General features: G+C 25.8%; 1 protein-coding gene across 1 annotated transcript; it reads left to right on the forward strand.

Moving 5' to 3' along the window:
• The first annotated feature begins 21,387 nt into the window (after nucleotides 1-21,387).
• Nucleotides 21,388-111,717, forward strand: LOC111630789 (hemicentin-1-like). Its single transcript, XM_023374945.1, has 15 exons — nucleotides 21,388-21,506; nucleotides 68,566-68,901; nucleotides 69,198-69,308; nucleotides 70,809-71,012; nucleotides 103,044-103,340; nucleotides 105,310-105,600; nucleotides 105,690-105,977; nucleotides 106,934-107,233; nucleotides 108,140-108,265; nucleotides 108,399-108,426; nucleotides 108,501-108,592; nucleotides 108,700-108,827; nucleotides 109,382-109,573; nucleotides 110,250-110,441; nucleotides 111,424-111,717. The coding sequence occupies exons 1-14, from the start codon at nucleotides 21,452-21,454 to the stop codon at nucleotides 110,295-110,297; spliced, it is 2,496 nt and encodes an 831-aa protein (XP_023230713.1). The 5' UTR covers nucleotides 21,388-21,451; the 3' UTR covers nucleotides 110,298-110,441; nucleotides 111,424-111,717.
• The last annotated feature ends 32,462 nt before the right edge of the window (nucleotides 111,718-144,179 follow it).

Raw genomic sequence — 144,179 nt, forward strand, 5'->3', positions numbered from 1 at the left:
ATAGGACTCGCTAGCCATTATGATGCAGGAATGAGGAATGTTGCACTGAACCATACTACCATAATAAATTAGTGAATATGAATTGGGTACGAATCCAATTCAAATTCACCAATTTACGGTTTTTCTACTTGTTTTTCTATGGTGGCAAACTAATTCCTTATCGTGCGAAATTCTAGTAAAATTTGTTAAATTCAGTATATTTACACCTCTTGTGAAAATATTTAATAATTGTATAATAAAATAGTGATAAGTATGTATGAATAATCACTAAAACATATGACTTTTCTAAACTACCTCTTATTATTTTTGAAAGAGATACTTTTTTATTAATATTGTAAAGCTTATGTAAACCGGAATTGTACAGTACCAAATATTATTTCGGTTTTGGCAGGTTTCCGTTTTGAACAATTTTTACTGTACAGTATATTAACAGTTCCAAAACCTAATATATAACATAGTAGTGCATCCTCATTATTTTCATAACCTTGGGTGACTGACATATCTTCTAACGATCACACAGTATTCAATTTATTTCATAAAGTATCAACAGGTATTATCAAATTTTTGTCAATGAAGAGTGTTTAAATCCATGTAGTAGATTTGTCCCTGCTTAAACAACTTTTATCATTAAAAAACAATATAATCCAGGACACTAAAATTCATTAAGAACACGAACATAGACTATCCAAACGGCATCTTCATTTGTCCAAAAAGACAAGTGAAAACACCGTTTGGCGTTCATGTTCTTAATGAACTTTAGTGTCCTAGATTATATTTTTTTAATTTAATTTATTTATTTTTATGATGCTATCAAATCACCAGTGGACATTTTGTTTTTTACTTAATTTATTGATGTCGTAGCCTCAAATAAAAGATCGAACCTTAGTGTCTACCTTTGTAGTCTACGTTCGTGTTCTTAATTAACTTTTATCATGTTTTTCTTCTAATTTACAATTAAAATTCTTCCATATACATCAATACGTACAGTATAATAATTTCACAAACACTGCAATATACTATTTTTAAGAAATTAACTAATTGACAATTGCACAAATATTTACAAATCTTTAACTTTCACAATGAATATGAACTAATGTAAAACAGAATAATAAAAAAGTAAATAAATACTCTTTAACCTGTAAATTATTTAATAACGAAGCAATTTAACGTGTTGCAACTTTATTAAATCGTTAAAATAAAAAAATACATATTTCATTATTAATTTAATTCGATCATCAATTACAGTATTATTAGATTTTATTTAATAACGAAGCAATTTAACGTGTTGCAACTTTATTAAATCGTTAAAATAATAATCTACATATTTCATTATTAATTTAACACTGAATATTATTTATTTGCTTATCAATATTAATCATTGCTAATTCTGCTAATTTTGGTCCCGTCTTTGACCCCATACTGATACCATCAGTCTGTCTATAGAATTTATCATTAACTTCAAAATAATTATTCCCATATGCAAAATACACCAGATCAATCAAAGTTTTTTTTACATTAAATTTTATTAAACTACCTTTTATTAACTCCCAGTTTATATTGAGATACACATTTTTTATATTAAGACTCATTAATTTATCAGTATTTTCTTTTTTTTTTTAACTTTTGTATTCTATTAATGATAATATCAGCATCGGTATATTCGTTGTCATGAACTGACTATTTTTGTTTTTATTATTTTTAAAAATTAGCACTGAGGAGGGGTTGAGATGTACTGCGCCAACCTGAAATGCATTTGTCATTTTTGAGAATAAAATTGTAGTTCCTATCTTAAAATTTGCTGTGATTCCTTCTACCATTTGTTGGATTCCAGAGACGTATTACATAGAGCTTAAAAGAGGCCAAAAGTNATAATTATACATTTTGAATTGTTAAACTATTTTTGAAAATTTACTATATCTTATATAATATATAACTTTAATGTTGTCTTCGACATGTTAAGTTTTCAAGAGTTAGTTTTAAATCGAATTAATTTCAATTTTATAACAGAAAATCAAAGAAAATTTCATTTAATTTTGTACCAGTACTTTTTAAAAATGTTTTATCCTAAAAATAATTTGTTCAGAAATTACGTGATTTTTTAGGTTCTAATTTTGATTACAGTATATCATACTCTGGTTTGGTTAGATTTATTTCGTTACAGTATTTTTTATACATTATGCAACACCCTTTCAAATCTAGTGTTCTTGTTACAGAACATAAATGAAACATGCCTTTCAATTACAAATGCTATAATCATTGGTGTGTGGAGACATTTCAGATAAGGGAAAGGGTTAATTTTCCTTAAATTTTACACCAATAAAAACACAAGTACCAATTTTAATTTTCCATCAATGATAATATGTTAACCTTTCTTGCTTTCTCTAATGTTTTGTTTTTCACTTTTCCAGCTGTTATAGAATATAACATAACCAAAGTATAGTACTCTGTAATCGGTGAAATTTTGATTCCTTTTTTTTTTCTTTTTGCATTTCTCAACGTTTTGACACTTTAGGAGCCAAAAGTGTAAAAAAAAAATATCCTTACAAAATTCTGTGTTTGTTTACTGCTTGTTTCCCGAATTTTTTCCGAGTTGTAAAAATATGCAGTATCAGACTCCAGTCTATTTACTTAGATGTAGGGAACAGATTGTTTGTTGAATATGTGGAAAGGTCACTACGCGTTAGCCAAAAGGTACTCTCAAACTGTATAAAACTTCCAGTCTCAACCGACTACGGCTTTTGCCCGGCCAAGGTATATGAAACAAGATGTATATATATATATATATACACACACACACACATATATATATATAGGTATGTGTGTGTGTGTGCGGCATCTATTTTGCATTATAACTCAAGAACTGGATGAACCAAAAATTTTGAAACTTAGCAGCGTTATAACCGTAAGCCAATGGTTATAGTAATACAAAAATTAATATAAAATAAAATTACATAAGTTGTACTTTGTTGAAAACTTCTTTTCAATTTTAGAGTTTTTTTTTTAACATATGAACATGTAAGTGATAACAACAATGTAACGATTATACAGTGTAAAGATTACATAATAATATAATCTTTCATCAAAATTATTAAAATAATAGAGTATTTTTTAGCAAGATAACGAAAAAAGTTAAAATAAATCCGACACACCTTTCGTGAATGTCTAATATTAGAAAACATTAAGTTTATTAACCTCTGCTGCTAAAGCCAGTGGCGTAAATAGGGTGGAGCAGTTGGGGCACTTGTCATGATGCCAAATTTGGAGGCGTTATTTTTATGATTTTAAAAAAAATGTGAAAAAATAGAAAATTACGCTTCCTCAACATTTCGATGTATTTTTTTCTTTTACAGTAAAACATGCTCTTTTGGAAATGTATCGGAGTTCAATCAGAATTTTGAAGAGCATTCGTTTCTACTGGTGCCATATTTATTATACCATACTTATGTCTACTGGTGCCATATTTATCAACCATACTTATGTCTCTGGCTACAACAGATTTCATTTTGATATAGAATAATTTGAAGAAATATAAGTACGTTCAGGAAAAAACATAACAAGGCGCTTATCAAATGTTACTCATGTAACTTGTTTGATACATACATACGAGGTCGCTCAAAAGTCAGTTACACGAAGTATATTTTAAGCAGTTCCAAACCAGTTTATCGTTTTTAAGTTATATCTCGATTAAGTAACTTTCGGGTTACCCTATATTTATAATGCGTTTGTAATAATATATAATAATTCATGTGTTAAAGGATTGGAAAGGAAAGGATTGATAATAATAATTAATTTAATAAAGTATCAAAGAATCTATGCCGTTTTTAAATAAAATGAATGCAAATAATTATCAACATAATCCATTCAAAAATTTCACTTTATAATATTTTATAAACTTCAAATTATTATAAAAATTGAAAATAATTTTAAGGGAATACATAAAGTATCAATATTTGAACAACGAACATCAATATTTCGAAAAGCATCTAAATATTTTATCATGTGATGTGGCATGCTTATAAGAAAATTCTTTTATTATTAATTATTATGTCTAGAAAACGTATATCCTATTATGGATTTTAGAATAAAAAATATTATTTTTATTAATAGTTTACGTAGCAATAAAATACGATCTTTCGTAATTGATTGCAAAAAATATATAAATAAAAAATTATAAGACAGTAGGATACTACAGTTTATACTTAAAAATTTGTAGTAGTAATTTAAGCAATAAATAAATAAATAAATATTGATTCAGTGCAATTGAAATCACTACAATGCTTTTTGTTACTGATGAAAATTTTTAGAACTTCAATAAAATAAAAAATTATTACATCGGCTTCTGTGCTAAAAACTGATACAAATTTAGTTAATTAAAGCGAGATGGTACCTTGCTTTAACAATTAATCGAGTTTTTAAATCTAAATAATACAATCTCTGCACATTTTAAAACCTAAGATAATTCAATTCTTATTCATTTTGCCTGTAATGTATTATAAACAAATTTTCATCGCGTAAGTTATCCGAGAGATGCACGTAACTTAGTTAAAGAGTTTAAATTTACGTATATTTAATATATGCTTACTTTAATTAAATCTGTTTTAAAATGTGTTCATTTTCTAATAATTAATGTAATATCTTATGTCAAACTACAATCCAAAATTTAATGAAATTTTCAGTTAGTAACTTTTACTTATTTAAATGATATTTCCAGTAGTAATATCGTTCTAATTTTGTAATTGTAATATATTTTTATATGATCGTTCTTGTTGTAATCCCGAAATTCCTTTCAATTTCTTATATGCTTTTTATTTGTGCTTTTAATTATTTATGCTTATAATGATTATTTTTAAAGTTGCAATTTTTTAATATTCACAACTTTAAAAATTTGCATTATAATATTAAATAATAATAAAACAATGAAAATAGTTTTTGCGTTCTAATTTTGTAATTGTAATATATTTTTATATGATCGTTCTTNGCTTAATTAACCTAACAAGGCAGCCGATGTGAACTAGTTTATTTTAATCGGGCTTTAATACAGATGCACAATCAAACCAAACGATGATAACGTTTTACATGAAACGTTATTCATCTGTAGTAAAGCCGTTTTCCCAGTTAGCAAGATCATCGTGAAGTAAGTAATATAATACAAAGTAAAGGGCTTTCAATTTACATCTAGTTCATTGAACTGAATGAGCAAACGAATGACGGAGCACGTTCGATTTGAAATAAACTGTTCTGTTTGTTCTCAATGTGTTTTCAGGTTGCTTTACCGAGCGGCCTGCCTCTTATAATGCCTTATGTCATAAAGTCGATGTCTGAAAATTTAGGCGACTTCATAACGGATCAGCCTTTAAAACCGTTTTTTTCTAGGCAAATTATTTTCTTTTCCGTACCTTCGATTTGTTTTCATTTTTTTAGAATATTAATTTTAAAATATTCAAATATTTAGCATTCAATTCTGAAATTCATACATTTGTTTCATGTTTTTCAGATATACGATAATTTTATATGTATTGAAAAGGTTTCTTCTGCAAATCTACCGCTGACATTCAAATTTAAGGTACGTAAATACGTTAAGTCTGAGAAATTTCCCATGCTTAATTTTTTATCTAACTTTTTTCAACGTGAAATGTTTTACTTTTTGCAAAATTTAAAAACATGTTTATACATCGTAACTTTGAAAACAGTTTTATTTATCGTCCTCAAAGAGAACAACAATTTTGAAGGTTTTTCCATTGATGTCAATAATATTTTTGTGCACGATTTAATATCTGAATATTAAATGTAAAAGTGAAAATTATTTTTATGTTTATCATTTAAGTTATTTGTCTATCTTTTAAATGCTTTTACACATTCTATTAAAATTTTTTTTATTTATGTTTATTAAAGCAGTAAAGATAAAATTTCTATTTCGTAAATATTTGAACCGGATCATTTCTATTGAGTAATATAATTTACAGTAAACGGTTTTTTCTGATTGATTTACGATATTAAACCGCGAAAGTGTACACTGAAGCTAATGATTCGACTTCGTGGAAAGTTGACATCAGATTTTACACTTTCGAGACAAAAGAATGAGCCCGTTAAAGACTTTTTTGTATTAAATCAATAATTTCGAAATAATTAATATAAACTAATTTTATAATTTTTTTTTCTAAAAGATAAACGACTTTATGAAGAGATTTGGAANATAGTTTAAGATTTAATGATTTTTAGTACAAATTCGATTAAAACATTAAAATATAATTTATTTTCATTGAAATTTTGTATGGATTTTGTGTTTGAAGTCATTTTCTAACGTTTGCTCATAACGTTATTGCATTTATGATTCGAATTCGTTTATACAGTGTCCATCTAAACAATATCCAGGGGCAAAAAACATCTTTTTAGTATTTCGCGAATGTGGTGCATGCTTGTTTCAGCGCTAAAATAACCAAAGTGAATCAATTTACTACGATTTACCATAACAATAGCAATAACCTCTGATTGAAGATAAGGCAATATGGCAGAAATTGATACAAAAAATGCTTTTTTATTTTTTATACAGAATAAGTTCAAAACGTCCGTCTTCAGCGGCAATACAAAGATGTAGACTGTCGAGCGTGGCATTATGCATGGCACGTAGTATTCTTGGTGTCACAGTTTCGAAGGCCTATCGTATGCGTCTCTCCATTTTGCCAATATCACTCGGCGCTGCTGGGTACGCATCATAAACCGATGCTTTTAGATGACCACATAGTACGAAATCCAGAGAAGTCAAGTCTGGGAAACGTGGTTGTCATGGAACAGGACCATGTTGTCCTATCCGGTGGTTGCCAAACCGTTCTGGGAGCCTTCGTGTCACATATTCATTGACGTTCGTCGATGAATATGAAACCAAGAAGTTACTTATCCCAAATTCCACATCAGATGATTAGGGTAAAATGCACTTGGTGTCGCGTATTTCTCGAGCATTGTGCTTTGCCCAATGGTGCACATTCTGATGGTTGAAGACAGTGCCTCGTCAATAATTAAAATGTTTTATTTTGTTCATCGTGCTATAAATTTAACATCTTGTTACTTAACTCAAATTGCTGTGATTGTTGTAGATAGCAGTGCAAAGGATGCAAACCCTAGCGAGATAATATTTGGTGTATTTGTAAACCGTAGCGGACACACTCTAACTAACTTAATCCAACACACCAACAATAGAAATATAATTTTGCTCCTTGATAGATATTTAAATGGCCACCTTTCATATCGGATATTATTAAATTATATACTTTCATAACATTATTTTATCATTTATGTTTGATGCTTTTAATTGTAACGATGCGCTCTGTCATTTGTGTTTCTGTCAATGTCGTTATAATAATTTTTAGAAAAGTTTTAAGCAATAAACTAAAAAAGTTTATTGTTTAAAACTTCAAATTATAATAAAGCTGCGAATTTGTTTTTGTTCTATACAGAAAGTATTAACTATTTATCAATCTATTTGTAAAAATCTTCAACAAATTACATTAAAAGACAAATGTTTTCTTTCAGTCTTTCAATGTTTAATGTGTTTAATAGAACAAACAGTACAAAAAAAAAACTCTTTTATAATGTGATAAATTACTGTACAACGTATTTGAATAAAGCTGATTGAAACATATAAAATCTACTTTTTCTGAGTTTTTGAGGTTATAGAATAAGACGAAAATGTTAATTACAAGCAAAATTTTAAAATGTATACATATAGGCTATATCTAAAATCGTAGATCAATGAAATGTTCGCAGAAAAGATCATAAGACATTCAAATAACAAAACTGAAATGTTTGTTTTTAAATCATTTTTTATGAATATTAAAAAACAATTTATAAAAAATTAATCACGTATAAAAATCTAGAAAGATTTTAAAAAGAAATATTTAGAAAACAATTTTAAAAAACGTAAACAAACAGCACTTCAGTGATGAATCTCATCATTTATTTTAAAGATTTTCCTGTGAAACTTGAACTCTTCTGTAATTTTAAGTCGAGAGCAATATTTAATCTCAATATAATTTATTTCTAACTCATTCGAAATAGAATGTATGTTAAAATTTTTAAAACTTTAGCAGAATTATCGCGTATAAATATGAAATTTAAGTGTTAAAAAATTACTAAACGTAACCTGATAACGCCATGTTGTAATTAAAGACTTGTTCGAAAAATTTCATACCTAATTTTTATAATTGCAAATTTTTTATTTTATTATTTAAACAACTAATAAGAAACGGCTATTTACTTATAAGTTAAGAAACTTATGAGTTAAGACAAAAAGTTCTTATAATTATAATTAATTAACAGAAAATAAATTGTAATTTAATGTAGGAAAGTTACTTTTTTAGAGATTAATTTTAACAGTTTAATAAATAAACAATTTATTTTTTATTTTACAAGTATAATATTCAGATTTTTTAATACTCGTTTTTAAATTTGTTTCTACTTACCTACTATTTATCTAATTTTAAACTTGTTTTTTATTTTGAAATCAAAATAAAAACTGAATTATTTTCGACGATAGCTGGACGATTTCTTTCGTTTTTTGTTTTTATCGAATACAACTCAAGAGTTTTTATTTTATAAAAGACGTATTTTATGAAAGACGTATTTTATGAAAGACAATGGCTTTATTATAAAGATTTATTTCAAAACAATTTTAAATTAGGATGGCTGTCTCAACATAAAGTGTCTTGGCTTAATGTCAACCAAAGATATTCAATGGGGATATGAGAATACCAGAAGGTAGACATANTCAGTACAAGATCACGGTAAAGATTTTATGCTATGTATTTGAGTTAAGCGCACATTCTTTCGAGGTCAAGTCACGGAATTTTGTTTATAATTTCAAACTAAGTATCTTTTCATTCGGAGGTTATCCTAGCATGTAATTAAAAACTTTACCTATATAGATTTCAAAATACAGAGCTGTGTCATTGGTTTGTATGATACAGTATATGGATAAATTCATTTCGTTTTAAATGCAAATTTAGAGATGAAATTTAGAAATATTTTTAAAATATGTATATTTTTATTTTTTATATTCACGTGCATTTTTGTATTACACAAATTAGAAATAAAAGCTCAGAATAAATATTTCTATAAATTAATAAGTTGTACATACTGTAAAAAAGACCTAAATCACGTCTAAATTAAACAATAATTTATGAATTTATAATCTTTGATCATTTTGAATGACGAAAAAGACACCCAATACACCAATTTACGCAGTTTTGAAATAACTTCCTTACTGAAGTAAATTAATAAAAAATAGTAACTTATAGTTTCAATTAAAATTCCTTTTTTAAAATAACATATTTCAATTATCTTAATGTATTCTTATCAGCTACCCATGTTTACGAATAGAATAACGTACCCAGTTTACATATTATATAAACTCAATTACATTTAATGGATATAATCCAAATTTTAAACCAGATCAATACTTTACCATCACAACCTACTATAACTAAACATGGCAATTTCATGCAACCCCAGAAAAATATTCTGCTGAACCAGAACTGAATACTAAGAGATTGTAAATATTTATGATTACGTAAAAGACGTCATCAATATAAGAAAAACGATTATGTGTCTGAAAGATGTTGGTCCCAATATTTAATTCAGCGAATGTGTTCGGTCTATGCTTTTGGAATCCGTGTAAATGCATAGAAGATGAAAATGACAATAGAGAGGTAGCGGCCGACGTTTTCATCGCGAATATGTATACGTCGGACATTCAGCGCCGCTTTCCTGTAAGCCTATAAGTTTGACAATGGCGTTTGAAACGTCATTGGAATCATGCTTGACGTATCAAACGCTATCGTCAAACTTCTAGGCTTACAGGAAGGCGGCGCTGAATGTCCGACGTATAAATTTTCGCATGAAAACGTCGGCCGCAATTTCTCTACTATGAGTGAACATGTGAATAAAGTGCTCTTTACACGCTCTATATGCGCATCAGAAAATTTTGAATTAAGCAACGTCATCATGATAATACATTAGAAAAACAAGCATTGTCTCAGAAGAAGACTTTCATCTGTTTCTAGCAACTTAAAGTTGTTGCGCATGCAATAATTTTTCCAGACGATAAGCAATATTAGTGAAGGATTTTTGAAAGATTTAAAAGAAAACTCGGAGTCTTTTTTTCACTTTGATTGTTTTTAATTGATCATATTGAGGTTTCTTCTTCCAAAACTTTCTGTAGTTGTTGCCTGTGTAATATGCACATTCTTTTCGTATTGAGTCGTACTGTCAAATGTATTTTCGGTACCTTTCAAAATTTTTATAATTCTTATAATTCCTGTGAGCTTTATTTTCCAACTTGATTCCACTGGTTTATTTTCTCAAACATCAATAAATTCTTAATCGAATGATTATCTTCTTGTTTTGTATCAGGTAGTATGAGCTTTTGGAATGTGTCGTCTCTTAGATGTAATAGAGTTATATGCGTTTCTGATAGTCGTACGCGGGGAAAAATGCTTTCCTGGAGGTTAATTTAAGAGTAATTTGCCCCTATTCAGGCGTTAGCGACGTAGAGAAAACCCGAAAAACTTCACGTGACTAGCCCGTTTGGGTGAAGAGCAAATTCTCGATCAAATTTCCAGTGATGGGCCAAGTGAAAGGCCAAAGCATTCTTTACACACATAATTCATGAAATGATGTAAAACTTACGTTTTGCACAGAATTTATTTATATAAATTTCAGGCAACGGTTACAAAAAGAATGAATTGTGTCAAATCTGTAGATCATTGGTTATTAATGTGTAATATTAAAACTTTAGTAACAAATATTCTATAATAATGTATAACTGTTAGTTTTCAACGGCTTAATAGAACATCTCATCTCTTTTCATCAGAAATGTTTTAAAATATATTGTAACTGTTTTGCATATAATTATTAATNGAAATCAAAATAAAAACTGAATTATTTTCGACGATAGCTGGACGATTTCTTTTGTTTTTTGTTTTTATCGAATACAACTCAAGAGTTTTTATTTTATAAAAGACGTATTTTATGAAAGACAATGGCTTTATTATAAAGATTTATTTCAAAACAATTTTAAATTAGGATGGCTGTCTCAACATAAAGTGTCTTGGCTTAATGTCAACCAAAGATATTCAATGGGGATATGAGAATACCAGAAGGTAGACATAAGATAAGGAGGTTTCCTTTAATGTTTGATATAACTGTCACACGTAGAGTACATTATGTCTTACAACATTTAATTCTTAAATTTTGATGAAAAATTTATTGAACATATCTCTTACTTAAAGGAGAAATTTCGTTTTGATTTTAAAATCAGGAAATGAGAATTTTATATTAGATGTTAAGATTGATATTTTGATTTAAAACTATTTTACAAAATTTAGATAAAATGTAGTAAATTCATTTCAAACTAATAGCAGCGATATGTGAAAATTTCATTTAATTTTGTACCAGTACTTTTTAAAAATGTTTTATCCTAAAAATAATTTGTTCAGAAATTACGTGATTTTTTAGGTTCTAATTTTGATTACAGNTTCGTTTTGATTTTAAAATCAGGAAATGAGAATTTTATATTAGATGTTAAGATTGATATTTTGATTTAAAACTATTTTACAAAATTTAGATAAAATGTAGTAAATTCATTTCAAACTAATAGCAGCGATATGTGTGTAATTTTTAAAATGAATAAAATAATTTAATAAAATTAAATAATAATGATTATTTCTAATTTTATATAGAATTTTTCACAAAAGAAAAAAATTCTGAATAAATAACATAAAAAATAATATTAAATCAATTTATTATTTTATTATTTTGTTTTTTTTATATTTTAAAAATTTAATCAACTTTATGTAACTAAATAAACAAATATAAATCAATAAAACATAAATTTAAAAAACTCTGATAATTTATAATATTTATTTTCTAAACTTTTTAAAAACAATTTATAGCTAATTTTACAGAAATCTGTAGCTTAATAATAGCCTTTATTACTTTAATAAATTGAGTAACATTGGTTATCAAATTCATATACAAATTACATATGTTCTTATACAAAAACAAAATAGATTTTCAAAAATATATTTTATATAAAACATTGCGTTAAAAATTTTTCTTGTTCTTGTAACTGCGAAAATATTATTATTTTATAGGCTCGTAAAAATATGTACAAGGTAAAAATTGAAAATCTCTTTATCGAATAACACGATTCTATGTATAGATTGTAGTTTATATTCTGAATTAAAATAAATACTGTTCCAAGTAAACAACTTGTTTTCCAAAATTTTCTTGGAGGAAAAAATAAAAATAGAGAAAACAGCATCGTATTATCATGTTTTTTTTTCAAACAACAAACATTTTCCATCTGATTTAATGAAAGTAATTGACAAACATTTATTATTAACATTAATTTTATTGTATTTATAATTAAAATTAAAATTTCTTCTTTTATAATGTAACTATTTCTACGAAGGTTATTATAATCATTATCTAATTAAATATAACGTCATTCAGAGATTAATTTATAGTAATACTATATTTTAGTATTAAATATTAAGCTACTACTTTCTAATGATCATTATCATTAATTGGTTTTTTAAATAATTACCGTCGTGAAGAGCTATTAAGTGTTACTATCGAAATTTCTACGAATTATTGTTGTTATTATTTTCATGGCTGTAATTTTAATAAATAAATGAAAAATTTATACAAAAGATTGATTTTTTTTAAAATAGTAACTAAACTTCAAGGAAATATTAGTAAATTATGTAGAAATATTTTAAATTTTTTTTAGTTTTAATAATAATAATTATTATTATTATTAATCCGTAATTCTTCTTATTTTAATTTCAACTTGAAGCTTAAACTTTAATTGAATAAGATGTGATAATAAATTAATCGTGACATTAAAATTTTCTGTAAATATTTTTAATAATTAAGTTTTTTCCTGGTAAATTTAAATGGCAATTTAGTTTAAAATTTCTAAATAAAAGATTACAGGTATATTTCGNAATTTGGAGTGTTTTATTTTTTGCTATATGAGCCAAATTTTGTTGATACTTTCCAGACTTTTAATTATGTTTTTCGTTTGCCCAGATCGATTGTAGAGGGTTGTTTACCGGGACAATGATCTAGCAAGATAGAAATAGAAACTAAAAAACTTTTTACTGATTGTTTTCTTATAGTTTACCTATTATTTATATTTTAATTACAGTACTGTTTCAGTACACACGCGATAAGATAGCATTTTGTAGAAATCGAAGATTGTAAATATATATATATATAATTAAATAAAAAAATTAATGTGATTTTAAAACGTTGAAAATTTTAAACTAAAATATTTTATAATCTATTACTTTTATGTTTTTTTCCAGTAAAATAATTTAAATTCAATTAGGTATAAAGAAAGAACCCCGTGCATTGTTTAGATCACAAGCGAGATATCATTTAGATGTGAATACAGAATACTAAAGGCAGAAGGATGCGAAAGGAGAATCTATAAGTATATGACCAGCATATTTTTACTTTCTGTTCGTTATCTCCTGCATGGGAGAACTAGAATTTTCCCACACTTTGTCAATAACCTCTTCTGTTCGTCTTATCGTTAACATTCTTCTTAACATCTGATAAGAAATGCATCAATTCTTCTCGGTTTATTTATAAGATTCGCATCGATAGAATTATATTAACATACTAAACAAATACTTTTTTTAAACTTACTGTCAAATATTGTGTAGGAAATTTTTTGAATTGAACTGTTATGCGACATGAAATCTTTGTCACATCATGTTTACTTTGAATCACAAATATCTTTCAAGTATTTTTCATAGTTTCAAAAATACTATTAAATGTTTGTTTATAAATATTTGACACTTTTTGTATAAAAAATGCTGTTATTTCTAAATTCAACTCATTAAAAATTCACGATCAAGAATAATTAAGCGTAATATATCTACAGTATTATCAACTTTAATGGATACTTATGCTATTTGTCTTTAGAAATTACAGAAATAATAATAATAAATAAATAAATAGAGAAAATAAAAAAGTGGATTTGATTATTCTTAACAGAAGCTGAACACAGTTTATTTTTTTAATCCAGTAGAAATATAAGATACAATCAGAAAACCCAATTGCTTTAAAACAAACTATTTGAACCAAATTGTAATGAACCTTCATTTAAAATTTAAAGCAAAGAAAACACAGTGTAGTGAAGAAACGTTATATCGTATACAAAGATATACAAATAACCTATTGTTCTGTTATCAGTTACTTGTTTTAATATAAGATATACTGATTTAATAATGTAAGGTATATGAAGAACAGTTCGAACAAAATCCGATCATATATTCTATTCAACTACTGTTTGCATGTTTTTGTCGAAGGAGTGCAATATCAGATAAAGAACTGCATATATTCATATATTAATATCTTATCATTCTTATAAAAAGATTGGTGAATTTAATCAAAATCTTTTTATTATCGATTCAATTCAGTGTTTTCTCATTAAAACAACTTCAATTTCTACAAAACAAGCAAGTACTGTACATGCCTCAAGGTTAGTCGACATTTCTTCATTCGTAAAACAACGAAGTTTATCGAACTGTTTAAATAAAATTTTTAGCTATTTCTTTAAAAATTAAATTCTTATCAAGAAGTTTACACTCTTTTTCTTTTTTAAATCTATGGATAAATGAATTTTCAGTTGTGAAAATTTGAATCAAAGAAAATGTTTCTAATATAGTTTTGTACCTCAAGATCTGTAGTATATAATCATTGTTATGTAGCAATATATTGTATGTATAAGAATTATTTATATTTTTAGATATTTATTTATCTTTTATTATGATTAAATTATATATTATACTAAAATAAGTCATATATATAAATATATAATGATTTATCATTTTTCTTTTATAAATTAATTCCTTTTCTAATGATAAAATTATGAAAGACGAATAAAATAAAAAGGATTAATTTAAAGTAATGATTTATAATAGCATAAAAGATATCAGATAATACGATTGTTCCAGAAAGGAAACGTCTTGCTTTAATCATTTAACAGAAATTTTTCAAATAATTTTTGCTTTAATCTTAATATTATCTTATTAGATTTTTTTTAAAAACTTATATTCAAAATTGAAGAATAAAAGTCGCTTAAAATTACTTACATTATAGTTTAATGTGAAGCTGTAATAATGTCTTGACGACCGTTAATTCGTTAAGAAATGCACATAGTAATTATGTAATTTTAAAGACTATTTTAAATATGATTACACATTAAAAATAAATTTTAACCAGTTAAATTACTACATCAACATCGTCTTGTTCTATCTAAATTGCATCGGATTTGTTTTAGCTTTTCTGTGTATTCTACTACCATTTAGTCTTCTTCTATCTCTAACAACTTTTTCTAAGATTTCGTTGGCTTATCTCTATCTTTTTTCAACCCAACATTCACTAGTAAAATTACTATTTCACTTTGAATAAAATTTAGTATAACAAGTCCTTTCTGATTTTTTGTGAAAAATATCATTCCAACAAAATAAAACATTAATATGAACATCTTAAATATCACATTTTAAAACAAATGCATTTAAATCTTTAAAATACTTTATAAGAACATAATAATATAACATATCTATTTCTGTACTTTATTCATCATTCATTTCTTATGCTTTTCGGTATTTTATAGCATTAGTTTGTAGAATAGAGTTAAATCAAAAACAAAAACGATTTTATACTGAGACCTAGATGTTAATCATAAAATCGAAATTATTTTAATTATAAAACTTCTTCACTCTTGGGTCATAAAACCGTATTGACGCAGAAAGTATCAAAATATTTAAGTATTCTCAACAGGCAACACTATTCAGTTAACTACATAATGTTATACACAACACTTTTATTTCCAAAAATTAACTTTGTTAAAAGCAAAAAATTAAACAAATATGCATAATTTGTTCAGAAAAACATTAAAAATTAATTAGTAATCATTATAAATTATTTGTTTTTATTATTAATTACGATCATTATCACAATAGAATGTGTAGATTCCAATCTCAAGCTGTACAATTTATTTTTTTAATTGAATTCCACAAACTTAAATTCTGCTAAATTTCTCATTAAACTCGAAAATCTTTTTTGAATTTATCCTTAACAGATTCAAGACTGTTTAGTGTAAAATACACGTTTCTTTATTGTTTATGAAAATAATCGAGTTTACAATATCGCAAATCTTGCTTCTCATCAAACAGTAGAGTCTTAAGCAAACAGCATTTTCAAATTTAAATTACACTTTCTTAATTTTTAATAATAAGACTTCATCAAAAGAATTGTTACTTTGCTTACTTATATTTTTATTTCATAAGTTTGCAAATTTCCATTCTTACATTGTTATTTTGAATGTTATTTAAATTACTTGCACCGTTGTATGCATTGTTATTTAAATTTGTAAGTTATTTTCTTTGTTATTTAACTCTAAATGCTATTCATTCTAAGAATTGAGTAAACAAATAATTTCGTATAAAAAATAATAAAGAAAATAAAAATAAATATGTTTATTTGCAAGTAGATAGAATTTTTATTATTAATTAAATTTATGTAAAAATAAATTTCAAATTTGAGTTTTTTTCTAAACGAATTTATTTATATTAGTAAAATTTTTAAAAAAGTAATATTGAAACCAACTAGCAGAAATTAAACTGATCATCATGATTCGTTTATTAATTATTTAAATTTAATTAAACATGATAGTTTTAATGATAGCTGCCAATTTACATTTATTATACTTATGCTCCATATTAATAACGTCTTTAGTGATATTAATTAGTCAATTAATTGCTTCTGTATACATAAAATATTATTTTTAAAAATATAGATTAAATAATTTTACAAAATCAAACTATTAATAAATTTTTAAAGGCGAAACAGTTGTTCTTTATATATTGAAGTTAAATTTATAATTAATATTGTTTGTATACAATTTCTATACGTCTAACAAAAAATTGAATAAAAATAATTAAAATTTTCTTTATAAAATTTAATAAAATATCTAATAAAATTTATTTTTCTTTCTACGTATAAGAAACTAGGATGTTTTGAAATTTAATAAAAAATTTTTAAAGCTAAATTTATTAATATTTTATTTATTTAACCGCTAAAGTATAAACAAATCTTGTTTAGATAGTACAGTACATGAGAAACGTCTACATAAAAATGCATATAAGAATTTAATCTTAATTGTTAAGACATTAACACTAATTTTCTCCTTCGATTTTATATCAAATTATTCCTTTTGTAAATGCTAATTTAAATTTATTTACTTTTATTCTACATTTTATAATATAAATTTAATATAATAATTTTATCTTTTAATATAAATGAAAAGTTATTTTGTAAAAATGCCTGAAAGCATCTTTAGCTAAATAATTTACATTTCGTACCAGTAAACATGAACTTTGCATGTCCTTTTAATTATTAATAAAACTGAAATTAATATATAGAATTTATAATTGAAGATTTTTACTTTCAGGCTTTTTTCAATGACAACTTTAGAAACAAGCGAAATTTTAAATGAGCTTATAATACACTCTTTTGAAGATCTAATAAGCGAATAAATTATTTTATTTAACTTTTAATAGCATATTTAATTTAATAAACTACATATCCTTTTCTCAAAAGCAATCTTTTATATAATTTAATTTCAGTATTAAATATCAAATGCTAAATTTTAAAGAATTCCTACTATTAAGCAAATATAACTTTGCCCAGAGGTATTTGTTACATATTAAAGTTAATTTAAATGCTTTTTTTATAATTAATGATTGCCAATTTCCTAAGAGATACAAATCTAACAATTTATTACATAATGTTATTGCAAGTCAAAGTGATCCTTCGCGAACATTCAAGAGTTATTTATCATTTTAAAGATAATAACTGTTACATCTAATCAATTAAATTTAAAAAATTTAATCTCATTTTTTAATATAACTTTTATTCTTTCAGAACTACAATATTTTTTTTTTTCTTATTTTAAAATTTTAAAGTAGTTTTTATATTTCAGATGCATGGAATGTATGCTGAAGTTTTATTTGTTTTACATATGAATAAATAAAAAATACTGCTATCTGTTCTTATTAAAAATATGTTAATAGAAAATAATATGAAATATAGAAAAAATAAACGACTTTATAAAAAAAAATTACGGAGTCTTACATGCATTTCAATACTTCTTGGTCGAGAGAAATAAAAAAACAAGAAAAATGGCACATCTATCAAAGAGGAGAGTGATGATATGAAGAATTTTTACGAGATTAAATTGGAAGCTTATGGGACAATAGAAGGATCCTGGGACTATGACAAATAAACTTGAGATATATATTGACTCGGAGAAAAAATAGAAAATAGTAATTTTGCTATAACAAAAAAAATTGGAAAAAGTATAAATAACTTTTAATTTTTATTTTTCGAAATTCCCCTTTCTGGCCATTCATTTTAAATCGTTATAAGTTTTTCATATGCTAGTAAGCGTGTTTAGTTTTGAATGTGTCATTGTTCATCTTAAAGAAAAACCTTCTTTAAGATGAACAATGACATATTGTTCTTCATGTTGCTGAATACGCGGTCGTTACTTCGGGCAGTTACTGGAGATGTTGCAACTATCCTTCAGGCACAATTTGCAACTAAAAGTATTTGCATTTATCAGATCAAGTGACGTTTTTTGGCATTCCGAAGCTCAATAAAACATCAGTATTGCAGTCCATTTGAGTAACAAGATGGTCTAANAACTAACTACATTAACAGAATATCATTTATATTTAATCTAAGTTTAATCAGTTTTCATTAGAGTATTACAAAAATTATACATAAGCTTTTGGTTCATTAAATTAATTAGGAATATCTGTTACCGGCAATACAAGTTCAGATTCATAATAAACAACGTTGGGATGTTTTTATAATTTGTTACTTTGCTGTTTCTGATGAAATAGATGACAAAGAATTTCTTTATCTGTGATAATTTCGTTTATAAATTATTAGTCGCTGTAATTCCAACTATTTAACTTTCGTAAAGTATTTTATAATGTTTCTAAGAAAATCTTTCGCCGAAATTCTTCAAGATTTTCTCTTATTTGTTAAATATCATTTATTTTCATTATTTTCTGGCATTTTTGTATATTTCTATCCTTTCAAAATTACACATAATCATTTCTAAGCAAAAATATTTTCAAAGAATTATTAAATAAAAATAACAAAAATGAACACTAATTTTCAGTAAATCATAAAAAATAAATCCTTAATTTTATGTACAGTACATTAATATTCAACTATTGATGAATATAATTATATTTAATTAATAACTGGTATAATGTTTATTATCAATATTTAATAAACTAGTAAAGAAAACAAATGTATTATCCTAGTTTAGTCAACAAAGGCGTCTATAATAATCCTGATAGAGTTAATTCCAGAACATGAAATCCATATCAGTAATACGGTTATTGAGTCATCTCTCCTTATTCTACGACAGCCAAAATCAATGTTACGTTGTTACGTCATAATTAAATTTTATATCGCATTATAGCCAAATTTACTATGTCACAATGTAATTTTATGTCAATATTTATGATTTTATTATCATTGGATTAATGGGTATACATAATGCTATATGTCTCAAGATCAACATTTTTAATAAAAATGTTTTCTTATAATATTTATCAGAATAAATCATCATTATAAATTGTTTTATAAACATTTATTCAGTTTTTATTATATAAATTTCATTAAAATTAATAAAAACGATATATAAATCTCTTTTTTTTCTTATTTCCGTTTTTCGTATATAATGTTCTATGAAATAAGATATATTTTAAAAAATAAATCATATTGATATATTTCAATAAAAAATTGAAAGTGTCTGAAATGAGTTATAAAGGTTTTTTCACTAAAAAGTTTGTTGGCAGTCCAATTCAACATTTAGCTGGTATAAAGTGTATATATATATTTTTTGAAATTTCAAACTTTCAGTAATCAATGTAACCATAAAAAAATTTATGGTTTATATACTCTACTTTCTGATATAAAATGTTGAAAAATATTCAGCGATCAACATGAAATAAAATGAATTTTAAATATAGCTAACTGAATTTATAGATATTATTCAATATTTCTTAAATAGTAGACGAGAAATCAACCTTATCAAAAATTTAAGCATCACGGAAAATTCGTGATAAATTAAATTATTATATTTAACATAGAGCTTAAAATAATTAAAATAAAATTAAAATAAATATTTTAATTTTTATATAAATTTAATATTATCATTAATAAATAAACTTAAATTATAAGTTATACGAAATAGTAAGTGTAATTTGCGAATTTCAATTCCATATAAAAACGTTGAATTGAAATAATAACAAAATAATAAATATAATGGATGAGCAATATTTATAAATAAAACGATTGTGTAAGTAATACAGCTATTTATTGCTATGAATACAACGATAATTTTATTTAATAGGAGTTCGTTTAAATTTAATAATGTTGATACATGAGTAACATGTAATTTATCTTTAGCTTCGAGTTTTATTTATTTTTTTCAACTTTAAAGTTCTTTAAATATATATAGTAAAATATGAATAAAAATTTAGAAAATATAATATTTTCGAATGATACTATCTACTATAAGACGGTATGAATTATAGACTGGTAGCATTATCTGCAAGAATTTTGCACTGAGTTGACTTTATTGTCAAGGGATAATATCTAAAGGGTTTGTCTATTGTCCTTTATAAGGAAACTTGCAGATAGTATTGATCGAAGGTTAGCTCTTACTACAAACCTGTATAAACAAAGATCGTCCAATCTCTCTAGATTATGATAAATTATTATATCTAATTATCTTACTTAATGCATATGGCTAGTCGTTAAATCTGAATACGCAATTTATGTATTAAAACAGTTGAAACTAAACAGAAGAATGAGATTTTCAAGACTCGCTTGTTGTCTTTTCTATATATGCGCTTTATGAGAGATTCGAACTCATATATTACCATCTTATAAAGATAAACAATATATCTATTTGAGTATAATTTATAAGAATCGGAAATAGGTTAATTCTTATACGTTATGTAAGTATGAATATGAGAAAACAATAAAATCTTTCAGAAGTTAGTCGATAGTTTCAATGAAGTCTCTACGACGATTTCCATATAAATGAGTGTATCTGAGAATAAATAGAAATTTAAAAACCAATGTAATTTCAATGGAAGTTCCATCCTTCCCGGAAGGAAGTGGAACCGACCGCATCTCCACACACAGAAGCGAACTCCGCATGAAGGACTAGTCATGCGCTGTCCTCCTACTCTTCTTGGCAGTCGTCAGTTTAGACAAGTGCATCGCATAGGATAACCTCAGTTCCTCATCCTCCGACGTCAAATTGGATAAAGCCACAACTGACATGAGTTGGAAAATTCTAATATCATCGCTAATCTGCCTATCGGCTGCAGTCATCGGTAAGTAAAAAATATCCAATTATATTTCTATTTATACTCGAAACATGAACTTTATAGATTTACTTAGGTAACTTTCTAGACTGATTTATTAGAAAGTACGTTTGCTTATTTGCGATATAGATCATCGGAAAGATAAACATTCTCGTTAATTGTTGACAATGAAGATTTATCGCATTCACGTGTATTAAATTTCCGTGCAACATTTTCTCAAAGTTAAACTTATTGATAAATGTATTGTTTTGGAAAAAAAATTCTTCTTAATGATATGCGTGACACTTTTACTTGGTAAAAGTTGGACTCGATTAAAATATGAAATTTAGCGAGATTTTTTTTTTGTTATAAAGGTGAATACCCTTAATGTTGGATGTGACTGGCTGAGAAATGCAATCGAAAAAAATGCTTCTTTTTAATCTTTATTATTATTATTTTTTGCTACATCCTATATATTATAACGAAACAAAAAATGGTAACATGTATATAAGAATAAATATAATTATAATTATATCTTCAAATATTACGAAGTTTCTAAATTTATGAAATAAGTAATTGTTAAAAATAAAAATTAAATGTGTAATTAATAAACGTAATTTATCATTATCGTTATATTTTAATATGTAATGATAATGATGAATTGCGTTTATTATTAATTCCGTTATCTTGAAAATATCTTAACACTTTCAAGAGTTTCATTTTCATTTTTATAAGGAGATTTTTAAAGATTTGAATGGATTGAATACTGAAACTTTTAAATTTAGATAAGCAAAATTTCAAATAATTTGAGTAATTCGTAATCCTAACTATGTAATCAGTTAATGAAAATTGCTAATTAGAATTAAAATATTCGTTATTTTAGTTAGAACAAGAGAAAAGTAGTATAGTCTCTTTGATGTTTATATCAAACAAGTTACAAGTAGCTAGAGAAAGGAAAATTTGGTTGAAAGAACACGTTTCACTGTAAAGTTCATCATTGCACTTAAAGTTTGTATATACTCAAACCACGTTCTCTATTACGACCAATACTGGTGGTTGATCCCGCGAAAGGAATCCTTTAATACGATCATGTTATCGACGAGCTAGAAGAATCCAAGTTAGAAGTGATTGAATTCTTTTAAACTTGAAGAGGGACTGTCATTTAACAGGTTTAAATATTGATTTGAGGCATATAAGAATATTACTTTTGAAAAAAATATTTGAAAATACAACTTACAATCATAAAAAAATATAAAAAATTATTTTATGTATTTTATTAAGTTAATGTTTTTAATCTACAATTTAACAGAATGAAATAAAAATTGTCCTACTTATCGTATGTAGTTTTATTAAATTTTATATAAATTTAAAGCGATATTAACACGAAATTAGAAACAATTGTGAGTAATGTACTTACGGCGAAATTCCGAGATCTGTAGCAAGGCTTAACATAGATGTTTTCTCTGCTTTGGATGGGTTTGGCCACCTCATTAGGGTTATAATCGTCACCAGCTGTCCAGGAAATTTTGTTCTCCACGCTTCAGTTGAACAAACGAGGTAATGGGAAAACATGATGCAATACAAACACCAGAGCAAGCCCAAGAACAACTCAAACGGTTTGGAAGGCATTGACTTAAATTATCGACACTCAGATTGTGTAAATAATTAGCGTTTTTCTGAAAGTAATCGCCTGAGAAGTTTGTAGCAGGCTAATTTATTTAGAAAATTATTAAATTTCCTATAAAGTGTTTTAATTTTATTCTAAAGTATATTTTGTTTTATCAAAAAATTCGTCTTCAAAATTCTATAGAACGTTATCCGAAGCAAGTTCTAATACATTTAACTACAATAAACAATAGGGATATTGTGTTAAAATGTTTAATAAATAAAACAATAACTTAGTTATTAATGAAAAATTAAATATTTTTCTTCTTTTACATTTTAATTTTAAATATATAATTTACATATTCATTTTATATAAAAAGATAATAAACGTGATTTAATTTTAATATATTTTGAAAGAAATTTTTAAATTTATTAGGCTAAGAAAATTTAATTAAAATTTCGAGAAGACAAAATAAAATAATAATTATCGTTGCAAAATGTATTTTTAAAATAAGTAAAAATTATAACGATATAAAATTACACTGAGTTATATAAATATACGAATAAAAACAATTAATAATTAATTTATTATATGTAATTTTTAATTCGTAATAATGCGTAAGTGTTTAATTTTTCGTTGGAGATAAATTTGCAGCTATGAATGCCGCATACAAATGTATAAAAGCACAAATAGTTTTCTTCCAAGAAAAATTAAATGAAAGAAAATTAGTGTTGAAATAAAATCATTTAATACAAATGCACCTTAATACCTTTGAAACCTTTAAAGTATGCTTCATTAATGATTTTAGAAGTCAGATTTTAACGATACGCATTAATATTTACTGTCTGATAAGTGAATCAAAATTTTGTACGATTTATAACAAATCTACGGGGTATGCAAAATACTGATAAGATATTATTTCTCCAGAAAAAAAATAAATATAAGTACTAATAATTTAGTTTAAGAGATGTAATTTTATGTTCTTATCTCCTTCTGCATTATCTATATTATTGAATGAATAAATATATCTCTTGTATTCTTGTTTATTTATCTATCTTTGCATGTTATATTTACATAGAACTGAATGATAGAAATAACTTTTCATATTTCTCCTAACTTTAAAATTATTTGACGTTGCTTTTTCGGAAAAAATAAAAAAAAATACAAATCAATGCTAAGCATTAAAATAAAAATAAAAAAGTATGGATGAGGCACCATATTTGCCAGATAAGGAAAAATCTCTGAAGGAATTGGAATCAAATATTCTTTAGATTTTCTGAATAATATTTATCTCGGTTTGAAGGAAAATGGTATATCTTAGTTTTGAGCTTTCCTAACAGTTCAGATTTGACTTTCTAAATTCGATATCTGTATATTGTCATAGCGTAAATATAAATGCAGTATTTTGTCGATAAAAAAATATATTAAATAAAAGAGAAATCTGCAATCGGTGATTTTTGAAAAATAACAACACGAGCTGATATAATAATCAAAAAATATTGATTTCAATTTAACTGACTTGTTTCCATTCGCAATAAATAAGAAAAACGTATTTGCAGAAAGTAACACTCGTCCTATTTTTCCAATTGCAATCTTTAAATTGGCTACTTCACTAAAGATTGCTTAAAATATTCATGTGATGTTTTTCTAAAAATATCTTGCAAAATTAATTTTTAGTTGGTTGTTTATACATGGCTGGCAGGTAACAATTAGAAAACTTTATACTTCTTTGGTTCTGTATTTATCGTTAAATAGTAGAAAATTAGAAAGTTCGAAGAGTTTTCCCACTCTGCATTATAACGACGATTAATCATTATTCTAGCTGTGCATTTAATATACGTAATTAAGTAAGTGTAATTTGTGCTAACATGCCCCATTATATGTTCTCAAAACTGAATTAACCACTTCCTCTAGTGGCATCGCATGTTTCTCTTCATAAATTATATATTTATGAATATTTATAAAATGAGCTTGTACTAAAATAAGATAACAATTTCACCTTTTCGATAAACATAAACCTATAAGCTCATTTAGTTAATCGTTAAAGTGAGTTTATCATCAGAGAAAGCTTACAAATTTTGCATCTTTTGAAACAAAACAAAATTGTTTTTATTATTGATGACGTGTTAAGAATTTTATGGTGTACTGAAAAAAACAAAAAAATAAAAAAAATAAATTCAGACAACTTAAGTTAGCTTGTTTCTTAATGGATGTTGCAATTCCCACAAGAACAGCACTGATTAGTTTTCCAGAATGCCATGTAGTACTTGTCTTTATATATAGCAAATCCTACTGTTCATTTTATAAAACTAACAATAACTAATTAAAATACAACACTAATACATGATAACAAAATTAGTGATATTAATACTTTAAAAATATCTGTGTGAAGTTCATTTTAAGGCATTAATAAATGTTTATTCTTTCTTCTTTCTTTCTTTGACGTTATTACGAATCACAAATACCATTTTCAGATATTAAAAATAACAAGATTATCTTTAAATATAATTAAAATTTTGATGTTTTCTTTTTATTATTAATCCAGTTCTCTAAGTTCTCTAAGATTTAAATGGCCAGCAAACTTCTAATATGTTTCGAAACAGGATGGATTAAGTGTAATTATGAATGACACTGTAAATACCGTAAAATAATGCTTTAAGGAATGATAAGATTTATATCAGATTATCGATTAGAGACTGCTAGACTGAAATTTCGATTCCTTACTGTCTAAAGTTCCCGATTAAATTCTTAATCACGAACGAAAGACATATTTTATCAACTATGAGTTCGTGTAGGTTTTAATACTCTATTATAAAGCTTTGGCAAAATTCAGCAGATTTATTGTTAAGTGCAAGATTTTTAGGTAGAAAATGTAATAAATAGTTAAAAGAATGAACTTTGAAATTAATACGGGTTGAAGTAAATTAATATTTTATATAGAATATCCCAATTTTATATAATTTATGTTTCAAGTAGGAATAACAGTGTCAACTCAGTTTATAAATAATTAGAATATATACGCGGTATATATCAGAAATGACGTAAATTAATTTAATTAATAACTCGGTTAAAATGTTATTAATTGATAAAGAAAATGTTTTAAAATATTCGTAATAAATTTGATTAAACTCGTAATTTTTATATTATTTTTAAGTAGAATTTTAATCGCAAATCGAAAATAATATTCAGGTCCAGTACGTGTTATTAAATGGAAAAATTTATTGTTAAAATTGAAAACTTAAGTGAACGAACAATTTTAATTAATTAATTATTTATTTATTTAAAACGATTTACAAGAATTATAACATATTAAATAGCGGCTAGAAGATGAGAATTTGATAAATGAGATTTAGAAAATATATTCATTAATTATTGAATTTACTTATTGAGAAAACAGTTCAATAAATAAATGAATGCTGTTCATTTATCTCTTCAATGTTTATAACGAGATAATGAACAAGGCGAAATCATCTTGCAACAGAAAATAAAAATTAATTAGTAGTACACGGAATCACTGAATATTCCCAACAAATTTAAACAGAAGTTTCGCGAAAAATCACTTAAGGAAAATAACAAAAAAGTTCAAATTTTTAATACGAATTTACAAGAAAGATCATTCATTCATTTTTTTTTATTAGTTTTCCGAGATTAAAAAATACTTCTTTACTTAAGTGGAATCTTTCTTTTTTCCTTTCTTTTCTCATTGAACAGAAGCTATGCAATAGAAATAAAGAATGTTCTTTTTTCAGTTTTTTAGTCCGATGATTCTTGCTTTAGTAATCAGCTTCATAATAGACCCCCTAAAGACAGGCTGGGATATATCTCATGACAATTGGCGATATCTTCTCGGCTTTCTTTTTTCCCCTGTATCATCTCTTGTCTCCAGACTCATTTCTGGTTCGTCACCTTAACTTTAACGTCATTGGCTTTACTGGAATGGAAACTTTGCAAAGATAAAAATTGCTTCAATTTCCTTTCTTTCACAACTTTAATTATGTTAATACGCAGTGTTGTTCAATTCTGGTTTCACTAAAGTATTATCGAGTCAACGTCGAATAGCATTTAGATTAAAGTAACAATCTAAACAACAATAAATTTTGTAGAAGGCAGGCGAAAGACTTTTAAAACGTCTTTTTTAAAAAATAATTTGGAGTCATTCAATTATAACTAATGTTATTCTTTAACATCATATTTAAACTTACACGAAATAATAATTTCATCAAAGCCAGACATGATATGTGATGAAAATATATCAAAATTGTCTTCTATGTGCGCTATCAAAATTACAAATTGCACATTACTGAAGAATCAGTTCAGAATGACGTTTTAAAACCATCCATCAACAAAATGAAATTCTTTGCTCTCTCACAATAGAAGCTGACAATCACTGCGAACTTAAAGTTCAAAATTAACTATTGTTTTTATAGCTTTCTCCAATTTATTGTTTTTAAATCTTTAATGGAATCTTTCATTTCGAAATTTAATTTTTTTTTATCCGAGGTGCAATCAAGTAGTGCTCCTTGTTGACTGGATCTTTAATGGAATATTTAATTTTTAAATTTTGCGATTAATTTATTTCTTTAAATATATTAGTGAAGCCTTAAAAACTCAATTAATTATTATAACTTTTTCAAACAAATATTTTTATACACATTATAAATTAATTCTAATAAAAAAATTACTAAAATTTACCTTATTGTTTTTTAAACGTTTACTTTTAAAAATATAATTTTATAACTTTTGTAAGGTGTTTTTAATAAATAAACAAACCAATTATTTTTTAAAATGTCTGTCTGTGTGAAATTTTTAATTAATTATAATACATATATATTATAAATTACAATACAAGTATTAAATTATATTACAGATTATTTATGAAAATATAATGTAAAAATAAAATGTTATCAAAAGAATAGAGTTTTTAAGCATTTAGAATTATATTAATTTTATAGGAAGTCGCACGATAGAAGAGTTTTTAATCTTAATTAATGTATTAAGTTGTACAGTACGTATTAAATTTCTATCTATATTTAAGCCTATAAAACGGCAATTAATTTTAATTGTTAAATATAGGCTATACATACCTTCAATATATGATTAGATTATATTATGATGTAAGTTTATATATTATATAGAAAATGAAAATTATTCATATAAAATGATTTTATAATTATTTGAATAATCGCATAATTGTATGAAATTTCATATAATTTTTAGTTTTTATATTAACTACATTTGTTATATACATCATTACAATTTTTATTTAAAAACTTTTCTTAAATTTCACAAAGTATACAGATAAATGCAACTTACATATAATGGTTAAATATTTTTAAAATAGCTAAATAAAGATTATAACTTAAATTTTTTAAAATAATATGTGTTAATCAGATATAAAACAAAAATTTCTTAGCTTATAAATATATTTAATATAATATATTATTTTAAATATATTAAGGTTATTATATTGTTAACATTAAGCAATTATTCATTGCCATCTTCTTAGTTTTCATAATCAATGTTAACATATGTAGGAAATCTTTACCCGATAGCAAAAAAAAAAAAATCATATTTTTCATCCATTTGTTGCAATTTTTCTTTCTAAATTTGAGTGCAGATGTGGTTTTTCATCGTATTTCCCTCAGCTTCAGATTTTGCCATTAGCAGGCGACAAGAATTGTAAGGAGAGAAAAACAAATTGATGAAACGTCTAAAAAAAAACATCTGTTAAAACTCTGTGAGCTAACTAATCAACTTTTACGCAAAAAAAAGAGAGAAAATGTTAACTAAAACTAAATTGTGAGAACTAAAAACCAAAAAATATCAATCAAATATTTCTTTTTTCTGAATGATAATTACAATTTTTTTGGTCTAATGAAACGTTCAATCATTTTTTGTATAATGTAATATTTAATATAATGCAATATAATAAAAATAAACATTTCGAAATACAATTCCCATCATATATAGAAATATATATATAAAGATATTCGACAAGGTGGAACATTATTGACCCGACTTGTTTCTTTCTTCGGTATCGTTTTAGTAATGTTTCTTTCACTTAAAGTATTTCTGACATAAAGATTTCTTCGATGATATCGTATTGAATCATATAACGTATCAGTTTTATTGACAAAGTAAAAGTCATATCCCGAAGTTAGATACTATAAAACAAACCTCATCCAAATTCCCCAAATAAATTTTTATTGCTAACATTGAACAATTTTTATAATCTGAAAATAAATTTATTGGGATAATGACAATAGTAAACTTTTAAAATAAGATTTTTTTAAAAAAAAAATTAATATTTAAATATATTAATAATAAAATAATTAAATGTTACAGTATTCATGTTTACAATTTCCTTCGAATGATCGTAATGTGTAATTCTGAAATTTGTTACTAGAAAAGTCATATTTGTCAGAATGAATAAGTGAAACAAACAGATATTTGACATTTTCTGACAATACATATTTGACGGATCATGTATACGTGTAAATATATAAAAGCGAAGTAGATAAACTAAGAAAAATATGCATCTGATGTTGTTTCTTTTTAATATCATTTCGAATTTATTTTCATATATCATTTCTTTTATATACACTCGTTTCTTTTATTATTTTTACCTTTGCATTTCTCATTAAACTTTGTTGATAATAAATTATCTTTTACAATTAATTCACAGAATGTTTAACAAACACGAAAGAATATCATTTATTAATTAAAATAGCTGATTTACGTTTAAATCTATATCGTTTAGCTCAAGCATTAATTTAAAATAAGTGAAGCAAGTTTATTAATTCTTTTGTCTAAATTATAAATTTTAAATAGAACTCTTTTATTTCATTTTCTTATCTATCATTTCTTCTTCCATTGGATATCGTATTTCATATGTAAAAGTTTATTATAGAGTAATTAAACTATATATTCATTTTTCTCATCAAGCAATTTTAATATAGTTAATATAAGATATAAATATCATTTTAAAATAATTTTCCGCTTTTAACTTCTTACTAAAAAAATAAAAATATATTTCTTTTAAGTCTTTCAAAGCTAAATTTTTTTTAAAAATTATTTTAGTAAAAAAAGGCATTTATTTTAGAGGAATTTCTTCGATGAATTTTATTTGCATGGTTTAAGGAAATAAATCATGTTTACGACTTTTATTTAGAAAATCGTCTAAATATAAATTTTAATATAATAATATTTTAAAAGTTATATATTTCTTTAGAACATGACAAATAATAAATGGATGTATATTTCAGACATTGTTTAAAATACCGATATAAAGAAGTCAATTTTATTTTGAAAATCTTATATCTGGCATGTTTATATATATATATAATAAAAATTATTGTTATAACAAATATATTTTTGCTTTAACAAGAAAATTTATTTAATATGTATATTTTGTAATTTATTAGAATAAATTCACTACTTCTGTAGAAAATTGTAATTAAATGTGAAAATTATTTTTCTAATATGTTTCTATGTTAATACTGTACTAAAATTTTTATTGCTATTAATTAATTCTTAAAATTCTGTTATGCAAATACAGTAAAATATGTATAAACCGGAATCGTACGATGTTAAACAAGTTTCGGTATTTTTATAAAAATTGTACCAGAAAACCGACATACAGTTACGTTCATTTTTTATATTAAAATACTTTTACACACGTAAAATAATTTGATTATTAGATTTAATTCAAATGATTTCAACTAAAGATGAGAGAGTTCGAATAAAAAAATTGCGCCCTATTCAATTGCAAAATGTTTTTGTTGTTCCAGAGAACTTGAGCTAAGTATTCGAATAGTTCTCGGATCCGGCCTAAGTGAACTCATATGACAACGAACAAGTCAATTCAAGTACCGAGAACTTTTAGTGTCTCGTTCTGCCGTCGGAAATTCTAATCGCATTATAGTAATGCAGAGAAGAAAGACCAAGTTATTCTGTGATCTGGCTTAAGAAATACTTTAATTAATCGTTAACTTCAATTTCTATAATAATTGACATGTTAATCAACTAGATACTAGTTATAATATATGAACACACCTGAATTCTACTTGCCGAGTTTTTTCTCTTTATTCAAACGTTTTCAGCCTATTTGGATAGGCCATCCTCAGGTTTTCCTTTATCGTTCCAAAATGGAACCATTCGTTCGAATTTTATTTTGATTTGAATTTTTGAAATAAGTTAACAACTTTTTGTATATTACATAAATAAATAAAATAAAATATGTCACTACACGTGCTACACATTATCAAAAAAATTAAATAAATTTTTACATGGGTCTAAATTATAATATAATGACTTCTTATAACTTCCAGTTCCTAGGTGTGTTCATATGTTATAATTAATATTGCTGAGGAGAGAGATAGGTACTAGTTAGTTACCAACTAATTCGTAAAAGATAAATTGGTAGCGCCGCGTTGCCTTATTCTTATCGTTTTCAAGAATTACATTCGTTGCTTGTTCTCGAGAACTAGATTCTTGAAACTTCTTGATTCTGTCCCTGGTTAATTCCAACAAAGACTAATAGTAATAAAGGCATTGTGTCAGTATGTTCCCTTGACACGTGATCTTCGTTTCTCTGACAAGGTTCAAAATCGTTCTCAGAATGTAATTTGTCACGCTCTGAGATAATCATGATATCTGGAGATGATTTTACATATTTGCCTAGGCTACACTAGGAATCGTAATTTTCCGCTTTATTCAGATTAAGTTACATTCTTCGTACCAAAAAATCATCTCGTTGAATACTTTTCCGTTGTATATTTATCGTAGAAAATCGCTCCGTTTCGAAGATTTTTCTGTTTTATTTAGGTTTCGTTTTATACAGCTTTTACTATAATATTGTTGTTCAAAACCGGTAAAACTAAATTAATAATATAATAAGTAAATAATTAATTAAACATATTAAAAGTAAGAAAAAATAATTTTTATGGTTAATTTTATACCATGAATTTAAACTTTTAAATAACATTTTCGATACTTTAAGTATAATTATAAACTTTTATCGTTTTCTTAATGTGCATAGTTCTTTTCACAAAAATTCAAACAATAGAATTTCCGAGTATAGTAACTACAAAGTGAAGCAATATATTTTTAAACTTTGATGTAATGACAGGAAACAAAAATGCATTTTTTTATAGTATAAAACAGGATATTAATACTATCAAATAATAAATCAAAATTGCATTGCTGAGTGTTATTAAACAGAGTTTTTATAGAAGTTTTCCTAACTTACTATTTTAGAGCTTAATAAAACCATTTTATGATTCTGCTTTTCTTAATAGCATTATGCAAAGATAATATTAAGTTATAAGGTAATAAGATTCTCTACATTTTCTTAGAAGAAAATTTATAAACTTTATTATACCAATTTAAATGATCACATAAAATCATTTTGATGTATTGAGATATTTATTTATAATAATCAATAAATAATATACGTAATTTTCCAATCCATTAATAATGACAGATAATCTACATCATTCTGGTTTCTTATTATTCTGTCATAAAATTGGTAATTAAAGAGGAAGCGCATAATCTTTCTTTTTATTCAAAAAGTGAAATATAATGAGTCATTTCGTAGTATTTTGTATGAGAGAAAGCAATTTATAAACCTCATCTGGTTTAACCTTCTATCGTTGGTAATTTATATAAGACTATTTTCTGTTCTGTCATGGGAAATAGTATTACCAGTAGTAATTTACAACCTTCTGCAGTTCACATTTTGATACCAGCAGGCTGAACTTTAAGACCGCTCGTGCAATGTATCGAAGCACTAAAAATCCACTGAGGTCTTTAATTATCTCTCCAATTTCCACTACTTTTCATTCCATCCTTTCAGTGCCCACGGGTTTTTGGTTAGTTACGAAGGTTTCATTGTGAAGGTAATTACCTCTGTATCTACAAGAAATGACACTCAACTCAGAAAGAACTTCAAAAGTAGAATACTCGTCTGATGTTTTAATATTTTATTGTAGGTTTGGAAGTTTATCCAAGGGATTATGGTTTCTTCATCCAATAGGCTTTTAGCGAAATCAAACTATATTGTGTCCTTATTTACCCATTACTTTTTGTCCCGGTTGTCTTTACTGCAATAAAATAAATCTAGTTTAAAGAATTTTCCCAACTTGGAGAGGTTCTAAAATCATATTAGCTTCCGTATATTCTTATTTATTCATTACTTCAAAAACATCAATTGCCAGATTTTTTAAATAATTTATAATATTATGACATTATTCTGAATTAAATTAGCAGTAAAAACCCCGTTTCATTTTATGTATTTGTAAACCTGGGATGATCAAAATTCAGTGCCTACTATTATCGTTTATGTTGACAAGAATGGGCCGTACTTGAACATATAATATTATATCACATGAATTACTTTCACTATATTGGTCCTTGCTTCTCTAGAGTGGATGGTCAATGTGAAAAGGTCCTCAATACATATCTTGTCGTGTCGGCTTTAAGAGAAATCATACAGCCAATCTTTTGCTGAGAATATCTTTGAAAATGACTGTCGAAGCGTAGATGCTATCGCCTTGCATTTCCCACTGCTTGGCAGTAGCGATTTGTCAAAAGATAATTCTACTTTCTTCAAGAGAATGTGACTATTGGAAGAAGGTTCTTTGCCTCTTTAAGAAGTGAAAGAAATAGAAAAATTGTTAATGGACTCTTGATGAGCTCAAAATACCTAAGTTGCATTCCAAATGCTATTATCGCATTCGAAATGAGAGGAAATGAAACTTTGCATTTACTTTAGAACGAAGATATTAATATTTAAATATAATTCCGAGTAATAAGGGAAATGAACATTTTTAAGTTAGAATAAATATTAATTATTTTATTCATTTAAAAATGTATAGTTAAATTTAAATCTNATTGACGAATTTATTTATTTTGGAATTTAATTTAAATCATTTGTGAAATAACTGTAATTAATTCTAGACTATTTACGGACGTTAACATTATAAAATTATTAAGAAATATTTTTTAAAATTTTATTACGTAAATTTATTCTATAACATCAGAATAAAAGTTTATTTTCTCATATTTTAATATATACTTAAAAATAATAAAAAATATAAAATGTACTTAATATTAAACTAAGATGAATGTATTAAACAAATAAATATAAACATAGGAAAAAAAACATTTAAATAAACGATGATTTTGAAAAATATGTAAAATTAAATAAATAAAAAGTGCTTATTAAATATTTATAACACGATACAAAAAATTAAAAACAAAAACTGAATTTATCAAATTTTTATTAAACAATAACCAAAAAAAGTATAAAGAAAAATCTAATATAAGTTTATTTTCTTTATTTTTATCATATTGTTTTAGTACACTCCATTTGAACAAGTTATTGCAACTTTTTTTCTCTTTGCAATGCCATCAATTATTAATGTTAGATTAAAATAAACAAGAATGAGATATTAGCATTTAAAAAAACTTACTTTTATTTTGTTTTTATATTATTTTCTTAATTAATTCTAGAAGAGTAAATACGAGACCACCTAGATGTATCAATTTATTTTATAGATAGCGTGCTGAAATTTTTATGATAATGGATGAAAAATTTCGTTTTTTATATTTATTAATTATGCAAATAGATATATGCCTATAGATTAAATATCAAAGCATGAAATAAAAAAAAACAATATCAACAAAGAAAAATATCAATTTCTCATAAGGTAGCATTTGTATAGTTATTGGTATACATTATCATAATAAAACGTAGTCTATTTACCTATCTTTATATAAAAGAGAAATAAAGACCGTTTTCATATATAGTGTTTTTGCTGTTGAAGTCTTAATCTCATAAAGTCAGATTATTTGCAAAATTTATTCTTGTTATATTTCAAATAATGATCAAATTAATTTACTTTTATTGCTCCCTAAAGTTTTTGTAAACAAGTCTAAAGAATAAAACAAACTATATAATGTATATAATAGTTTATATTATTTATGTAATATAGAAGAAAGATTTTCTTCTGCAGTTAACTTGAAATTAAATTATAAAACAACTTATAAGATATAGAATTAAATGATGCAAGATCTATCGAAAAATTCAAAAAGCAATAAATATATTAGACATTTATACAATGATAAAAAATACAATAATTACGAATGAAAAATAAAAAATTAAACAAAGCTTCTAGTAGGCCCGTGCTTACGATTTTTAAAAAGTTAGTTTGAATTAAAACATTATTTTTTCATAACTAGTTTATTAATTTGTATAATTTAGTTGTATAATAATATAGAATAATACAATACAGTAGACTGAGGAAGGACTGAATCAAAACAAATAATATAAGTTACATACAATATACTGTTTTATTTAATTGGACTGCAATTTGAAAAATTTATAGACCTATAAATTCCCACTGTCGTCTGTGTCTCTCTTTCTTAATCCCGAGAACTGTGTTAGATGGAAATCGAGACCAGATTAGGAGCAGAAAGCCCCGATTAACTATATACGAACTTCTGGTATAGACTGGCAATTACGTTATTTTAATTCAAAAGTTTTCCCCAGGACGGAGTTAGATAGATGACCCACATGACTCTACTGTTATGAGGAAAAGTATGATGTACTGTTCAGTTGCAAGGCTCTACTAAAACGGAGAGATAATATATTTTAAATAAAATAAATTAAAAATTGCAGCTCACCAGTGGTCACGCGGTTCCGTTCCCTAAACACTAGTCGTGGATTCGCGCCTCGCCAGGACGTAAGGTTTTCCGCGTTTTTTACTCGTCTTTAACGCTTAAATAGGGGCTATTTACCCTTAAAAGACCTCTCGGAAGGCATCGTCCAAGTGTTGCATTGCCGTAACTAACAAAACAAACACAATAAAATATTTGATTGTATTTAATTCTTTTCGCCCACCAGTGGCCGAGTGGTCTTAGTACCCTGAGCACTGGGAGTTCGGTCGCGGGTTCGCACCGCGATCGGACAGGCTGGCTGCTTGGAGTTTTCCGGGTTTTCTCCTTGCCGATAACGACTAAATAGGAGGCCAGTTCCCCATGAAAGTCCTCCTGGAAGGCATTCTTTCCCCTCGCGTAACATCGCGCCCCAGAGTAGGCAACGGGAAACCACTCTGGGTAGTAACTTTTCCTAGTAACACTTTGGCGCGTTACTAACCTACGCCAGGTGTCGCCGACGTCAGGAATCTGATATGGCACGAAGATGAAGAATTCTTTTCAAGTGAGGGCAGTTAAATCACCAAACTTTCCAAGTGCACTGCTTTAGACTCTATCTACTTGTAAATAATGAAGTATTTCTTTCTAGACGAATTATTTAAATTCGTTTTAACTATAATCTATACATTTCCAAATTTTCTTACGGTGGAATCAAATTTCAAAACTTTCAATGTAATGTAAACCTAAGTTTTAATCGAATACATTCGATTAATAAATTAATTAAAAAATCGAATAAGTTAATAAATTCTTTTTTTAAACTAAGAATAATTATTAAAGAAGTTTTCAATATTCTTTAATAAATTTTAAAATTTCTTCTAAACAACGTAGCTTATTACTTGTCATTATTACAAAGATCACAGCTCTGTCGACATTTTTATTATAATCTGATTAATCCCTTCCAACCATCTGAACAACTAAAAGTATGAGTTCGTCGACCAGACACGCATCACATGATAAGATTTTGTAGAATTAATTACTTTCAGGTTTTATAAAATTAAATGTAAATTTTTATTTTGGAACATAATCAAGATATTCATTTTCAACAAATTTTTGTAAAATATGAGACAACAGAATTAAAAATAAATAATTAATTAAATGTTTATGAAGTAATAAATGATTGAAGCTCTGCATAACATTTTATAATTTACAATTTAAATAATAGTGAAAATTTTATTTAAATTTTAAGTTAATATTCAAATTGTTATTTGAATAATATTTTAATTATTTGTTAGAAAATTTTAAGAGGGGGGGAAAAATTAAACTAAAACATTAGACTTTTTAAAACATGAAAGCCATAAAATAGAGTTAAATATTCATCAATAAACGAAGGATTTTTCAATATAGTTTAAAGTACGATTTAAAATGAATACAGCCAGCTAAAATATTGATTTTTATAGTAAAATGACAAAATTCCTCATATTTCGTTATTAAAGACGTGAGGGCAACATGCATATTGAATGCTATCCAACTGATATTGGAAGTGCATTTCATCTACTTTTGTTATTACATTCTGCCCTAACTTGCCACATATAATTGCTGAAAAGACTTAAAATGTTTAANTTTTTTTAAACTAAGAATAATTATTAAAGAAGTTTTCAATATTCTTTAATAAATTTTAAAATTTCTTCTAAACAACGTAGCTTATTACTTGTCATTATTACAAAGATCACAGCTCTGTCGACATTTTTATTATAATCTGATTAATCCCTTCCAACCATCTGAACAACTAAAAGTATGAGTTCGTCGACCAGACACGCATCACATGATAAGATTTTGTAGAATTAATTACTTTCAGGTTTTATAAAATTAAATGTAAATTTTTATTTTGGAACATAATCAAGATATTCATTTTCAACAAATTTTTGTAAAATATGAGACAACAGAATTAAAAATAAATAATTAATTAAATATTTTTAATAATTAACTATTGTTTGTCAATACATTTTTCAAAATTTGTTATAAACGTTTAATAGATATGGCTCACAAAAATAACAAAAAGGGGGGAGATTTTCTCTGTTTTAATGACCACAAAATTTCTTTAGACAGCTTAATTGCTGTTCGTTGTAAGTTGTCTACGTTCGATATAAATAATGATTTTCGTTAGGAGCAAAAATCTTGTTAAGGACAAGGAACGGTTTCTGTCAAAAATCTAAATGTCGCTTAAAAATATTATTTTTAAAGATTTTTTTCTCCTTTCCTTTTAACAATGTATTTTAATTAGCAATGTTAATCGTAATTTGTCTATTCAAGATCTATTAGCAAAAATTTACAAACACAAAAAGAATTTAAATATAATAACGTTAATTAAAATGTAATAGTGTTTAAATATAATAATAAAAATTAACTTTTAAACATTAACTGTTTTACTATTTTTCCTAAACTGAATTTAAAAAAAATCATCATCAAATGTAGTTTGTAATTCTTATTATTTCAGAAAATGCATATCTTTCAACAAAACGTTCTGCAATGGTACATTGCTGGAAGCATTTACAATTCTTTCTGTGCTATTAATGCACTTATGGCAATATTTCTTTCGTATGTTACTTCTGACACTAATGACTTCGACTAGCAATATGTAATATTCACTGAAGGTGATTGACCAGAATTCTGCCTCAGGTTTGATGGTTCTTTGTAACGAAAAAAAGAATTGCTTAGCCTTTTAATGGCAAAACTGAGTTTGAATCTGTTATTGTATACAGAAAATGAAATGTTTATAATTCTGTTTTCTTCTTTTTTTCTATTAAATGGCTCAAATCGAATAAACTGCAGGAAAAGCTTCACTCGACTATCCGATCGAAAACATTTTTATGTAGTTTTTGTGATTTGAATTTATTATTCCCGTTATTAAACAGAATAAAATTAACTTATAGCTTTAACAATCAAAATAAAAATTTAATAGGCACTCTTTTATAATGTATAAATATTTTTTTTCTTTTAATAAGCAGATTAATTATCCAACATTATAGTTATTTCAAATTGTATCCACTAATAATTAATTAGAAAACTATCAGCAATTACATTTAAAAATTGACGAAATTTAAAATTAAGCTCTTAATTACATTTAATAATATTAATTATAGTAACCGTCTATAATTCAGTTTAATATGACCGAATTTTCTCTGTGCAATAGAAATTTTTCCACAGAATATAACCTGAAAGACGTGTATTTATATGCTGTACAATAGTACTTAGTATTTATTTAAATACATAATCCATGTGACTTTATCTTAAGTTATCGAAATTGCTATCTAATGATTTATTCTCACTTTCCATTAAAATGTCAGAATAGAGTTGATAATGTATCGTATAACAAGTCCAGTTATGTAGCTTTTATTCCTAAATAGATCGTTCAATTCGTTATCGAATTTCGCATAATTATAGTTAGAAACCAATAGCTCCTTCAATGGAAAACATTTTGAATGGAAACCCATATCATGCGAAAAGTGTGCGTGGTCTGAGTGCATTGTCATGTAACTGTAGATTATGTTAGGTGAAAGAGACGAACAGTTTTGTTTAGATTATCTTTGCCACCCTTAAATCTTGAATAGCTTTATGTCGTGCCAAAACTTTAAACTTAAATACTAGTTGTCTTCACTGAATTAGCACTTTCTTATTTATAAATACAAAAGTGTTTTGTCAAGTTAGGTAATTTTTGTGTAATGTATTTTTAATGACTTCTAATTAAACTACTATAATTTTGGGATAATAAAAAAATATAATAAGAAGCTATTCGAAATTTAAAACAAATTTGAGTAATTTAAAAACACTTTACTTCATTAAAAACGCATTAATATTATTTGATTTCATTAAGAAGTGCATTAAAATGAAGTCATCTTTTAATCCGTGAATGTTTTGAACCTTTCATAATTTCCTATTGTATTTGAAATATTGATTGCTTGTAATTGAAAAGAGAAATTATTTTTAAAAAAAGGTTTAGTTATTTTTGTAATTTTGCCAATTTTCCCATAAACTTGATATATAAAAAACACTATAAAAATGTGATGTAGATGTTCATTATGTTTTAAGTCTTCCAATTGCTCGAATATGTTTGTTTAATGTTTTGCTAAAGGTAGTTGCGACAAGCTTATGTATTATGTTCGCTTGGAATGAGATTTTTTATGACTAATTCCATCTCACAGCGGAAATGTTCTCTACCGGATGTGTCTAGCATACTATAACACCAAGTTATACTTATGAGTCACAATCCGTCATTGCTTCGGAGATTGATCCAAATCTTTTCGATGGTTAACTTTAAAAAAAAAAAGAAATTGAAGTTTTTTATAGCCATAAATTATTAAAAAGGATGAAAATGATTTGAATTTTAATTCATTTCTTATGTCCTGGTAAGTGAATTTAAATTTTATTGGATTGCAAACAACCTCGAATAAGAGAAATTTTCTATAAAATTTTTAATAATGATATCTTTCAGCTTGATCAAATTTGATTTTTATTTGTCTTCATTTTACACGGCTAACAGCGCAGATTTTTCTATACTTATCCAACTACAGAATCTAACGTTCAATCACAGGAGAAAGTTCAGCTATCTGGAACATCTCAGTAATCGGATATAGTTTTCTTGTTATAGGAAAGTGCTCTTTCAACATGTTACCTTTTATACTATTATTTCAAAGAGATGTGTAAAATAAAAATTTAACTTCAGAAAATTTGTCGCTTCCTTTCTATTTCGTAATATTGTTTAAATATAAAAAATACTTAGGCTATAGAAATATGTAAAATTGTTAATTACACTGTATTTTTATGAATATTCTTTAGTTTATATTTAAAAATTAACTTTTCTATACAATTAGAGAATTTATATAGACCATAGGCATCATTTAATAACTTAATATATAAATTTTATGTATAAAATTATTTAAATTTCCAATTTCTTCTATCGGCTATGTTAAAACTTCTACTGAGAATGATTAAAATATCACAAAATTTAGACAATATCGTACATTTTCATTTAAATATTTTACGAATACTTGTGACAAATTTAAACAGCACAAGAACATAATTTTTTTTAAAAAAGTAAAGCAGTAAATCTTTAATTCTTTATAGTGAAAATAAGACTGCCATGTTTAAAATTTACCGATTTCTAGAACGTTAAACAAAATTTTATAAAAACAGATTTCCTTTAAAAATATTCTTATAACCTTTGCTTCTATTAATAGCCTTGTTTTAAATAGCATTGCAATATAATAAACTTCTTGAAAGATCATATATGGCTCGTCTTCTGTGCACATATCGTTTAATAAATCGTGTAATTTACGAAGTTTCTTTTTTCAATTTTCTTGTAAGTACCTACATAAAATTCGTGTTGGAATCTTTATAATTTTCGAACATGTCAAAATTTTGGCTGCAAATTATCAAGGAAGCGAAGACATGTTATTTTTATGAAATATCTCTAATGATATATTCAAAAGGAAAAAAAATCTTCACACAATATATAGTTAATATCACTTTCTTGATTATAATCATTAATAAAACGTGCCGTAATCAAAATACGGGGAGATCTAGCCTGAGAAAATAATTTTTAAAATTTAACGGACGAAGCAAAGCCTTGAAGACAAGAAAAGATGTTGAATTACGAAGAAAGAGAAGAGGGTACGAGGCATGACAAAATTCGGAAAATATATGTTTTGCCTTTAACATTCATCTGATAGCTTCAATGTGGAAAATTACAAAAGCCAAAACCATCTTCTCTTTTGGTTCGAAAATATTTATTTTTACAACGTTAGATGGAATTTTTATACAATACTTGTTTCATTGAATATGAAGCGTAAGTAACTGTTTTCAAAAAGATTCAGTTTAAATATTTATGATAAATACGTTTATTGAGTATATACAACTTTAAATATACCTCGTTGATATTTCAAATAAAATAATTGTTTAAAAAATCTTTTAAGTAATTTTTTAAACAATAATCTANGTTTACTAAATAATTTTATATAATAAAATTTTTGTTTTAATTAAAATGTTAGTAGGAATTACTTTATTACACCTTAAAGTTGCATTTTATAAATTTACATTTGCTTGTTGTTATTGTAATTTTAATTATTGTTGTAAAGTTAATTTTCTGAATGCAGTTAGATCGCATTCGATAATTTCTACTTCCGTGTGGTTGGAAAATAATTAAACAGAATGCGAGTGAACGTACAAAAAGATGATGAACATTAATGTATTTTATAAAGAATCAAATTTATTTCGGTTAGATAATAATAAGTTTCGCCTCACACAAACGGAATTTCGTGTAATTTTATAAACAACGATGTAGATTTTCTTGTAGCTTTGAAAATATGTAAGTTCTATCTCGAAAATTTCATTAAAAATATATTTAAAAATTATTAATAAATGCCGAGGAGTGATGGGATTTAAATTTTCTTCGAAGAGGTCTATTCTATTCAATTTAGTTATTCTCCATCTTCCGTTCGATGATTGGATAACTGTATCTTCCGGATAATATTTCCCTCTTCTTTGGAAGAATAGAGTAACAATCTATATTCTGTAAAGCAGGAGAATTCATCCGTGTCTCCTTTTGTATTTCTTTTCAGTTCGGAACTAATTAGAGCGGTGAAGCAAGACTGACTAATTGAATAGTGTCTTCTGTACAGCTGACTTTTTCTCTCGCCCATCAAGTATTTTTCTTCTTGTTCCGCTATGGACTACTTTTGTTGATTAAGTTATCGACAATAAAGTCTTCTTGACTACACGCACTTATTCATTCGTTCTCTATGAAAAATTATCATATCTCTTTTGTCAGCTTATTATGAAAGAATGTGTTTATCCAGGTGTAAATTATAAGTGACGAAGAAATGAGAAATTATCGTAAAGGTGTGAAATACATCAAAGGTAATTTTAATCTGGAATGCATTATCAAGAATATACATTTTCTGAATGATAAATTATACAAACAATCTGGCCGCCATTATTATACAAAAAATAAATCAATACGCTTTGAAGATATTAAATGTATTGAAATATATCTTTTTATATGTCTTTTGTCAAAAATAAGATAAATATCGTTGTGAAATGGCCAAAAAGTAAAGCTGGAGAATCAAAAGCAACTGCAAAGTTCTGATTTTGGAGCAATATCAGCAATCTATATCCACTTATTACAATTGACAGTAAGGAATGGAGGGGTAATTTTTGGTGGAAGCTCGATATAGCTGCGAGCTAAAGGGAATTCCATTCATTCCTATTGTACGTTTCAAGTCCTGGAAATGGGAAATAGAAGGTGTGCAGGTGTGATTGTCGCTAAAAGTTCACAGGGAGAAGAATGAAACTGTCGGTTGGTCCTCAGGGTACCATGCTAAAGAGAATAAAGAATAAAACTTTACTCAAGTTAAAACAGTAGTTTCATCTCTTTCTAATCATAAATTTCTTCAGTTGTGAAATCTAGCATCGTGAGAAATTGAAATTATTACTTCTTTTATCTATAAGTGAATTTGATAATATAAAATTTTAGAGATTTATTTTTTTTTAAACATTATAATGCACTAAGTCTATTATTTTATCTAATTATTTTTAAGAACTTTTCTAATTCAATCGATATTATCATTTCGTAACAACAACTCACATATATTATCTTGAAAATAAGCTTTCGTTTAGCGATATATAATTAATAAAATTCAAATTATTACTATTCAAAGCAAATTTGGTAAATTCTCTAAATGATCTACAATTTAACAATAGATTACATATTAACGAGGTCACAAGAAAAACCTGAAAACAAGGCAAACAGATGTTATCATTTTCAACATAAATCTTTGACGGTACAATACATTTTCATCCAGGAGATATGAGGCATTACATGCCATAGTCGTAAAAGAAAGCTGGCATTTTGCGTCTTCAGAATTTCTTGTCTTACTGTAGATCTCTATGTGAATAAGAATGTGTTACACGCAGTGTTTCTTAAGTTGTGCAAAAAGTGAAGATCTCTTAGTCCCAAATCGAGCTGTAAGGAGACTATTTTCTAGAATATGTTATCGAATTGTCAAAATATATAGAATTCACAATACACATAAGTATTTTTATTCTTTCTGCATGCGCTTTAGCTTTTAAGTTTTAAATTTATTTGCTTTAGGAAAAATTTTGAAATCATTTAAATTTTTATATCTAATATATAGAAAAACTTTTTATATTTTTATATACACAATAGAAAAACTTGCAAAGGAATGTTATTTATTTTAAAAATTTTCTTTAACGCATAAAGAATTTATAAAAATCCAAATTTATTATTGTGATTAGTCAGGGCAATAAGAACTTTATTTATTTATTTATTTTCAGCTTTAATTTTACTTAATATTTATGTTCTATAAAATTTTTCAATTTATGTAAATATATGATAATAAGGAAAATTTTATTAGTTTTTAAAAAATTCAAATAAAAATTTAAATTATTGATGTAAACACCATTAACAAAAATGAATTAATTGCCATGTAGAATATTTTAACAATAGTCCCTTAATAATATACTGTATACTATATCTTAATGATATGTATAAAATAGACTATCTAAATATATTTTAACGTTTGAATAATTATGGTATTAAAAACTATTTTATTTTAATGACAAACAATTACATTTTAAAATATCTGTTGCAAAAATGACATTTAACGTATCTGAGTATATGAAGTCTTATATCTGGATTACATTATATCTTAATTAAATTTACTGAAAAGTTCTGTTAAAAGCATACAAAAAATTTGTTTTTATTATTTTCAAAGTGCCACAGGCATAATTTTAAGACTTAATTAAGATTAAATTAACAACATATTTCAAAATTTGATTTCCTGTTCTCTAAAAACGGTTCAATAAAAGCAAAACATATACTTTATTAAATTCAAGTAATAAAAAATTAAATTTTAATGATTTTTTTAAAAAATAAATTTTCATTTATTCGTTATTATAAAAATAAACAATTAATAAAATTTCAGTACAAAATAAAAGAATAATTATTGCTTAGAATCAGTGCGAAATTTTACTTATTTATTAATTGAATTTAATAAATCAAGTTTACAATATATATTTAAATATTAAAAAATATAAATTTTATACGTCAGAAAATTAAAGTAAACACATAAATCATTGAAAGAAACGAAAATTTTACGTATTAAAAACTTAAAAATGTTTCTTTTACCAAATTCAACATATGGTTATGAAATTAGAAAATATTTTAGATATTTTTGTCGAAAAAATATAGAAATAATGCCATTAAAAATATTTTTATCGGTAATTTCATTTCCGTGCAATCTAAATTTAAAGTCAGATTTCAAATGATTTCATTTGTTGTTTATTTATTAAAGATAAGAAAATATATAAAACATTGTTAGATGATTACATCAAGTTTTCTTATTAAAAATATATTTTTATACAATATAAATTTTATGCTTTATTTGTTTAAGATAAAAGTTTAATATATGAAATTTTAAGTACATTATTTAAAAATGCCAAATTGTGAAGTATTATTAATTCAACAAATTAGTAATAATTAATTGAAAAAACTAAAAACTAAAATTTATTAATCTACTTATTACCGATTTTATAAAATATTTTTTTACTATTTTTTATTGTAAAAGTTATATGAATTTTAAAAAATCGAAATCAGATTCAGAAAATACTCAGCATTTAACAATAAAAATATGTTTTGTAAAAAAAATTTTATTTAATTATAAAAAATATAAAGATGAATAAAAGTAAACACAAAAATATTTTATCTATTATTGATTCTTATAAATATATTAATTTGAATTTGTAATTTTATTTTTAAAATAACATTGCATGAAATCAAATTATTAAAAATTTTATGTTATAAATGGAAATATATTTTTTATTTTAATCATTTTATTTGTATAATAAATATTGATTAAATATTTTGTAAAGTACTTTTTTTCCATTCGATAATAAAACTTTTCTCTGTTGCAACTTTACCACTATTTCTTTCAGTTATCATGGCAGCAGTTAATAGTTGTCTCTTCAGTAGAATTCCCATTCCATCCATGGTTCGTCAATTGGTCAGAATTCCCACATCAGCCAATCGTCGAACTCTGGAAACACTTGCAAAGTTGAAACCGTACCTTTCAATCATTTGCAAGTACTTTTGATGTTGCAGATCGGTTGTTTTGGCTCAGTCGACGAAGAAAACGATTCTCAGGAGTACTTGAACGCCTAGACAATTGTTACTACTCTCATTCTTTCTATATTGCTTTTCCATTCACTTGCTTCAAAAGTATAAGAACGATTGTTTGACTATGTTTTTATTATTTTTAAAGCCCTCCAATTAATTATTTGTAAACATTTTTAAGTAATTAATTTTACAGAATAAAATTTTGCACATGTTTAATTTAAAACTTTTATTTAATTTATAACACATTTTTCTAATACCTAAATAATTTACACAATTTAATAAATTTTATAAAACTATAATATTCTTTCCAAGTAATGATACATTGTTTATGAAATAATTTATTAGTAGCAAAATCTGAATTAGTAAATTATTAATTTATATTCGTGAAAAATGGTACAAGAAATAAAATTTTATAAAAGAAAAATTTCTATGAACATACATCATTCGCTGTCAAAAGGTCTGAAGAATTTTAAAGAAGATTAGCCTGAGGTCGTTTGTCTGTACGAACATTGGACGAAAGAATAAAAGTAGGTGGAGAAATGCTTATTTTTGCCTGTTTTTGTTTCTTCATCCAATCATCGTTAAGATAAATCAATACCTTCAACCAATATCCGTTAAAATCCTTTAAAGTTTTATTTTTATATGAATTCTTTACTTAATTTCGTTTCATTTTCAATTTCACAAGATCATTAAATAATAGTTTATTCTAAAAATCGATATAAATTAGATGAAAACTTCTGCAATCTAGAAATATAAAAGCATATTTCTTTAATATAAAAATAGACAAATTACCTATTTTCCAATCTTAATTTTGAAAAATAATAAATAAGCAGATATGAATAATTAAGTTTGGTAATCAAATATACAAATTTAAGTTAATTATATAAATATATTTCGCTTGAATAACTAAATTTTACACTCATTAGAAAAGATTAAACATATAGAAAAGCGTAGATTTGTAAAGGTCGTATATTAAATTTCACTCCCTTTAAAATATATTTTTTAATATTACAAGATAAAATTTGACTTTATTATTAAAAAAGTATTTAAATTTGATTTAAAGCTATAAATATTTATATACCACTCAATTCAATTACTGTATTCTTATATTTTTTTTAATTGTTATGGTTAGAATATCTTAATATTAATACATTCTAATAAGAGCCAATCAATTAAAATCTGAATCTGATGACAAACAAGGCGAAAGAAATTAGGAAATTTATTCACATCGCCGTTATTAGCTTAGGTTTTGTTGTTTTCATAATGCCTACGTTTAAAATCGCTAATTGAGCATTGCCGCGTGTTTAATTAACTAATAAAGTTAGTAGATAATTTTATCATAGAAATTAAATTTACAATATTTAAGAAAAGATATTAAAGAATCAATATTTGATAAATATATGTTTTAACATTCGGTTCATAAAATAATTATAGTTTTTAATGTATATAAATCTGATCATTCGATACTAAATCATTGAATTTTCACAATTTTTCAAGCCTAATTCTTGCTTTATATGAAATTTTATAAAATAAAAATAGCTTTCTTATGATGTAAATTAATATAAATAAAATAATGTATTAATTTACTGGAATTTTCAAGAAATTTCTAGATATATTTTAAACGTTTTCATCAAAATTACATAAATCCAGATTAAAGATATTTAATTTTTAATTAATGATAATTAATTGGATAGAAATTTATTTTTTTCTTTTAATAAGCAGATTAATTATCCAACATTATAGTTATTTCAAATTGTATCCACTAATAATTAATTAGAAAACTATCAGCAATTACATTTAAAAATTGACGAAATTTAAAATTAAGCTCTTAATTACATTTAATAATATTAATTATAGTAACCGTCTATAATTCAGTTTAATATGACCGAATTTTCTCTGTGCAATAGAAATTTTTCCACAGAATATAACCTGAAAGACGTGTATTTATATGCTGTACAATAGTACTTAGTATTTATTTAAATACATAATCCATGTGACTTTATCTTAAGTTATCGAAATTGCTATCTAATGATTTATTCTCACTTTCCATTAAAATGTCAGAATAGAGTTGATAATGTATCGTATAACAAGTCCAGTTATGTAGCTTTTATTCCTAAATAGATCGTTCAATTCGTTATCGAATTTCGCATAATTATAGTTAGAAACCAATAGCTCCTTCAATGGAAAACATTTTGAATGGAAACCCATATCATGCGAAAAGTGTGCGTGGTCTGAGTGCATTGTCATGTAACTGTAGATTATGTTAGGTGAAAGAGACGAACAGTTTTGTTTAGATTATCTTTGCCACCCTTAAATCTTGAATAGCTTTATGTCGTGCCAAAACTTTAAACTTAAATACTAGTTGTCTTCACTGAATTAGCACTTTCTTATTTATAAATACAAAAGTGTTTTGTCAAGTTAGGTAATTTTTGTGTAATGTATTTTTAATGACTTCTAATTAAACTACTATAATTTTGGGATAATAAAAAAATATAATAAGAAGCTATTCGAAATTTAAAACAAATTTGAGTAATTTAAAAACACTTTACTTCATTAAAAACGCATTAATATTATTTGATTTCATTAAGAAGTGCATTAAAATGAAGTCATCTTTTAATCCGTGAATGTTTTGAACCTTTCATAATTTCCTATTGTATTTGAAATATTGATTGCTTGTAATTGAAAAGAGAAATTATTTTTAAAAAAAGGTTTAGTTATTTTTGTAATTTTGCCAATTTTCCCATAAACTTGATATATAAAAAACACTATAAAAATGTGATGTAGATGTTCATTATGTTTTAAGTCTTCCAATTGCTCGAATATGTTTGTTTAATGTTTTGCTAAAGGTAGTTGCGACAAGCTTATGTATTATGTTCGCTTGGAATGAGATTTTTTATGACTAATTCCATCTCACAGCGGAAATGTTCTCTACCGGATGTGTCTAGCATACTATAACACCAAGTTATACTTATGAGTCACAATCCGTCATTGCTTCGGAGATTGATCCAAATCTTTTCGATGGTTAACTTTAAAAAAAAAAGAAATTGAAGTTTTTTATAGCCATAAATTATTAAAAAGGATGAAAATGATTTGAATTTTAATTCATTTCTTATGTCCTGGTAAGTGAATTTAAATTTTATTGGATTGCAAACAACCTCGAATAAGAGAAATTTTCTATAAAATTTTTAATAATGATATCTTTCAGCTTGATCAAATTTGATTTTTATTTGTCTTCATTTTACACGGCTAACAGCGCAGATTTTTCTATACTTATCCAACTACAGAATCTAACGTTCAATCACAGGAGAAAGTTCAGCTATCTGGAACATCTCAGTAATCGGATATAGTTTTCTTGTTATAGGAAAGTGCTCTTTCAACATGTTACCTTTTATACTATTATTTCAAAGAGATGTGTAAAATAAAAATTTAACTTCAGAAAATTTGTCGCTTCCTTTCTATTTCGTAATATTGTTTAAATATAAAAAATACTTAGGCTATAGAAATATGTAAAATTGTTAATTACACTGTATTTTTATGAATATTCTTTAGTTTATATTTAAAAATTAACTTTTCTATACAATTAGAGAATTTATATAGACCATAGGCATCATTTAATAACTTAATATATAAATTTTATGTATAAAATTATTTAAATTTCGAATTTCTTCTATCGGCTATGTTAAAACTTCTACTGAGAATGATTAAAATATCACAAAATTTAGACAATATCGTACATTTTCATTTAAATATTTTACGAATACTTGTGACAAATTTAAACAGCACAAGAACATAATTTTTTTTAAAAAAGTAAAGCAGTAAATCTTTAATTCTTTATAGTGAAAATAAGACTGCCATGTTTAAAATTTACCGATTTCTAGAACGTTAAACAAAATTTTATAAAAACAGATTTCCTTTAAAAATATTCTTATAACCTTTGCTTCTATTAATAGTCTTGTTTTAAATAGCATTGCAATATAATAAACTTCTTGGAAGATCATATATGGCTCGTCTTCTGTGCACATATCGTTTAATAAATCGTGTAATTTACGAAGTTTCTTTTTTCAATTTTCTTGTAAGTACCTACATAAAATTCGTGTTGGAATCTTTATAATTTTCGAACATGTCAAAATTTTGGCTGCAAATTATCAAGGAAGCGAAGACATGTTATTTTTATGAAATATCTCTAATGATATATTCAAAAGGAAAAAAAATCTTCACACAATATATAGTTAATATCACTTTCTTGATTATAATCATTAATAAAACGTGCCGTAATCAAAATACGGGGAGATCTAGCCTGAGAAAATAATTTTTAAAATTTAACGGACGAAGCAAAGCCTTGAAGACAAGAAAAGATGTTGAATTACGAAGAAAGAGAAGAGGGTACGAGGCATGACAAAATTCGGAAAATATATGTTTTGCCTTTAACATTCATCTGATAGCTTCAATGTGGAAAATTACAAAAGCCAAAACCATCTTCTCTTTTGGTTCGAAAATATTTATTTTTACAACGTTAGATGGAATTTTTATACAATACTTGTTTCATTGAATATGAAGCGTAAGTAACTGTTTTCAAAAAGATTCAGTTTAAATATTTATGATAAATACGTTTATTGAGTATATACAACTTTAAATATACCTCGTTGATATTTCAAATAAAATAATTGTTTAAAAAATCTTTTAAGTAATTTTTTAAACAATAATCTATATAATTGAGTAATGTTTATTCTTTTATTTTAGGTATATTTATATTTTATATTAAAATTCATTCAATGTAAAGAACATGAATAAAATTCATTGTAATTAGGCTTACTATTATATTGTAAGTCAAATGTATAATATAGAAAAGTCTTTGTATCAGAAAGCAATAAAACATTATTATTTTATTATACTTCACATTAATATAAATTATTATAATACTGTATATAAAGCTATAGAATCGTAATATACAGACAACTAGAGATAAAAGAAATTCTATCTTATAAAAGAGAATATATATTTAAGATTAAAATAAAAACAATAATAATAAATTATTCTAACAAAGTAGCTTTATTTATTTTTCTACACAGTACTGTAATTTAATTCCAATAAATATAATAAATTATTTTTTATTTGTTCTTGTGAAGAACCAACTGTAGACATACAAAATTTAGTCGAAATTAAAATATTTATAAATCAATAGAACTGATATAATTACACACAAATTCAAATGCACTTTTTAATTCAGAATTTTTGATTTAACAAATGGAATACTTAAACAAAAAGAAAAGTAAAAGAGAATCGAAGAGAAAATAAAACATGATTATCAACTTCATAAAATTTGCAATTTTAAAGACTAATCGAAAGGATTTCATAGATTTGAATTAAATTGCTCTAATCATTAGAATAAATTTTTATGAATTCATTTGAAATTATAATTAGAAATTTATTCTTTAGAAATATTTTAGAAAAATGAAAAAAATATCTTTAATACTTTAAAAAATATTTCTGTAAAGATTTCCTATTTTTGTATATGGTAATCATTCTCGTAAGTTTTCGTTTTATCGCTATTTTGATTGTAAAACATTCTTTCCGTTTCTTGTGATTTTCATTACCTGGCAATTCTCACACTAAATTTTTTATTCCTGAAATACTTTCTTGGAATTTTCTATTTTATTTCTTTCATTTCACAATAATTAAATATAGTATTTTTAAATTGTAAAATTCCACAAAATTTCTTTTCATCGTAACAAGGTATACAAAATGCAGAAAAGAATGTCTGTTAAAAAAGGAATATGAATTATTCTTTTTTCGTGTCAAAAATGCGCATAAAATACTTTATATGCTCAAAACCTCTAAGCAGTCCTTGATATTTCATCGATATTTTTATCTATTTAAATACTTGTGTAGATAACAAAAACTATAATGTGATAAATTCTACTTTGCTTTAGGAATTTAACATTTACATGTTTTACAACTTTACAATAAAAACTTGTATACTTCAAAATATATGCTAAAAACTGTATTCATTTAATCAATGAAAGTTACAGAAATTTTTGTTGAGATTCATAAATTTCTATAAATAATTATCTTAACATGTAAATAATTTCAAAAGTGACTAAATTCCTGCCTGTGTTNATTCGTGAAAAATGGTACAAGAAATAAAATTTTATAAAAGAAAAATTTCTATGAACATACATCATTCGCTGTCAAAAGGTCTAAAGAATTTTAAAGAAGATTAGCCTGAGGTCGTTTGTCTGTACGAACATTGGACGAAAGAATAAAAGTAGGTGGAGAAATGCTTATTTTTGCCTGTTTTTGTTTCTTCATCCAATCATCGTTAAGATAAATCAATACCTTCAACCAATATCCGTTAAAATCCTTTAAAGTTTTATTTTTATATGAATTCTTTACTTAATTTCGTTTCATTTTCAATTTCACAAGATCATTAAATAATAGTTTATTCTAAAAATCGATATAAATTAGATGAAAACTTCTGCAATCTAGAAATATAAAAGCATATTTCTTTAATATAAAAATAGACAAATTACCTATTTTCCAATCTTAATTTTGAAAAATAATAAATAAGCAGATATGAATAATTAAGTTTGGTAATCAAATATACAAATTTAAGTTAATTATATAAATTTTATGTAAATATATGATAATAAGGAAAATTTTATTAGTTTTTAAAAAATTCAAATAAAAATTTAAATTATTGATGTAAACACCATTAACAAAAATGAATTAATTGCCATGTAGAATATTTTAACAATAGTCCCTTAATAATATACTGTATACTATATCTTAATGATATGTATAAAATAGACTATCTAAATATATTTTAACGTTTGAATAATTATGGTATTAAAAACTATTTTATTTTAATGACAAACAATTACATTTTAAAATATCTGTTGCAAAAATGACATTTAACGTATCTGAGTATATGAAGTCTTATATCTGGATTACATTATATCTTAATTAAATTTACTGAAAAGTTCTGTTAAAAGCATACAAAAAATTTGTTTTTATTATTTTCAAAGTGCCACAGGCATAATTTTAAGACTTAATTAAGATTAAATTAACAACATATTTCAAAATTTGATTTCCTGTTCTCTAAAAACGGTTCAATAAAAGCAAAACATATACTTTATTAAATTCAAGTAATAAAAAATTAAATTTTAATGATTTTTTTAAAAAATAAATTTTCATTTATTCGTTATTATAAAAATAAACAATTAATAAAATTTCAGTACAAAATAAAAGAATAATTATTGCTTAGAATCAGTGCGAAATTTTACTTATTTATTAATTGAATTTAATAAATCAAGTTTACAATATATATTTAAATATTAAAAAATATAAATTTTATACGTCAGAAAATTAAAGTAAACACATAAATCATTGAAAGAAACGAAAATTTTACGTATTAAAAACTTAAAAATGTTTCTTTTACCAAATTCAACATATGGTTATGAAATTAGAAAATATTTTAGATATTTTTGTCGAAAAAATATAGAAATAATGCCATTAAAAATATTTTTATCGGTAATTTCATTTCCGTGCAATCTAAATTTAAAGTCAGATTTCAAATGATTTCATTTGTTGTTTATTTATTAAAGATAAGAAAATATATAAAACATTGTTAGATGATTACATCAAGTTTTCTTATTAAAAATATATTTTTATACAATATAAATTTTATGCTTTATTTGTTTAAGATAAAAGTTTAATATATGAAATTTTAAGTACATTATTTAAAAATGCCAAATTGTGAAGTATTATTAATTCAACAAATTAGTAATAATTAATTGAAAAAACTAAAAACTAAAATTTATTAATCTACTTATTACCGATTTTATAAAATATTTTTTTACTATTTTTTATTGTAAAAGTTATATGAATTTTAAAAAATCGAAATCAGATTCAGAAAATACTCAGCATTTAACAATAAAAATATGTTTTGTAAAAAAAATTTTATTTAATTATAAAAAATATAAAGATGAATAAAAGTAAACACAAAAATATTTTATCTATTATTGATTCTTATAAATATATTAATTTGAATTTGTAATTTTATTTTTAAAATAACATTGCATGAAATCAAATTATTAAAAATTTTATGTTATAAATGGAAATATATTTTTTATTTTAATCATTTTATTTGTATAATAAATATTGATTAAATATTTTGTAAAGTACTTTTTTTCCATTCGATAATAAAACTTTTCTCTGTTGCAACTTTACCACTATTTCTTTCAGTTATCATGGCAGCAGTTAATAGTTGTCTCTTCAGTAGAATTCCCATTCCATCCATGGTTCGTCAATTGGTCAGAATTCCCACATCAGCCAATCGTCGAACTCTGGAAACACTTGCAAAGTTGAAACCGTACCTTTCAATCATTTGCAAGTACTTTTGATGTTGCAGATCGGTTGTTTTGGCTCAGTCGACGAAGAAAACGATTCTCAGGAGTACTTGAACGCCTAGACAATTGTTACTACTCTCATTCTTTCTATATTGCTTTTCCATTCACTTGCTTCAAAAGTATAAGAACGATTGTTTGACTATGTTTTTATTATTTTTAAAGCCCTCCAATTAATTATTTGTAAACATTTTTAAGTAATTAATTTTACAGAATAAAATTTTGCACATGTTTAATTTAAAACTTTTATTTAATTTATAACACATTTTTCTAATACCTAAATAATTTACACAATTTAATAAATTTTATAAAACTATAATATTCTTTCCAAGTAATGATACATTGTTTATGAAATAATTTATTAGTAGCAAAATCTGAATTAGTAAATTATTAATTTATATTCGTGAAAAATGGTACAAGAAATAAAATTTTATAAAAGAAAAATTTCTATGAACATACATCATTCGCTGTCAAAAGGTCTGAAGAATTTTAAAGAAGATTAGCCTGAGGTCGTTTGTCTGTACGAACATTGGACGAAAGAATAAAAGTAGGTGGAGAAATGCTTATTTTTGCCTGTTTTTGTTTCTTCATCCAATCATCGTTAAGATAAATCAATACCTTCAACCAATATCCGTTAAAATCCTTTAAAGTTTTATTTTTATATGAATTCTTTACTTAATTTCGTTTCATTTTCAATTTCACAAGATCATTAAATAATAGTTTATTCTAAAAATCGATATAAATTAGATGAAAACTTCTGCAATCTAGAAATATAAAAGCATATTTCTTTAATATAAAAATAGACAAATTACCTATTTTCCAATCTTAATTTTGAAAAATAATAAATAAGCAGATATGAATAATTAAGTTTGGTAATCAAATATACAAATTTAAGTTAATTATATAAATATATTTCGCTTGAATAACTAAATTTTACACTCATTAGAAAAGATTAAACATATAGAAAAGCGTAGATTTGTAAAGGTCGTATATTAAATTTCACTCCCTTTAAAATATATTTTTTAATATTACAAGATAAAATTTGACTTTATTATTAAAAAAGTATTTAAATTTGATTTAAAGCTATAAATATTTATATACCACTCAATTCAATTACTGTATTCTTATATTTTTTTTAATTGTTATGGTTAGAATATCTTAATATTAATACATTCTAATAAGAGCCAATCAATTAAAATCTGAATCTGATGACAAACAAGGCGAAAGAAATTAGGAAATTTATTCACATCGCCGTTATTAGCTTAGGTTTTGTTGTTTTCATAATGCCTACGTTTAAAATCGCTAATTGAGCATTGCCGCGTGTTTAATTAACTAATAAAGTTAGTAGATAATTTTATCATAGAAATTAAATTTACAATATTTAAGAAAAGATATTAAAGAATCAATATTTGATAAATATATGTTTTAACATTCGGTTCATAAAATAATTATAGTTTTTAATGTATATAAATCTGATCATTCGATACTAAATCATTGAATTTTCACAATTTTTCAAGCCTAATTCTTGCTTTATATGAAATTTTATAAAATAAAAATAGCTTTCTTATGATGTAAATTAATATAAATAAAATAATGTATTAATTTACTGGAATTTTCAAGAAATTTCTAGATATATTTTAAACGTTTTCATCAAAATTACATAAATCCAGATTAAAGATATTTAATTTTTAATTAATGATAATTAATTGGATAGAAATTTATTTTTTTCTTTTAATAAGCAGATTAATTATCCAACATTATAGTTATTTCAAATTGTATCCACTAATAATTAATTAGAAAACTATCAGCAATTACATTTAAAAATTGACGAAATTTAAAATTAAGCTCTTAATTACATTTAATAATATTAATTATAGTAACCGTCTATAATTCAGTTTAATATGACCGAATTTTCTCTGTGCAATAGAAATTTTTCCACAGAATATAACCTGAAAGACGTGTATTTATATGCTGTACAATAGTACTTAGTATTTATTTAAATACATAATCCATGTGACTTTATCTTAAGTTATCGAAATTGCTATCTAATGATTTATTCTCACTTTCCATTAAAATGTCAGAATAGAGTTGATAATGTATCGTATAACAAGTCCAGTTATGTAGCTTTTATTCCTAAATAGATCGTTCAATTCGTTATCGAATTTCGCATAATTATAGTTAGAAACCAATAGCTCCTTCAATGGAAAACATTTTGAATGGAAACCCATATCATGCGAAAAGTGTGCGTGGTCTGAGTGCATTGTCATGTAACTGTAGATTATGTTAGGTGAAAGAGACGAACAGTTTTGTTTAGATTATCTTTGCCACCCTTAAATCTTGAATAGCTTTATGTCGTGCCAAAACTTTAAACTTAAATACTAGTTGTCTTCACTGAATTAGCACTTTCTTATTTATAAATACAAAAGTGTTTTGTCAAGTTAGGTAATTTTTGTGTAATGTATTTTTAATGACTTCTAATTAAACTACTATAATTTTGGGATAATAAAAAAATATAATAAGAAGCTATTCGAAATTTAAAACAAATTTGAGTAATTTAAAAACACTTTACTTCATTAAAAACGCATTAATATTATTTGATTTCATTAAGAAGTGCATTAAAATGAAGTCATCTTTTAATCCGTGAATGTTTTGAACCTTTCATAATTTCCTATTGTATTTGAAATATTGATTGCTTGTAATTGAAAAGAGAAATTATTTTTAAAAAAAGGTTTAGTTATTTTTGTAATTTTGCCAATTTTCCCATAAACTTGATATATAAAAAACACTATAAAAATGTGATGTAGATGTTCATTATGTTTTAAGTCTTCCAATTGCTCGAATATGTTTGTTTAATGTTTTGCTAAAGGTAGTTGCGACAAGCTTATGTATTATGTTCGCTTGGAATGAGATTTTTTATGACTAATTCCATCTCACAGCGGAAATGTTCTCTACCGGATGTGTCTAGCATACTATAACACCAAGTTATACTTATGAGTCACAATCCGTCATTGCTTCGGAGATTGATCCAAATCTTTTCGATGGTTAACTTTAAAAAAAAAAGAAATTGAAGTTTTTTATAGCCATAAATTATTAAAAAGGATGAAAATGATTTGAATTTTAATTCATTTCTTATGTCCTGGTAAGTGAATTTAAATTTTATTGGATTGCAAACAACCTCGAATAAGAGAAATTTTCTATAAAATTTTTAATAATGATATCTTTCAGCTTGATCAAATTTGATTTTTATTTGTCTTCATTTTACACGGCTAACAGCGCAGATTTTTCTATACTTATCCAACTACAGAATCTAACGTTCAATCACAGGAGAAAGTTCAGCTATCTGGAACATCTCAGTAATCGGATATAGTTTTCTTGTTATAGGAAAGTGCTCTTTCAACATGTTACCTTTTATACTATTATTTCAAAGAGATGTGTAAAATAAAAATTTAACTTCAGAAAATTTGTCGCTTCCTTTCTATTTCGTAATATTGTTTAAATATAAAAAATACTTAGGCTATAGAAATATGTAAAATTGTTAATTACACTGTATTTTTATGAATATTCTTTAGTTTATATTTAAAAATTAACTTTTCTATACAATTAGAGAATTTATATAGACCATAGGCATCATTTAATAACTTAATATATAAATTTTATGTATAAAATTATTTAAATTTCGAATTTCTTCTATCGGCTATGTTAAAACTTCTACTGAGAATGATTAAAATATCACAAAATTTAGACAATATCGTACATTTTCATTTAAATATTTTACGAATACTTGTGACAAATTTAAACAGCACAAGAACATAATTTTTTTTAAAAAAGTAAAGCAGTAAATCTTTAATTCTTTATAGTGAAAATAAGACTGCCATGTTTAAAATTTACCGATTTCTAGAACGTTAAACAAAATTTTATAAAAACAGATTTCCTTTAAAAATATTCTTATAACCTTTGCTTCTATTAATAGTCTTGTTTTAAATAGCATTGCAATATAATAAACTTCTTGGAAGATCATATATGGCTCGTCTTCTGTGCACATATCGTTTAATAAATCGTGTAATTTACGAAGTTTCTTTTTTCAATTTTCTTGTAAGTACCTACATAAAATTCGTGTTGGAATCTTTATAATTTTCGAACATGTCAAAATTTTGGCTGCAAATTATCAAGGAAGCGAAGACATGTTATTTTTATGAAATATCTCTAATGATATATTCAAAAGGAAAAAAAATCTTCACACAATATATAGTTAATATCACTTTCTTGATTATAATCATTAATAAAACGTGCCGTAATCAAAATACGGGGAGATCTAGCCTGAGAAAATAATTTTTAAAATTTAACGGACGAAGCAAAGCCTTGAAGACAAGAAAAGATGTTGAATTACGAAGAAAGAGAAGAGGGTACGAGGCATGACAAAATTCGGAAAATATATGTTTTGCCTTTAACATTCATCTGATAGCTTCAATGTGGAAAATTACAAAAGCCAAAACCATCTTCTCTTTTGGTTCGAAAATATTTATTTTTACAACGTTAGATGGAATTTTTATACAATACTTGTTTCATTGAATATGAAGCGTAAGTAACTGTTTTCAAAAAGATTCAGTTTAAATATTTATGATAAATACGTTTATTGAGTATATACAACTTTAAATATACCTCGTTGATATTTCAAATAAAATAATTGTTTAAAAAATCTTTTAAGTAATTTTTTAAACAATAATCTATATAATTGAGTAATGTTTATTCTTTTATTTTAGGTATATTTATATTTTATATTAAAATTCATTCAATGTAAAGAACATGAATAAAATTCATTGTAATTAGGCTTACTATTATATTGTAAGTCAAATGTATAATATAGAAAAGTCTTTGTATCAGAAAGCAATAAAACATTATTATTTTATTATACTTCACATTAATATAAATTATTATAATACTGTATATAAAGCTATAGAATCGTAATATACAGACAACTAGAGATAAAAGAAATTCTATCTTATAAAAGAGAATATATATTTAAGATTAAAATAAAAACAATAATAATAAATTATTCTAACAAAGTAGCTTTATTTATTTTTCTACACAGTACTGTAATTTAATTCCAATAAATATAATAAATTATTTTTTATTTGTTCTTGTGAAGAACCAACTGTAGACATACAAAATTTAGTCGAAATTAAAATATTTATAAATCAATAGAACTGATATAATTACACACAAATTCAAATGCACTTTTTAATTCAGAATTTTTGATTTAACAAATGGAATACTTAAACAAAAAGAAAAGTAAAAGAGAATCGAAGAGAAAATAAAACATGATTATCAACTTCATAAAATTTGCAATTTTAAAGACTAATCGAAAGGATTTCATAGATTTGAATTAAATTGCTCTAATCATTAGAATAAATTTTTATGAATTCATTTGAAATTATAATTAGAAATTTATTCTTTAGAAATATTTTAGAAAAATGAAAAAAATATCTTTAATACTTTAAAAAATATTTCTGTAAAGATTTCCTATTTTTGTATATGGTAATCATTCTCGTAAGTTTTCGTTTTATCGCTATTTTGATTGTAAAACATTCTTTCCGTTTCTTGTGATTTTCATTACCTGGCAATTCTCACACTAAATTTTTTATTCCTGAAATACTTTCTTGGAATTTTCTATTTTATTTCTTTCATTTCACAATAATTAAATATAGTATTTTTAAATTGTAAAATTCCACAAAATTTCTTTTCATCGTAACAAGGTATACAAAATGCAGAAAAGAATGTCTGTTAAAAAAGGAATATGAATTATTCTTTTTTCGTGTCAAAAATGCGCATAAAATACTTTATATGCTCAAAACCTCTAAGCAGTCCTTGATATTTCATCGATATTTTTATCTATTTAAATACTTGTGTAGATAACAAAAACTATAATGTGATAAATTCTACTTTGCTTTAGGAATTTAACATTTACATGTTTTACAACTTTACAATAAAAACTTGTATACTTCAAAATATATGCTAAAAACTGTATTCATTTAATCAATGAAAGTTACAGAAATTTTTGTTGAGATTCATAAATTTCTATAAATAATTATCTTAACATGTAAATAATTTCAAAAGTGACTAAATTCCTGCCTGTGTTTATTCTTTTATTTTTATAAAATATAAAATATATTTTAAAACACTTAAAATAAATCTGAAATTACTTCGTAGAGTGATTTTTTTATCACTTTTATATATTATAATTAAAGAAACGAGAAGTGTGCAACTAAACAGATTCTTGAAAAATAAAAACTGTTTGACTAAATTATAAGAATTTTTTCAAAAATAGTTTTAAATTAATTAAATTGATAACAGAATTGCATTAATTTACTGCACTAATGTTTTTCAGGTGTGAAATATATCGAATTTTTAAGAGCTACTGAATGTTTAGATCAAATTCATAAATTAATTTGCTTATTCCCGTAAAAGTTACAATAAAATTAATTCTTACATAATGTCAAAATCTTGTCTATTTTTGTTTTTTAATTCCTTTATTAGAATATTTTATTTTACACAAATAGAATAAGTCAATAAAAATAGTATTTGCAATAAATTCTACGAGAAATTCATCGAAGAATATTCTTTTAAAAATTTTAAACTTTTAATGTGTTTAATAATTTAAATATTTTAATAAAATATCACTGTGGATCATATAAAAGTCACTATAAATTTCTGATATATTTCATAATTTATTAAAAGACCAAATATATTGAATGGATATTCTTGTTTCATTATTTACATAGATTTAGGTGTTGACTTTACTTTCTATTTCGGTTATGTAATTCTTTGAAAAGAATCATCTCAAGCAAAACTAGTAAAGAATCCACCAAGAAAATCTTCTTTGTAACCAAAAGACTTACAAGCTAATAAAGCAATTTTCGTTCTACCTTTGTTCATTGGTCAAATATTGTAGCATTTGTAAACTTTTAAATGAAATTAATTTATTTCATAGATAGAAATACGTGTTAAAAAGTAAAACTTTTTTTATAAATGTGGTTTATTTGTTAATGTAACGTTAACGAATGTATTGTAATACTCTTACAGTATAAGAATTGCATGAAATGATACAAAAGACTTACAAGCTAATAAAGCAATTTTCGTTCTACCTTTGTTCATTGGTCAAATATTGTAGCATTTGTAAACTTTTAAATGAAATTAATTTATTTCATAGATAGAAATACGTGTTAAAAAGTAAAACTTTTTTTATAAATGTGGTTTATTTGTTAATGTAACGTTAACGAATGTATTGTAATACTCTTACAGTATAAGAATTGCATGAAATGATATAAATGAGTTAGAATAATTTAAATTTAAAAATTTATATATTTTAATTAGCACCCAATAGCTATTAGAGTCAAATATTTATTTCAAGGAGATTTATTATGAAATTAGATTAAGAGAAAAGGCATACCTTTAATACAGCGAAAGTCGCCATATTTCCAAGGCATTTATTCTTTTAAAATAAACAATAACCAATAATTTATTGCCTTCGGGTCTATATTTAGTCAATTTATGCGCATAATTAAATTTCTCGCCATCGTTTTATCACGTCCTGTAAAGCCTGCTTGAGTTCCATGTACTGTACAAATACTAATTGCATTTTACAAATTTATTTAAGATATTATATAATTACTCTCAAATACAGGGTAGAAATATATCATAAATCAATAAGAGACGAATAATTATATTAAAACGATCACGAAATAATAAATTTCCTACAGGAAAATATATTAATCTTAATGTTGTATTGATTTTTATTGTTTTTTATAACCAAAGACCAAGGTGCTTTTTTCTTGATGAAAAAATATATTTTAAAGCTAAAAATCTACTTTTACTAAAAACATTCAATTTTCTAGATTCAATTATCTAATTTGATTTTAATCATTGAAAAGTATTAATATTACATCTAAATTAATTTTAAAAATAAATAGCACTTCTTCCTTAGAAATTAAATTTATTATTGAAAAAGAAAAAAAAATAGAATTTATCAGAAAATAACTTAATTTTATGAGAAAATTTTTCTGTATATTAAGTCGAAAAATATATAATCGAATGTTCAATTAGTTTTTTGAATGAAAGTAAAGATTGTTAAAAAGCAATTAAATTTATACTTACAGAAATGTAAAATTTGTCTTCTATTTCAAATTTAAAAGTAATAGAAGAGAAATCTCAATTCAACAGTTAAAATGTCATCTAATTTATTTATTATATTTAACTTGAAAATATTAAAATTAATTTTATTAGGTAGTAATTCGTCATATGTTTTACTTATTTTTAATGTTTTTATTGTGATTTACGGTGAAAAACATTTGACTTTTTCATTTTTATTCTTTATAATGAACAGAAAGTAAAAGTAGTCCAGCTTTCCTCTCATTGTACGTAGTGTGAGGAAAGTAAGAAGATCTATTTGGTTTATTTTTATTTAGACTATTTATTTAAGTTAATAAAAAAACAAATTATGTTATTTTATTTTGATTTATTACATTTATAGTTTTATCGTTATTTTAAAAATTTTATTTGTATTATTTGTTTTTAAAGTTAAAAGTCGAAAGCCTATATGTAAATGAATTGTTTCATTCCACCCTCTGGCAGTGTTGGTTAAAACATTTTACTTAAGCTGTTAAAATATTTATTTTAATTACTTAATATGTTACAAACATGGATAAAAATATTAAACTTTTATCGTATAGTTTAAATGCTTTCGAACAGAATGTTTATTTTAAAAATCCATGTATAATTAATCTTTTATTCAAATGCATTTTTTTAATTAAATAAATATTAAATAAATAGTATTTCGGTTCATTTTTCAATATTTACTAATGATTTTTATTTAAAAGTATCATTAATAAAACGAATTTTAAAAATTCTAAATTATTTATTAATTTCTTTTGAGATGATGTGAATGGTGATAACATCAATATTAATTAAAAAATCAAGATTAATTGAACACTCTTAAATAATAATGAATATTATATAAAATTTATGATATTTTTCTCTTGAATTGTTGAAAAAAATGTATAAAGTATAACATTTTTTAATTATTTAATAGTAAAATAGGTGTAGAGTTTGATGTAAATAAACAATTTAAGTGCTTTTATATAATCCTTTCGAAGACTAGAATTAAACACTATAATAATAAATTCTAAAATTTTAATATAAGTATGTTTTACATATCTGTACTTGGAAATTTAGAAATAATTAGTAATAAATTTAGTGTTTATTTCAAATAATAAAAATAATAATAATTTTGTCGTTAAAATTTTCTGCTAGAGGAAGTGAAGACTTCAACGGTAAAAGTGCCTTTCTTTATAGTAGTCATCGACCTCCCTCTTCAAAAGTGAATTAATTTAATTTGTTAAATTTTATTAAATTTCACCCAATCCCGTTCTCTCATACGTGTTAATATATAGTTTTTTTTTTCTTTAAAGTTTTCGAGAGCTATAGAACTTTTTACTGAAATTATTAAAAGCTAAAAACCTATTATATAATTAGATAGTAGATTTAATTAAGTATAAAACATTTTAGTTTTACTTTCAAAACAATTCATCTTCAAAAAAGGATAAGAAAACACATTTAAATATGTTTTTTTATCGTTACAAATAAAAAGTTTTAACAGAAAAGCTTTTAAAAAGTTTTAATTAATAAAATTTAGAAACAGAGAGAAAATTTTTATTTAGTTATTAAAACAACCTAAAATTTAAATCAACAACTTTATCGTTTTAATTAATATTCATATTTATTAATTTATATATTTTAATTAGCACCCAATAGCTATTAGAGTCAAATATTTATTTCAAGGAGATTTATTATGAAATTAGATTAAGAGAAAAGGCATACCTTTAATACAGCGAAAGTCGCCATATTTCCAAGGCATTTATTCTTTTAAAATAAACAATAACCAATAATTTATTGCCTTCGGGTCTATATTTAGTCAATTTATGCGCATAATTAAATTTCTCGCCATCGTTTTATCACGTCCTGTAAAGCCTGCTTGAGTTCCATGTACTGTACAAATACTAATTGCATTTTACAAATTTATTTAAGATATTATATAATTACTCTCAAATACAGGGTAGAAATATATCATAAATCAATAAGAGACGAATAATTATATTAAAACGATCACGAAATAATAAATTTCCTACAGGAAAATATATTAATCTTAATGNTGCTATAAGAAATATTAGGAAATTTTAGAAGAGAGTAAACAGGGAAAATTTTTTTTAAAATTTATATTTAATTTTAGAAGACAATATTTAAAACTAGCCTAAACCTTCTCTAACAGTTCAACGAACAGACTTTTAAAAATCAATAAAATATCTGGTAGGAAATGTAATTTCCTCGGAAACAATCCCTTCAGTAAAGAAAAGTAAAATGTATTAAAGCCAAAAAGCCCTTTTATTAATTAAACGATATTTCATTAAAATTCTGATATATTTTTTTCGGATTATTTACAATTCTTATAATATTAAAGTTACATATTCTTTATTTTTAACATAATCAGTTTCCCCATTTTTCCTTTGAAAATACATTATTTCAAATTGCAAATTGATTAGATTTAGTTTGATTTTTTTTAAAATTTGTATGGCGTTGACAATAAAAAAATGATTATTATTTTAATTTTTAAAAGATTAAACTCTTATACTTTTGTAAATGTTGTGTAATGTCAAATATTCTTCAAATTATTCTTCACTATTAATTTCATTCATTCATTTATTTATTTTTATAAATATTTCATGCTATGCTGCAAGGAAAATTGTGTCTACCCCCAAAGACATTTTATTCATCTTATCTACAAAAATTTTATTACTAGTGATTTAAAAAAAAAAAAGGATTTGGAGGCGTTTGGAGTTTATCTATTTCTCCTAATATCATAGTATGGATGGTAATACTCTACTAAATTTCATTATAGTTTTTAATGAAGAAATATTTCTGAAGTTAAATTGACTTCTACAACTTAAAAGCATTCAATTGGATTATTGTAGTTCTTTTTTGTAGTCGCATAGTCAGCCACTGAACCATAAATTTCTACATCCAATGAAAGTCCAACCCATCCATTACATTCTACAGAAAAACTTTTCCTGATTATCCGTTCTGTGGATTCGTTTAGGGACGAAATTTGTAACAACTTTCATTGAAAAGTATCTTCTCAAAGTGTTTTTATCGATTGAAGAAAACAGAATGTTGTCTTTAAAACTTTAAAGATGTGAATAAAGTTTCAAATCTAAGTTTACCAAAGTCCTGAATATCGTCAAATTCAATACATTTAAAATGAAATATTTAAAACTTCCATTGCGTTCTTTTTTTCAGTTTTTACAATCGTCAGTTACTATAATTCCATTCTGAAGATACTATCATATTTCATTTAATGTCGATTCGAATTTACATTGTGTTTTGGATATAAAGCTATGTCTATATTTTTTGAATAACTCGATTTAAAGCTCAATACTTAATATTTTCAATGGCATTTCTCTCAAAAATGCGAAATAATGGCATGTAATGTGAATTCAAGAATATTACTTTAACATTATACTATAACTGAAAAAGTATTTGTATTACTGGTAGTTTATAAACAATTCCTTAATCTTCCAAATTCCTTTCCATTGGAATATTCTTTTGGGAAACTAGAAATGATATCATATAGTTCTAGTAAAAGTCGAAATTCTTATATGATTTTGTTATATTTCAATACATTGTAAATTTAAAACAGAGCATTTGACTTAAATTTGTTTAAAATTTTTAAGAATCAAGTTTTATAAAACCGCTTGTCATTATTCAAGCTTTACATTCATCTGAAGAAAAGAAACAATATCTTCTGTTGAACTACTCTGCTCTCTGTACTATTCTTATCTAGTAGCTTAAGTAACATTTCTCACCTATTGTTACTGTTAGATTAAGGAGCGCAGTATGACTTGTCCTTCACGCTAAGATTCCCGCGTGACACTTAGAGAAAGCTGATCCTGAATCTTTGCACTCTCCTTGCCTAACGTTCTTTATTCCTTTATCCACCTTTATACTTGTGTTATTGATGTCTTCTCTTGGCTCATCCATCTAGATTTGTCTGTAGGCTCAGTAGCGTGGAACAGCGGTTATTCTGCTCATGTTTTTCCCATGTCTCTCTTGGGACCATTCATACCATCTATCAATCGCCCGGATAAATTTAGGAGCACGTTTCGATTACAATCGACCAATATTAACCTTAGATTGTCTGTTTTTGCGTGATTGAAGGGGTCGTTGATAGAAAGCAACTGTTTCAACTTTCTTCTTGTTTCGCTCTTTCTAAACTTCTTTTTTCGAAAGTTTCGTCGCTCGATGCAAACTAGAACTCATTTGAAACGATAAATTTAAAATGAGAAATAAATTTACATTAATATACTATAAAACAACCCTTGGAACTTAATTTCAAAGTTTAGCGTACTTTCAACTAATTCTTTTTAAATACTTTCAGCAGATACTTGTAATCTAGCACGAGATTTCTTTGATAAATGATTCTATTTTTTCTCTTTCATCCTTTTTTTAAATTCGTTTTGTTCGCTGATATATACAATACTTTTATTTCCCTTCTTATAATATCAAAAGAACTTAACACATTTATCTTATACTAACTTTTGTTTAGCAAACATTTGTATCATTATTATACCAAGGATTTAGCCGCCGTTGAAGGAAATTTAATTGAAAATCCTTCCTAAAATCTCTGACTAACTCGTATAAAGTTGAAGCAGTTTTCTGTACTAAAATAATAGAATAAATTTCTTTTCATTAATGTGAATAGAATACTTTCACTATGTCTCTAACATGCTCCACAATCAATATACCTGCCACAGAATTCTCCAAGTGCTGACATGCCAGTACTCTGACATCATTCATTTTCCTAGTAGTTACCTTTCAAAGGTTTGCCCTTTCTTTGTGACACAACTTCAACTCTCTTTACGTTTGAAAGGAATAGGCTTTGTTAGAACAACTTTAAGTTGAAAGCAATTTGAAAAGCTATCATTGTGTTTGTCGTATCTAGCTTTCTACAGGTAAATAGTTTATGGTAGTACATGTTCACCAAAAGAAACGAAAAACGCATCTTATGTTTTTATCTTATTTTCCTGTTTACATCTTCTTTGTTTTAATTGAAGAGAAGAGCACACATTTATGTCTGTAAATTTTTTTCCATTTTTTTTCAATTTTAATTACAAAAACTCTAATTAATAAGAAGAAATAGTGTTTTTTTAATAGACAGAAGTAAATCTAATATTTTTAACTGGGATGAGTAAGACAGATTGGGAAAAAGTAGCCTGAGAAAAAACTAATTTTACTTTTAGACATCTAAAGATAATTAATGCAATAATGTTGATTAAAAATTCACCTGACTTATAATTTAATTTTCATTTATTGATCTGTGTTAAAATAATTATTTTTCTTAAAAAAAAGTTAAGCAAAAATTTACATCTTTTACGATTAATACAAAAAAAATTTGATTTATTTTTTTAGAAATAAATTATAGAAAGTTTATATCAAATTTCTTAATCGTAAAAGAAAAAATATTCAAGAAAAATGAAAATATATTTCTATAAAAATTTTTATATATATGGATAAAGCATTTCATTTTCTGAATATCAAATAACAGATTTTTGCCTAGGTAGATGCAACAAGCTGAAAATATCACAAAGTTTTGAACGTTAAAGCATTTCTAAAATAAAAGAAGCATAAGAAATGTTTAAAAGTCGTGATTTATTCGAAACATTTCAATAGTGTTTTGATTTATAGACGATATTATATGAGAAAGTTATTAGAAGCCGTTTAACATTCTGTAAGCAGTTTTGAGCATAATGGAATTTTGATGTATATGTTCGATACACATAAAAATTCGGTGTTACAACAATAATTATATTCAATTCAATCATCTACAGTAGATGATCATCCAATTGCTACGTGTTAACTAATTCAGCTTCTCAAATTAAATTTCGCACAGCAGTGATTAAACAAACCACTCATTAACAGGAATGAATTCGCAACAGAGCATGCAAATTCAAATAATCAAAAGGATTTAAATTCTATCTTTTGGAAAGCCCAAAGAATTATTTTCCAATTAAATGCACTAAACGCTTTTTATTTTAAAAATAGCAACAGCAATTAATGTTTTTATTAATAATATTTCGTTGTTTTATTATACTGTGACAAAGTAATAAAAGTAACGATCTTTTATAGGTATGGACGACTATTATGCTGTATCAGGTGGCAAAGTGATGCTTCCTTGTAACATCTCGGTTTCGTCTAAAGACGAGGCCATTTCGATGATCTTATGGTATAAAGGCGAGGCTGAAGTTCCCATTTACACTCTAGATGCCAGAAGGTCTCCTCTTCCTAAGGCTAGACATTTTCCTAGTGTCGAGCTCGGTGCCAGAGTATATTTCGACGTATCTCCAAAAACGCCACATCTGAAGATAGATCATGTGACCGAAGATGATGAAGGAGAATATAGATGTCGAATTGATTTTCGACGATCTAGAACAGTTACTCACAGTGTCCGCCTTATTGTCATAGGTGAGCGCTAGATTGCATGTTGAGTTACCGTACTCAACAACTTTCCTATTTTTGGAAATAAAAATCGATAAAATAACAGACGTTAAGTGATTTAAAAAACAATTTGTTATCTCTCACATGTAAAATAATTTATATAAAATATAAAAGCTTCGAATTTATTATTTTTTTGTTTACTTCCAAAACATTAAATCTTGTTTCGTGCATGTCTGCCGTTCGATGTAAATAGGTCAAGTATAGCACGAATATTGTTTGCAGAAAATATTTTTCTTTTAACAGTACAAAACTTTTCGTTTCAGTGCCTCCTAAAGCTGTGATTATCAAAGACGATAACAACCAAATATTATCGGAAACTATCGGTCCTCTAGATGAAGGAAGCTACTTAACTATTGTGTGCGAAGCCGATGGAGGTAAGTTATCATTTATAGAAAACTTTCAAAAACATAACACTTATAAACACATTTAAAATTGATAGAGTATAAAAAGTCCAATTCATAAAGGTAAATCTCTTCGCAAAAATTATTTTATTATTCTTCTAAGATGTCCATTTACTACAAATAAACTATTAATTCAAGACTAATTCAATTGTGAGAATCTCTAGTGCACAAAACAAATATCTTGGATCTCATTCAATTAATGTTACTTATTACATTGAATAAATAAGTTACATACAACAGCATATATTGATATATTATATATATATTTTTTTATTTTTTACAATATTGCAAAATTTATACAGAAAATTTTAGAAATATGTAACTTATTTCTATGGTTAGTCTCATATAACGTAGTTTATTTATACATATTTATACATTTATAGAAAATATATTGATTATTTATATAAACACAGTATAATAATATAAAATAAAAAGTTAGAAAAGGGAAAATATTGTTGAAAATTGCGCAATTTTATTCATTTTTACAGATTAATCGATGAGAATATTTTTATACTCGACAATGCTTTTGCAGATAGGAATTGACGTGAGTGTACATAATCTTATTTGCAGCCTTGTTCAGAATCTCGAATGATTGGCTACTCTTTAGTCAGAAGGGCATTGGATTGCAAATGACATGCAAATACACAAAAGAGATTTTGCATTCAATTTGCATACATGTTGACAAATGGTGATTTTTCAAAGCTTCTAGGTGAATTGATTGAACACACTTTGTAAACTTTTTCGTATTGACAGATTTTTATGACAAAAATCATTTCTGTGTATCTTTTCGAACCATTTTACATTTGTATTGAATAAATTAACTAGACATAAAGAATAACATATTTTTTTTTTAATTTAACTTAAATATATGTACAAAATATAAATAAATGTTTATTTCAATTACAGTATTTTCAATTTTTCAAATTTAATATTGCAGTGTCTATAGAGATTTTTCGTTTATTATTTATCCATCTAAAAACGCTCTGTTTAATAAGTTAACATTTATGATGCTACATTTCTCAAACTAGTAATTTACTAAAAAATTAAACATTGAATAGGTAGGAATTATTTACATCGTAAGAAAATTAGTTTATTGATGCTAAAATAATTTTACTGCAAACAACGATATGAATATATTTATGACTTCAAAAGTTAATTATATTGCTATCTTATTTTTTTATAAGCGCATTTTTAAATTTTCTATATTTAATTTTAAAAATTGAAACTTTTATTAAAGTTTTTCACAAGTTGGTTTGTATTTTATATATATATATATATATAATTTCATCACGAAAAAATTAAAACAGAAACTTTTTACCTCTTTATGTAATTATTAAATTTTAGATAATAAAATAACATTGTCTTAATTAATAGATCTTATTTTGATTTTCAAGTTGCTTTCTATTAAAATGAAAGTAAATTACTGAGTTCGTTCTATAGCAATAGCTAAGCTTCTTTTCTGTTCTGTTGCAGGCAATCCACCACCAGTAATATCCTGGTGGAGAGGAAATGTTCTTTTAGATGACAGTTACTCTTCAATGCCTCAAGGTGTTGTACGTAATGAACTACTACTTCCAAGTCTACAAAGATCCGATCTCTTAGCTGTGTTTTTATGTCAAGCTTCAAATACCAATCTAACAGCACCCAAATCTGCAACTGTTGTACTCGATCTCAATTGTAAGTATTTTGTTTAAATTTATGCTATAAATAAACTTTATATTGCCTTTTGTTTTGTACTTTATATTGAAAAAAAGTAAGGATAGTCATTTCTAAAAATTCTGCAATTTTCTCAAGAAAATATCTTGAGAAATTGCAAATTTTGCAATTATATTCATGCGNCACTGTATATATCTAATAAGTCTTAAATTGATCATTACAAAAAGTTATATTAATTCTAGAAAATAAATTATTCATTATATTAATATTTCACACAAAATAAAGTGTATATTATTTTGTATACATACATGTTTAAAAGTATTTGTAAAGTAAAAAAGGACTATTGTATTTTTATGTATGTAACCTGCAGTGACATACACCCACATAAAATATTAAGTAAAATCTTTCCATAATCTGCCCACTGTATCTGTGCCTATGGAACAGCTGGTGTTTCATAGGTGCTAGTCCATAATTGTAATTTAAAATTAGCATATAACAGACCCTGAAATTCCTTTCAAACTGATTTTTAAATACATATAACTATCAGTTATACGAGTACATATGAAAATATGGTAAATTATGTGATTTTTACTTGCATTCAGACAAGAGTTCGAAAATTAATAACACAAATTAATTCATTCTATGCAAAAATTTTAAATTTGTTAAAATAATATATTGTTTGTTATTAATCATTTTTATAAGTAGCAAATTTATAACACAAAATAAATAAATACTCACATTTTAATTTTTAAAATTACCAAACGTAACGATATGAACGGGATAAAGATGCATTTCGTAGTAATTCTTCTAATTATTCACTTATTAGCAATTAAAATACTTCACATAATTAAAAGTAATAACGACCGCTTCATGCAGAACCTTCTTCCGACCATCGCGTTGAAAAGCCAGGTAAATGTTGAAGTTTTACGAAAGTTACCAATCATCTGCAAGTTTAAATAATAAGAAAAGTGTTTTTAATATATTTTTTCTCCACTGAGATTTTCCTTTTTCGAATTTTTACTCGACGTTTTGCTAATAGTTGCTTGGAGAATTTATCTATATTATACAAAATGGTAACTGAAGATCTCATTTATATTATTTTGCTTTTGAAGAAGAAAAAATGTAATTATAATTTATATAATAGATCTTTGCTATTTTAGAAAATACACATGAATGCATTTTATGCAGAAACGATAAATAAAAGTAACCAATTAGTCAATGAAAATGAATTAACTCCATTCATTAAACTTACATATCATTAAACTGCAATTATAATTTTCTCTGTTTTGAATAGAATCAGAATTGTTTTAGTAGAATTCGATATTTCAAAATACTTTTGTTAGTTTCCTTTTTAGAATATTTCCATTCTTTCCATCATACATCTATTTTTTTGTTTTTTACAATACTGTTATACAGTATCTATAAATTCTTATGCCATTTTGTTTCAAATTACTCATTCATTTCATGTGAATCAATGAAATTACAATACATTATTTTCCTGAATTATCTGATATGTTAGACATTGAAATCATTAATTCAAATAAATGAAATAAACGACTCTAATTATTTGAATATACGTATTAATCAAATGGATTTTTTGTTGGGGAAAATGTAGAATTGAAATTGTCTATCCTTCAAAAAGTAATTATAATCTTAATAGATTATCAAATATTTAAAGGCGATAATATAAATAAAGAAAATGATTGCCTCAGTTTTTATAAAAGTGATTCTGAAAAGAAAATAAAGAAAACATTCAAATTGTTGCAAAATTTCTGCTTAAAAATCATTGTTAAAAATATACTAAAACGTTTATTCGCTCTAAATATAATTCTTTCACATTTTTCTGGTTTATTTTAGTTTCTTAACCCCTTAAATAGTAATTTCATATTACACGTACAGAATAATTTTGAAAACGTTGTATACTGTATATATAATAATACACATACCTTTATAACAGTTAAATTATATTATATATGAAAATAGTTTCTTTTTCTATATTTTGTTTGAAAAAAAATTATTTTCATCGCAGAACTTAAAAAATATTGCTAATCATTACAATTTCTAGTTGTTGAAATAGGAAATAACACGAATTAATTCCTATTTCAACAACTATAAATTGTATTCAATACGATTTGCTTATCTTTGGAATAAATATAAATATTTTGTACAAAAACATCATTATGAAAGTAAATAGTATTATAAAAATAATCCATTTAATTCTATTATAGAAACTGTTTTTACATGTTTACACTTCACAAATATTTGTAAAAACTTTTTTGCTATTTCTTTCTTAAAGTTTTTCGTTTTTCCATTTTATTTACTGTTATAATTCTTAAATACTTTTAAATGAATACATTAAAATCATTAAGTAATAGAAAAATATGTTTATTCGTACTGGAATTAATTTTAAAAAAAATTAAATGATTCAACTTTTGATTACATACGGATAGGTAAAGAAGAGTTGAACGATTGCGAGTTTAATAATTTAATAACAGAGATTCCGTATTGCGATATTGACTGCGATGAGTTAAAAGAGGTTTTTAAGTAAACCAAAAACTTACTTTTCAGTTTAGTTTAAAGAAACTTTTGATCAATTTTCAATAAATCGAACTACTCGTGAAAAAAAGGAAAAAGAAAATCAATATTATATTTAAAGATTTTTGTCAGACAAATAAATAAAAGAATTTTAAAAATTATATTTAATCTAATTCAATCACAACTGAAACGAATGTAATATTTTTTTCATGCCGAACATTTCTTTTTAAATTGATTCCAGCTTCAAAATACTCGATTAAATTTTTATAAAACATGTAATTTAAACTTCGGTTTTTATTATTTCACAGTTTGATGAAAAGTATTTCTTCATTTATATATAAACATGTCTCACACACACACATATACATTGATCACGATATTAAATTGAAAGAAAATTTGCAAAAATGAATTTTGTCTTTTGTCTTCAGAGTTTTATTCTGTAAAACAAAGTATAAATTGTATGCATGAAGCGATACACTAATTTAAAATAGATTGTTTTCTATTCATAGGATTTTTTCTTAAGTCTTAATTTTATCGAATTAATTTTAAAAAATTACTCCTTCATATTTTTTAATTCAGATCTTATTAACAGAGAGAGAGAGAGAGCGCGCTCTTCTATTGCTGTTATCAATTTTATTCCAAGTAATAAAGTTGATTAAAATGAAACGTAAATAAAAAAAAGAAAGTAAAATTTTATAAGAAATATCAAAGTCAATTTAATTTATAATACATTACACTCATTAGAATATATAATAACTAACATATTTTAAAAAAATGTAATTTTTACATCTAATAACGAATTCACTAAGTAGAGAATTTTCTACTTTTTAAAAATGTTTTTCTATATTTATTACGTAATTTATTTAATATTTTTATTAAATTGGATTAATTTGATCTCCGAAGTAGAATATTGAATTTTACATTTAGTCAGTAAATTGAATTTCTTATGGAGTTTTTTGTTTAATTAAATTGTTAATGCATTCTATATTACATGAAAATGTAGCTTTACGATGAAAATATCTTGTATAATTCATTGTTAAAAATTCAATAATCTTCGTGTTTTTTTCGAAATATAAAAATTAAAACAATTTTTAATAAAAATAAGAAACTTGTGTTAATTTATAAAATTTACATTATTTTATTCTTATTAAGTTATTTCTAATTTAATTAGTGGGCAAATAAGTGTTATTTAACAAAAGTAAGCACAGTAATAGAATGCATCTGTCGTTAGTAATCCTTGTGGAACACTGCCAACCAAAATAAAGAACAGACTTGACTTAATTTCATTTTGAATTAATATTATTAATTAAGAAAATTAAGAAGGAAATATTAATTTATCAAATATGAAAATACGAATTATGCAAATTCTTAAAATAAATGCATTCTTATATATAGCATATAATTTCATCATATGACAATTTTCACTTGGGAAAAATCATCAAAAAATATATTAAATTAATTTTTTACACTTATATTTAATTTCATATCCTAATTTTATTTCAATAATAATAATAATAATAATAATTACGAAATTTGAATAAGTTAATTAAAATACGAATTTAGATATTTGAAATATTTAATTATCCTCATTTTCAAACGTAAGCAGAAATTATTATTGGCTTAATTTTATTATTTTCAAATTATTAGCTTATTATTTAGATATTATTTATATTTATTAAGTTATAATTACGTAGATATTTCTGAAATAATGAAATAATTCATTTATATAATTTTTTATGAATTGCATCTAAAATAAAAGAAAGTTTTTTTAAAAAAAAAAATAAAAAAAGAAACATTCTTTCGTATTTTGTTATATAAAACAGAAATATAAATTGAAAAAATATTTTTATACTTTATTTCTTTTTCCTTATAAATATATTTTTATTTTTATATTACATTTTTCAAGACGTAAAAATTGAACTGAATCAGTTTAAATTTATTTTTTTAATGTTAAAAAATTATGATAAATTTCCAGTTATAGAATAAAATAATAGCCGTTATTTATGTTCATTTTTAAAGATATTTATTATTAATATTTTACAGAATAAATGTAGCTTGATAACAATATGAAATTTTTAACAGACTTAAAAAAATTGAATAAAATTGAATTCATAATAAACAATACTTTTTGTTTATTGTGTGAAGTTTAATATAAATAAATAGACTTATTTAAACCTGTTTAAAGTACGTAGTATATATTATAATTAATCATAATATTTTCGAATATTTATATCAAAATTAATTTAATTAACAAATCTGTTAAAGAATAAACTCATTTTCCGTAAAAACTTAAGTAGAGTAAATACCATGAATTGTCGATAGTTTAAAAATAAAAATACATTAAAATAAAAACAGTAAAAATTCCATTCCAGTATGTAAAAGTAAAAGGAATGTTTCAGTTTTAAAAATCACACTTCACAAGCTTCTAAAGAAATATTATAAAATGCGATTGTCCATTAACAAGATTGCGCGTCAGTAATTTATTAATTTATTTTCTCTTATATGTTTTATCTCCCAAATAAACTCATTTTCCGTAAAAACTTAAGTAGAGTAAATACCATGAATTGTCGATAGTTTAAAAATAAAAATACATTAAAATAAAAACAGTAAAAATTTCATTCCAGTATGTAAAAGTAAAAGGAATGTTTCAGTTTTAAAAATCACACTTCACAAGCTTCTAAAGAAATATTATATAATGCGATTGTCCATTAACAAGATTGCGCGTCAGTAATTTATTAATTTATTTTCTCTTATATGTTTTATCTCCCAAATATAAGATCTCATGATAAAAAAGAGCAGACTAAAAAAAAATGTAAAAGCAGAAATGAAATGACATTTTAAATGAGTCTCGCATCCGTCAACTCTCGTTTGATTTTTATTTTCTAAGATCTAATGAATCAACATGAAAAATGATTCCATTCACAACTGCTTCTGTTTAATTAAAATATATACTTTTTTTTCATTTGTGATAAGCAAGTAAACAATATAAGCTATTCTGCTTTCCATTTACTTACATATTAAGTGTTTAGAATTATAATTTATTCTTTTTCTTCTAGAAAAAAATAAGAATAAGACTTATTTTCATTTCTTTCTTTCAATAATCCATCACAAAATAAAGTACAATTTGTTTAAAAAAAAAAGAAAATAAAAGAAAAAGAAAAAACAACCAGAAGTCTTCTTGTCAAAAGTTAGGCGGAAAACAAACAATAATAATTAATTCATTCAAAGTAGTCTTTGGAATTTTCAAAGCAACTCTATAAAATTCTTTAAAATAAATATTTAAAATCTTATTCAAATGCAAATGATTATCAGAAGTTTAGTAAATTCTGATATAAAAAATGTATGAAATAAATTAATTTTGTTGTTAATATGCTTAGCTGGTATTATTATTTTCTAATTATCATAATTATATGTTTATCGCGGACATCAATCCATGAAGAACAGAGAGGACATATTTCCCAGCATTTTTTACAGCAAAATTTTCCATTTTTTTGAAGATATATACATATTTTTCTTTTAAAACCATACATACTACGAAAATTAGTATTAGAAACGAGTAAATTACACAACAGGTACTTCATTTTTTATATCCACTTAAAATTTTTTTTGCTTATTATCATTGGTTCAACCTCCCGAATATATAAATACAGATCGACGTCGATGATGTTTATTCCTTATAAGCTGGTGAAGCCTTTTAAATTAATCTTTATATTCTATTTATAAGCATATCTACATCAAAATAAAATCCCATTATTACAAAATGGATAGCTATAAAAACTTATTCCATAAAAAGAAATATTTTATGGAATTTTTTCATCTATAACTCAAGTAGATACTATTTTGAGATTTTGAAGATACTACTTTATATTTTCAGTGAATCTTCATTCGTTTTGATATACAAAAATATGAAAAGTAAACTTCTGAAACAGGTTTTTTTATTTTACATTTCTTAAGAAATAAAAAAACAAAAAATACAATATCATTCTCTGATTAATTCAAGTTTTAATGTACAGTAGAACCTCTATTATCCGGACTAATTGGGGATGAAGGTAGTCCGGATAAGGAAAAATCCGGATAATCGAAAAAATACTTTAATTTGTCTTTTAATGATAATACAATACGTTTTCTTTTCGATGACATATCGGTAATATTAAAAGTAAATACTGTATTTAAATCGTGATCAGATTTTCAAGAAACAAACGTTCGTATTGAATTTGTACTACTACTGACCAACGCTAACAGACTACCTATTGTTTAAAAGGCCCTCTGGCGGCTCAAGAATAAGGATTTTATAAAATAAAAAGCAGTTGAAACTGCATTTTTATGAATAAAAATTTGACAAACTATCATTTTATGACGAGTAAAATATTTTCGTCGCGTTCGCGGCTTTTAAGTAATGCATAAACCTTCGAAACGCGAGGCCCTTCGGACCGCGAGGCATAGGCGGTGGCCCACGTCGTCCATGCCTTACGCCGCCCTTGGTCATAGAAATGATTTAATTTGAATATAAATTATTTATAAATACGTTTGTCAAGTTATATTTTTATTACGACGTAAAATATATTTAAGAGTTTACGACCACTGTGCTGGGTGAGACGTTGTTGAAACAAAAAAAGTTATGCATTCCATCATGTACATAAACAGTGTCGTAATTCGCCAAGTGCAAATCAGCAAATTCGTANGTTTTAAATTCGAATTTGTTATTGCGTATTGGTTCGATTATAGAACGATTGTAAACGTTTCAGAAAATTGATCAAATTGAAAATAGTTCGTTTGATTTTCGGCAATTCTCTTCAGCGGTAGGTGTTATATAACAATTACTATGGTTATTGAAATATTGGATGTAAATGGGGTTTGCTTGCAAAACCTCCGCTGACGAAGTCGCGGGTAACAGCTAGTTACGTATATAATTATAAAATAAATTTATCATATTTGATTCAGAAAGCAAAATGTAAAAATAAAGATGAAAAAAGAACTTTCTGAGTTTCATATGAAACTTGCAATTGCATCTAACTTTTAATTATAAATATAAGTTTAAAATAAAACATTTTTAAATTATACAAATTTAACTTAATATATATAAAGCAAAACGAAAGAATATGTAAATTCAACGGACAATTGTTTAGAAATAATTTATAAAAATTCACACTTTAATATAATTGTTAGATAAGTATAATTAGTACAGCGTGTTTACGACATAACTATGCTTCTAATGTTATTAAAATATCATATAATCCAATCATTTCAAAAATTAGAAAGGCTACGAAAAGCTTATTAACATTTGAAATTTTGTTTTTATTAAATAGATGATGACTTATTATATTTTCTTATTTTAATTACTTTATTAATTTAATATATAACACTTTATAACAATAGTTTATGCATTATAGCATTTTAATAGCATAGAAGCATTATTTGTTACTGTGTTGATTGTAACACTGTCGTCGAATGGTAAAAACAGTAAAAATCTAAACACATTCTGTTATAGTGTCCACGAATGCTTGACTTTTCGTTTAAACATTACATTATTTGTCATGTTTTGGCCTATTTTTTATTTCTATTTTATAATCGTCATTTTTGTTTTATGTTTACAAATGCTGCATTTTCACTTTCTTACGAAACTTATATTCAATTTCATTGTTATTTGACCTAATTTTTTATTTGTTTCTGATGTGTCAATTATACAGTATTTGTTCTTAAATGGAAATTCTAGAATAATAAGACTGTATTAATATTTTAAGCAGATTTTCTATTTGATATTAGAAATGAAAAACTAAAAATTTGAAGTTTATTTAAAGTTATTTGTTTATAATAAGAAATAAAACTATTTCTGTCCTTTCTACACCATAGTAGTAATCCATTTCATATATTTTCTTAATTAATTCTTCCCCTAAAAATACGATTTAAATTTGTAATTGTGATGAAAATATATTAAAGAATTAGGTTCAAATCCAATTCGAATCCTCGTAATTTTTCGTAGCTATTTCAAATCGATGTGGGGTTCAAGAAACTAATGAGAGCCGTTCATTCTGTAATGGACGTAATTGAGGTTGATCCTGTAAGTTATATGGCGCTATATAATCATGAAAAATCCAACTCGCTTTTGTAATCTCAGCTTTTTGATACAGAGAAAAATTTACTTTAAAAAAATGAAATTTTATTCCTCGCAAAGCTACAGTGCTAAAAATGAAATTCCGTTTCATAATTCTTTTGAAGTTTTAATAAATATATAAAAAATTATTTATTATTTTGTAATATAAAATAGTTTATATATTTTTACGTATTATCTTATTGAATATACTTTACGGTATATTCAATAAGATAATACGTAACTCTTTGATTTTACATTTTTTTTCTTTCAAATCAAATAATTCCATTCGTAATATATACCGCATGACTGCAATTTTAAATACTGTATCATAATGTGAATATGCTACAGATATGACAAATAACTTTAAATAACTCTAAACATTTACTTTCTTTCTTACGAATCAAGCAAGACATCAGAAGAAATTTGTTATAACAGTAATTATCTGATTACCCAGCAGCAACAGTCAAAATGAAGTTCATTTGGTGACATGATTCTTTTAAGAATTTGTCTTCGATTTATGATTGTCAAAACAACTGGTGCAGAAACAATTCTACCACATATTATCGTTAAATATTTCGCTTGGAGCATAGATTTTGTTCACTAGCACCTCTTGCCGAATTTATTTCTTTGTATGATTTTTTGTTTTTATATTTATTTCTTTAAATTGTATTTTGTGTACTCTAAACAAGGGCATATATTTATATTTTATAAAAATAAATTTATTTAAACAATATAAAAAATTAAAGATATTATATTTGTGCCTACAGGAAAATATAAAATTAGCTAGCTTTTTCTTATATATTTTTAATCACTAAATTACTTTGTATTAGATATATTAATTTTTAAAGGCAAATTTAATATTGTAAAAATTCAATATTAATTTTTACAAAGAATAAGATATGAAATGTCATTTGTTATTTCAATATAAATAATAGTTTTAATTTATAAAAAAGCCTCAATGAAATAGATTCTTTTACAAATTTGCTTTAATAAAATATAGGTATATTATTAGGTAATAACAAATAATAATTAAGAATTTATTAAACGAAACAAACATTTAAATTTAGTTTTAAATTATTAAATTAATTCAATTTTTATCTTCGAATATTGTTTATTGTAACAATACATTTTCATTTATAAATTATGTAGAAGATGTCTAGCAACTAGAATTTAAATTATGTTGCTTTGCTTATTTATACATAAGATATATATTTTTAACGATGTTATATTTAAAATTTTCTTCCGTAAGTATATTGCCTTATGTAAAATATAAATCCCAATAGGTACACACATGCTTAGGCAAATATATGGAGAAATCATTAAAGTAAAGTTATATGGCGCTATATAATCATGAAAAATCCAGCTCACTTTTTAAATTTTAGCATTTAGAATACTGAGAAAAAAATTTATTTAAAAAAATTAATTTTTTTCTTGAACAGTGCTAAAAATAAAATCCAGTTGAATAATAATTTTAAAATTGTAATAAATATATAAAATAAACTATTTATTATTTTGAAATATGAAAATTTTATACATTTTTACACACAGTATTACTCTTATTGAATATAAAACTCTTTGGTTTAACGTTTTTTTCTTCCGAATCAAATAATTCCACTCCTGATATGTTTATACATATGCTGAATAATTGTAATGTAAATATGATAATTTGAATATGCAACAGAAATGACAAAATAACTTTAAAAACTCTAAAAATTTAGTTTATTTTTTACAAACAAAAAAACTTAAGATAAAAAAGTGATTTTTTATATTAAATTCGCACTTAAAAATTAATATAACAAGTTCTATTATAAAATAAAATAAATTTTAATAATTTACTGTGATTGATAATATATCATTTTAAAAATTTAGCTTATTTTATATATTTCTTATCGGCCTGAATGTAATATCTTAAATTTAATTTTGTATATTTTTTAAATATTTTTAACAAGATGTCTCTTCTTCGTTAAAATATTAATTTTTATTATAATAACTTTGATTCAAATTTTAAATATTTTTGTCGAACTGAAACTATTCGTTAAAATTTCGTTAGTCTACTTTTATTACTGTTGTCAGTTTTCCATCTGTATCAAAATGAGTATAATAAAAAAAAAATATTATTATCATTGTCTATATGACTGTTAAAAGTATTCTTATCTAGACTTATCGGATATAAACATGATAAATTACTTTTCCCATTCATGTAACAGATGTTTATTAAAATATATTATATACTTTTTAATCTGTCTTATATTCCTACTAGCAGGTGGGCACGGCGTTGCTCGGGCAAAAGTAACGATAACTAAGATAAAGATTATTACGTTACAGTCAACCTTACCCGTTTTCACAGAATGCAAGAATTGGGTCCCCTTGTTTCCAGACTAATTAGAGAATTTTTAGATAGTTCTAAAAATATGTTCGATTTCCCGCAAAAACGAAAAAAACTGCATCTGCGTCTTGCACGTCGCTTTCTCTTAACAATTCCATTGTTACGTAACATTTCCATTGTTGACACTTCCATTGTTACTTAAAACTTTTATTGTTACTTAAAACTTCCATTGTTACTTAACACTTCCATTGTTACTTAGCACTTCCATTGTTACTTAACACTTCCATTGTTGAAGGAAGTGTTAAGCCTTAATCCTGTCCCTCTCCCCCGTGGGGAGGAATTTCGAAAAATCCCTTCTTAGTGTGCGTTCTCCTAACGTACCCTAAGAACGTACCAAATTTCAACTTTCAACTCCTAACTCCTATTATATTTAATTGAACAGATTGTCGCTATTGTTGAAACATTCCGTCATAATAATTACTCAACATAATATTTTTCTTTCGCTAAAAATACGTTTATTTCTATTGAATTTCAAAATTATATTGTTTTATTTAATTTGAAAATAAGTTCATTAATGTTTAGGTTACGTATAAACAATATCATATAAGTTATATGTAGCAAAAACATTTTATAATTAGATAATTTCTTCTCATTACATACATTGAAATTATTAAATATTTAGAAATGTTTGTGAAATTGCTATTTAATTAAGTAACATATTAACAAATATTTAACTGTTGGAATAACAAGATTAAATTATTCAGTTAATAATGAGAGTAACATAACTAGGTCTAAAGGACAGTTAGAAAAGGTAATTAAAGAGCAATACAAAATTATTTCTCTTAAATTATTATTAAAAATTATATCATATTATAGTAGTTTTTTTTAACATTTATCTAAAGTAAATGTTTCAGACTGTTAGTTTGTTAAATAGTTACTGTTACATAAGCTTTTTAATTCTGTCATAAAATGTTACTAATTTAAACTTATTAAGAAAAATATTACATTAGGAAAAACAGAATTATTTTCACTATTGATGCATTAATAATTACTGTCGCAAATCAATTTATTGTGCTTAAAATGAATTTTTGTGATACAAGAAAGAATATTTTGTCATTTATCAGTGTCATCTATCATTAACAAATTGATTTTTTCCCTCTTAATTCTAGATCTAGTTGCTTATTGTTCGAGTTATTTCTGATCTATTCTGTACAGAAATTTTTTCTCGTTAAGAACATTAATTAGGAGATGACTTTTATTAATATAAAAATTTTCGAATTAGTCATACATTTTTTCATATCGAAGAATATTTTTAACTTTTGCAATATGATTAAGTATTCAGGTTCAGGTTCTTTATTGCCGTACAAAGGTACAAGCCCGGTACCGCATAAGCACAACCGGTTTGAAAACGCATACAACAGTAAAGTTACAGGAATAGAGTACATAACATAGCATAACATGATATTCGATAAAAATCAATTATATACATGGTATGAAATAAAAGATGGGACTGTAGATACGGAGCACTATATACATAACATGATATACAAAGCAGTTTAATTGCATACTAGAGATCGCGTAACAAATAAGAATGACTTTATATACAGGACATTGAATTGGAACACAATATACAAGACAAGTACATGTCAACGGTCAAATACATAGTGGAATTGCATAGCAATATGAATAAGTTATAAGTGGTGGTATTTATGTTGCTAGGAGGTGCTAGTTGAAACGTTGAGAGCTGCAAGTTTACAGTATTTGTTGACTAGCTGATTGAAGTAAACGTAAGTGGAATGTTCGTTGATCAACTCGTTGCAACTACAGGGCCAGTCCTTTCCCCGAGAGTTGATTATAATCTTTAAATGTTGCCGCTCAGCATCGAGCATTGGGCAGTTGAAAATATAATGAAGTGCTCCATCCTGAGTGCCACAGAGGGAGCATGTATTGTTCGAGTAGTTGGTAAATCTGTTAAGATAGCAGTGGAAATTACCATGGTTGGTAAAAAATTGCGATGTGGAATGGTTGAGTTTCAACCATTTATAGTTATAAATGTCTGAGATATGCGGGAAGAAGTTATTGGTAATTGATTGACGGTTGTTGTTCCAGTCATTCTGCCAGTTTTCGAGGAGATTGTTCCAAAGGATGTGCTTTAAGGTGGAATTGCTCATATTATTATAACTAGTGGTGAGAGTGAGGTCAGTGGCAGCCTCCTTTGCTAGTTCGTCTGCCCGCTCGTTACCAGGATTACCCTGATGTGCACGAGTCCAGTTCAAGAAATATTCATTGGTGGAATGACGAATAGTGCAATAAATATCAGTAACTAGGTAGTGTGGATGTTTGTTTTTAATGCTGGCAATTGTGGCTTGACTGTCAGAGACGATGTTTATACTAAGGCCAGAGAAATTATTTTCACACCAGTGTATGGCGGCATTTACAGCAAAGAGCTCAGCCTGAAAGACTGAGCAATGGTCGGCAAGTCTGAGCTGTTTGTGGAAGATTTCATCTTCGTCCCTATATACCACAAAGCTGCATCCAACATGATTATCAACTTTGGAGCCATCCGTAAACACTTTGCAGTTGTTATTAAAGTTCCCATTAAATTTAATTGGGTTAAGATCTCCAGGGTAATGAGTAAGGTGAAAGGGAGTGGACTTCTCCAAGTCATTGGCATTAATTGTGTAGGAAGGGTTGATGTTAATGTTTTGTCCCCACTTGACATTCCACTGTTTGTAATATAAGTCAATAACTTTTTCAATTGGCGGTTTGAGGGCCATCACCTGAAGGCTTGCATTTGGGGCGGTGCGATAGGCCTTTGTTATGAGTAGTAGGGCTTTACGTTGGGCAGAGGTGAGTGCACGTCTAGGATGAACTTTTTGAGCGGCTTGACCCCAGGTGCCGCAAGCGTAAGTGATGGTAGGAATAAATATGTGGTCGTAGATGGTCCCCATTGCCTCTGAATTGAGGCCCCATTTATTTTTGGCATACTTGGCAAAGGTATGAAAGATGAGGCCCGTGCGAGCAGCTATATGTTTAATATGCTGGGTCCAGGTTAGAGTGGGGTCGAGAGTAATGCCCAGGTAAGTGATATGCTTTTTCACCTTGACAGATTTCCCATACATTCTGATGGTCGGAACACGTGCGTAGAGGTTGTTTTTACCTGGGCTGTTGAACATGATGCATTTGGTCTTCTCTGCATTGAAGGATAGCTTGTTATTTTCACCCCATATGCAAATGTTTTTAATAACAAGCTCTGCTCTGTGCTCAAGGGCAGCTCTGGAATTTCCACCAATTAAAATAAAAACATCATCAGCATAAGCTGTGATGGAGTCTTGCCCAAAGTCTGTCCGAAGGAACGTGTCAAATGCAATATTCCAAAGAGTGGGGCCACAGGCAGACCCCTGAGGACAGCCACGTGTCACTCTTCTTTCCTGTTGGCAGTCACCATATTGTAGTATGGCAGTTCTATCTGTAAGATAATCCTTGATCAGATGATATATGTTAGCTGGGCAGTTAATATCTCTGAGATGTTTGAGGATAATAGGCCACCAGGCGCTGTCGAAGGCCTTAGAAATATCCAAGCTGATTCCCAGTATGTATTTGTTATTTTTAAGAAGAGAGTGGATTTTGCTTATTACCATGTTGATAGCTTGCGGAGCAGACCTTTGTGGCCTGAAGCCAAACTGGTGTTCGCTAAGATAATTGCCATTTTCCAAGTGCCAAATGAGTCTATTATTAATTAACTTCTCCAGAACTTTACCCATGGTAGGCAGAAGGGAAATTGGTCGAAGATCTTCATTGCTGCCTGGCTTAGGGATAGGTATGATTTTAGCTATCTTCCAAGCACTGGGAAAGATACTATGTCTAAGGCAGTTGTTGAAAATTTTAAGAATATTTTCTGGGATTAAAGTCCAAATGTGTTTGGCAATTTCTGCAGTGATGTTGTCCATTCCAGGAGCCTTACCGCGCTTAAGGGTGTTAAAGATCTGGTTAGTTTCTTCATGGTTGAAGGGAGGCATGTCGGTAGTGTTGATGCTATTTTGTTGACTGTGTCTGATATTACTTTGCCAGTCATTGTCGGTGTTAGGAGAATCATCGAGGCAGAAATTATTCATTTGAGCTTCTAGGGTTTCCTCTAAGTTGGTGGTGAAGGTATTGTTAATAGAGACTGTAGTAAGGATGCGGTGTTGCCTCAGTTTCCTGGTGCACAACTTTGTAATATAGCCCCAAGGATTGCCAGAGGCACTGGTACAGAATTCCCGCCAGGAATTGAGCTTGGATGTTCTAATTTCATGTTTGTAGATTCTTTGGTGCTGTAAGTACTGAGTTTTGAGGTTGGAACGTTCAGGTTCACTGGATGTGCTTTGGTATCTTTTGCGTAGTAGGTTATTTGTTTTTCTCAGTTCTGAAAGTGTGGAGTTCCACCACGGCACCTGCCTGCCCTTAGGAGGGGTCTGTGGAATAAAGAGTTTGCAGGCTGTCGAGATGTGCTCGATGTTGTCTTCTATGATGCGCCTGGTGTTGTCCCTATCATGATTATCAGGATCCGTTAGGTGAGAGATGAGATAGTGGTGTAGCCCATTCCAGTCAGCACGGGAGATGTTATATTTCTTATTTTGGCTGCTGTATGTTGGAGTCTTGATCATAAAGGATATGTAAGCGTGGCCAGAGAGTGTGTCCTCAGAATGAACCTTCCAGTCAGTAATGATAGGTTGACAGTTGGATGAGCAGGCAGTGACGTCAATCCAGCTTTTACCTCTGCTGGATGTGAAGGTAGGCAGAGAAAGGGGATTGTTTAAAACTAGAAAATAATTTGCTGCTAAGAAGTCTTCAAGTGTGCTTCCTCTGTTGTCGAGTTTCTCTCCTCCCCAGCAAGGAGAGTGAGAGTTGGTGTCCCCAGCAATGATGAATAATTCCCCGGGGAAGCAGTTGATGATAGTTTGGATCTGTGATAGGATGTTATCAATGTTGCCATCATAAGGACAGTAGATGTTGATCACGATGATCCTGCCAAGTTTAGTATTGATCTCAGTGCAGACGATGTACTTGCAGCCGAGATGCTTATGATGAAGAATGGTGAGGTGTTTGTTAACAATTATGGTCATGGCCCAAGGATAATCACTGGTGCATTGAATGGTGCTGCAGTATTTTGGGAGACAAGCCGGAATATTTTTAATGCAATATGGCTCTTGTGTAAGAATTATATCATATTTATTTAGGTTGGAATGAAGTAGAGAGGTGGCATTGATGCCCCTGTCCAGATTAATCTGCAGAAAACTTATCTGTTGATTGTTAAATTGTCCCATATTCGGTTCTTAGTATTATGTCTTGTTTGGTTTTTTGATAAACAGGGCAAGAGCCTTCGCGAGCATTGTGGTCTGTTTTGTTTTTCTTTAAGTGTTTACAGTTGGTACAGGTTGGTTTGGAGGTTTTATTTGGACAATCTTTGTAGCTGTGCTCTCCGCAGCAGTGGCTGCAAGTAGCTTCGGCCTGTGTACAATTTTTGGTCGTATGCCCAAATCTACAGCAGCGAAAGCACTGCAGCACTGGGCAATAGTCAGCCACTTTGCACCTTGACCACTCGATATTGATTTTCTCAGACATTAACAGTAGTTTACGGAGGTGAGGGACGACCTCAATAGCCCAGTTTGTATATGCATTGCCTTTTCTTACCATGCCAAATTTCACAGACATCATGCCCTTGAATTCCTCCTTTTTAATATTTTCACTAATGATGCTGTTCTGGTTGTAGATCAGTATTGGTATCTCCTCCCGAGTGATTTCATTAGGCACAGAGTAAATTACTATAAATGGTAATCTTTTCCTTGGTTTCCTAACAGAAACCTCAGGTATTTTGTCCTCTATGAAGTTTTTTAGTTTATCAGCATCCTCTTTCCTTTTTAATTCTATGGCTAGACCGCCACCACCAATGTTACGGATGCGGTCTATGCCGATATTTAGTTGTGATGGTTTTACTTTTCCATAAATTGTGTTTCGTAGCTTGTTACAACTCTTTTCCTCATCGCTGCTGTAGAGGAGAAGGACCTCAGGTTTGGTCATGTGAACTTTATTGTTTCCTGTTTGATTGACAACCTTTCCAGACTGGAGGACCGCACTATAAGATTGAGGTACCTCCAGGTTATCAGTTGGATCATCAATGTTTCTTTTTGAAGTATTACCCTCAAGGTTTGTGGGCAGGCATTGCACATGCTCAGTGATTTTCTCATTGTTGTCGTGTATCTCGTCTAGTTTTGAGATGACCGAGTTCAGTTTATGATCTAATCTGTCAGAGAATTCAGACAGAGATGAAAGGCTTTTTTCAAGTGAGCCATCTTTGATTTTCTCCAGAGCCTGTATAAGTAAGTCATTCTCCAGGAGTTTTTGAAGACCTTCGTGTGGCTGCAATTGGATGTTCATAGAGCGATGGGAGCCAGGTGGTAGTAGGACTGGTATTGGAGGTGTTGAACCAACACTGAGAATCTTGTTGTACTTGGAAGAAATGGCCTTTTTTCCTGTTGGGGTATTGGGAGAGGTGGGTTTTTGTTGATTCTCGTTGGACAGGATGTTAGTCCTGATAAGTTTTTCAGCCATGTCAATAATTTTTGTGAATTGTTCAGAGATGTAATCAACATGCACTTCAGTTCCCAGGCGAGCCCTATGATTATCAGCACAATATTCTTTAAACTTGTCGACGACTTGATAGGATTTATCCAAAAACTCGTCCAGAGTGATAGGTGCCATTGTAACACAAGTGATTGGTGGTAAGATATGTGAAGAGTGGCCCAATTCTCAGAGGAGACTCTGCACTGTTGATGTGATGATGAGATGATGGACAAAACGATGAAGTCACACCAAGCTGGAAGAGCGCACAGTCAAACAGGCTTACCCAAGATGGATTGAAGCAAAACCCTGTGTTGTCAGGAAGAGAATGATGTGAAAGTTCCTCAAACACCCTAATGGCACAGTAGTAAAAGACTGCAGTAGACCTAAAGCTGGCAAATGGCGTGTAAACCAAGACAATTGACAAAAGTCTGTGTAAACTGCAGGGAAGTACACTTGAAGGGGTGCTTTCCAGAAATCGGTAGTGGCAGAGTCCCAGAAACCCTGCTGCCAAAGATGAAGACTGTATAGTAGAACCAAGGAGAGAGATGGCCCAAAAACCGTGACAACACCGAAAGTACTGGCGACAGTTGCATATAAGGGTCCTGGCACACCTGAGCTTGCCAAGCACAGCTTGGCTCGAGCAGTCTAGCCAAGTTGAACCAGACAGAATACCTGTCTGATCTACCTGGAGTGAAGCAAGTGCTGGCAATGACACCTGCCAACACGGACAGTCCAGGTGGATGGGGGGACCAGTCTGCTAGTAAGTGGGTCTCCCCAAGTAAACCAAAAGTAGTTGAGGGTGTCTCACTCACAAAACAAACACAGTAATCAAAGATGGCTGTGGAGTACCTTCTGGAAAAGAGAAATTCATCCTGCTTGGGGAGGCTAAGATGGTGGACACACAAAATCCAAAGTTCTGACAAATAAATTTGCCAGAAAAGTTAGGCTTAGGAGAGCTAACCCTAACCACTCAGCTAACCCTAAAAGGGGCCTAACTCCCTATACCCTAGTATGGGGAACAGGCTGCTAAGCCTAAAACTAGGGCTAACTGAACTAAACTTAGCTAAGATTGAAGAGCAAGTGAAAAACACGTCCTTTCCCTAGCAAAGCATAACTCCAACTATGATTAAGTATTGTTTCATCTCTGTATATTTTACATTTTTAGCTCTTTAGAGTTTTATAATTTTGTAAATTATGAAATTTAATATGTTTATGCTACTGCGATTTCACTTTAATCGTAAAATGTTACTATACAATTTAAATAATATCATTTTTCAAAATATCATAAACATGAGTGCCTAGATCTGTTTTTATAAGCTTATTATTACTAGTATGATTATAGCTTTACTTTAATTAATCAAGTTTAGATATAACTATTTAATTCCTTACATAATAAATATTAATTTTTGATTATAAATTTTTATTTCTTAATTCATAAAAAGTTTAGCTATTATGTTGTATTAGGATACAATCCCAAGGATATAATTTATTTTTATTAATTTTGTTCAAGTTCTGAATAAATTTTGTCTAAATTAATACATATTAGAATTTTAAGATATTCAATAAGCAAGTCAAAATATAATAATTTTTGAAAGACGAAAGTAATAAGCACGTTTTCTTCGCTCTACTAGAAAAAAAGAAACTATTTTAATCAATGTAGACCTATGTCGAGTAATATTTCATCAAGTATGTGATCATAGTTGACGTTAGATGAAAACGTGATAAGTCACTAGTGGCGGATCAATTTTCATTTAACTTCAACTAGTGGTTGAAATCCTGGATAGGTTAGGGAAAGGTATCTGATTTTATTGGAATAAAGTCGTTACCAAAAGCATAGCAAGATTTGTTGGACATCTCAAGATAGTTACGTCTGAAGAGAAGTTTAAATCTATTAACTCTGAACTGCAATAAAATAACTTATTTTTCTTGTGTGGCAAATGTTTAAGAGAACAATTAGACCGAAGAGAAAACTCTAAAAAACACGAGAAAGATATAAGAAAACAATTTGAACAGAATACTTATTAAAATTTAGACTTAAAATTTTTAAAGATAAATAATCAGATAATTATTTCTTTAACTTAACAGAAAAATAACATAAACAAACAGCCATAGCATATATTTGCAACTGTTATTAGTATTACGTGACATGTTTGAGTATTATATTAGCCTATATGACATTTCTTTCGGAAAAATTTTTGGAAAATAATTCTTCTATTTACTCTTTATTGAAGATTCGTCATTTTATATTTCATGTTTTTCATATTTAAATATTCTTCTATAAATAAATTAATCATAAACTTTATAAATAAATTTCATATAAATGGTAACGTTTAAATTAAGTGTATTTACAAAAATTGAAGTTTTGTAAATATAGTGTACATACAATTTTATATACAGTATATTTACACGTAGAAAAATTTGTTTGACTTTTGTAAATATAAAGGTATTAATTAAGCCTGTTTTGTTTGCTTGATAAAAAATTTTCTATAAATCCAAGCATTACTTGAGTAATTAATGCAATGTTTTTTGTCAGATAGATATTTATTTACATTAAATATGTAGTCATTGCAATTTTTCTCTTTTTAATTTAAATAAACAAGTTTATTTTGTTTTTAATTTATACTTAAATAATAAGAAATTAAAAATGGAATTCCAGTTTCAAGAAAAATGTTAATTAAATAATAAATATAAAATTCTTTAATGTCAATGTTTACATTCATCAAATTTGACAAATGAAAAGTGTATTTTTATAAATAAAATAATCAATTTAATTAAATTAATTAATTAACTTTGGTTGTTTTAATTGATTATTTAAAATATAAGTACAATGCATCTTAATGTTTTAATTTTGTTTATTTGTAAACTTAAATATTTTATTTGATATTTTATATATGAATTGAATTAATGATATACAATCACAATTGGCTGATATACAAATTAATTTTAATTATTTATATAAAGTAATATATGAAAGTTAATTTAAAATAAATCTACATATTTTAATATTTTACTATTAAATAGTACGAAACTTCAAAACACTACATATTTATTATAATTTCAGTTTGAAAATAATTGAAATTTTCAAAATTTTTGCTATATTTTACGCTTTTGTCAAGGTTTTATTTTCATTTTCTCAGCAAGATATGAGTAAAAAGTAATTCATATCAATAAGGAAGCAAAAGTGTTTTTGTGAAAAAGAAATTCATGATATAATAAAAAAATAATATTGCTGTTTATACTTCTTAAAATTTGGTAGATAAGTGATCCTGACTAAAATATTGCTATTGAAAGATGATTTAATATAACACTCAGAGTACTATCACGTTAGCTATAATATTTTAGAAATGGATGAAATTCTTTAGAAGTTAAAGCTCTAAAAAGTTTTAAAAACTTTTCTTTAATATTTTTATAGTTTAAAAGATTTTAAACAGTCTTATCATTCTAAATAATAAAATAAAAGTTTTGAATATTATTTTTGATAAATTTAATATTGCACAGAGGTAATTTTATAGTAACTTATAAGCTCTTCTTCATCATTTTATATAATCTTACATAAATTTAGGATTTGAATATATAGTATTTAGCATAAATTACTATTAAGAAAGTTTCTAGTAAAATATTGACTAAATTGCTATTCGATATTGTTACACAAAAGCAGTCACTTTTGATACAATTGTTATTCGAATAATCAGTCGATATTTCCTATCAAGTCTATAGATTTTAGACTACAGACTTCTGTATAAAAGATATCTTCTCATCTTGACAGATGTCTTCGGTGGTATTATGGCACCAAATACATGAAACCTGAAGGAACATATTTATAAAAAAATTCTGTTATTATATGTTATCTATTAAATTCCCTTGAGAAGTACCAATAATTGACAGAAAATAGTATTATGTCAATAGTATATTTCTTTATTACAACAGTAGCATAAGCTACCAGATTCGCAAAACTGACTTTTAAAACAATTTTCAAGTCTCGTGTACTTAAAATTAAATTTAAACATGTGACATTTTACTTGAATATTTTCTTTTAGATACATTTTTTAAAATAAACAGAACATCGTCAAATATATATAGTGTAACCTATATTCCATATAATTACTATAAATATTGATTTTTTTTAATTTAATTATTAAACATGGAAAATTATAAAAGGCAATTTACCGTATTACATAATTTGTTTAATGGTATACAAACTAAATATTTTAGTTTAATTTATTTGTATCTGTAACGAACTTAAATACTTTTAATTTATAAGTATTTTATACTAAATGCGAAAATAATTTAAATATTTAAATAATATCAAATATTTTGTTAATGTAAATATTACTGAATTCTTAAGCGTTGTATATTAGTTAGGCTATGAAATAAGCTAAAAATTACAGTAATGAATTGGTTAATATTTATAATTAATTCTATTTTTACTTTTTGTAAATACCATTTTCATTATTTACTCATTTGTGTTATCATACCTTAGTAATTATTCATTTCTATCCTTAAAAATTTACAATCTTATTTTAATCGATTTTATAAAAAGCTATCTTAAATATCTTTTCTATCTTATAAATTTTAATTTGTAAATAAATAAATTCATTTTTGAACTCCTGCATTAATTTAAATTTTTAAAATGAAAGTAAACATACATTATTGTGGGAGTCATTTTAAAATATAATAAAATAGAATAAGACATCAAACAATATTTTCTTTTATTCACGGTTTAAGTAAGTTATATATTTTTCAATAACTGGTTAAATTTGAAATGAGTAAACATGTACTATTTAGATATGATGAATTATAAGTGTAGTTGATTTGACTAGTGGCAATATACTAATATGTTTTCTGCTTACAATAACGGCAAGATAAATGATTATTTTATGAAAACATTAAGCTCAAAATGACTTTAGAAAATTATATTTATTTGTTAATAAACAATATTTACTACAGACTACAAAATTATCTACTTTTATTTTTTCAATGCTACAATATAATAACTCTTTCTTCACATTAAATCATACATAATACGATGCAAAATAAAAATTTTAATAATGAATTTACTTTAATGTCTAATAATTTTTAATATTACTTTGTATTGAAATATAAACTATCTTTTTTTTTTAATTCTTGAATGATCTTTAGTGTTTTATATTTCACTTATTTGAATTTTTTATACAAATGTAAATGCTTCATTATAAATCTTACACTTAAATAATATATTACAAAAGTATATTTTGAGTTTTCTACACGATACAAAGAAATGTTTATACTTACGATAAACAAAATAGATAATATCGTAAATTATTCCATTTTTTACATTATTTATATAAAATAAGAGAAATGAGTGATTCCCCATTGAGTTAATTTTTTATCTCTTAAAAATGTTGTTATTAAATTTAATAATAATGAAAAAATATTTCGATAAAACAAAATTAGTTATTTTAATAATTCAAATATAATAACATTTTTACACTGTTAAAAATCGTAAAAGAAAAAAGTTTTCTTTCGTCTATCATATTTTCATAAAGTAAAAGTTGAAATATTTTTTGAGTTTACAGCAAAATAGGATTAAGGATTTTATATTCGAGCAATGGCAAATATACAGGAAATTTCTGTCTTTTATCTTCTTGACTTCACGAAAACTATAATAGTTTATACAACAGAAGCTTACATAGATAAAATTGATGGGAATGAAGAGTAAAATATGTCCATATTTCATTTTTGTTTATCCATTTTCTGATTCTTTTATTATCAAAACATCATATAAAATTGCATATCAGAATTTCAGAATCTTATATCACCATATTAAAATATGATTTTATATCAAAATTTTCAAAAGAAATTTTATATAGTTTGAACTTTTATATTTTCAATTCGATTTTAATATATTTTTAAGATTATTTGGAACAATATTAAAAATTCGAGAATAAATTTTTAAGTATATTACTTTAAATAATTAATGTGAATATAATATTAACTTTTATATTTATTTACTTGTTTTTTTTTTGTTTGATTTGCTTTCTTTGTTTATTTAAAAATATTAAAATGAATTAATACAGATATTTATATTTTTTCATATAACTTTTTTCTTTTCTAGAACAAACTTAGTTTAATTTGTAGTTTATAATAAAGGAATATCGATTAATTTCTTTATGATTATTTAATTATATTTAGCTAAAGGCAAAATCATAAATTTTGTTTTTTTATTTTTTTTATTTTTTGCTAAAGAAAGTAAGTGTATTTTAAAAGTTTTTTTTAAAATTTATGTTAATAAATTATATTTGCATATTTAATAACATATGAATGTATGTAAATAATGTTTTGTTTAGTAAACGAATAAAAGCTTAGCTAAACTGTATATTTCAGTTTTTATTGTAACAACCTGTCTAAACGAGAAATAAAAATTGTAAATATAAAATTATTCCGAAAATAACATCAAATGATTTAATCAGTTATGTTGATATCTAAATGTATTTAAAATAATTATTTTGCGATTTAATTATTATAAAAATTTTAAAAATATATGAGAATAATTTTCTACATTTGTAAAATACAAGAGAAGGCCGTTCAGATATAGAGAATATTAGAGAATGTAGGTTGATTTTTCTGCTATTTTCAATATTTATGTATCGATTACCTCATCAAAATTATATTAGTTTTATAAATTTATTTTATATTTATTCCTGTATTAGACTAATTCAAAAATTTGTCTTATCCAAGATCTTTGCTAAGGTTACGTTCAACCAAAAAAACCAAGAGCTTAAAACAGGAGTTTCTTATTATCTTAATTAAATGGCTACAGAAAGAAAAACTTTCCTAATCATGCCAATCAATTTACTTCAGCTTCAAATCATTATTTTTCCGAATGCTACCTATTTAGAGTGGTATTATTTGTTCTAAGTTTTAATCATTTCTCTTCAATAATTATCGCGTCTTTGATACATTTCACTTCAATTTTACATGGCTCTAGTGTTTATTCGTTTTTTCCTTTTTATTGATTTATAATGCGACAATAAAAATATCGAAAATATCTTTTTTCTACAAATTTATCTTGTTATGCAATATATTTATATGTATATATATTTTTAAATGGCCTGGGCATTAGGCTGATTTAGAAGTTAGCTACATAATTTTCTTACAAATCTAGATAGATATTGATTTTACGTTTGAATTTTATTCGCCCATACTTTTGCAAATCCAAATATATTGCTAAATTACACTTTCGATTCTTTTTTTTCATTTATTATTTTTTTCTTTTATACACCATTGCGTTTTCAATTCTTATTTTAATATATAATCAATAGCACAAAGATCTTCAATATAGTCTATTAGATCTATTGTCTTATCCCATTTTTTATTTGATTCGCTATCAAATTAGCTATTTTAACGCTTATATTTTATGTTTTATTTTTAAATTTTTATTCTGTTTTACTCTTTATATTTAATCGAGCGCACATTTCATTCTACGAATAGAAACTTCTTTTTTATTTGAAACTTTAGAGTAGTGTGTAATGCTATGGCCAGCAATCTAGTATCAAGAAGTTCTGCTTTTATGTCTCAATTGTAAATTCAAATTTTTCTCTAAAATCTACACTTTACACTTCCTGTCGATTTACCTTTTCTTATTTACAGGATGATATTACTTTTTATTTTTCTAAAGAAAATTTTACTTTGTTTTAGCTTCATTATTATTTTTTTAACAGAGTCAAAATTCAATATGAATTTTCTATAAATATCAATGAATTAGTATTTGTTATTTTTTATATTTGCAATATACAGTGTGTTNACTCCTTAGGAAGTTAATAATAAGGAATGATAATATCAAATATTCTAAATAATATATTTATTAAAGAATAAAATATTTTACGGAATATAAATATTTGTAAATACGTAGTGAAATTACCGAAAATTGTAGTCTATAGGGAAAATTCTGAAGAAAGTATAAACTATTAATTATTCTCTGGTCTGATTTTTTCAAATATAAATAAAAATAATAAAAAATAATAAATCTATGTTTAGATCTATATTTAGATGATTGAATTTTACGTATTTAAAATAGTAAAAAAATGAAATTTAAATATGAAAATATTGTAATTTAAAAAATTCTAATTATTTCAAATGGCAACTAAATAAATAAATAAGCATTCATAAAACATTTCATAAATTTTAAAAATATAGGGATTATATATATACTGTTTTTCTCTAAAAAATACACATATAAATATTTTTAAAAAGAAAAATATATATATAAAATTTCTTTAGAAGAAGACGGCACAGTGTAGTCAATCGAGAAAGATGAATAATTTCTTATTTATTCTTTGTTTTTTGAAGTAGAAGCTTTATCTAGTAAAACTATGAAGCGAATAGCTTAGATATGTATCAGATATTTTTGTATATAAATTTAACTAAAGTTTTGCTTACTAAAGCTAACCAAAACGATACAATAAGTCTTTTTGTGTTTAAGAAATTGTGGTGGCATCGACTCTCTTAAACCAGAAATGCTCAGAATAAGAAACATAATTCCAGAGATCTAGAACAATAGTAAATGATAATTTGGAGATTATTTAATTATTTTCAGGTACATTTATAAATGTATTGGAATAAAACTACGCCCTGTTGATAAATAAATATAATTAAATTACTATTAATTTATAGTCTAATTATATTCATCTACTTAACATGACTAATCATTCAATACAAAATATATAAGCATAAAATTAGAAAATTACTAATAAATGATTATTTAACTTATCAAAGTTATTTTATTATAGTAAAAGAGAAGAATATTGTTTATCTCGGAGAAGAAGATAATTACTGATTATCGTATTTTTATAAATTTTTTAATAATTTATTACATTTGAAAAAGGATATTAAGTTATTATAAAGAATAATTAATATAATAATATGATTATAGTATTATCATTATGTCTTTTAATTAAAATTTTCCAATATTTACATAGTATTTTAATTAGAATGTTACAATGATATTTTAAAAACAATACTAATTGAATAAACTTTCCCGTATTCCTATTAGTGCATTTTAATACAGTTACATTAATATACATTAGATTAAACACATTTTTATTATTATCAAATTAGATAATATTTTTAAAAAATTTGATTTAAAAGGACGTTTGTTCGGTAATCTTATAAGCTTCACCTCTAAGAAACATTCATAAATCAGGTAAAGCAATGATCTTCATAAAGTAAATATTCTTACAATTGCAATTCATTTGATATTTAAAATATGGCTAAATAATTGAAAATTAAATTAATTGTATATTATATTATATTATATTAAAGATAAATTAATTTTTATATTATATAATTTTTATCAAAATGTTTTTAATAATGTGATTTTTCTATGAAAGTATCAAACCCTTAAGGGCATATTTAAAAGGATAATATACATATATTTATCTAAATTATATTTTAAAATTTGCTATCAAGTATTACTCAAATGTACTACACTAAATGTACTGTTGCTATCACTTATTAAGTAGGAAATATTTCAAAGTTTTTTTTCGTTTTGAATTCTAACTTGAGTCAATTTTTACTTTTCAATTGAACAAATTTTACTTTTTCAACTGAAATGATTTGATGACAAGATAAATCTTGCAAAATATATTAGCAAAGATTTGTATATATATTTGCTATTTAAGTAAGATACTCAATGAGTCGAAACGTTCTTCGGCTTTACATTCTATTCTCAAGGAGAATAGAAAATCTGCAAGCAAACTAATTCCAATCTACAACTCGAATCGTCTCGACCAATTTTTGAATGGTACGTTTTAACTTTTGAATGCATTTCTCAGAAACTCTCGAAAATAATCTGAACATTGAAAGTAATGTAAGACTATTCAGTTCTAAATTGAGCTTATTTTCTTTTAGCAGAAATCCTAGCAAATGAAAAATAAAATAAATATCGTTTTAAACACGAAATGATTAAATAAACTTGAAGAATATAAATTTTTATTTAAAATTATAATAAAAAGTTAATCAAATTTTTATATTTAGTTACTAAAGATGATAATTTTAGTTCAAAAAGTATATTTTTTAATGCTGTTATTTTTAATATGAGCAAATAGAGAACATTTTTTAAAAATTTTTATGATAAATGTCAATATATTTTTAAATGCCTTTTCTATCTTTTATTCAATGGCATCTTTTATATCTCGATATAAACAAAAGAATAAATAAAATCAAATCCTGTTGAATTTCTAAAAGGTTGCACTTTAAAAATATGAATATGTTGATAGAAATCTAAGGAACAGATTTCGAAATGTGGCAGTTTTCATATCAAAGTATCATCCGATAGATCAAATAAGAATCACCAATATTCCACTATTGATATTTATAGTGTTCAATATCCATAGAAACATCCAAAAACAAAACTCAACACTCTCCTATATTAAATGGATGAAAAATGCTTTTAAAACGTTTCTGATGCCATTGTTTTGGAGTTTTTGAGATGAAAATGGCATTATCGTCCTTCAAAATGTTGTTCTAGTCGATTAATCAATGAACAATATTAGAATCTTTTATCGATGAGGACATCATTTTATAAGTATCTGCCACTTTGAAATTCCGATATTGCCTAAACTTTATTCGGAGTAGAATCATATTTAGTTCAATAATAAAAGTAATCGAAGCGTGTCTTTTGATGTCCGTGAGATGTAGCAACAGCAATCGTTAATATCTCTACCAACCGTATGGCACTTGCTCTTTGTTAAGTAAAGTAATACCACAGACATTTCGCAAAATCGATACGCCAAGCCTACTCGATGATAAACTTGATTTCGACCCGTCAACTGGTCTTTTCAACTGTGCTTCTGCCAAACTAGAGATTTTTAAAGTATATCTTTACTTTACATACAAATGTGTTTGGTCAATAAGGAATCATCATTGTTTATTTTTTTAATATTAAAGAATTTTTAGACTTTCATTCGCCATTATTTTAAACGTGGCGATCAATCTATTTTAGTTGTTTTACCATCTCATCGTAAAAACTAATTTAAAAACGTATTTTTTAAAAAGAAAAGTTTACGTTTCCCCACAGATTAGAGATCTTACCAAGCTAAAATGTCGTTGTATTTTGAGGGTAAAAAAATGAAAGATGCAAGGCATAAGCGATTAATAACTAGCGGAAGATTTTTCAGGCGTCGTCTATCGATGATTTATGTAATGCAGTGTTTTACAGCATATTTATAAGAAACAATGGCCGGATTGACAGTTATTACGTTAAAAGTATGGCAGAAAAATGATCACTAGGCCACAAATTCAAACGTCGAAGCGATAAATATGGATTTATACTTATATTCCTTCTTGTATATAATTTTCATATGATATATTAAGTTATTGCTATAAAACAAATAACAAAACACTTTAAAGATATTTTATATCTTTAAAATTTATTAAATGTAGAGTTAGTTTGCATTACTATTTCATAATGTACAAAGTTTGTTTTGAATAAACAAATATTGATATAATAAAATATGAATTTTGGTTTAATTTATAGTACTTTATCTGACATGCCGATATTTTAAAGCAAGCAAAAAAATTTTTTTTTGACATATTTCTGATATTTTCATAAAAAGTTTTTTATTAATAAATAGGGATTTTAGATACTCGGCACCAGATAATGTTTAATATCAAATCTAAATTATATATATATTTATCGTATATTTACAATTATATTTTTGCTTACTTTATATACTCTTGTGTACGTAAACGATCGAAATGTTAATGGATCCAAGTTCTCACTCTGTGATTCAATTTGTAATCTGAAAATGTAGGAAAAGCATTTTGAAAAACCATTTATGTTTTCATTTTTTCTTTCACATGAAGTATTTGAATATCATTTGTATACCAATGGGAAAGTAAATTTCAGCAAAGCTTAACCATCTCCATTAAATTTGATAAAATCTTTAAATGAAATTAATTCCAAAAAAATTAATTTAATTAATAAAAACATTCCACTGTTATTTATTCTTTATACTCAGTTAAATAAATAAAATTGCCAATGCGGAAATTTATATGGTGTTATAAATTACATTATCAATTCAAATTCTCCTACTTGATGATTTAATTCGGATATTCAAATTTACTCTTAGGATAAATATCGTGATTAATTGTTTAAGTTTCTTATAAAGCTAAACTATTTTATGACTCGCGAAAAAATAAATGAATTTTCTTGCAAAAGAAAAAGTCACTATAATAAATTATAACATTTAATTTATTAATTAATTATTTAGATAAAGGGAATTTAGTTTTTATTCATGCAAATTGATTTAATTTTTTAATTGATTGTTATTTTTATTAACGAATTTAAACTGAAAACACTACTACTTCATAAACAGATATTATCTGAAATAATAAAAAGTAAAAATGCTGATTCAAAATCCGATTTCGGTCAAAATTAATTTATATTGGATTAGTTTTATCTCTCACTGTCTACGTTTCTTATTTTATATTCAGATATTGTTTTATTTAATTTTGTATTTGCAGATGGTTTATCACATCAAACCTAACTACATTGGATCAAATTAAAACTGGAAATTATTTGATAATTCTATAAAAAGAAATTGCATTAATTCTTTTTTAAATAACATATTTTATTCAAGAAAATCAGGAACTATAATTAAGTTCCTTAAAAGAAAATCAATAAATATTCAGCTTCCTTAGTTACTATTGCGTGACTACTTGCATAACTCTTCAATTTTCATCAAATTACTGTGAATTTCTAACTTTTCGTCTTGTAATAATTCAACATCAACTTTAAAATAACTTAAATTGACAAGAATCCAGTTTCAAAACTCTTTTGTAACGTTATTTTCTGGTGGCATAAGACTCTTCTAATTACTTACCGCTAATTTATTTTTCGACTTTTTAAATATTCCACACGAGTACAGCATGTAGAAAGAGTACTGTTATTTTACATAATATTTGTCATCAGCATGACAAGTATTATTAAATATTCTCGCTAAAACGTGCAAGTGGCACAAGATTGGTGAACATACGATGACACAGTACAAGGGATGTATATCGATTCGACTGTCCAGGTTACTTACTAATGTCAAATCGATGAAATCAACCTAGTTAATCAGCACTTCTGCGAATCGTACAGGCGCAACGCAACTCACTAATCATTCCCATGGTCCAACTTTATAGAGAATGATGGACTTTGTTCACTAAACAAGATGAAAGAAAGGCGTTACCTCCCGTAAATCAAAAACTTAAACAAGTAAATGAAAAATACATTCGACTCAGACGAGAAATCTATTAACTGCCTTCACTATTTTAGATAAACGACTTTCTTCATCTTTTCAAGCCAAGGTGAAATTTGAAATATTCAACTACGAGTAAAGAGAAAATCGAATGAGATCAGTCGAATTCGTTATTTTTTCATTGTTTGTATTCTAACTTCAATTTTAATAAAATAAGAAAATGTCTTCAAGAAGATAATTATTTTAAATATCTTCAATGAAAGCTTTGTAAATATTGTACTTCTTCAGAAAGTATTTTAATAGTTTAAACACTTTAAGTGACTTATCGTAAACAAATCTTTTATGCATAGTTTACATTTTATTTTTCTTAATATAAAAAAAGATATTTGTTGACAACCGCAAACAAACAGTGTTACACAAAAATTTATAATAATAAATTTTATTCTATATTTAAATCATATAGGCCTACTGTATTTTATTCCTTTTTAAACTTAATAGCATTTTTATATTATTTAAATGTACTTTTCAATAAAAACTTTAACAGCGTCCGTGAGATGTAGCAACAGCAATCGTTAATATCTCTACCAACCGTATGGCACTTGCTCTTTGTTAAGTAAAGTAATACCACAGACATTTCGCAAAATCGATACNAAGTTACTTGTGATGTAGAAGCGAGTCCAGAAAATGTTAAATTTCGTTGGTCGTTAAATAATTCGGTTGACAACATAGAGATAACAACTCATATTAGTAACGGTACCAGCAGCACGGTTACTTACACTCCCTGGTCTGTGTCTGGATATGGTGCTTTGTTGTGTTGGGGCCAGAATATTATTGGATATCAGAAGGAGCCTTGCGTCATTAGACTCATACCTGCAGGTATTTCCTTCTTGATAAAAAAAAAATGTTCCTTTGATGATATAGTCGCTGTTGCCGTTATAGTGGGCAGATAAAGATTCTAGCTTTTACGAAATTTATTCTGGAGAAATTTAAAAATATGCATTAAAGTTAACTGTAGTGATTGCACAGAATATTATGTGTTAATCTATATAAATATTTTAATAATGACATAAAAACAACAGATAAGCCTTTGATTCATGCGACTTTAATAATATTAAAATGTTTACATAAAGTAAAAAAACAACAAAATATATGCATTTTTAACATGTCACGGTATTAAATATTAATCATAGTAAACAAAAAATGTACAGTTTATAGTTTGATATTTCAAAAAACTAATGCAGTTAAGGTTGATCAGTGTAACTTTTTTTATGCAGTAAAGCCGTTGGATGTCCATCTCATCACAAGTTTATCTCACGTATCGGCCGGAAAAAAAGCCAAGTTGACTTGTGAATCGACAGGTTCCCGTCCTCCGGCAACCATTACTTGGTGGAAAGATGGGAAAAAGTTACGCAATGCCGTGGAGAGCATCACGGAAGGTGGAAACGTGACTACCTCTGTACTCACCATCATTCCTTCCGCAGATGACAACGGAAAAGTACTCACATGTAGATCGGATCATCCTTCGCTAGTCCACGACGATCTTCAAGACAGTTGGGTGATGAATGTGTTCTGTAAGTTCCCCCCAAAAGTGACGACTCAATTAAAGTAGAAGAACAGGGAAATCTCATTTTCTTATGGGATAGATATGAATGAAGATGTCTGAATGATCGATATTTTGTCCAGGTTCATATCTTATTTTTGCTGGTTAGTTAATGATTATTAGAACTGTTTCATTAGAAGGTAATGTTATTTGTCTAAGTGACTCTCTGTGGTGATTCAGAATTAGATATTCAAAACTAAAATTCGATTCTCAAAACGGTCTCATCTTTCATTTTATATAGAATATCTAGTTCTTTCAGCAAATTAAAAGTATGAAATAAATAAGAAAGAGTGAAAAACAAAAGGCTAAGATCTCACTCCAGCTTTTCAAAAATAAAAACTTATTCTCTCTATATATAAAATTGTTAACAGAAATATAACAATCGAAATCTGATCTCTGATCTCAAAATGTTGACATCGCTGTAGGTTGTAGTTAGTTATTTCTCGTTAAAAAGTTTATAACTTTTTATGGAATTGATGACAGTTTGAATAGAAACATAAGTTAATTAAATATTGCTGTCTTTTGTAAGTTAATAAGAGAGATTATAAATCCCTCTGTGTGCAGTAATTAAAATTTCAAGTGATGGTCATTACTGGAGACAAAGTTTTATGTATAATTAATACAGATCGCAACTCCCTTTAAGAGTAACAACAGACAGAAAACTAAAAGTGATTTTTGCACAATTAGTGATTCAAATTCGATTACTTTTGTTACATAAAGAGTATAATATAATTTAAGAGCCCGGCTTTCATTTACATAGGCATCAATCTAATTAAATCTGTTGAGGGAATAATAATTTAGTTTCACTTTCATTTTTCAATAATTTGAATGATTGCAATAAAAATACGTAAATCACTAATATTAAAATTCGCTTTTAGTCTCTTTAATGAAAAAATTATCGTTTTTTTTACCCCAAACACTAATTGTCAATCTCATCTAGTCTATATTAAATTTTATATCGTTCGATTCCTTTATAATTATTATTATTCATGTTTCAGTATCGAATTTCCGAAATTTTTTTCGAAATTTTAGACATATTTAATGATATCATTATTTTCTCATAAATTTCTGAATAAAACGGATTTAAAAAGAAAACGTGTTGCTATATTTAACGTATAGTTTAACAAAAGATAAATCATTATTTTACGACCAAAAACGACATATTTCAAGTCACTATAATCATAATTTTTATCTAATAATTTAAAAAGCGATTGTTCAATTCAAGTCCTAATGGAAGTTCTAAGGGTATAGAAAGTTTTCTTTGGTCTCAAAAGGGAGGACATCTTTCTTCTAACTACGAAAATAATACCATCACTGAGAGTATTTTTCTTGTGTCGGTTATTGCGTGCCAGTAGCAAATACTTTTTTCTATTTTTCTATATTTCTTTCCTTTCGAGACTATAGGCTATCACGCAAAGTAATTTTCTTCCACTTTAGACGAATGTTTGGTAAATTACACGTTTTCTGTCGCATAACGGTAAAAATTTAGGTTCCTAGTAAATCCGGTAGAATCTGAAGAAAAAAATTCAAATAATTATAAGAGAGTCAGATGAAACTTATACGGCTCTTTTATATATATATATATATATATATAAAAGAAAAAACCGGAAAAAAGGAAATGCAATAACAACTTCTCTAGTGAAGTAAAAATGATTATTACGGTAGAGAATGGAGATTTATCCCTAATTCACATTTATTCTTTTCTCTTTTATTAATTTTTATAAACAGTGTAAGCAATAAAAATATTTTTTTAAATTAAAATTAATTTAAATATTTCATTTTTTAATTATTTGAAATTTAAATTTTAATGTTTCGAGCTTCTATCTTTAATATTAAACCTATCAATCTATCAATATATATATATTTACATTAAATATAGTTTAACTTCGAAAACATGCTATAAAATGAAAAATGCTTTATCATAAACAATGTTTTTACAGATGTGCCAAATATTACATTGGATTTCGGTGCTAACATTCAACATACTGCTATCAAAGAAGGCAGCGATGTTTATTTCGAATGTAATATCAAAGCTAATCCTTGGGTAACAGACGTTGGCTGGAATTTTCAAGGGAAACCATTATATAGTAATACTTCCGCGGGCATCATCGTTAGTAATCAGTCCTTAGTACTTCAAAAAGTTAAAAGAGATCACAGAGGATTTTATCAATGTACGGCTACTAATGTAGAAGGAGAAGGAGCAAGTAATAAAATACCGTTAGAAGTACAGTGTAAGTTTATATAAGGTTTATATAAGCTTTATCATTCGTTATAAATTATCTAACTACGTTTAATTAAATTTATCTCTTTTTCTTCCTAGATGCTCCTATTTGTAAAAATCCCTTAAAATCTGTATATGGAGTTGCTCGAGATGAAGCTACAGAAGTTACTTGTGATGTAGAAGCGAGTCCAGAAAATGTTAAATTTCGTTGGTCGTTAAATAATTCGGTTGACAACATAGAGATAACAACTCATATTAGTAACGGTACCAGCAGCACGGTTACTTACACTCCCTGGTCTGTGTCTGGATATGGTGCTTTGTTGTGTTGGGGCCAGAATATTATTGGATATCAGAAGGAGCCTTGCGTCATTAGACTCATACCTGCAGGTATTTCCTTCTTGATAAAAAAAAAAAATGTTCCTTTGATGATATAGTCGCTGTTGCCGTTATAGTGGGCAGATAAAGATTCTAGCTTTTACGAAATTTATTCTGGAGAAATTTAAAAATATGCATTAAAGTTAACTGTAGTGATTGCACAGAATATTATGTGTTAATCTATATAAATATTTTAATAATGACATAAAAACAACAGATAAGCCTTTGATTCATGCGACGGTATAGAAATTGAATTTATTTTAGTAACATATATTTATTTTATTTTTCTTTCTTAAATTTTCTTCGGAGATATATTTTTATTTACAGTTTAAGTTTTTTTATAGGAAAAAAATAAAATCTTTCAATCGAAACCGGGGTTTTTGGTATTTATAAAAAAAAGTAAATAAATAGTTTGAATTCATTTCCTCTTATTCTATAGAGAAGTAGCAATGGTGACAACGGATGAAAGAGATTCCTTATAAGTACTTCATAGAAGAAATGCATAAACTTTTTTTTCTAGCAACTAGAAAATCCATTAGTGTATTTCTTTAGTAGTTGATGGAATGTGTAAGAAAAATATGGGATTTACTGATCACAAAGTGTGATATCTCTTAAAGAATACCGGCAGTTTAGTAAAAGTATTTTAGGATTTTGTTTTACTATAAAAATAAAGAATCTTTTTCTAAACATCATTATTCTGTTAAAAAGATGTAAGGATTACAATTTTAAGAATAAAATATAGTAATATTGACATTTAAAAGTACGATTTTAGCTTGATTTATTTGCATATAAATATATTTATTTTAAATAAAAATTTACCAAATAAAATAACAGTTTAAAATGTCGAAAAGTAAGAACAAAAATAATCCATAATGTTACCAACAAGCTGACTTCAAGAGTTATTAGGTGATAGTAAGACCACCTTATGGCTTCCCATCGAAATTTATCGCAACAATTTTTTGTTTCAGGCCCTCCAGACTCTGTTAAGGGCTGTCTAGTGACAAATCTAACGACAAATTCTTTAACGGTAGAATGTGAAGCTGGCTATGATGGTGGAATGCAGCAGCAGTTTCATCTCGAGGTATATAACTCAGCAATCGAACATCTTCAGGTGAACTTGACATCTCAGGACCTCCCCGTGTTTAATGTTCAAAATCTTCCAGAAGGCACTTCGTATGTTTTGGTACTTTACGCCTCCAACAACAAGGGTAGAAGCAATTCGGTAGCACTAATGGCAAATACATTACCACCTGCAGAAAGACGGACAGGTAGGATCTCATTTTAAAAAATTATTTACATGGAAGAACGTATTTTAATTAAAGGATTTAACGCATTTTAATCATATCGATTTACACCAAATTAATATTCTAATAATGCTAATCACTTTCGAAACAAGGATTTCATAGGTTAAACATGAGATTAATTATTAAGAATTAAGTTATTCGATTTTATAATAAAACAAATTAAAAACTATTTTAATTAATTTACTTTCTTGAAATGTTTCTGTTACAACGATACCTATAGAGTTGGCTTCAATTACAGTATAAAGTATTCTTTATATGAAATAGCAAATTCTCTTGAACTTATTATTACTGATAATTAAGTAAATTGTGAGTTAATGAAATACGATAATTATTTTACTCATATCGCATTTCAACTTGTAACAGATCAGTGTGTTGATGATGAATATTAACACATTTAACTTCTTTTAAATGCTGTAATTTTCTCAATCTTTGTTATTTAATTCCTACACTATTCAAATAAGTTTATAACTTTATGTCAATTTGCATCATTTCAATTCTAAAATTTAAGTGAAAGCAATTCTAAACTTTATTATTAGATTAGAATTAATTTACATATTAAGTTATCTGTAATTAAGAATATTGGAAGAAGTTTCATATCTAGTTCTAGATGCCATCTTTATCAACTTCTAAGCGTTAAACTGACATTTATATTAAATATATCGGTAACTCCATTAAACTAAAACTTGAAATTAAATCTGTTATGAAACATATGATGATAAAATTTATTTGACTCGAAATTACATAAAATTTAATTTTTTAATTTGTTTTATCTCATTCTGTTATTGTTAGCAAAATCGTGTAGGCAAAGCAATAAAAATTTGAACGGTTTTTTTCATGTTTTTTATCTTCAAACCGAGTTTCTATATTTAGCTAACGAAGAAGAAGCTGCAGTCAGTCCCATTTTAGGAGTTCTTATTGGTGTTATCGGAGCTTTAGTTCTGGTTGCGATTATCGTCACACTAGTAATGAAATTGCAATCCGATCGTTCTGACAAAGGTAATGTCTTCAAAAAGACAGATATTACTTCTTTGCACTCAGATAGCCATTAATGAACATGTATAAAGTTTAAAAACTAATATTACTTTTGTGAAATTTGAAATTTTTCAAATACTTTAATCATTCATTTCAGGTTCCCTTCCACAAGAAAGTATTAACAAGTGAGTTTAGAACAGATGTGTATATATGTATTAAGCTTTATAATTTATTAAAAATAATATAAATTTTCGTTTAGGTGTGATACACCACTGAAAAAAGATACAGATGATATACCAGAAAGTACAGAAAAAGGTCCAGATATAATACCACCGAATACAGATATTTTACGTAGGTTTCTATTATGAATTATTCAAACTGAATTTTCAGTAGCTATAAAATTGCAATTTTTAAAATATTCTAAAATTAAACTTTAAAATTTGTTTGAAACTTCTCAGTGGGCTATATAGGAGCTGACATGTCCGAGAGGTTGCACCGCACTTCAGAAGTGATGTACCCATCAGTTATGTCAATGACAGATCCTTTACATTCTATTACAGGCAATCAAGCCATGAAGTATAGACAAGTAAGTGTTAACTCCATATTGAAACTAATGGTATCTTGGGAATAATTCACCAAGTAATCGATGCCAACATTATTGATTGGTTGAGGTCAAGTTACTTAAGTGATAATGATTTTCTCCCTGTTTGAGACGTAAACTCTTATTAATTATTGTAAAATTTAAAATGTGAGTTTAGTTTAATATTTACCAAAAGAAATTTTTAAACATAATATAATCCAAGGAAAAATTGTATTTTAAAATTTTTCTAGTACATTATTTTCAATAACGAATGAAAATAAAGGTTATTTTCCTTAGAATATTTCCTTATTTTAAAGAAGAAAGATTAAATATTTTTAATATAAATTTTGATCGAAACTTTTATCAAATTTCAATTTTTGAAACATTTTATGTAAAACAAATATTTTTTAAATTCTAAAATAACGCTCCCAGTTCCAAAAAAGCGCCAAAAAACTAGATGATTTCCTATTCATTCTACTCAAAACAACATTAAAAATGAAAATGCGCGTAAAAGAGTACAACTTATCTTTTATTAAATTTGACCTCTATCTTACTGACAGTACAGTGTAGATCCTGCATATGTCGAACTTCCCCGTCCACCAACTGTCAGGCGTCCAATGCCAGATCCCGATTATCCTGAAATTCGAAGGCCCACCCGAATGATGTTACATCAGGAACAGAGTCAAGAGCTGGACAGATACAGGCAGACACCGGAATGGCCCATCACGAATGACATCCAGATGAGAGGAATGGTGCGTCTCCCTCACTAAAGTTCTCTAATTGAATAACAGAACATAAAACCTTCCTTTCATTATTGTTAATTGCTTTTAATAAATACATATAAAATAACTCGCCAGTGTAGGAAGTACATTATCTTCATTTGACGTACCGTAATTAATATTAATGTTTATCAACAGAGCTAGTTTTTAATATTCTTTAATTTAATCATTCTAGAAGAAATTTTTATGATAAAATTTCAATCAATAACCTAGAATAATTTTTATTTTTAAGTTTTTTAAATGTCTCTAGAGTATTTTTCAATCTACATTTTTATTTTTAGTTGACAGTCAAAATAAAAGCTTTCGTTAACTAAATTAATACAATTAGTTACAGAGTTCCTGAAGCGTAGAATCTAAATGTTTGTTTTAACAAGTAAATTAATTTAACCTTTAATTAATTGTATTCGAAAGTAATTTCATTAATCTTGCAGTGAGCAATCATTTCTATTAAATAAAGATAGTAGACCTAATTATTATTTAGTGGTATTTATCTGATTTCTTGTTTATCTAATGTTTAAAATAATAAAAGATGTCTAGTTATATATATTTTAGTCTTTAAGATATAAAAATAAAAAATAGACTATTTAAGCTGATTGCACTAAATATATTGGTAAATTGAGTTGGCACAAACTCATTACATTCGCAACAGCCTTCAGGTATCTCTCCTGTCCACTCGACGGTTACCACAACATTGTGAATTCCATGCGATGCTCTTCAGTAGAGATGGTCAGGTGAAGAAGGTCCATCTCCGGCTACAACCATCAGCATTTCTACATTTGTACAGCACTGTCCTGTTCATCTACTGAATTCGATAGGGAACTGGCATCCTGTTACTATACAGGTAGGTTTGAACTAAAAAAAGACTTACTCTAGCCTTCTACTTCAATGTAAAATCGATAAATAAAAAAGCTAAAGCGAAAACGAAAAATATCGATAACTAACTCAATTCTAACTTCATTTTCTTTAAAAAAAATGACAAAAAAATATTTCTAGTTTTTCATTGAAATATTTAACAACTAAATTATAAATATTTTATCTTTTCAGAAACTTTCTCTTATCTCATTTAATTTTCAGCGATTAATTTTTATATATTTCAAATTAATTTATATCAATAGGAAGTTTTTAATATTAGTATAACAAATGAGAGCTGGATTTTAAGAGTTATTTAAAACATGTTGTTGATTGGCAAAAAATATAGGCCTAACTATAAATAACAATGAAAAACAGATTAATCGCATCTGACCGATTCGGTTGGCAGTCAATTATTGCTAAAGTGCAAGCAGGAAATATGCCTTCAGTTCCCAGCTTATCCGATTTCTTCTCCATTTCTTTTTTACCCTCCTTCTAATGATCAAATATAGAAGTGGTTATCGTTTCTGGCATCATTTGGCCTAATTTCGTTTGATTATCTTATTAGTTATTATCATTCAAAAAGAGAAGTGTTGCAAACCTTTCTTTTCTCTTTGTATTCGGAGTAGTTAATCATGAAAATGAATAATTCATCCTGTTGAGACAATTCCCGAACGAGAATTGTTATCAGCATATCTGAATGGTTTGTTTTAAACAAGACCTGCATTTTTGTCATTTTCATTATTCAAACTCTTCTTTTCAAATGTAAGAAGTGATTATCTTCCCAAATTCATTTTTCAAACATATTTTCAAGATTAATTTTATGAAATTTAGCTATTTTTATCAAGAAGAAATACGTGAAGTAATCATCCTAATACTTCATTTTCTTGATGTTTATCGTTCTTTTCAACGATGAGTAAGTTACTTGAATTAATTTCATTTAATATAATCTATATAATTTTATTTCCTTGCAGGAAAATGGAAACGTTTATGAGACTCTAAAGGAATTTCTTAGAAGACATCATTTGCCGAACAAACATATATTTGTTTTAATATTTGTGTATTTAAGTGATCACTAAGTGACGTCTTCTAAAAGATTTTCGAGATGAGAACTCAATAAATGACTCTGTACAAATATATCACCGGAGACTGTACAAATCTATTTGCACAACACTCGGAAAAGAACAGTTTATTATGGCTTTGTATATCATCATCTTTACTGTGTATAGATCATTCATTGGTGCTAAAATAGACATGATTTGAATAGGCACAGACTAATTAGTTTCTTTTTTTATAAGGAAATTATTGTAGTTTCACATGTAACTTATAAACCATTTTTAAAATGATAAAAAATGTATTGAAAATAAAATATCTCCAGATATAATACCACCGAATACAGATATTTTACGTAGGTTTCTATTATGAATTATTCAAACTGAATTTTCAGTAGCTATAAAATTGCAATTTTTAAAATATTCTAAAATTAAACTTTAAAATTTGTTTGAAACTTCTCAGTGGGCTATATAGGAGCTGACATGTCCGAGAGGTTGCACCGCACTTCAGAAGTGATGTACCCANTTAACCATTAATAATCAAAATATTACTAACTTAATTAAAGTATATTTTAATTATTTAATATTAGTTAATTAACCGAGATGTTACTAATTAAAATTTAAATATTTTAAATTTATATTAAGTAATAATTTATTTAGATAATCATTTTTATTCATTGCTTATAAAAATTTGAAGTATTATTTTTTAATTATTTTTTTCTTCGTTATATTGATATTATATCAAATATAAAAAACTAAAATTTTAATTTGATGTAATATTTTATGCATAAGTTGATAAAACTTTCAATTTAAAACGAATCGATTAACAAAAATATTTTAAATAATTTAATCTAATTAATTCTTCTAAACATTTTTTATTTTCTAATGATTTATTTATACATAAAAGAAGCAGTAAAATTTATCGGTAAGTGAATAATCAAATAGAACGTAAAAAGTGAATGTTTTAAATCAGTCAACGGAATGTTTTTTAATTAAAGTAATCAAAGTCTTTAAGAAATTCTTCGAAGGAAAAAAGTATGCAAATAAACAAGGAAAATACTTTATCAATAAATAACAACTAATATATTTAAAAAAGTATTTTTTGCTGTAAATCTTGACTTATTTTTTGTTATTTTAATAGAGTTTATACCGAAATAAAATGTAATTTATTTTAAAATTTTCTTTTGAGACTACGTAACTATATTCTAAATAAAAAATGTAAATCTATGAAAGAAAAACATCTCAAGAGTACTTTTAATATAATATTTATATTATCTATATATTTTTTTCTATATATTTCTTGACTCAGTTAGCCGATTTCGGATAGCTAACAATAAAATATAAGTCAGACTTAGCATTAAAGTAGAACAAACATCGAACAATCCATTCCTCAAGAGATGATAATATTTCGAGAAAAAAAGAAGTCGAGTCGTTAAATTTTTACGATTTTTGTGAAGTAGATGACGTACCGAATAGAAGAGATGTCAGAACATCGAATCATCTCATTCTTTTGTTTGCTGACATTGCAAGATGTTATTGTTTCCCACAAATTTAAGTTTTGCCGCCTCAGTTATTGTTTGCACGAATGATCCATCAAGTTTATTTCAACAGATGTTCCAAACAAAATTGTTTAAAATTCAACATCTGTTGGAGATCGAGAAATATTCGGTTAAAGTATCCTTTATCCTTTCTTTAGTGGGAGGATAAAGATATTATTATTTAAAATATATACACTCTTTTAAATTGCAAAATTTATATTACTCGATTCTAATATTCGAATTTTTAATATCAAATTTTATCCCTAAGTATAATGATCTAAAAACATTTTCAGTTCGCAAAAGATGCATTAAAGATCGTTATTTTCCTAAAAACACAAAAAATCCTTTTTAAGATAGATAGATAATTGAATCTCGGTACATTAACTTAAAGGATGGATGAATTATATATCTTATTAATTAACTAACAACATTGTTTTGATCAACATTACGACTAAAACAAAAAACAATTATGCGAATTAAGTTGGCTAGTATTCAGATAAAGCTAATTAACTTGATAGAAAAATCTCTTACCAAAAAAATAATAATTTATAAATTTAAAAGAATAAATTAGAATTTAAAAACTATAATTATATATATTTTAAATTTTTAAACTATGTTTTAACGTGAATATATATATATAATATAATGGATTTAATTAGCGAAATTACCGTACAAGTGAATTTTTATTCTTCGAAAATTCTCTATTTTATAATTGAAAAAATTTATTCTACTTAATGGATAAATAGTATGACATTTAAAAATAATTTTTATTATAGCATTATTTATTCAGTTATGATGTTATTTTTTTTATAAAGGAATTTTTAAAATAATTTTGTGGTCATATATTTTCTCCTACGGAAATTTGAATTTTAAATTTTAGCAATTCATCAAATTACATTGTTCTTTCATTTTTTAATAGTTGAAATATATATGTTATTGATAATAAATCTAATTTACGTTTGAAAACGCGCATATTACATTTCGAGACAAATGGAGACTCGTATTATATTTCAAAATGTAAATGTGTGAATTATATATGTGAAACAAATTATGCATATAAAATTCACGCATCTTGTTAAAGCGAATAAAAAAAATACTGTAATTTGTTTTTGAAAAAATTAAGCTGAATTTATAAAAAACTTGAGTACAAATATATGCTTAACGCTTCCTTCTTTGTAAAATTCTGATTATGTAACCCTTTTAAGAGAATTAAAGAAGTTATTCTAAAGGCGATTCGTTTAGAATGTAGAGTTAACAATTAGCGTACTCTAATGAGGACGTTTTCCTTTCTACAAAAAGTTCTGAACCAACAATTTAATTGTCTCCTGCAACATGCAACGTAAACGAAAGGAAAAAAATCTAAGTGGATTGCGATGAGGATGGCAGATTGCCATGTTAAATTCTTCTATAATGGATGTTAGAAACGGAAAGAATATTTTGTTTATTTTGGAGTTTTCAAAAGGAAATTTTTGCAGTATAATCGACGTTAAACAAGGTATCTCTATAAATGGCATCATTCGGTCAATTTTCCGAGCTGCTGGTCTTTATAAGAAACGAAGAAAAAGGTGTACGGTTTCGTACTTTTTTTTGTTATCAAAAAACTCAAAATAAAGATGATTCGACGAAAATAACATGTTGAAAGTCGAGGAGGTGCTTAACATATAGCTAGTGAACAAAAGGATTGCATCAATCTTCAACCAGAACGATGAAGACAGTTTTTGCTGGTCCTCTTTTACTTTTCCGTCTTTTCTTCTACTTGGCTGTCTTCTTCTGTTAGGAGACAATGATTTCGCTTTTTCTCTGCCCAGTTGTATGCTAGATGTTCACAAGTGATAACTAGATGAGAAAAAGCTTTTATATACCGTATATGTAAGGAGAAAAAAAAATCATAGATAAGATCATGTCACTAAAAAAAGAGATAAAAACTTAGTAAAAACTCTATTTTATTGATATCCATTTAAACAAATGGAAAAGAATCAGAAGTGAAATTATACATTTAATTCTACACTATGTAATTAACTATGGTTTGTATACAAATAATCACACAAAAAATACATAAATCATTAATACAAATATAAGTTACTCAAGTCTGTGCCCATTAAATATAATGTTTATTTAAAATTAATAAATATTTAAATAAAAATATTTTAACGCTCATAATTTTACATTAATATAAACCAAATTAAATAATTAATTTCTTGACTTTTTCATAAAATTATATATTTAATCAACTATACCATTACAAGATATTCTTAATATTAGCTCAATTTTTCTATTTAGATATAATAGGCACATTTACATTTTTAAAATACCAATTTGTTATTTAAATATTAAAACCAAAAAAAACTAAATGATTTAAAGATAAAAAAATTCTAATAAGCACTTTTATCTTCTTAATATTTAGATGCGGAGATAATTAATGTCATTTTTAAATATTACTTCTTCAAAATGACTTTTAATTTAAAAGGATTTGGAATGCATTGAACAAACTAAGATTCTTTTTAATCGTTCTCGTAATCGGATTAAGTGGTCATAGGATTTGCAGTAACAATTATTCTGATACTGTATATTGTTTCGATAACAGAGAGAGATTCCTTTTTTTTTTAAACGTTCCCTGAATACACTATTTATTGTAGATCTTCAATGTAAGTTTCAATAGAAAATATCATAAAAGTATTTATTATTTCAAATTTAATTTAAGAAATACAAGAATAGGAAAATTAAAATTATATTTATTCGTGCTTATTTCGATTCTTCCCCCCACGATTTTAACTTGATTTCGAAAATCGTCTAGTCAGTTGTTAATAATTGGTTCAATTGGTCTATCTGAAACTTCTTACAAACTCTCAGACACTAGGAAAAAAAATTGGATATATTTTCCCAATAATCGTATCATTAGTAGATAGAAGTATTTGAAGAAAAAGAATGTCTAGTAAATTGCTGTAGACTTATTTAGAGAGAGAAACAATTTCACTGATCCCATCAACATTTTACTGCTTTTGTATTGTAGAAAGAGTATAGACCTACATCAAACATTAGATTTATAACGATAAACGAGTTTAGCGAGTTATTAACATATCTATGCTTCGTTTAACATTTACATTTTCTCTTTCAGAAAATAATATATTATAAAACTTATTTTTAAAATACGAAAAAATAAATTTGTTTTATTTCTTTCATAAACGTAAATATTTCGAACATTAAAAAGTTAATAGCTTTCATAAACTTCATGTTTTTTAATAATTGATTATTTAACCTTTTTAATTAAGTATTATAAGGATAATAACTTTAAAAAAAGATTTTTCTAACATTTATTATTTTCTTTAAAAATTTTGTCAGATATTTCGTTGTTAGTTGTAATATAATTTGTCATCCGTAGCATCGTTGGTAGTAAAAAATGTGTTGGCCTTTAATTACTTAGGAGGATGCGCTATCGGGGATGTTTGCAAGCAAGATATTTTAACATGATACAAAACTCGCAAGATACACTAGAACAGGATCTGCAAATCGCCGATTCTTAGATAGGTCGGTATTCCTTTGTGAATAAAAAGTATTGGCTGCCGGGTTAGTTCTTTTGATGCAAGTGGTTACGGCATCTAAATTTCACCCAAGGGATATCTGGAGCGTCAAGAGCACGAATAGATCACATAGAAGATGCGACCTAAAGCAAATTAAATGACTATTACAAAGAACAATTAAGTGGAAGCGACAGAATTAGAACAGAACTCAAGAGACTGTAGAAGTCAAAGAGATAGTTGGTGTGGACAATAGAAAGGAATCGCGACATGAATACACTAATAGATTTTCCTGCCTTCCCTTCTAACAATCGATACATGCACTTATTTTATCGAAATAGAAAATTCGAAAGCAAAAATAATACAATTTTATTATATTCATTCACGTTCTGGCACACTTGAATAAAAACATATAAAATTCTATTAAACTGAAATATTTACAGACAACAAAATTTCTTTGTTGTTTTTTTACACTTGTTTCAAATTGATGCAGATCTCACATTGATTTTTTATTATCGCCATTTTCTCATTTCTTATTAATTATAAAAATTTATATATTTTAAAATATATTTCTGTTTTTGAATAAGAAATTAGAAATCACATAAGTTACTCAGTACCTGGTTTCAGAACAGTAATAGAAATTGTAACATTTAATATTTCATTCGCTTTAATAAATCAGTAGAAATCAGCAATATAAATTTAATCTAGCGGGAAAAAATGTATTTGTTTTCTATCAAAAACTGTCACACAAATTTAATACAAAATAAAGTAAAAATTCGAGAATAAACGTCAATCAAATGAAAAACGCTCTTGGCAATCTATAACTTTATTTATCAAGACGAAACTGAATTTTAAACAAAAATTTCGAATTCTTATAATTTTCGAAATAAATTTATTTAATGAATCGTGACTGTTTTTCTTTTCTTATTTATGCGATACGGCTGATTTGTTTCGAAACACAAATTACAAACGAATGCAGCTTGTCATCAAAAATGAATTAAAGATAATCCTGTGTACTTAGAGAATAGGAAACAACTTTTGTTTTCTTTTTCTGCAGCACTTAACGGTTAAAAATTTCTTAGAAGTGGTTAATTATGCGAGTCGAGCGTTACTAGATGATTGATCTCTTATGCGAGATGGATATTGTTTCCTCAAAATGTGTTGAACCATCTGCTATCTACATAAATGTATAAATGTTTGCTTTTCTGATGGCTTATGTGAAATTTTAAAGGTTTATTCTACTCCAATAGAAAGTTTCTTAGGCTATCCTTCCATGTTAAGCATCTGGAAGCCGCAACTTGTCTGCTGCAACGATATCAAGCGTATAAATGGTACACTCAATTGTCGGTTTAGCATCATCAATCATTTTTGTAACTGCGACATGCGACCAGACTGCTGTACCGAGTTGATGTATCGGACCTTCTGCAAGTTGAATGTCTTCCCAAAATTCTTTTGTTTTGCTTCCATTCTTCTAAAAAGCTCCTTCTTGGTTAAAACATTACAAAATATAGCGAAGGGTGTTCTATTTGATACTTTTTTTTTAAATATAAGTTTACATCAGTATGATGTATGAGCTCGTATTTACTTCGTTCAAGAGCATTTTTGTATATAATAAAAAAAGTATTATAATCTGATATCAGAAATATTTTGCTACATATAATAACAGCAGTAAATCAAACTACGATTTTCCTTTACTTTTTACACCCAGTTTTTAAATTTAACCTTTAATTAATACAGCATAATTAATTTATAATGTATAAAAGAGTATTAAATTTAAAAAATATAATATAATAATATTATATTATGTATTTAAGTAAATTTTAACTAAAATATAACAAACAAATACTAATATGGTAATTCAACTATTGGCAATATGACATTATTCTATTGAAGTACAATACTACAGCATTATATAAATTTACACGTCTATAATTCTTTTGTCTTGTAAAAGTTTTATGAAAGTAATAAATCTTTCGCAAGATATATATCATTTTTATATCTATATAAAAGGAAAAAAAAACTGAACTTCCAGTTAAACTGTAAAGAAACTTTAATTAAACTTGTAACTTTCTAAAATTAAATTTTGCATAGTATAGATTACTGTATAAAATTACAACCAAGCTATTAATCTACTGAATATCGATAAATAAATATTGTTAAATTTGTTGAAATGATGGTTTTTTTTTCTTCCAGCGGATATTAATTTTTGTAACCAGATTGCCGCAAATGACGTAAGTACCGCACCTAAGCTGATTACTTTAATTTCCTCAGCTGAATGTGCTTTTGTTTCGCTAATTAAGAACATGATTACCATAATGATTATTACCTAAGGTAGCACCAACCGTTTCCAATATAGCTTTATCGCCAATAATACTTATTTACCTGTTCCAGATGTGGTTTTATGCCCGACAAGGGATTTCACTAAAAGCTGTGATATCGTCGTATGGCCAAATGAAATACAGCAGTTTTATGTGATGACTACAGACGGGGATTTCCAAGAAATAAAACAACATTATATCCGTTGGCAATACATTCAATAAAAATTAGTAGGGGATGTAAATCTATACATTGGTCTTTTAATTTCTTTGGTAGACCTATATTGTATTTTTATTTCATAAAAATATTTTAAAAAATCCATTGTTGTAAAACAATTTAAAAGTAATTCTGTATAACTTTAGTCGAAGTCGTATTTGCATTTTCGTGGGAAGAGTAGACACCTGTGCAATATTGCGGAAACGTTGTCTGTCTTTTATTGATCGCAAAGAATCTGCTCCCAATAGAAATGTTTATTATATGCTACACGGCAGACGGTAATGTTGCTAATGGAAGGTTATGGGTGGACAGGTTTCACGTGCAATTGTTAATGAATGATCCCGCGAATTCCAGATGGCCTGAAGAGTACTACAGATCTTCCTCACGCAAATAGTGGTGAATAAAGGTGCTTATGCATCCAACTTTCGCAACGCTAGATATCTTTTAGTTCTTACTGCGTTAGAAAATCCTCAAACCGTATCGTGTAAATAAGGGTAAAGTAAATAATGCTACAAATCCTCTATAGATTAGGAACAAACACATTTAATTATTATCACCGTACATAAAATAAATTTTTTAATTAAAAAAATGATTTGTTTTGTGGGCAAAAATCCAAAATTTATCTTGTTTGCCAGGCGAACAATAAACTCTCGAATTTTGTCGATTTTTGTATCCCAGATGCTACCTTCCAAACAAACAATAACTAAACAATTTCTGTTATCACTAAACTATGAGAATCCCTAATCTATACTCCCATTTTCAGGTTTTAATTGCTTTTTCTGATTCATTTCGGTTTACATTCCAAAAATTTTTGTTGAAAATAAAATATTATAACTGTTATAAATAGCATCAGCAATTATGTAAAACATTTCCTATTATTTTTACTAATAGAACATTTTTTTAGTTAAAAAATGACACGTAATATTGTATAGNTCGTTATATTGATATTATATCAAATATAAAAAACTAAAATTTTAATTTGATGTAATATTTTATGCATAAGTTGATAAAACTTTCAATTTAAAACGAATCGATTAACAAAAATATTTTAAATAATTTAATCTAATTAATTCTTCTAAACATTTTTTATTTTCTAATGATTTATTTATACATAAAAGAAGCAGTAAAATTTATCGGTAAGTGAATAATCAAATAGAACGTAAAAAGTGAATGTTTTAAATCAGTCAACGGAATGTTTTTTAATTAAAGTAATCAAGTCTTTAAGAAATTCTTCGAAGGAAAAAAGTATGCAAATAAACAAGGAAAATACTTTATCAATAAATAACAACTAATATATTTAAAAAAGTATTTTTTGCTGTAAATCTTGACTTATTTTTTGTTATTTTAATAGAGTTTATACCGAAATAAAATGTAATTTATTTTAAAATTTTCTTTTGAGACTACGTAACTATATTCTAAATAAAAAATGTAAATCTATGAAAGAAAAACATCTCAAGAGTACTTTTAATATAATATTTATATTATCTATATATTTTTTTCTATATATTTCTTGACTCAGTTAGCCGATTTCGGATAGCTAACAATAAAATATAAGTCAGACTTAGCATTAAAGTAGAACAAACATCGAACAATCCATTCCTCAAGAGATGATAATATTTCGAGAAAAAAAGAAGTCGAGTCGTTAAATTTTTACGATTTTTGTGAAGTAGATGACGTACCGAATAGAAGAGATGTCAGAACATCGAATCATCTCATTCTTTTGTTTGCTGACATTGCAAGATGTTATTGTTTCCCACAAATTTAAGTTTTGCCGCCTCAGTTATTGTTTGCACGAATGATCCATCAAGTTTATTTCAACAGATGTTCCAAACAAAATTGTTTAAAATTCAACATCTGTTGGAGATCGAGAAATATTCGGTTAAAGTATCCTTTATCCTTTCTTTAGTGGGAGGATAAAGATATTATTATTTAAAATATATACACTCTTTTAAATTGCAAAATTTATATTACTCGATTCTAATATTCGAATTTTTAATATCAAATTTTATCCCTAAGTATAATGATCTAAAAACATTTTCAGTTCGCAAAAGATGCATTAAAGATCGTTATTTTCCTAAAAACACAAAAAATCCTTTTTAAGATAGATAGATAATTGAATCTCGGTACATTAACTTAAAGGATGGATGAATTATATATCTTATTAATTAACTAACAACATTGTTTTGATCAACATTACGACTAAAACAAAAAACAATTATGCGAATTAAGTTGGCTAGTATTCAGATAAAGCTAATTAACTTGATAGAAAAATCTCTTACCAAAAAAATAATAATTTATAAATTTAAAAGAATAAATTAGAATTTAAAAACTATAATTATATATATTTTAAATTTTTAAACTATGTTTTAACGTGAATATATATATATAATATAATGGATTTAATTAGCGAAATTACCGTACAAGTGAATTTTTATTCTTCGAAAATTCTCTATTTTATAATTGAAAAAATTTATTCTACTTAATGGATAAATAGTATGACATTTAAAAATAATTTTTATTATAGCATTATTTATTCAGTTATGATGTTATTTTTTTTATAAAGGAATTTTTAAAATAATTTTGTGGTCATATATTTTCTCCTACGGAAATTTGAATTTTAAATTTTAGCAATTCATCAAATTACATTGTTCTTTCATTTTTTAATAGTTGAAATATATATGTTATTGATAATAAATCTAATTTACGTTTGAAAACGCGCATATTACATTTCGAGACAAATGGAGACTCGTATTATATTTCAAAATGTAAATGTGTGAATTATATATGTGAAACAAATTATGCATATAAAATTCACGCATCTTGTTAAAGCGAATAAAAAAAATACTGTAATTTGTTTTTGAAAAAATTAAGCTGAATTTATAAAAAACTTGAGTACAAATATATGCTTAACGCTTCCTTCTTTGTAAAATTCTGATTATGTAACCCTTTTAAGAGAATTAAAGAAGTTATTCTAAAGGCGATTCGTTTAGAATGTAGAGTTAACAATTAGCGTACTCTAATGAGGACGTTTTCCTTTCTACAAAAAGTTCTGAACCAACAATTTAATTGTCTCCTGCAACATGCAACGTAAACGAAAGGAAAAAAATCTAAGTGGATTGCGATGAGGATGGCAGATTGCCATGTTAAATTCTTCTATAATGGATGTTAGAAACGGAAAGAATATTTTGTTTATTTTGGAGTTTTCAAAAGGAAATTTTTGCAGTATAATCGACGTTAAACAAGGTATCTCTATAAATGGCATCATTCGGTCAATTTTCCGAGCTGCTGGTCTTTATAAGAAACGAAGAAAAAGGTGTACGGTTTCGTACTTTTTTTTGTTATCAAAAAACTCAAAATAAAGATGATTCGACGAAAATAACATGTTGAAAGTCGAGGAGGTGCTTAACATATAGCTAGTGAACAAAAGGATTGCATCAATCTTCAACCAGAACGATGAAGACAGTTTTTGCTGGTCCTCTTTTACTTTTCCGTCTTTTCTTCTACTTGGCTGTCTTCTTCTGTTAGGAGACAATGATTTCGCTTTTTCTCTGCCCAGTTGTATGCTAGATGTTCACAAGTGATAACTAGATGAGAAAAAGCTTTTATATACCGTATATGTAAGGAGAAAAAAAAATCATAGATAAGATCATGTCACTAAAAAAAGAGATAAAAACTTAGTAAAAACTCTATTTTATTGATATCCATTTAAACAAATGGAAAAGAATCAGAAGTGAAATTATACATTTAATTCTACACTATGTAATTAACTATGGTTTGTATACAAATAATCACACAAAAAATACATAAATCATTAATACAAATATAAGTTACTCAAGTCTGTGCCCATTAAATATAATGTTTATTTAAAATTAATAAATATTTAAATAAAAATATTTTAACGCTCATAATTTTACATTAATATAAACCAAATTAAATAATTAATTTCTTGACTTTTTCATAAAATTATATATTTAATCAACTATACCATTACAAGATATTCTTAATATTAGCTCAATTTTTCTATTTAGATATAATAGGCACATTTACATTTTTAAAATACCAATTTGTTATTTAAATATTAAAACAAAAAAAAAACTAAATGATTTAAAGATAAAAAAATTCTAATAAGCACTTTTATCTTCTTAATATTTAGATGCGGAGATAATTAATGTCATTTTTAAATATTACTTCTTCAAAATGACTTTTAATTTAAAAGGATTTGGAATGCATTGAACAAACTAAGATTCTTTTTAATCGTTCTCGTAATCGGATTAAGTGGTCATAGGATTTGCAGTAACAATTATTCTGATACTGTATATTGTTTCGATAACAGAGAGAGATTCCTTTTTTTTTTAAACGTTCCCTGAATACACTATTTATTGTAGATCTTCAATGTAAGTTTCAATAGAAAATATCATAAAAGTATTTATTATTTCAAATTTAATTTAAGAAATACAAGAATAGGAAAATTAAAATTATATTTATTCGTGCTTATTTCGATTCTTCCCCCCACGATTTTAACTTGATTTCGAAAATCGTCTAGTCAGTTGTTAATAATTGGTTCAATTGGTCTATCTGAAACTTCTTACAAACTCTCAGACACTAGGAAAAAAAATTGGATATATTTTCCCAATAATCGTATCATTAGTAGATAGAAGTATTTGAAGAAAAAGAATGTCTAGTAAATTGCTGTAGACTTATTTAGAGAGAGAAACAATTTCACTGATCCCATCAACATTTTACTGCTTTTGTATTGTAGAAAGAGTATAGACCTACATCAAACATTAGATTTATAACGATAAACGAGTTTAGCGAGTTATTAACATATCTATGCTTCGTTTAACATTTACATTTTCTCTTTCAGAAAATAATATATTATAAAACTTATTTTTAAAATACGAAAAAATAAATTTGTTTTATTTCTTTCATAAACGTAAATATTTCGAACATTAAAAAGTTAATAGCTTTCATAAACTTCATGTTTTTTTAATAATTGATTATTTAACCTTTTTAATTAAGTATTATAAGGATAATAACTTTAAAAAAAGATTTTTCTAACATTTATTATTTTCTTTAAAAATTTTGTCAGATATTTCGTTGTTAGTTGTAATATAATTTGTCATCCGTAGCATCGTTGGTAGTAAAAAATGTGTTGGCCTTTAATTACTTAGGAGGATGCGCTATCGGGGATGTTTGCAAGCAAGATATTTTAACATGATACAAAACTCGCAAGATACACTAGAACAGGATCTGCAAATCGCCGATTCTTAGATAGGTCGGTATTCCTTTGTGAATAAAAAGTATTGGCTGCCGGGTTAGTTCTTTTGATGCAAGTGGTTACGGCATCTAAATTTCACCCAAGGGATATCTGGAGCGTCAAGAGCACGAATAGATCACATAGAAGATGCGACCTAAAGCAAATTAAATGACTATTACAAAGAACAATTAAGTGGAAGCGACAGAATTAGAACAGAACTCAAGAGACTGTAGAAGTCAAAGAGATAGTTGGTGTGGACAATAGAAAGGAATCGCGACATGAATACACTAATAGATTTTCCTGCCTTCCCTTCTAACAATCGATACATGCACTTATTTTATCGAAATAGAAAATTCGAAAGCAAAAATAATACAATTTTATTATATTCATTCACGTTCTGGCACACTTGAATAAAAACATATAAAATTCTATTAAACTGAAATATTTACAGACAACAAAATTTCTTTGTTGTTTTTTTACACTTGTTTCAAATTGATGCAGATCTCACATTGATTTTTTATTATCGCCATTTTCTCATTTCTTATTAATTATAAAAATTTATATATTTTAAAATATATTTCTGTTTTTGAATAAGAAATTAGAAATCACATAAGTTACTCAGTACCTGGTTTCAGAACAGTAATAGAAATTGTAACATTTAATATTTCATTCGCTTTAATAAATCAGTAGAAATCAGCAATATAAATTTAATCTAGCGGGAAAAAATGTATTTGTTTTCTATCAAAAACTGTCACACAAATTTAATACAAAATAAAGTAAAAATTCGAGAATAAACGTCAATCAAATGAAAAACGCTCTTGGCAATCTATAACTTTATTTATCAAGACGAAACTGAATTTTAAACAAAAATTTCGAATTCTTATAATTTTCGAAATAAATTTATTTAATGAATCGTGACTGTTTTTCTTTTCTTATTTATGCGATACGGCTGATTTGTTTCGAAACACAAATTACAAACGAATGCAGCTTGTCATCAAAAATGAATTAAAGATAATCCTGTGTACTTAAAGAATAGGAAACAACTTTTGTTTTCTTTTTCTGCAGCACTTAACGGTTAAAAATTTCTTAGAAGTGGTTAATTATGCGAGTCGAGCGTTACTAGATGATTGATCTCTTATGCGAGATGGATATTGTTTCCTCAAAATGTGTTGAACCATCTGCTATCTACATAAATGTATAAATGTTTGCTTTTCTGATGGCTTATGTGAAATTTTAAAGGTTTATTCTACTCCAATAGAAAGTTTCTTAGGCTATCCTTCCATGTTAAGCATCTGGAAGCCGCAACTTGTCTGCTGCAACGATATCAAGCGTATAAATGGTACACTCAATTGTCGGTTTAGCATCATCAATCATTTTTGTAACTGCGACATGCGACCAGACTGCTGTACCGAGTTGATGTATCGGACCTTCTGCAAGTTGAATGTCTTCCCAAAATTCTTTTGTTTTGCTTCCATTCTTCTAAAAAGCTCCTTCTTGGTTAAAACATTACAAAATATAGCGAAGGGTGTTCTATTTGATACCTTTTTTTTAAATATAAGTTTACATCAGTATGATGTATGAGCTCGTATTTACTTCGTTCAAGAGCATTTTTGTATATAATAAAAAAAGTATTATAATCTGATATCAGAAATATTTTGCTACATATAATAACAGCAGTAAATCAAACTACGATTTTCCTTTACTTTTTACACCCAGTTTTTAAATTTAACCTTTAATTAATACAGCATAATTAATTTATAATGTATAAAAGAGTATTAAATTTAAAAAATATAATATAATAATATTATATTATGTATTTAAGTAAATTTTAACTAAAATATAACAAACAAATACTAATATGGTAATTCAACTATTGGCAATATGACATTATTCTATTGAAGTACAATACTACAGCATTATATAAATTTACACGTCTATAATTCTTTTGTCTTGTAAAAGTTTTATGAAAGTAATAAATCTTTCGCAAGATATATATCATTTTTATATCTATATAAAAGGAAAAAAAAACTGAACTTCCAGTTAAACTGTAAAGAAACTTTAATTAAACTTGTAACTTTCTAAAATTAAATTTTGCATAGTATAGATTACTGTATAAAATTACAACCAAGCTATTAATCTACTGAATATCGATAAATAAATATTGTTAAATTTGTTGAAATGATGGTTTTTTTTTCTTCCAGCGGATATTAATTTTTGTAACCAGATTGCCGCAAATGACGTAAGTACCGCACCTAAGCTGATTACTTTAATTTCCTCAGCTGAATGTGCTTTTGTTTCGCTAATTAAGAACATGATTACCATAATGATTATTACCTAAGGTAGCACCAACCGTTTCCAATATAGCTTTATCGCCAATAATACTTATTTACCTGTTCCAGATGTGGTTTTATGCCCGACAAGGGATTTCACTAAAAGCTGTGATATCGTCGTATGGCCAAATGAAATACAGCAGTTTTATGTGATGACTACAGACGGGGATTTCCAAGAAATAAAACAACATTATATCCGTTGGCAATACATTCAATAAAAATTAGTAGGGGATGTAAATCTATACATTGGTCTTTTAATTTCTTTGGTAGACCTATATTGTATTTTTATTTCATAAAAATATTTTAAAAAATCCATTGTTGTAAAACAATTTAAAAGTAATTCTGTATAACTTTAGTCGAAGTCGTATTTGCATTTTCGTGGGAAGAGTAGACACCTGTGCAATATTGCGGAAACGTTGTCTGTCTTTTATTGATCGCAAAGAATCTGCTCCCAATAGAAATGTTTATTATATGCTACACGGCAGACGGTAATGTTGCTAATGGAAGGTTATGGGTGGACAGGTTTCACGTGCAATTGTTAATGAATGATCCCGCGAATTCCAGATGGCCTGAAGAGTACTACAGATCTTCCTCACGCAAATAGTGGTGAATAAAGGTGCTTATGCATCCAACTTTCGCAACGCTAGATATCTTTTAGTTCTTACTGCGTTAGAAAATCCTCAAACCGTATCGTGTAAATAAGGGTAAAGTAAATAATGCTACAAATCCTCTATAGATTAGGAACAAACACATTTAATTATTATCACCGTACATAAAATAAATTTTTTAATTAAAAAAATGATTTGTTTTGTGGGCAAAAATCCAAAATTTATCTTGTTTGCCAGGCGAACAATAAACTCTCGAATTTTGTCGATTTTTGTATCCCAGATGCTACCTTCCAAACAAACAATAACTAAACAATTTCTGTTATCACTAAACTATGAGAATCCCTAATCTATACTCCCATTTTCAGGTTTTAATTGCTTTTTCTGATTCATTTCGGTTTACATTCCAAAAATTTTTGTTGAAAATAAAATATTATAACTGTTATAAATAGCATCAGCAATTATGTAAAACATTTCCTATTATTTTTACTAATAGAACATTTTTTTAGTTAAAAAATGACACGTAATATTGTATAGATATATTCTTTTTAATAAATATTTTTTAAAAAATAAATAAATTTACAAGTAGCCGTTTAAAAAAAAAAGTAAATATTTTTGCAAAATTTAATAACTTTTGTTTAAAATTTTAAAAAAAAATCAATGTAAAATTTAATGTCAAAACTTTTGATACTCTAAAAAAAGTAAAATTTATTAAACTTTACCTTGTTCTGGAAACAAGAAGATAGGTTATATGTAGCATAGAATGATCTAACGTCGATTTTGTAACAGTAGAAATATCAAGGGACAAACTCATGGTCTGTTAGAAGCAGATAATAAGACACCTCAGATGAAATAGCTAAATTTTCTTTGCATTTTAGAACAGTTACAGAGATATTCACATATAAATGTATATACATATATATACTGCATATAAAAAAAAAGTTTTTCAGACTCTCTTTGCCGTGATCCCAATAGAATAAAAATTATTCTAAAAGCTAAAACCTGATGTATATTTTTGTACTTTTGAATAAATAAACTTTAGGTAAAGTTTATTACTTTTATTTTTTTTCCAATTTTTGTTTTTGTAGCAATAATGTATTGAGGTTCTTATAAATATTTAAAATAAACCCTTTAAAATTATAAAAGATGAAAAAGTAATTAATTACTTTAATAAATAAGATTTCTTTATATAATTTAAATATAAAAATTTTCTAATAAAATTAATTTTTTAAACGTTATTATTTTAACTCCTGTATATAATTCAATCGTAGTAATTAAAAGATTAAAATAAGAAAAACGAATATATATTTTAAAATTATTTTAAAATTAAAAGATAAAAGGTTATATCATTTTACCTAAGAGGATAGTTCGATTGTATAAGTGTAACATTCAGTAGCACTTTAAAATTTATGCCTGAAACTCAATAATTTAAAGTTTCATTCGCATGCACAACTCGCCAAAGGCAAAATTTTTAGGGGTTGAAACCATTTCGGATTTATTCTCGAAAATCTTAAAAGTTGAAGAATTCCCTACATTTTAAATTAACTTTTAAATTGCCTAGAACTTTATAAACAGAAGCTGTCTTGAACAGAACTTATAATTAAATATATTCACAATTCTTCATTTAAACAAAAGAATAAAAATTGTATTATATTTCGTTTTAAACTGAAGGATTTTCTCTGCATAATAAATTTTTCTCGAATATATTATAAATATTAACAAATTATAATAAAATTATTTATTAATGTTTCCTTAATTTTGCTGTTTAGTAACATAATTTATATTACAAAAACAAATAATAAACTAAATAAATATCATATATACACAAAATTATTTATTTATTTACGTAAGTGTTTTTAATATCTGTTTTCCTCCTTCTTAATTAAAAATTCAATAAATTTAATAACTTTATTGAATTTTATTTTTGTAATTCTTTACATTATTTTAAAATTTCTAAAAATATCGAATTCATTAAAGTAAAACTAATAAAAATATAATTTAAAATATTTCTATTTATAATGATTCAACTTTATTATTTGCTGTTATGATGAAACTATTATCAGGTTTATCTCTCTCTTATCGTGATTTAAACATTTAATTGTCTTACTGACAGACAGTTGAGAAATATCAAATGCTGTGAGTCTGATCATCATAAAATTCAGGACGGATTTTAAAGAAAATTGTGTTTTTCGTCGCTCTTATTGATCGAATGTTCAAAATTAATTGTATAAATCTAACAAAAGTAATCAATTATGTAAATATGACAAAAAATAGAAAAATAAGAATAAAATTCTACATTTTTAATAAATTCTTAAAATAATGCATTGTTCTGAAACAATATAACACAAAACCAGCCACAAAATGATATCATAATAAAATATTTCGTCATTCAATTTTAAAATTATTTTTTTTAATTTTTATTTTATTAATCTTTATACCAATTTTTTTTACTAATTAATTCCTTACGCTTTTCATAACTTTAATTTAAAATATCTTTTATTTTCATTTTATCTATTTTTATTTATTTATTTATTTATGATAAGTAAGTTAAGAGCCTGAAGACTTGTGAATAAATTCTTTAGTTTTAAATACTGATAAATTTACAACTCGTGAAAGCAAAATTAGACTACGTATTATTATTATTTGTCAGTAACAATAAATTACGAATGAACATTTATACAACTCGAACTAAATTCGATTTTTTGTATTTTTAAACAATAAAGCTTGGGAAAAAAACGAAACAATCGGAATTAATTCTTTCTTCTCGTAAATCTTGGTCATACTCTTTCACATTTATACTAAATAACGCCATTTTATTGGCACTGAAATATAATCTCGCTCACTATCCAATCACGTGGATAAGTTTGGTATAAAGATCGCCTGTTGAAGGTTGCCATGCATAAGTATCAAGTCAATAAAACTTCTCTTCCGTATCTTACCAAATAAAAAAGCCACTTCTGACACCATTCCAGTTTGCACAAGAGGTAGAAGCTTCCGGATATCCCGAGGTTTATTGTTCAATCTTGATGTCCTAAAATTTCCTGTCATCACTAAATATCTAACATGTACCTCCATATCCTGTTTCGTGTAATCTCGTCTATTTTTATAAACATAATATATTGTGTTACCTTGTTAGCAAATGCATGACGTGAAACTACATAAATCTTACGAGATATATTTCGATAATCAAGTTTCTGACCGAGTATACACTAAAATATTGTTTTCAATGTAAACAAAATAATTGACATTAAAGTCTGTCTTGATTATGAAGTATTGGGGCATGTTAAATTTGCAAAGAATGCTGAAAGATGAAACATAAACCGAGATATTTAAATTAGTATCAAGCTAAATAACTTTGTTATGAGAGTTTTTAGTAGGTTTTTTTTGCAGTTTATATTGATCTTCGGGGGATTTCCATGCCGTTGCCTTTTGTAAATGATGAATTTTGATTATTGATTTTAAACCAATTAAATGAATATAACCGATGTTGTCATTTATTTCGGATAGATTATAGACCCTTTAAAGAAAGAAAGTAGAACTCGTTACATTTCTTTTGGAATTAAAGACCTATCCAGAAATAGACGGAATGTTCTTTGTGCTTGAATGATATCATCAAATCTATGAATTCACTGGATGAAATTTCTAAAAAATCGTTCTTTTCCACTTGATAAATCAAGTGAAGTACAGATTGTACAGAGAAATAAATTATATTTTTATTTTCTCCGATTCGAATTTTAGAAATCAATGATGCGTCCAAGTCAAGTTAATTCTCAATTACTTTAATAATAACATAACTAAAAACAGTTATTTTATCCTTATACTAAAGCATTAGATTATAAGATAAAATAGAAAATTATAAAATAATCGTTACAATATAAAAGTTTAAAAGCGCTTCTTAATATAACTTTATCGAATTTCGTTATTTTTATATGAAAACTTTTAACGAAGAAATTCTTTTTAAATTTTAATTTCTTGTATAAGATTTCTTTCCAATCTAAATAATTTATGAAGTTTTTTTTGAAGGAGATAATATTTAAAATTGACATCTTTTTTAACTCTATCTGGGATCCTGTCCTTTGGTTCTCTCCTATGAGCTGTCGAAACTGAATCTCTCCCAAGTGATTTCCTGACAAGAGTTTTTCCAATAGAATTTGCCGTTTTTAGATTATGACGTTGTTAGTTGAAGCTGTGATTTTTTATGATTTCTTTGCCTGGCCGTATTTGATGTGGCTTAACTCCAACATTTTGGAATGACAGCTCTAACTAACCTGTCATAGCAAATCGACATGTTATCATGACTTTAGTGTTCTATGCATCACTCGAAAATATACTTTAATTTTTTTATATATTTTTTTTTCCTTGCTGAATGTTAATTCTCTTAGAAAATAATAAAAGCAACGAAGAGTTTCGAAATTTAATTTTGTTTTTAACATCTGTAGTTCAGAATATTATTATAATTCAATTTTTTTAATTAATTTATAAGAGTTTATTATTATTAAATGTTAAGAACGTAATTTTTTCATTCGATTTGAAAATTAATTTATAGCTCTTAAGAGGTTTTAATCAATCTTTGCTTTCTATAAAGGTCCAAGCGATGTGATCAACATTTTCATGATGTCACAATTGTAAATTAATTAGTTTTCCGAAGAACAATGCATTTTATTTTAACATCGATTGTAATGACGTTAAGGAAATCCTCGGAGAGAAGAAAAATCATTTTAATTTCATAATAAGAAATCTCCTTTCTGATCTTCTCCTTATATTCTCGAATTATAATAACATGGATTAAGCGTATCGATTTTAATCAGAATTGTTCAATTAATACCGTAACAAAATTAAAATTATTCTAGAATGTCAGAATGAATTTCACAAAATATAGGAAATCTTTTTGTATTTTCAGGGTGTCATTGATTGCTTTGGTCCTAATTGTTTTTCGAATAAGAAGTAAAAACGATGTCAGCACCTCCTTCTCCCTAGAGATGGAAAGTCGATAACTCTCTGTGACACAACCAATTGTATCCTACACATTGATAACGGAATTCTCACGCTATCTCTCTCTTATCGTGATTTAAACATTTAATTGTCTTACTGACAGACAGTTGAGAAATATCAAATGCTGTGAGTCTGATCATCATAAAATTCAGGACGGATTTTAAAGAAAATTGTGTTTTTCGTCGCTCTTATTGATCGAATGTTCAAAATTAATTGTATAAATCTAACAAAAGTAATCAATTATGTAAATATGACAAAAAATAGAAAAATAAGAATAAAATTCTACATTTTTAATAAATTCTTAAAATAATGCATTGTTCTGAAACAATATAACACAAAACCAGCCACAAAATGATATCATAATAAAATATTTCGTCATTCAATTTTAAAATTATTTTAAAATTAAAAGATAAAAGGTTATATCATTTTACCTAAGAGGATAGTTCGATTGTATAAGTGTAACATTCAGTAGCACTTTAAAATTTATGCCTGAAACTCAATAATTTAAAGTTTCATTCGCATGCACAACTCGCCAAAGGCAAAATTTTTAGGGGTTGAAACCATTTCGGATTTATTCTCGAAAATCTTAAAAGTTGAAGAATTCCCTACATTTTAAATTAACTTTTAAATTGCCTAGAACTTTATAAACAGAAGCTGTCTTGAACAGAACTTATAATTAAATATATTCACAATTCTTCATTTAAACAAAAGAATAAAAATTGTATTATATTTCGTTTTAAACTGAAGGATTTTCTCTGCATAATAAATTTTTCTCGAATATATTATAAATATTAACAAATTATAATAAAATTATTTATTAATGTTTCCTTAATTTTGCTGTTTAGTAACATAATTTATATTACAAAAACAAATAATAAACTAAATAAATATCATATATACACAAAATTATTTATTTATTTACGTAAGTGTTTTTAATATCTGTTTTCCTCCTTCTTAATTAAAAATTCAATAAATTTAATAACTTTATTGAATTTTATTTTTGTAATTCTTTACATTATTTTAAAATTTCTAAAAATATCGAATTCATTAAAGTAAAACTAATAAAAATATAATTTAAAATATTTCTATTTATAATGATTCAACTTTATTATTTGCTGTTATGATGAAACTATTATCAGGTTTATCTCTCTCTTATCGTGATTTAAACATTTAATTGTCTTACTGACAGACAGTTGAGAAATATCAAATGCTGTGAGTCTGATCATCATAAAATTCAGGACGGATTTTAAAGAAAATTGTGTTTTTCGTCGCTCTTATTGATCGAATGTTCAAAATTAATTGTATAAATCTAACAAAAGTAATCAATTATGTAAATATGACAAAAAATAGAAAAATAAGAATAAAATTCTACATTTTTAATAAATTCTTAAAATAATGCATTGTTCTGAAACAATATAACACAAAACCAGCCACAAAATGATATCATAATAAAATATTTCGTCATTCAATTTTAAAATTATTTTTTTTAATTTTTATTTTATTAATCTTTATACCAATTTTTTTTACTAATTAATTCCTTACGCTTTTCATAACTTTAATTTAAAATATCTTTTATTTTCATTTTATCTATTTTTATTTATTTATTTATTTATGATAAGTAAGTTAAGAGCCTGAAGACTTGTGAATAAATTCTTTAGTTTTAAATACTGATAAATTTACAACTCGTGAAAGCAAAATTAGACTACGTATTATTATTATTTGTCAGTAACAATAAATTACGAATGAACATTTATACAACTCGAACTAAATTCGATTTTTTGTATTTTTAAACAATAAAGCTTGGGAAAAAAACGAAACAATCGGAATTAATTCTTTCTTCTCGTAAATCTTGGTCATACTCTTTCACATTTATACTAAATAACGCCATTTTATTGGCACTGAAATATAATCTCGCTCACTATCCAATCACGTGGATAAGTTTGGTATAAAGATCGCCTGTTGAAGGTTGCCATGCATAAGTATCAAGTCAATAAAACTTCTCTTCCGTATCTTACCAAATAAAAAAGCCACTTCTGACACCATTCCAGTTTGCACAAGAGGTAGAAGCTTCCGGATATCCCGAGGTTTATTGTTCAATCTTGATGTCCTAAAATTTCCTGTCATCACTAAATATCTAACATGTACCTCCATATCCTGTTTCGTGTAATCTCGTCTATTTTTATAAACATAATATATTGTGTTACCTTGTTAGCAAATGCATGACGTGAAACTACATAAATCTTACGAGATATATTTCGATAATCAAGTTTCTGACCGAGTATACACTAAAATATTGTTTTCAATGTAAACAAAATAATTGACATTAAAGTCTGTCTTGATTATGAAGTATTGGGGCATGTTAAATTTGCAAAGAATGCTGAAAGATGAAACATAAACCGAGATATTTAAATTAGTATCAAGCTAAATAACTTTGTTATGAGAGTTTTTAGTAGGTTTTTTTTGCAGTTTATATTGATCTTCGGGGGATTTCCATGCCGTTGCCTTTTGTAAATGATGAATTTTGATTATTGATTTTAAACCAATTAAATGAATATAACCGATGTTGTCATTTATTTCGGATAGATTATAGACCCTTTAAAGAAAGAAAGTAGAACTCGTTACATTTCTTTTGGAATTAAAGACCTATCCAGAAATAGACGGAATGTTCTTTGTGCTTGAATGATATCATCAAATCTATGAATTCACTGGATGAAATTTCTAAAAAATCGTTCTTTTCCACTTGATAAATCAAGTGAAGTACAGATTGTACAGAGAAATAAATTATATTTTTATTTTCTCCGATTCGAATTTTAGAAATCAATGATGCGTCCAAGTCAAGTTAATTCTCAATTACTTTAATAATAACATAACTAAAAACAGTTATTTTATCCTTATACTAAAGCATTAGATTATAAGATAAAATAGAAAATTATAAAATAATCGTTACAATATAAAAGTTTAAAAGCGCTTCTTAATATAACTTTATCGAATTTCGTTATTTTTATATGAAAACTTTTAACGAAGAAATTCTTTTTAAATTTTAATTTCTTGTATAAGATTTCTTTCCAATCTAAATAATTTATGAAGTTTTTTTTGAAGGAGATAATATTTAAAATTGACATCTTTTTTAACTCTATCTGGGATCCTGTCCTTTGGTTCTCTCCTATGAGCTGTCGAAACTGAATCTCTCCCAAGTGATTTCCTGACAAGAGTTTTTCCAATAGAATTTGCCGTTTTTAGATTATGACGTTGTTAGTTGAAGCTGTGATTTTTTATGATTTCTTTGCCTGGCCGTATTTGATGTGGCTTAACTCCAACATTTTGGAATGACAGCTCTAACTAACCTGTCATAGCAAATCGACATGTTATCATGACTTTAGTGTTCTATGCATCACTCGAAAATATACTTTAATTTTTTTATATATTTTTTTTTCCTTGCTGAATGTTAATTCTCTTAGAAAATAATAAAAGCAACGAAGAGTTTCGAAATTTAATTTTGTTTTTAACATCTGTAGTTCAGAATATTATTATAATTCAATTTTTTTAATTAATTTATAAGAGTTTATTATTATTAAATGTTAAGAACGTAATTTTTTCATTCGATTTGAAAATTAATTTATAGCTCTTAAGAGGTTTTAATCAATCTTTGCTTTCTATAAAGGTCCAAGCGATGTGATCAACATTTTCATGATGTCACAATTGTAAATTAATTAGTTTTCCGAAGAACAATGCATTTTATTTTAACATCGATTGTAATGACGTTAAGGAAATCCTCGGAGAGAAGAAAAATCATTTTAATTTCATAATAAGAAATCTCCTTTCTGATCTTCTCCTTATATTCTCGAATTATAATAACATGGATTAAGCGTATCGATTTTAATCAGAATTGTTCAATTAATACCGTAACAAAATTAAAATTATTCTAGAATGTCAGAATGAATTTCACAAAATATAGGAAATCTTTTTGTATTTTCAGGGTGTCATTGATTGCTTTGGTCCTAATTGTTTTTCGAATAAGAAGTAAAAACGATGTCAGCACCTCCTTCTCCCTAGAGATGGAAAGTCGATAACTCTCTGTGACACAACCAATTGTATCCTACACATTGATAACGGAATTCTCACGCAACTTTCTCTAAGATCAATAGAAAGAAACAATAAAAAAAATATATATACATTTTTTTATTATTCGAAAAATTGAATATTTAAATTAATAACTAATACTTTTGTTTATTTATCTTTAAAAATATTAAACGGGCTTCGACTATTCACATGTCTTTTACAAAGCTTTTATCTTTAAGTTAAATTGATTAAAACTAAATTTGATTTTCCAGAGTAATTTGAAGTCATGAAAAACAAAATTTCCAGTATTGATTGTTGGCTTCATTCCGAATTAAATCTATATCTTCTAGATTCGAAGAGTTGCTTGAAATAAATTTAATGGATCGCAATGCAGAATGTTGATTGTTCAGATAAAGAAAAAGTGTTTTATTTTTATTTTCTCCATTATCTTTTTCCTGATTTATCCATTATCGATAGCGTTAATAAAGATACAAGCCAACGAAATTCCAGTTTAAAATATTATCATCCTATGTATGATAAAACATTGTAAATGCAAGTTGTGTGTGTAGCTATTTATGTTTTTGGTGATGCATTTTTGAAGAATGATTCTTGGGATATTTTACCATATATTGTTGAAAAAGATTCTTTTGAAGGAGGAGATATAGTAGACGAGTAAATGTTGAACCTTACATGTACAACATATAAATCATAATATCGTATTCAGTGTTAAGAAATCGATATATACAAAGAGATTTTAAACAAAAAATAAAATATTTCATTGAAAATAATTATTATAACATAGTATCTCGTTATAAAACACTTTCTCTTATTAATTCGGAGTTCTAATTGAGTTAGCTATTGCTAAATTATAAAAAAATAAATATATCATTTAAAAAAAAGAATTAAATTGCTAGTTGTAACAGTTAATTTCCATTAAACATTGTAATTTTATTCAAGTTACTTAATTTCAAAATTAAAGCTTTGAAAGACGAGAGAATAAATCCTAATAATTATTTATGACGAAGCAACAAGTTCAATTTTGCATAAATTATTTTAAATTATAAAATTAATAATTTGTATCATCTTAAATACAATTTGATATCATTTAAAATTATGCTATTATCACAATAGTTGTTGACAGATATTTAGAAACGTGTTACAATTAAACAGAATCGTGACAATAATTGTATCTTATGCGCATATCTGAAGTTATAATTAAAATTTGAAATTTTGATATGCATGAATTACTATGTTGATTAAAGATTATTGTTTACAGAAAATTCGTGATAATATTGTAAAATGAAGTGGAAATAGTTCAAGAAACTTTCTTTTAGTCTTATCAGCTGTAACGGATTTAATGTCGTTTCCAGAAGATACGAATGTCTTAGTTTAAGAGAGATTGAATCACAGTTTTATCACCTTTCATATCGTTAATCAGTATAGGGACATTACTTCAACAGCATCCAGTAAAATATAGAGTTGTTTCTATAATGTTAAATAGCACTATAGTTTTGATGTTAAGTGTTTCAGTCTGTGAACTGTTATTTTAGAAGGAAGGTTAATATTGCAGTCTCCCCTGGTTGATGCTTCATGTAATGGCCACATGAAACCAACCAAATGTTTCAAATAGAAGAGAAAGTTTGTTTATTAAAAGGATTTTACTATTCTTTACATCTATTTAAATTTTAATACATTTAATAAATCTTAAAAATGTATTTTTAAAGACTTTACTCGACAACACTTTGAATAAATTAATTTAAATTTCATCTCAAAAGATTGGAACAAACAAAAGCTACACTAAAAAAAGCGTTAAACTAAAATTTGACCTAAAAATTGAAGAAAAGAGAAATAAAATTTAAAAAGGCTTCAAAAATTTTTATGAAAATTCATTATTTATTTTTACATTTAAAAAAGAATATTCTCAAAAACTTGATTTAGAAAAAAATAAATAAATATAAATTTAGATTAAAAATATCGGCAGTGAGAAACAAAAAAAATGAATACAAATATAATAAATTAAAATAAATATATATATTTAAAATACATCAAGAGAAAAGAAATAAAAACGATAAAAAATTAAAAATCGTTGGAAAAAATACCAGAAAAGTTGTTAAGATATTGTATAATGTTTCAAAATGTCTCGCTTTGAAGAGATTTTTTTAGATCGCTCTTTAATAAAAAAGAAAAAAAAAGAATCTCGAAAAATCATATAATGCAGTTTAAACAGAATAAAAAATAAATGCTTTTTAATCATTTCTTAAAAAGAATCCTCTATTTTTTATAATGGAAATGATATTAATAATAAACAGGTGATGATAAAATATTCAGTAGGGTGAGCATTTAGCGAAGCTATTACCAAAATTGTGGTTTTATCCTGCAATATTGTATGTCTTCCATACTATTCATTTAAATCATAATAATAGACTATAAAGTAATCTCATAAATCATCAAAACATAACTTAAACCGTACTTAATACATACGATGAACGAATATTAACACAATCTCATTTAACCGGTATGCTATTCATTTAAGTATATCATTTCAAGATTCTAATATAGTAATACTTTGGTCATGTGACCATAATCTTTTTCATTTTGATCATTAATTAAAGTAAGTGAGACATCCAAGTTCCTTTGGGAAACAGACAAGTCTAACTAATCACTGAATGCATCATTGCAAATGCTGATGAAATTGCCTCAATTCGATTATCCCAAATATAAAAATCAATTTTTATCTTAAAGATTTGATTTCATATGAGCTTCAAGTAAAATATTAAAGGAAATTTTAAACCATTTTATATACCACAATCTATTAAACTGGTGGTATAAAAACTATTTTCCAATGTAATAAAAGGAATTTTTCTGCGAAAAACTCTGTTTTGAAAAACTTTTTAATAACTTACAAAATATTTTTCAAACTTAAAATTATTTTTTTTAAATAATAATTTTAAATTTGAAAATTGTAAAACTTTATTAAATAAAGTTCGAAGCTATAAAAGCTGATAAATTTTTAAAAATTAAGTGAAACTTTTTTAATGACTTTCACAATTTATAATCTTCTGTATATAAGTCTATATTTACAATTCATTTCCAAACATCGTCATTCCGTGTGATTTGTCTCATCATCAAATGTAAATTGTAACTTGACTCAGCCAACGATAAGTGATTATCATTGTTAAGATAACATTTACATTCAACCACAGTCAGACAAATGTTCCTTCAAAATGACATTAATTTTATCCACAATTATCGTCATAATTACTTGATAATTATATAATCATCTTGTATATCTTTTAGATAAGAAAATGAAATGAAGGTTTTAAATTTAAACGGAAGATGCAACTCTTCTTTTTTAGTAAAATATTCTACACGAAGGAATATATATAGCTCCAGTACACTGTAAGTTTATATATATTTTAAAGTTGGATTTTCAAAGAACCATTTCCTTTTAGTGATTTTTTTTCAAATCTAATTTATAGAATATACATCTTTTGGATTTCTTTTATTCTTTTGTAAATAACTATTGATGTATTATTCCATTTTAACAATCGTGTTCAGGCGTTCAGCTTATAATATTGAACTTTGTTGGGTTCTAACACGTTGTCTGACCATTCATCAGGAATTTCTTTATCGTCAATCATGACTTACCTGTCATATTGTAAGCCATGATATATATTGACAGAAACTTACTTCCGTAGCCAAGTACAAGCATCTCCTACAGCGGAAGTATTCATTCACCTGTATAGTGCTGATGTGCAGGAAGGATTTTTATTCACTATATCAAAATACTTCACGCCTTATACGAATTCCGTGCATTTTCCTTGTTTTCATTAATCCTAAAGCAGAAAACCTATTACAGTTATTAATTATGTCGTGTATAAATGTTTATAATCTGGATTTAAGTCAATAGTTAAACAGGAAAAAGGAAAAATCGAATTTAAAATATAAAAAAATATATTACATAAATTAATTTTGTTATTAAAGAAATGTATATGTTTATTACGATAGGCTTAAAAAATAAATAAAATAAAAGCTTTTATAAGATTAAAAGTTTAAAAATATACAAATATATATGGCTCCATCTGTAGTCGTAAAACAGAATTAAATATTATCTTGATAATAATTCAATTCTGAATTTTATAGAATTTAAATTTTAAAAAATTTATATGTTGCATCTGATACATTTTCGAGAAAATTTATTTTAAAAAAATAATTGTAATAAATGTCTTTATTAGTACAAAATGATATGAATAAATTGAAAAGTTTATAAGTTGAAAAACGATCGTTTGTTCGGTAATTATGATTTTTAGTTGCTGTAAGGTTCGGACAATTCTTCCATTTGTCAAAGAATGCTTAAGGCATGTTTTTATGGAGTCATTATATTAGAAGTTTGAATAGTTCTCATAAAACGTCCGCAACACCAAAAAGGTTATGAATGATAAGGAAATTTCACAATATTTCAAGATAAATAAGGATGTCTCCACAAAGACTGAATATGATTGATATTACTAGCAAAAATTATTAAGTTGACTTAATTTTTTCTCTTATGATTAATAACTCATTGGAAAATTTTAATTTATCAACTGAAAATTTAATTATTTCTTACTAAAATGTGACGTTTTGCTTTCAAAAACTTTCAAACCATGCGGTTCATCTCTTAATCATTATTCAGTCCTCAGATAATAAATTTATGTTTACATAGAATAAAATCAAAGAAAAAGTTTCTATTCTAACAATTTTTTTAATATTAAATGAATGTTTTTTATCTTTATAAAAGCTTCAGGGGATTTCAATAGATAATCAAATTCTCGTGAAAATTCTAATGAAAGTTATTTTCGTTTTGTTAATATTTTCATTGATTTCCCAAAAGGCTTTATCCTATATGATAATTCATCCATTAACGTAAAAATTCCGCGTATCGCTAACAAAATATCATTATTTTTTTTAGGGAATAAATGACTATACGTCATTTATCCCCTAAATTACTAACCAAAAAAAAAATATANTATAAAAATAAATACGAGTAAAGATATTAATAAAATTATTATATAATAGTTTTATTGTGTAATTAATTTTATTTAATTATCTAATATTAATTAATTACGTTTTATTTAATTTTAATAATTTACATTTTTTAACTTAAAAAGATTACCTTTTTCTTTCCACAGATGGCAGCATCACCTTTCTAACGTCGCTCATGTTTAAGAAATATAATTTTAATTATTTGCCATTAATTATAATTTAAAAAATAATTTTAAAATTATTTTTTAAACTTTTAAACATTTATAAATGCTGTAGTTATTTTATAAAATATTAAAAACATATAATTTAAAATTACGCAGAAATCGAGAATTATCAATGACATCATTTTTTATGATTGGCATTTAATATAAAAGAAATATTCTTAATAGTTACGTTTCTAAATTCGTATCCTTAGTAAGTTTCATTGTAAGGTGAAAAAAGGAGAAGCGAGTTCGTGCCTAGCGTTAATAAGTATATCGTATTAAATTCATATCATAGATCTTGTTAGCATCATTTATACACTATCAAATGTCTCTATTTATGTCAGGCGCCTTGTAATTTTAAGCTTGGCACTATAACTAAATACTTTTTTATGCTTTGTTGGTTAGACAACCTGAAAGATTTATTATTGCTGTACTGACTTGTTTTACTTTACGAAGCGGTAAGTTAAGCTTCCTTAAATATCCTGTAATTTTATCAAGGATATTTTCTTTTAAAGAACTTTGTCTGATGTAGAAAATATTCTTTTAAAAAATTATCTGGGCATTATTTCAATCCAATAAACCGCAGATGTTTTCTAAATGTGTTCTTAATCTCTTCTTGAATTATTTATATCATTATTTACCATATTGTTTTTTTTGTTAAATGAATTATTAAAATAATAATTACTCTATTTATGTCCCTTATAATGATCTTTATGCGTAAATATCATACGATCAATGGGCAAAATAACGGATGAAGTTAGAAATTTTGAAATTTTTATAAGATTTGATTGAAGCTATTTAGAAATAATCCAATAAGATATATTGGAAAAAATATTTTAATACAATTATACTGTTAAAATCTTTATTTTCGTTTATTACATAAGCTATTTTACGTTGTAAAATGTAGATTAATGCATAAATAAAAGCGACAGTAAAGCAATTTACCTGGCCATTAATACACACTCTAAGATTTCTTACAAATATAAAACTTTTCAATTATATATTTTAATTAAAATTAATAAATTTTATGACAGAACTGTTTAAAGTTCAAGCCTTGGATGTATAAATTTTAAAATTAATCATTTAAATCTGAAAATTTTATAATTTTCAATTACAAACCATATCATAATAATTATTATGCAAATAACTGAAAGTCTAAAATTTCAAAAGGAGATGGCTCCATCTGTAGTCGTAAAACAGAATTAAATATTATCNTTTAAATAATATTTTTTAATGAAATAAATATATATATATTTAATAAATTCGTTTGTATATAAAAACAGTTTCAATTTGATGGTGAAAAACATCTTTTGTAAAATGATTAAAGTAGCTTCTTTGTATTCAGACAAAATCTTGAATTTATATGATAATTTATTTGTGAGAAAAATATAAAATAAAAGTCATAAATTATCCTGCGAGTGATGCGAACTTCAATAAATATTTATAAAAGTCTCTGTAAATAAGGAATGCTTTACATATTAAAATTTAATACAAATGAACCATTACCGATTCGAGATCTGATGTTTCCTTAGTTTGCAATCCAATATACGTCAGAGAGTTGCAGTTGGATCAATATTTGCCCAATTTCATAAGTTTTTCTACTCACGTTTAAAGTGCGCAGCTGTCAGTAGATTCAATTCGAACAAATGATCATCTTCTTTTATAGAAAAATCTCCTTCCCTTGTGGTTTCTTCCACAACTGCTATCATCTGTTTGTACTTGAAGTGTCATTAACCACTATTGCCAAGTATCCAATGAGATAATTAGCAAATGCGCTACTAAATTAGAGAAATGACTACACCTTGTTAATTTTTAATTTTCTGCCACTTTCATTCGTTTATTGATTTAAACAAATTTACAACACATTTTAAACTAAATGTATACAAACTTTGCAATAAACAAAATCATTCTGTTTAGGAATACACACACCAAAAAAATTTCCTTAATTTTTGATTAATTATTCAAATATTTAAAGGTTTATTAATAATTTAATAAACAGGTTGATGAAATTTTTAATAATCTTCCATTTAAATTGTTTTTTTTTTAATTTAAACAAATTTAAAATGAAAATTAGTTAATGGCAATGTTTTTTAAATGCTAAACCTATTTAAAGTAAGTAAAATAATACAAAACTTGTTTTTGTGATCGTTATCTCTTAATTACTGGAGTGAAATGGCTCAATTCTAAGTCGGCGTTAACTTTTAAACAATTTAAATAATTAAAAAAGTTTAAAAAGGATTTTTACAAAATACTAGATAACAATTTTGATTATCATTAATCTGATAGCTGTAAATAATCATTTTTTTTCCTTAATTCCCATTAAAAAACCCTTCCATCTAGCGAAGGTAACATAAAGATTATTTTCATTGTTAACACATGCAGTAATCATCTGCAACAACTAATGTTTTTTTTGGATATATTTATGACCACCCTTCCATAAAACCTGTTATAAAAGAGGAGTAAAGGGAAAGGCTATGCAATTACCACAAATAGAATCATTCCATACATTTCTATTGAGAAATTGATAACAATTAAGCAATATTATGATGACAACTTTTAGCAAAGATATTGAACGTAATTAAATTATTTAATTGAATATCATTAGGTAACATAAAGTTTAATTGA

Source organism: Centruroides sculpturatus, unplaced genomic scaffold (assembly GCF_000671375.1).
Source record: "Centruroides sculpturatus isolate CEXI.00-Female unplaced genomic scaffold, Cexi_2.0 scaffold702, whole genome shotgun sequence".
Lineage (NCBI taxonomy): Eukaryota > Metazoa > Arthropoda > Arachnida > Scorpiones > Buthidae > Centruroides > Centruroides sculpturatus.

Bases quoted from the DNA above. Each gene is read 5' to 3' on its own strand.
- LOC111630789 (XM_023374945.1), top strand. From the start codon at position 21,452: ATGAGTTGGAAAATTCTAATATCATCGCTAATCTGCCTATCGGCTGCA. The intron at 71,013-103,043 runs GTAAGTATTTTG...TTTTTTATGCAG, and splicing joins TGTTGTACTCGATCTCAATT to TAAAGCCGTTGGATGTCCAT. The intron at 108,828-109,381 runs GTAAGTGTTAAC...TCTTACTGACAG, and splicing joins AAGCCATGAAGTATAGACAA to TACAGTGTAGATCCTGCATA.